Genomic DNA, 121,896 nt, shown 5'->3' on the forward strand with positions numbered 1-121,896 from the left:
GAGAGGAGATTCTTCTTAGTGTCAACACATTTACTTTTTTACTCTTTCCTTTATGGTCTTTACATGTTGTTAGTGACAGCAACTCACAGGCTGGCCTCAGATTCCCTATTATATGGCCAAGGATATCCTTGAACTTCTAACTCTCCCAACCCTATCTCCCAAGGACTGGGATTGCCACTCCTGGTTTTATGAGGTGCTGGGGACTGAATCCAGGTGTTTGCAATTGTTGGGTAAACACTTACCAACTGAGCTATGTTCTCAGGCCATCTGGTTTGTGTGTCCTGTTATAAAATACTGTTGTTGTTGTTGTTGTTGTTGTTGTTGTTTTTTAATTGCCAAGCTTGCTAAGATGGCTGCCTGGCTTCTGGGGCTTCTGAGTCCCATGGCCCTCTAGTCATAATGCTGGGACTGTTATTCCCTAGCTGAGGTCCCAAACTGTGAGGAGCCACATTTGCCATTAAAAGATGGCGCAGGCTTCTGCTTCCTGGTTCTTCACGGAAGCTTTACTTGAGAATGCGCCTGCGCATGGCGCGAAAACCGAGTATGACAATTGGATGAAAGATTTGAGCCAATGAGGGATCTGCACGTCTCCCAAAGTTCTATTTAAGCAGCGGGCTTTCTGAGCTCGGCGTCCTTCCCTCCACCTTACCATCTTGAAGAGCTGTTCAATAAATGCTGTCAGAAGAATCCTGAGTGTGGCGTTCTCCTTATCGGCGAGGTAGAGCGTCATGAGTAGAACCGAAACCCGGGATGAAGCCGAACATCTCGGAGTTTTGACCAGTCACGAAGGACCCTGTTGGCTCGCAGAGGATTCAGAACTGGCGGCGTGGAGAGTCTAGACGCTTTTCTGCAAGGTATGGTGGATCTTGTTTGGCTTAACAACAAGATAGCCTATCAGAAGCAGAAAAGGGAGAGAGCGCTAATAAAATAGAAAAGAAAACTAGGATAGAGAAGAAAACTAAGAAGGAAAGGCTAATTTGGACAGAGTCTCAATGTTAGAGCTCCAGTAAGCGGGATACAGTGAAGGACACCACGGGAATTGGAAGCGGTCATCCTCACTCCTGCACTGGAGAACTAGTCGACTGACGGAGCTGGCTGAATTCGGAAGTGAAACAAAGGTGATTGCATAGTAACAAAAACGGGGCAAGAAATAAGTAAATAGAAACAGATGAAAAAGGATTTAAAGATGCAAGGAGTAAATTGCAGGTTGCTCTGAGTCAAGAGAGCCAAACAGATAAATAGATAAAGGTTATAGTAACGAAAATGGGGCAAGAAATAAATGAGTAAAAACAGATGAAAAAGGCTTTAAAGACGCGAGGAATAAATAGAAGGCTGCTCTAGACAGAGAGCTAAGCAGAATGATAATGTTAATTGATTTAACTTTCAAAATGGGTGTGATTCTGAGTTATATAGTTATATTTTTCTGGATAAAAACTCAGTGTAAAGGTTTTTCTGGTTACTGGCTTAAGGAAAGGCTAATTTGGAAAAAAAGGTTTTTCTATGAGTTTTCTGATGAGGTCATTAAGGTAGTAGTTATGTCTTCCAGAATTATATGGATCAGACATGACAGAGGTAGGCCTCCAGAACACTAGATTTCAGAGAATCAAAATAATTATCTAGATACTAAACCTTGTTTTGAGATTTGTATATTGCAGAATACACAGCTTTGGAGAATAAATCTTATCACCTGCATGTTCACTGATGTCCTGGACTTCCAGCTGGATGCAGTTAAGACAGACTTCAGATGCTTATCAATTTACCCTTCCCCTCATTCCTCTTCTAAAAGTCAACGCCCATGTTCAGCTTGAAGAAGTTAATGAGGAGTCGGCGCCCCAATTCCCTGGACTTGGGGACTGAGGTGGTTAATATTAGGCTGTCTTTATCTGTATAATTGTTACTAAGCTGATGCAAAATTCAAGGATTTCATTGGTATAATTCTATTGAAAATTTGTGGGTACAAGGCTTAGACCTTTCACTTCTCCAACAGGGGAAGTTGTGTATTGCCTTAAAGAGTGTTGCTTTTATATTAACGGTTTAGATATTAAGTCTTTTGTCTCTCGGGTTCATGCTGTTCAACAAACTGATGGCTTTGGTACAGCAACAGATAAAAGCAGCTAGATCAACTTTGCAGCCATCTGGAACCATATACCCTGATGAAAGACTTGGTTGTCAAAAGCCTATAACAGCTGAAGCACACTCTGATAAATATATTGTTTATCCCACATAGCTTGTTTTGCTGTTTAGTGACCTCAGCTGTATGGTGCACGTGGTAAAGTGTTTTCACCTGTGTTCTCCTGCTTGTGTATATAAATACCTCCATTCAATATGAAAATTTTACTCGGGCAGCTAACCTTTCAAGAACCTTATCTCAGCAGCTATTGCAGAATTGGACGGCTGATTTTGATGAGACCATTCGACGATTGTGGATTGCTATCGTCCAGATCAATTCTACTCGCTTGGATTTCTCCCTGACCCAGGGATTCTCCTCGTGGATCTCTTCGGTCTTTTCTTACTTTAAGGAATGGGTGGGGGTAGGGTTATTTGGCTGCATGATCTTTGGGGGAGTGCTGCTTACTCTCTGGTTGCTCTGCAAATTCAAACAACATCAAAAGGATAAGGTGGTGATCATGCAAGCATTGCTTGCCGTGGAGCAGGGAACATCCCCTCAAGCCTGGTTGAATCTGCTTAAACAATGAGACACCATCACTTAATAGGATATCCTGAGGGCTCGTGTTCCCATTGCACCAGGTATCCTAGTGGTGGTCCTCCACACTTCCCAGGGCTCAGGTTCCCATTGCACGGGATAAAAGGTGTGGAGGGTCTCGTACTGTTTAACTGCCTTGAACGTCTATCGGTAGAACGGTGGGCTAGATCGGCAACCTAACAGTCCTCGATTGTTGTTGCAGTTTAATAAGGAAGGGGGAGATGTGAGGAGCCACATTTGCCATTAAAAGATGGCGCAGGCTTCTGCTTCCTGGTTCTTCACGGAAGCTTTACTTGAGAATGCGCCTGCGCATGGCGCGAAAACCGAGTATGACAATTGGATGAAAGATTTGAGCCAATGAGGGATCTGCACGTCTCCCAAAGCTCTATTTAAGCAGCGGGCTTTCTGAGCTCGGCGTCCTTCCCCTTTTCTCCATCATGAGAGCTGTTCAATAAATGCTGTCAGAAGAATCCTGAGTGTGGCGTGCTCCTTATCGGCGAGGCTGTGCGCTACACCAAACCAAGGAAGGCTGCCTGGGTCATAGCTTGTGGGCTGGTTCTGTTTTCAAAGAAAGCAAGGTCCCCTCTGTCCTCCTCATGAGGGCATTCGGGTAGATCTAGGAACCCAATTACTGATTAATAAAACTATACAAATTTTATTAATACGTATGCATAGGAATCTTCAATCTATGAGGTCCAAAGAAAGGACCAGAGCATCTTAGTATCTGTGTCCTGTTGATCTAGCTCCAGACCCTGGGGAAAGACAGCTCCCTCAATCCTGGGAAAACCCAAACATTTGGTGTCAGGCCCTGACCTCCCACAGAGCTCTGTGTTTATGACAAGAGAGCTGGCAGTTGTGAATCTTTGTCTTTTGTGTGTGTGTGTGGGAAGTAGGTCACTGGGAGCATGCTTTTAACAGTGTTATATTCTGGGGAGACCACCGTTATCTGTCAGGTCCATTGAAAGTTGACACGGTTGTAGTGTATATTATGGGATGTAGTATACATCCTGGAAGGAGATCAGTAAAGCCCAGAACCAAGTGTTAAGTCACTATTCCTTTAAAGGGGGTGTAGAATATTCACATATGTACACTTATTTGCTTGTGAACGCAAAAAAAATATCTGCAAATATTGTGAATATACATGGAAAACTGGTAATACCCCCTTTGGAGACAGGCATAGAGTAGCTAGGGAAGGAAAAAGAGAGGGTTTTGATTTGATACATGTGATTGTTATAGTATTTGCAGGAAGGAAAAATAATTAAAAACAAAGCAAGCTCTAACCGAGCACTGCAGTCACAGAAATGCATTTTTAAAATGTATGAATGTACAATTACACATAAAATAAAATTCACCCTAAAGTTATAATTCAGTAGCTTCTACCACTTCTCTATCATAGTCCCAACAACAGTCTCTTACTGCAGTCTATCATCCCAAGGGGAAACGCCTCATCTCCCTGTCCCCCTCATACCTGGCAGCCATTCTAATCTGCCTTCTGAGTCAGTGGATTTGCCCATTGTGGACACTTCCTAAAAATAGAACCGCACAGTAAATGCTCTTTTTCCACAGATGAGAATGGATCTTTGGGGTTGTTTCTGCATTTTGACAATTGGAAATCTTGTTTCAGAAACATAGAACTTCCAGGCTGAGTGTATGGCACAGCCTATAATCCCTGCATCCGAGAGCCAGGAAGGATGCTATTGTCTACTTCAGGCTACTGTGCCTGAGCTGGCCTGAATTCATAGTAACAGCCTGCCTCAAAGAAGAGTAAGAGTCCAAGAGGGAAAGGCAGGGTGTGACAGCAGAGGGGCGGGGCCTTTAACTCATGGGCATTTCAAGATGTCTTGGTATTCAGTCAAGGGTTGCATACCACTGGCTGGCTGTCACAGACATCTGTCCAAATTTAAAGACACTGAATCCATTTCCTGTCTAACCATACAAAGTCAAAACTTCATTGAAATTAATTCTTTCCTTTCGGTGCACTTCCAACATGTCCTCCCTGGTGCCTCCCTCCCCATCCTGTCATTCCTTCTCCCTTTGTCTATTTACTTACTAGCTGTGGAGCACAGGATGGAACCCAGGGCCTCACAAAGGCTCAGCACACACACTATCCAGAGCTAACCCAGCTCCCTTGCCACCCTGTCTGTGGGTACACTCAAGGGTTTCCCCAAAACACAACAGGCCTCTCCTGCTCTCCCTCCTGCACTTGCTTGCTTACTTCAAATCTTTTTTTTTTTTTTTCATTTTTTCCCATGCACCAAGATATGTAATCATCACTCCTGAGTTAATTCATTATGGAAAAAATTAAAAAGCTGGCACACCCAGGCTTTACTTGAATCGTCACTTTTGCCATTAGCTCTTTGCCTGCAAGGCAAGAGGTTTGTTGAAACTAGTCTGTGCCTCCACTGCTGCCCTGTCTGGGACAATTGTAAAGCTGGGATATTTTTTCAAATCCAGGCTTACTGAGCTCAAAGAGACTATCTTAATAGAGATTAGGACCAGCGGGGACCTGGACAGTGTTTAGCTCCAGATAAGATTTGGAGAAGCAAGAGATATATGGAGAAGCCATTGGCACACACGTGCACAGAAATGCATTCATAAACACATAAGCACACATGTATTTATGGACATATGCACATATACATATATATACATATGTATATTACAGATGTAAATGCATGTACAAATGAACATATACACACATGCCCATGAATGCAAACACATGCACTTACGCTTGGGCATACAAAGTGCACACAAGCACACGTGTGCATACCCATGCAGAGGTGAATACACATGTACATAGGCACACATACACACCACTCACCTATCCTCCTGAGAGCTTATAAACCAAAGTGTATCCTCAGCACCCCAGTGCGAGCTTCAACTCTTCTCCTGTCCCCTCCATGTTCAGAGAGACTCCCACCCACGCTGCAGGGAGTGGCATCCCGAGAGCGGAAAGGTCAGAGGCGCAGGCCAATTCTTGCTCAGAAACTGAAGCTATTGAGCCGCAGCCCAAATGAAACTTTAGATTTCTCTTTTATTTAATTTTTTAGAGGGTCTTATGATATAGCCCTGGCTAGCCTGGAGCTCACTATGTAGATAGGACTGGCCTCAAACTCAGAAATCTACCTGTCTTTGCCTCTTGAGTGCTGGGACTAAAGGTATTCACCGCCATATCCATCATATTTAGGGATTTTTAAAATTGATTTTTGGTAGGGAGTTTTGTTTTGAGGGGTTTTTTTGTTTTGAGATAAAGTCTCCCACTGTAGCCCAGGCTGACCTCACACATGCTTGGAGTCTCCTGCCTCGGCCTCTCAAGTGTTGAGATTTTATGGTGTAAACCACAACAGCCCCCTTCCTTGGATTTTTAAATTATACATGTCCTCCTTCTATCTTATCAGAAGGTCTTTAGTAGAACAAAGACACTCTCTTCTCTAGATGCATCTTTTGCGTTTCTACTCTGGGTAAAGCGATACTGGCTCTCACTGAGGCGTCCCCTCTCCTCACCTTGCTTTATCTAATCCACCCTGTACCCTGACCCAGATCCATAGTAATGCCTTCCTGCCTCTGCAGTTCCCATCTGCGTTCCTGTCCTGGTGCCACCAGGACAACATCTACTTTTAAGGACATAGGATGTGCCACGATTGGGCCCTGTTTGCCTTCCTGGAAGCCTCCCACACATCTCAGGGTTCTCCCACACATCCCAGGATCCTCCCATAGGCCAGATTCCAGTCCGACAGGTTATCCACACTCCTCTAAACACCCCCAAGTGCATTCTGGGTCCATACTCCCTACTCTTTGTCCAGAGTGCTACTCGGTTCCTTAATCAACAGACATTTACAAAGTCCCCTTCACAGTGACACAGCTCATGGTGGTGGCTCACAGTAAATAGAACAGGAAGCAGAGTGGGATGCAGGGGGCAAGGTAGGCCAGTGTTGGGAGGTGGCCACAGGAGACTAGTTCCAGCTCTATTGCTGAGAGCTCCCACTTCCTAGGGAGACAGACTGCAAACTAGCCTATGCCATTATTGCTCTGCAGCTCGGAGCCTTCCCAGGTCACACAGACCCAGGTGAGCAGGCCCAGGGAACATGAGCTCTTCTGCGTTTCACTTGGCAATCAAGGGTGCCGTCGGCCTTGTGCTTACAAGCATGTTTTCAGTGAAGCATGCGTGCTTCAGCTTGCCCCAGAGCTGGATACACTGTTCCTGTGGGCAGGGCAGAGTTTCATAAGCACTGGTTTGTACAGAGTAGGCAGTCAATAAAAATATCTGCTGAGTGAATAATTGTGAATGAAGGTAGTCATGGAGCCTTGTGACCTGTTCATAAAAGAGCCCTTCAAGTTTCCCACTTCACGGGAATGCTGTGCGGCTGAATCCATTGCTCGCATCCAAAAGGAGACCTGAGCTCTTCACATGAAAACGGTTGAATCTTGCTTTCTCTGGGAAGGAGGGTGCATATGCATATGGAATACACCTGACCTGGTAACAGGGTCTCTGATCACCTTTAATATAAATGTGATGTCTCCTTCCAATGAAAACAAAAAATTATAAGCAGTAGAGAGCACAGAATGAGAGGAAATCCCTTGATTTTTTTTCTCTCTTTATTAAATGTGTTCATACTTTTTTTGCAGCATCTAGAACGATCTTTGAGTACTGGGCGTGTACTCAAAAATCAGAAGAAATGTGTAAGTAACGCAGAACTGAGCTGGCTGGCGTCCGCCTGAAGGGTAAGGCTCCTCCAACTGGCTCTCAGGGACACTAAAGCTCTTCACTCAGCAATTACACCTGCTAGAGCCACACCCAAGCCTGGAGCACCCTCAGTCTTTGTCTCTTGTGGGTGGGGAATATCGGTGAGCACCAATGAAATCCTCAAGGAGATTACAAATAATTAAAGGAGATCCACAGTTTGACTCTCCCCATTTTTTTTTCTGGGACCTGGAGCTGTCGGCTTCCAAGACACAGGGCAGGAGGAGAAGGCTTTGAGGCCTGCTTGACCACACACACTGCTTGTTTAAGATGTTCTTACAGTCCGAGGGACACTAGGCGTTTCCTTTTTGTACCCCCTACCCCTTGCTGGTTTTATTGTTGTATGTAGCCCAGGCTGGCCTCAAAATCTCCACCCTCCTGCCTTCCACTTCTAAGACCTGGGATTACAAATATGTGCTTTGGGAAAGGATTTGTGTTGATATTTTTCATTTCCTGTTTTCATCCGGTCTGTCTGTCTGTCTGTCTGTCTGTCCTTCTTCCTTCCTCCTTGATAGGTTATTTCTCCACCACCACCACTGGTGAAAAGAGCCAACTCAAGCCAGATTAGATTACATTAAAGGCAGGTTTATTGGGAAGCTACTATGGGGCAAGTCTACATATGGCCCCAAGGATTGAGGCCAGGGAAGTCCTCATGGTGAGGGGGGTGGGAAAGAGAAGAAAGGGAGAGAGAGAGAGAAAGAGAGGGGGGGAGGGAGGGGAAGAGGAGGAGGAGAAAGAGGAAGAAGAAGAAAAGGAAGAGACCAAAATGTCTGGGTTATACAGGGAAGAGCCAAAGAGCCTCTGAGGGAAGGACATCCCAACTCCTGGGCTGGAAAGTTCAGGGGGCAGAGCACTGCAGGTAGGAACTGAGGGATGCTGAGAGAACCTGTAGGCCAGGTCTTCTTTGGTATGTAAAATATGTGCCTCAGTCCCTTGTCCCCAGTCATAAACCAAACACTCCTCCTTGTTTGCTTTGTCTTATTTTTGTGTTGCTGGGAACTGAACCCAGAACACCAGGCATACTAGACAAGTAGTTCTTGCACCGTTCTGACTCGATCACCTTCGTCGACGGCCATGTTTGTTGTTCTTGCTTTAAGGTGGGCAATATGGCCCTCTTCCCATCTCCATCCTCACCTTCTCACTGGGTCAGTCACTTAGTTGTAGGTTGTCAAGTACCTTCTCCTCAACCCAGGAGGCCTGAATCTTTAATTCTTACTACCCATTTTCATACCCATTTACATACTTGCCTATTCACAATGCCCAAAGTGCCACACATACTTTCTCTAAACCCAAAGTTCTGCTTATCTGATATCAGATAGATTGAGCCTCTGTTTACCCTGCATTTAAGCTAAGATCAAAGCCTCCTCCAAGGGATTTACTTCCCTTTTTATGGCCACTTTGATGGGTGGGGGTGGGGGAACAATGAAAGAAACTATAGGCTTGGTCTTCCTCTCTCACAGTCCCACCTTGGTTCCTGCCCACAGGGTTCCATGGTCGTGAGCCTCTAAACACAATCTCCTGGTTCTGTTCTGCCTTCCCATCCATCTTCACAATCCGGCTACATGACTGAATGAATTAGTCTGATGGCACTGTCTCGCTTCTGAGATCCCAGAACTGCACTGCCTGGAACAACTGCTTCTCCCAGTCCACACACTTGGGAACTTTTTAAAAGCAGACAGTTGGAAATCCCAAGCACTAAATCAGTATTTCTAGGGAGACTAATGCTGTTAGTCCCAGTCAGTCTACTATTTTCAAAATCACTTGCCTGAAGACTCACCTTCAGATTTCTTCACAGGACCTCGGCCCTAGCACACACCCTCCTCAGACAGAATGGCTTCATTTCCTCACGGGAACGTCCCTTCTCAGCAGACACTAACCTGATCTCTGGATGTTCTCTCTCTTGCTGATAACTTATTTGGTATCCTAGGGGAAAATCAATCCGCTCCTCTTTGGGCCTCCTCTTCTGTAGCTTGGAAACCTTGTCTAAACCACCTTTCCTTCTCTTTTTCTTCAGGAATATGGTTGGGCCTAATGCCTCCCACGTGCTACCCACACAGTTCCACCGAGCTGTGTGTTTTTAAAAAGAGGTCTCTCTCTTCAGCTAAGCCACAGGTTAACCTCCTAAGAGACATCAGCTTTTTTCACAGAGCTAAGACATAAGTGTTATGACAATAAATACATCTATTAAGTGTATACCGATAAACCTGATAATTCATCATTTTGATAGAATTTTTCAAAGAGTAAATTTGTTAGAAACAATTATAGTTTCTGAACTTTCTAAAAAATCCTGAAACCTCAGGAACTTTCTATATTCTGCCTGAAATATAAAACCATACTCCATTAATCCTGGGTCATTTTTTATAGGACTCCCAAAACGATGGAGTCCTAAAGGAAGGGGCAGAGGTCAAATAAGGGATGCTGTGTGTGATAATGCCATAATACAGCAGACTAGTTACAGCCTTCTTTAGTATCATCAACTGGTGCTGGGGGTTGAACCCAGGGCTTTGAGCATGCTAAACACATACTATGCCACCAACCTACACCCAGCTCCACCTCATGTACTGAAAATTGGAAATGAGGTCAATCAGAAAATTCTTCTGGTCCTTTTCCAAACAAGTGACACTGACCTCTAGTGACTCTTGCTTTTTGTTGTCATAAGGGGTGAACTTTTTGATCCTTAAAGTTTCATCAGTGTGTGACAGAGTGAAGAGACTAGTCAGAAAAAGCTACAATGTCTGAAAACTACCCCACCTGCCTTCTGGGCAAAAATAAAAAAAAATTAGACATTTATCTAATTATATTTTGAAATTTCCTTTCTCCTAGGAGCACTCTGAAACAAAATATTTCTAGTCATTTCTGCAGTGTTTGTATCCGAGCTGTTCTGATGTGGCTCTGCATGAAGATAAGCAGCAAGCATTAGAAAAATTTCTAATTTTTCTGCAGAAATACTAAAGCCAAAACTGACTCCTACAAAGACAAAAGAAAAACAAATCAGGGGAAAAGCCTCCAAACGCTAGAAGCAGAAAACATTGTAGTGCAGGGCTTAGAGAAACGCTCTCAAATGAAGGAAGCTGAGAGAAGTGGGCTTCTACTGCAGAGTCCTTACGGGCTCAGGAATGGAGACTCTAGGCATCCCTAAAACCAAGGTGGGAGTGGCCTGCTACCTAAAGAGGACGGCAAACTGCTGGAGAAGAGGTTAGCCCTCCAGGATTAGCCCTACCTCAAGGCCACAGAAGGCAAACCTGTTGTAGTAATTTTTTTTTAAAAAGCAGCTGCCAGTAAAGCCAACTATCTAAGCTGTGGCGGCGGCTCTGCCTAGCTCAGCCGCCATGTTCCGTGGCCAGAGGCCATGTGCAGCCACAGCTAGAAACTGCCAGCTAGAAACACCAACCCTGCTACTCATGAGACACCAGCGTAGGAGAGGGCTCTGCCAATCCTCCATGCTGTCTCCGCAAGGCTGGGCAGAGCCCAGACCATCCCGCCATCCACGTGGGCTCGGTACAAGAATGCTTAAACACTAATCAACGGCTTTATAGGTTTGGTAATGCTCAATAACAATATGCCCATACAAAGAGAGTTGTTTCCCAATTAGCTAACCTAAAAAAGAGTTGTTACCCACGACTGCTCTCCATACCTACACGTCTCTCCAACACTCCTACATCTCTGCTCTCCCTAGCTCCTCCTCTTCCTCTTTTTACTCCTCCTCTTCCACTCCTTACTCCTCCCACCTTGGCTCCTCCTACACAAATCCACACTGAGGGGAGGGTGGAACTAGGGATCCTCGGGCTGGGTCTCCCCAGACAGAGCTGAAGGTGAGAAGATGCTCCTGATAGAGAAGATAACTGGCTGGCATGCTCATTCAGCAGAATGAGACGGGAAAGTTTCATGCTCTGCTTTTTGTCAAGCAGGGCTCTATGTGGTCAGGACTCACACAGGGACGGACATACACACACCAAATGGAGAAATCAAAGATTTAGACTTAGGGACCTGGAAGGCAAATTCTACTGGGGAGGGAGCGTTCCTATTACCCTTCAGTGGGGTCTTTAGCCCACATACCTGACAGTGTTCTCAAAGGTCCTAATTTGGGGCTTCATTCCAATTCTGAATTTGGAGTGGGCCAACATTGCTTACCGAACCTTCGACAAGGTTTCTAATGTCAGTTACTGAAATACAGGAAGGGAAGCAACTTGAAGCAGATTGGAGGCTGCAGTAAGAAAATAACTTCTAGAATCTACACTAGCATAAGAAGGAGGAACAAACTACCAGGGCCTCAAACAACTGAGTCAAGATTGCAGGTTTTAAATTTTTTTAATCATTTAAATGTGTTATTTGGGGGGGGCTGGAGGGCTGGCTTAGAGTACAGAGCACTTGTTGCTCTTGCAAAGGACCTGGGTTGAATTCCTAGCACCCACATGGTGGTTCACCATCATCTGTAGTTCCACTTCCAGTGGACATGGAAGACATGGACATGGACCTCTGAAGACAACAAGCATGCACACAGCACACATAGATACATGCAGGCAAAACACTAACATTAGATAAATAAAATTTTTAATTTTTTTAGGATGGGAAATAGAGTTTGGTGTGGTACAATGCTTGCCTAGCACACATGAAGTCTGAAATTTAGTCCCCAGTACTACCACTACCAAAAAATAAGAGGAGGAGGAGGAGGAAGAGGAGGAAGTGGAAGAGGAAGAAGAGGAAGATGAAGAAGAAAGCAAAAAAGAAACAGACCTGGTGGTGGTGGTAGCACAAGCCTTTAATCCCAGCCCTCCAAAGGCAGACCAAACAAACCCCCCAAAATTGTACCTGTTTCAACACCTTAAGCACTGGATAATGTTTAATGAGGAAAAACATACTATCAGTATAAATAAGAGTAACAACTGTATATTTCAAAAACATTTTAATTCCCTACACACTGACCAGTTTCGGGCTTCTGTACTGATTGCCATCTTCTGCAAAAAGAAACTTCTCTGATGAGGGTTGAAAGTTGTGCTGAGTGGGACATCTATAATGTATCCCCTTCCCCAAAAGCTCAGGGACCATCAAGGAAGAAGATGGAAAGACCATCAGAGACAGAGGCAGTGAATGCTTGCAATGAGACCATATCTGCTGGCCATGACAGGGCCCGTGCACATATGAACTCTTATAGTCTGTGACTGTACAACATCCAACCAGAACCAGGTGGTGGTGGCTCATACCTTACTCCTAGCAGAGGTAGGTGGATCTCTGAGTTCAAGGCTAGCCTGAACTACAGAGTGAGTTCCAAAACAGTCAGGGGTAGACAAACTATGTCTTGGAAAACCAAAAATAAATAAAATTAAAAAAAAAAAAATCCAACCAGGCAAAATCTCTGTATGGATGGGGAAGGGATCATGGAGGCCTATCCCTAGCTGAAGGGTTATTAGCAGTTGATGGCTTCTAGAGTAGAGAGAGTAAGTTTTCCTTAAGGATTAGCCTGAGAGACTGCCCATCCTCCAGTGAGAGGCCTAATACAGACAGCACTAAGTGATGCACTTGGGTTTTTGGAGCTTTTGTTGTTGTTATTGTTTTTAAGATTTATTTTTATTTTATGTATATGAGTACACTGTTGCTGTCTTCAGACACACCAGAAGAGGGCATCTGATCCCATTACACATAGTTGTGAGTCACCATGTGGGTGCTGGGAATTGAACTCAAGACCTCTGGAAGAGCAGTCAGTGCTTTTAACCACTGAGCCACCTCTCCACATCTCTCCATCCCAGCATTTTTTTTTTTTTTTTTTTTTTTTTTAGAGCACTTGAAGTTGGGAGGGGAAAGCTGTGAGTGGTATCAGAAAGAAATTGGAAGGGAAGAAAGGGGAATGGATTTGACCAAAAAATATTATGTGCATTTATAAAATTCTCAAACAATGAAAAATGAAACACATTTTAAAACTGTATTATATTAACATTAATAGAAAAAATATTTATAAAGGAAGAACAGAAACAAGACAAGGTAGAACAAAACCACACCTGTAATCCCAGCACATGGGAGGTAGAGGAAAACCAGGAGTTTAAGGCTAGCCTCTGCTACACAAAGAGTTTGAGGCCAGTCTGGGCTACACAAGACCTGCCTCAAAAAACAAAACCACAAAGAGAAAACAAAACTGTGTTTTCCCTATATGCCCAGTAAGTGACAGATCCGTAAGTAAGAGCAAGCTGGGCCTGGTGGTGTGCACTTGTGATCTCAACACTGAGGAGGCTAAGGCAAGGGAGACTGAGGGAAGGACGGAGAGTTGCTGATCGGGAAAGAGGAGGGAAGGCAGAAGATGTGGGGGAGGGGTGAAAATGGCCAAAGGACACATTATACTTGAAGGAACTAGTCTGTAGAAAACTAAATTACTAAGTATAATGAAGATGTGTCAATTAGAGCTTTTTAGTTAAAATAAGTAGTCATGAAAGACAGGCAAGAGGAATGAACGAACTCCATGTCTCTACAATTGAAAAGAGCCGCTGCTCTAGGAGTGTGTAAAGACATGGTTCTCTCCCTCTACACACATCTATGCATACACTGTCTGCGCCACACAACAGAGCATGTCAGGCCTTGTGTGTGTGCGTGTACATATACATGTGGGTGTATACGCATGTCTTATTCTCCAGATGACATTAAGAACAGGGGTTAATGTATATTAGTATATCTCCCTAAAGTATAAAATTGGTAGGCGTGAGATAATATTAAGCTATTTAATATTTAAAATATCTTGAGAAGGAATTATGAAACATAAAGCTACTATTAAGGAGGGAGACTTGCTATGTATAACTCCAGGCCAGCCTCAAATTCTCAGTCCTCCTGACAGTGAGTTGACTACCATGCCTGGCTGGTCTTCCCTTTGTCCTATTCTCTCCCTACCCCCATCCTTTCTTGTTCTCTCCCCCCAACCCTTGCACACCTTGTCAGGCAGGCAATCTACCACACACCTACATCCCTAGCCTTGTTTCTGTTTTTACATTTTGAGACAGTCTCCAAAGTTACACATGCTGACTTTGGGCTTCCCAACTAGACCATGTAGACTTTGAAATTGTGATCTCTCTGCTTCAGCTTCCTGAATAGCTAGAAACCATGAGCCTGTACCACCAGGCCAGCCTGGCTGGTTCTTGTTAGCTATTTGCTGATCTAGGGGGCTGTCTTTAAGCTACTTTACTCTTGGTGGAGGATGGGTGGTAGAAGAGGACTCTAAGGTAATAAATCTATTTATTATGTCCAGGGGTGGAGAGGGAGTTGGGTGTCCTGGAGAGATGACTCAGTGGTCAAGAGGACTTGCTCTTCTTACAAAGGACATGGGTTCACATCATGGCTCACAACCGCACCCATAACTCCAATTCTAAGGAATCCAGACATCGGTAAGAGTCTCTTGAAGAAAGTCTGAGGGAGGGGGGGTTCCCTAGAACACAGAAGACTGCAGCCTTAGTACTCCCCAATGCTAGAAGTGGGGTAACCTCATGAAAGGTTCATTCGTCAAGCCCAAGAAAGAACATCAAGGAATGGCAGGTGACATTTCATTATGTTGTTCAGTTTTGCCACATAAAATCAAAAACAAAAATCCCCGATGCTCAGGAGGCAGAGGCAGGTAGATTTCTGTGAGTTCAAAGCTAGCCTGGTTTACATAGAATACCAGAATAGCCAGGGCTACGTAGTGAGACTCTGTCTCAAGTAGATAGATAGATAGATAGATAGATAGATAGATAGATAGATAGATAGATAGATAGATAGATAGACGGACAGATAGACACACACACACACACACACACACACACGCGCAGGCTCAGTGGACTCAAAGAGGCTGAGGCTCTTTCTGCCGCATAGATTGACCCAGAACTTGCCCTGGGGCAGCATAGACCCCTCCAGGAGGACAGGTTCCCACTGAGGTGGGATAGTGACAGCCACTGCTGTCTATTTCCATTCATCCTGGAGCTCCCTGTCACAGAGGAAGACCCTAACAAACCACCAGAAATGATGCTATACTACACCCAAGGCACAAGTGACAGGCCATTTCAGCTGCCTGTGCTGGAACTAATCAGGCTGTGGCCTGGACAGGTCACCTTCCCTCCCTGCATTGAGGAGCTTGTCTGTCAGAAACAACTCAAGGGAATAGTTGATGAATTTACAGAACCAGAATTTAAATAAAAGGGTTTTTGTTTTATTTTTGTTTTTTTAAAGATTTGTTTATTTTTATGTACATAAGTACACTGTAGCTGCCTTCAGACACACCAGAAGAGGGCATTGGATCCCATTACAGGTGGTTGTGAGCCACCACGTGGTTCCTGGGAATTGAACTCAAGACCTCTGGAAGAGCAGTCAGTGCTCTTAACCACTGAGCCATCTCTCCAGCCCCTAGATAAAAGTTTTAACAAGCAGATTCTATGGACACAGAGGGCAAACACAGCAAGCAAATTCTGAGGTGGGAAAGAAAAATTCAGCTCCTGAGGGAGAGAGTCTCCTTTTCTGAAAGCTAAGAGAAACCACCTGGCCTTGAGCGGGGTCCTATTGAACAGAGGTCAGAAGGACGGTCCCTATCTTGAGGTAGTAAATCTTACAGTGCCCAGAGCCTGGCCTTAGAGATAAGGGGTCAGGACCGTTAGGAGTTAGTTGTTTGAACAAGACAAATCACTGGGTCAGGCTCTGAGCTGTTAGGTCTCCTGCTAAAGTTGAAAGGGGAGTGGTACTGTTTATTTTTTCTCCTTTTGACTCTATAGAGGTGACATGGCAAGAGAGAATACAGCTCATGTGGCCAGATCACCAAACCCAATCACCCCACATCCTTACCCAGCCACCCTCTCAGGCCACCGGAGGTGTGAGGCTGTGGATTCTGTCCTGACTTCAATAAACATAGGGAATCTGATTTCCTCCAGGTTGCAAGGATCTAGTGGACCCTGGCCAACTCGTTCACATGACCTGGCTGGCCTTCATTAGCCTCAGCCACATGTCCCACCCACTTTGTCATGTGATCACAGTCTCTGTCAGCAGCACATGGCCCACACTTATCCCGACCCACATCTGGTCTCCACCAGCAGTGTTGGAAGCCAATCGGTGTGCCCGCTGGTCTTTCCCCATTCAGAATACATTGTCTTGTGAGCAAGACCTCCTGAGTTTGCTCAGATGCCAACAGAGGTTGACACAAAGCCCACCCTAGAGGAGGAATACCCCCAAGGGAGTGACCAGGTCACTGACTGTCCACTGAGATAAGACAGAACCTCCTTTATGGCTGAAATGTCAAGGCCCCATATACAATCAGCTCAGGCGTCTTTTCTGGACTTGCCCTGCCCCAGGGAGTTGTCCTTTGTAACAGAATATTTTCTCATCATTCAGATCTTTTAAATTACATTTTATTTGTGGAGCTGGAGCATTCAAGTGGTAGTTAGAAAATAACTTGCCATTCCACCATGTGGGTACTGGGGAATCAAAGTCACATCACCAGGCTTGGGGACAGTGCCTTGATCTCCTAAGCAATCTTATTTTTTCTTAAGAATATTTGACTTTATGGGTTTGAACGTTTTGCTCACATGCACATATAAGTACTATATCTGTGCCTGTTGGATTCCCTCCAACTGGGGTTACAGATAGTGGTGACCCACCATGGCAATTGAACCCAGGTCTTCTGCAAGCATAATACTTACTCTTAACTGCTAAAACATCTCTCCAGGATCCATGATGAGCCATCTTGCCGCCCCATTTTTTCAGATTTCTGAAATTCTGTCCCAGGACTTCTTTGTCTACAAGCTCATGCAGTCAGAGAACTGGCATTTTTGTTTGGGACACTTTTGGATATTTTGTCCTCGCACTGTAGAAAGATGTCTCCACAAGTGTCAGTCTCTGTGTCCTGTCCAGCATTCAGAGGCGGGAGCACTCACTTCATCCCATTCCAGGCCAAATCCTCAAGGCCAAAGGTATTTAGAGATGCTCGGAGGCCAAATCCAGCTAACACCCCAGGACCACTCACTCCTTAGGTCAAGGCATTCTCTTCCCTGGAGAGAAGCTGAATGCTACAAACATAAAGCACATAGTTGGCCTTCCAAACCCACAAGTTTTGTATCTGTAGATCTAACCAGTCATGGATCAAAAACATTCAGAAAAGGACCAATGAGATGGCTCAGTGGTAGAGCCCCTGCTACCAAGACTGACAACCTGAGTTCAATCCCCAGAACTCACGTGGTAAAATGAAGTAAATCAGGGGGGAAAAAAATTCTAGAAAGTTCTAAACAGCAAAATTTAAATTTGCTGCACTGTGAATGCTAAGCTGAATCCACACAAATGTAATAGGTCCATGGCATACTCTGCTGTGGCCGCCCACCTCTTCCAAATCCCTCTCTCCAGTCCCCTTCTTTCTACATTGTGCACCCTATGTCTCGTGTGGGTGCTATTGTTAGGTTGCATCTACGCCAAACATGTATAGACTTTTTTCTTATAATTATACCTTAAATAAGTGACCTCATACTATTTACATTGCACTTCCATGGTATAAGGTGTTGTAAGTTATGTAGAGATTAAAGTTCACAGACAGATACGTGAGTGTGTTATGTATTATACCATTTTAACGAAGGGATAAAGCATCCAGCTATCTAGGTGTCTATGGAATCCTGAATCAATCCCCAATGGGAACTGAAGAATGACAGCAGATGTTCATAAAATAGAAAGGTAGCAGTAACAGGCTGTGGTGGTACACACTTGTAATCTGGCACTCGACTCAGGTGGCAGAAACAGGTGGATCTCTGTGAGTTCGAGACCAGCCTGGTCTACAGAGTGAGTTCCAAGACTACATAGAGAAACCCTGTCTAGAAAAAGAAAAGGAAAAGAAAAGGGGGGAAAGGAAAAGAAGGAAGGAAGGGAGGAAGGAGAGAAAGGTGGGCAGGCAGCAGAGATGCCATAGTGAAAAGGACCCTAACCATGGAGAGCAGGAACCCTGAGCAGAGCTGGGCTTTCCACAGAGGGACAAGCTCCTGATTTTTTTTCCTTCATCCAAGCTGTGTAGATCTCAACAAGCCACCATGAAACAAGAGCAGACAAAGCAAAAAAAAAAAAAAAAAAAAACCCAACAACCCTACTCCAGACAACAAGGTCGCTGCTGTCCTTCCATGTCCCAGTAGCAGCCAGCTTAAGCCAAAGAAGCTTGGGGACCCCAAACCCAGAGTCCTAGGCTTGACTCTGCCCCACAACCCACTCTCTGCATGAGCAAGTGTTAGAAGGCCACCTAGAACTCCTATGTGTGGCCACAGGTCACTGTTCCTAGCCCACAAGGATCCCCAAGCAGCATGAGTAAGTCTCAAGCCCCAACTGGGGAATGACTTTACCAGGATGAGAAGCCTGACAGTGGCCCAGCTCTTCCTGCTGTGTTAAGCCAGCTCTGGCCTGCTCCCAAGGAAAACTGCGGAGTCAGTAGCTTTGGTTTTTGGGTATCTCCACCCTCTTCTTTCTGCTTCTCTTCACTTCCTACCACACCCCCTCCAGCATTCCGTGTCCCATTACCACCTCAAGATTTGCTTACCAAGAATGAGCCACTTAATTGAAATAGAAGTCCTGGCTGGGTGTGGTGATGCGTGCCTGGAATCCCAGCACCAGGAAGGCTGAGGCAGAAGAATCAGAAGACTGGCCTGGGGTGTACAGCAAGACTTGTCTCAAAACTCAGCGATGGAGATGGACAGCAGCTGAACGCTTCCTAGCATGCATGAGGTCCCGCGTTCAACCTCCAACCCTGGAAACCAGTAAAGAAAAGCTTCTCTGCTCTGGAGAACAATGTTCCCGGCAGCAAAATGGCAGAAGTGAAGGTCATTTTTATTCTTTTCCGGTGGCTATGCTAAGGACTTAAAGACCAATTTATTTGGTTGGAAATTTTATTCATGAATACTGTCTTGGGGTTTCTATTGCTGTGATGAAATTCCATGTCCAAAATGCAAGTCAGGGAGGAAAGGGCTTATTAGGATTATACTTTCCTGTCTTTGTTCATCACAGAAGGAAGTCAGGACAGGAACTCCTCAGCATGGCAGGAACCTGGAGGCAGGAGCTGATGCAGAGGCCAAGGAGGGTGCTGCATACTGGCTCATTTCCCATGGTTTGCTCAGCCTGATTTCTTAGAGAACCCAGGATCATCACCCCAGGAATGATACCACCCATCATGGGCTAAACCCTCCTCCATCAATCACTAATTAAGAAAATGCCTTACAGGCTTGCCCACATCCGGATCTCAAGGAGGTATTTCCTCAATTGAGGTTCCTTCCTCTCAGATGACTTTATCTTTATCCCCCAACAACCGGAGAGGGAGGCTGTCTCTAAGGCTGTTACCTGTCTGTGGATCCCGTGCCCTTAACTGGGCTGCCTTGTCTAGCCTCAGTGGGAGAGGATATGCCTAATCCTGCAGAGGCTTGATGTGCCAGGGTTGGGGAGATACCCAGGGGGACTTCCACCCTCTCAGAGGAGAAGGGGATGGAGGAGGGACTGTGAGAGGGAGGAAGCAGAAAGAAGAGGGCATCGATCAGGATGTAAAGTGAATAATGAAAAAAAGAAGAAGAAAAATAGAAAAGTAGAGAGAATTCGTATATACAGATTTTTGAAGAAAAGCCTATTTCTTCCTATTTGTGTACATCCAAACTGCCCACATAAAGAATTTACTGACAAACTATTACTGTGTGAATATTGGGTGGGAGCAGACATGAGTAGAGGTCAGAGGTCAACTTTTGGGAATCAGCTCTTTCCTTCCACTGTGGGATTCAGGGATTAAAGTAGGTTGTCAAGTTTGCTCAGCAGGCCCTGTTCCCCATGGAGCCTTCCAGCCAGCCCTCACATATGGAATTTTAGTGGAGATATTCCTGGCCCAGTATATGGGAAATACCATTTAACATGTATTCAACATTAACAAGTTCCTGTTACTTCACTGTTGTTTTCCAGGTGTTTTCCACACAGCATGTCTGCCCCAGTGAACTATAGCCTCTCAATACCTCAAAGCCGTTCTCCACTCGGTCTTCCTTTGATAGGTGAAAAAGGAAACTGAGTCCCAGAAGTCTGAAGGATCAGCAAGTGAACACCACACTACACCACGAATCTAGGGCCATTCAGAATCTGTTTCTGTAATCGTCATTCTAAAAGTGCATTATTCCCAAGTGAAAAATCACTTCTGTTGTTAAGGTTTTGAGACAAGGTCTGACTTTGGCTGATCACCGACATGTGACCATCCTGTCTGCCAAATACTGAGTCTGAGGCATAGTCTACCACACCTGAATTAACTCTTGTTGGGGGGTTCTAAGTAGGGACTACTTTAGAAAGCAAGCACTAAATATGCTATTCTCAGGCTAGTCTCCAAGGGAAAGTGAAGAAGCCAAGTAAACACACTCAGCTGGCTTGGCACCCTTGTAGTGCGCTCTCCCGCTTGTATAGCATCTGCTGCCAATCATGCTGGTTAAACACCAGAAGTCAAGAATATGTCTCCCTCTAGTGGAACAAAATGACTACAAGGGCAATAAACAACATCCCCATGGCAAAAGAGCAGAGTAAAGGCTAATGATTCATCTAATAGCAACCTGCACTTTAAACCCAATTACTTTAGTTTTTTTTTTTTTTTTTTTTTCGAGACAGGGTTTCTCTGTGTAGCCCTGGCTGTCCTGGAACTCACTCTGTAGACCAGGCTGGCCTCAAACTCAGAAATCCGCCTGCCTCTGCCTCCCAAGTGCTGGGATTAAAGGCGTGCGCCACCACAGCCCGGCCAGATCAGTATTTTTTTAAAAGATTTTTTAAACACCAAAGGGGCAGGTTGGACTCAGTCTTTTGTTTATTAGAACTCCAGATCAGTATTTTTTTAAAAAATTTTTTAAACACCAAAGGGGCAGGTTGGACTCACTCTTTTGTTTATTAGAACTAAAGTAATTGCCAGGCGGTGGTGGCGCACGCCTTTAATCCCAGCACTTGGGAGGCAGAGGCAGGCGGATTTCTGAGTTCGAGGCCAGCCTGGTCTACAGAGTGAGTTCCAGGACAGCCCGAGCTATACAGAGAAACCCTATCTCGAAAAACCAAAAAAAAAAAAAAAAAAAAAAAAATACTGATCTGGTTCTTTGTGAGTTTTAAACCAACAAGGAAGACACGGCATGAGACTCTTCTCAGGAAAAAAATCATATTTTTCTGATACTTTAAAAAAAATCATTTTGGCCCTGGGATGGTCTCAGTTCGTCCAGTGTTTGTACAGCCTGCAGGTAGCCCTGTGTTTAATCCCCTGCGCTGGGGTGAACACCATTCAAAAACAGAGTCACAGGAAATTGTGACTGCTTCTGAGAAATCTCCAAGAAAATGAGTCTTGTGACTTCATTTTCTTCAAAAGCACAGAATTGTCCTTGGAATGTGTTTTTGTGCTCCTCCCAGGTGTATAGATAAAAGCGCTTACTTCAGACTATTCATTACAGCTGGCTAGCGTTGTTTATATGCCTCTATGGAAAAACAAGATTTTGCCTCATGCAGCTTGCTAAACAGAGACACAGAGACAGACAGACAGACAGACAGACACACACACACACACACACACACACACACACACACACAGACAGCTTGGTCATCTTGTGATTGTATACTTATGTCACTCCGCAGAGTATAAAGTTGGCTATTACTACATGAAACTTTAGTCTGCCTCATTTATTGGCTCCATTTTCCCGGGACCTACCATCTCTAGGTAAAACTACAGGCTGTGATGACACACTTGGGAAACAAAGGCATAAGGATCAGAAATTCAAAGTCATCCTTGACTACATAGATGTTTGAGGGGAGTTCAAAACTAGCCTGGGCTACATGAAAAAAACTGCAAGTGAGTGAACTTTAGACAACGTTTGGGTCATCATTTAATTCAAGTCCCACTATTTACACATGAGGGCCTCTTCTGCAAAGGAAAGTGACTTCCCAGTGTCACATCAGCACATCAAAATAAGTGAGGAAGCTTAAGCCTAGATTTGGCATCCCACCCCTCAGAAAGCCTTAACAGTGTTATATGTTAAAGCATCAGCAAATGGACTGAGCTGCCCCATTTCCATCCACGTATGTACTGGGATGAAATAACTCATTCCTCAACTCACTTTTTTGATAGAATACTTTATGTGGTAGTCAGATAACCTTATCACAAGCCTGGGGGATGCAAGCTGACCCACATCAATTCCGTATTTCCATCCTTATAATTAAGAGGTGTAGGACCCCGAAAGGCTGCCATGACCTAGCTGAGACTTTCCATGTGCTGCTGTCTACTAAGTAACATTCTGCGGTTTTTTCTAAGATCAAAACATCCTGATGTAGGCATGATGCCCCAGGAAGGAAATTTACACTTGACAGCCCATTGCCCCCCCCCCCCCCCAGTGGAGTTCCTGTTTCTTTTTTCCTTCCCTGGCTTGGTGTATATATTGAACCTGTTCAGTAAAAGCTTTGGCATTCTCTCATAACCAATGACCTGAGTCTGTGTCTTCTTTTACTCCCCCAGGCCTATGCCCAAGAGCTCAGTACTGTGGCAGCGCTGGTGCTGTCAAAGAGGCACACATGATATCTTCTCCTTTGCTCAGGAAACAGAACATTTACCGAGAGTTGACCAAATCTCAGCACAGTCAGGTGCTGGGATACAAAACAATACAAGTATCTGCCCTTTTGGAGCTTACATTCTGAAGTGAAGTTGGAGGTTGACAAAACAATCAATATACATAAAGTCAATCTGAAGATTACTTTGTCATTGGTAGAGCCATAGAAAAATCACACAGAGGAAGAATGATAAAGCCTGCAGGTACTCAGGAACACAGAGAGACAATACCAAATCAGGTGGAGAAGACAGGCCTCTCTGAGCTGGTGACTTTATTAGAGATAAGGTTTCACTATGTTGCCCTGGCTGATCAGAACTTACTATGTAGACCAGTCTGGCCTCGAACACAGAGACTCACCTGACTCTGCCTCCCCAGTGTTGGGATTAAAGTAGTGTGTCACCATGACTGGAAAACACTATGTTTTAAAATGAAGATAAAACTGAAAACATGATCTACATTTTTGAGTGTACAAGCTTCCTAGTTTTGTCCAATAATTGGAGTCTGAATTTCTTGATGCACAGGGCATGTGTTCTGTTTCTTGTGGCTGTGGTGAAGTACTGGATAGAAACAGTTTAACAGCTGCCACGAGTACCTGCAGTGCAATGTGCCTTAACTGAAAGTGGATGATGAGGGAGGAAAGTCAACCAACCAACCAACCAACCGTGCAGCGTTCATTTTCACTTGTGAAGCCTGTGGTGAGACAGTACATTAAGGTGGTGATGAAGGAAAGCTGCTTGCATTACTGTGGCCAGGAAGCAGAGGAGAGCACAGAATCAGATATTCCAGCAAGAACACAACCGCAATGACCTAATCCTCCAGGCTCCACCCTACACTTCTACTTACTCAGCAATACCAGTATCAAGTCAGTAACATATAGCCTTTGGGGGACATTTAGGATCCAAACCATAACAAGGCATTTTGAATGACACCAACTAGGCCAGCACCAGCAGGAACAATTCTGCTTTGAGCTAGCTTTGAGTTCACATGGTTTAACCTTGAGGCTGAGACAAGAGAAGGTACTTTTTTGTTTTGTTTTTCAAGACAGGGTTTCTCTGTGTAGCCCTGGCTGTCCTGGAACTCACTCTGTAAACCAGGCTGGCCTTGAACTCAGAAATCCACCTGACTCTGCCTCCCAAGTGCTGGGATTAAAGGCGTGCGCCACCACTGCCCTGGCGAAAAGGTTCCTTTTAAAGGTAAAATAATAAATGCACATAAAGCTGTCTACGTGAGCCAGAAGACCTGGAAGATACTCAAATGTGCAGAGATGATAAATTTGCTCTCAACATTATATAACCTTAGGAACTCCTTTTTGAACTTTAAAGCAGAAGCATGTTCCGACTTACAACCAGAGTCAGGTAGCACTCACATAACACCATCAGACAAGCAGCTGGAAGTGCAGTCTAAGCGGAAATCCTGGGATGCTGTGTAAGAGTGTCTGCTGCAAGGACCAGCACAGCCATTTCTAACAGAAAATAGTAAAGGTTTTTTAACACTTGGTAATTGTTTTCAGTGTGTGTCCTTTAAGTTTCTTTCCTACCAGTAAGTCTACTCCACCCATGAGTCTCATCAGTTACTGCAGTGGGCTGTGGCTTTCTTGGGTCCTAAACCCGAAGTCACCTTTCACTACTCTGTTCTAACTCACTTGTGGCCTTAAGCTAACTCCACATCCACCACCATCCTGCAATTCTCTAGAAGTCAGAGCGATGTACAAGTCGGATCCTGCCGCTCCTCCACTAAAAACCCCATGAACTGTGCACTATCAGGTCTCCCCTTGATTCCAATGCTGCCACCCCATTTTTGACCATTGTACACAGCCTTTTCCTGCAGGGCCGTCCCATGGCTGTGTGCTTTAATTGGGATATTCTTCTTTCCCAATGTACCTTGGCTTTGTTGTTTGTATCCTCATCTGCTTAAGTTGCCCCGTCTGGCTGGAACCCAGACTCCTTCCATTCAGCCACTGTAGGACCAGGAAGCTCCTCCAATATTTTAAGTTACAAACTTGAGCCTCCCTAGGCTTTCTCTTTATTCAGCATTATTTCTCTATATATAATGTATAACCTCTTGAAAGAATGTTACTTTTTTTTTTTTAATGTTTTATTTCCTTAAAAGAATGAAAACTACCCAAAGGAAGTAATTTGGTTTTATTCACAGCTATGTCCCAGTACCCAAAACCCCTAAATATCTGATGAACAGATGACCATGCCAAAGGGCTGGGTGTGAAACGGCATCTGAGCTGGGAGGTCTAGCTGGAAAGGCATAGTAAAGATGAGGCAGGGTCATATGACAGCAAGCCCCAGAACACACAGGAACAAGGCTACTGGGAACGGACATAATGGCCAGATGACTTCTCTCAGACGGAAACTCCAGGCTCATTTCAGATGTGTCTTTGGCATAGACAAAGACACCAAATGTTTCCAAGTTTGTCCAAGTGTCTTTATGCTCACCTTTATAAAGGCTGTGGATGTTCATCATAAACATTTATGTTCTGATACTTCTAAAAAATGTTTGCAAGATAAAAATATAAAAATAAAATATACAAAGTTCTTCATTAAAACAGGACCTTAATAAGTCCATTTAAAAGCAGAGCCAGGACTGGATCCCGACATAATAGGCCTGGGGCTTTTGAGGTAATCATATGACTACCCCCCCCAGCCTCCCCTGACAGAGAGACGGTAAAGAATGTCCTCCAGTGACTTCTACTTCAGGGTTAAGAAGTAGCTGAGGGATGGCTCCATTCTATTTGCCTTTCTTGGCCTTGGCTGTTTTTTCCTTTCTTTTTTTCACATGTTTAGGGATTTTACTTTTTCTCTTCTCTCTCTGGGCTTCTTTGACCATCTTTTTTCTTTCCTGTAAAAAACAAACAACCCACCCCCAACAAAATTTCATTCATTCAGTGTATTGAAATTATTATTAGAACTAAATTAAAATGAGTATGTTAAGCAGATAAAAGTATATGTAGCATAAAAATGAACAATTACAGGTTGGTGAGTACAACTTTGCTTTGAGGCTCCCTGTATCTCACTTCTCCCAGCCCCTCCCCTCCTTTCATATCCCTGCCTTCTTTCCTCAAGAGGTTCTCACACATAGTTCAGATTATTCTTCAACTCCTGAGGCTCAAATGATCTCCTCCCTCCTCAGCTTCCAGGTGCCGGGACAATAGGAACCTGTCATTATATACAGGTTATCTTTCTTCCCCAGCTCCCCTACCCCAGCCCATCTACTACTGAGCTACACCCTGTCCCTTGACCTTTGTTGAAATCGTAGACAGTCAAACCAATATCCCTGTATATGGGACTTGATGTTTACAAGTTCCAAGTTTTAAGAGAAAAAATGGTGAGAAAGACACAAGCATTCGCTTCTAAGTGGACATAATGTGTGTTCTGTGTGATAGTAAGGAAGCTCCTAACAGCAGCCAAGTCTCTAACTTACTCCAGAAGGAAACTCTGTGTTTAGTTATGGAAACTACAAGTAGAGGCTGCACTGATGTTTAAGAGCTCCCACGCTCAAGAGGAGTAAGATCTTGGCTAACCTTTTTATCAATGTCAGGGTCAGCAGGATGGTTTTTGTATCTGGCTTGATCTTCTTGCTCTTCAGAGTATGTGTCAGAGCACTCAGAGCTCCCAGCATCATCTGAACCAAAACAAGTCTCTTCCTTAACTTCACTTTCTAGGAGTGCAGGGACCTTGAAATTATTATAGAACAATGTTACTTGAAGCCAAGTACTTATCTATTTGTTAGTCAACACGTTCATGCCATCATTTACATCAGTATGTCAGATACTCTTTCAAGTTATACACTGAAATGCCAAAATAGAATCAACATTAGGGAGACGATGGTAACATCCATTCACTCCGGCAGGACTCAAGAACATACACAAAGGAATTAGCAGGGGTATCCAATCTTTTGATAGTGCAACATAATGCTGTCATTTACAAATGTGTTACATGGGTTACATTCACAGCTATCCTGGCATGCATATCTGATTATTAGGTTATTTGGGTGCCTAAATTAACAATATAACTCTGCTACTTTTAGCAAGACAGATAATTGAGCTGGGATTTGGAAAGAATGTAAAATACAGAAGTGGTGGTGGGAGTAGTAAAATCTATTTGGGGCTGGGAACTGAACTCAGGTCCTCTGGAAAAGCAGCAAGAGCTCTGAACTGCTGAGCCAACTCTCCAGCCCTGACATTTTTTAAAACTGATTAAAAACTACTATAAAAGGTATATGGCTATCATTAATTACCCCTGCATCAAAGAAGACCAGGATTAATGACAAATATCTCACTTGACAGAAGAATTCAGAGACAAAATAAGTACATTTCCAAATGTAATTCTAATACCACTGTACTGTAACTTTTATATCTTCAAACTTTTATAAACTTCAAAGAGTATCTATCCACAGGCTGGCAAGACAGCTCATCAGGCAGCCTGACAATCTAAGTTGGATCCCCAAGACCTATGAGGTGGGAAGTTGTCTTCTGACCACCACACATGTGCTATGACATACTTGTGAGCACACACACAAATAAATGAAGTATTTACAGAATAAATTCTGTTATAAAGCAATAACATGTTTTTCATACCTTCTGGACTCCTGACAAATCTTTTTTCAATCCCGTGACAGTCTGGTATAGAATCTTGTAAACAAAAGGAAAATGAATATAAGCATAATAATATATATACATGTTAATGTAAAAACCGACAATAATATGTATATGCTGTACCATTAAGCATGCGCCTATATAACACTGCTCCTGTGACTCTAAGAATACGCTCAAAATCTATCACACAGTAATGCAGAAAGTAGGTAGCATGTTTATTCTTGTGTCCCAGGTATGCATCTCCACAGGCTCAATACAATCAAACCCGATAGTTTTCAGATGAGCTTTGCAACCCACGAGATGACAACCAATACTAATTTGGACTTTATTCAGTGAAATGTTACCCATTCCTCAAACAATCCTATTCTACTCTCACCAGTAGATCTACATTGCAAAAGCTGTAGTTATCACTACCAGTGCTTTCAAGGGGTAGGAAGGACAGCTTGGTGATTAAATGTGCATGCTGCTCAATCATGAGGATCAGAGCTAGGATCCCAGCACCTATATCTGGTGGCTCGGAAAGCTCCAAGGGCTCCAACACTCTCTTCTGGCCTGAGGGCACACACTAATGTGTACATGCAATCACACGGGCACAGACATATATAAACAATACATTTTTAAAAGTGCTTTTAGGACAGAGAGCTAGCTTAGCAGCCAAAGGCACTTGCCATAGCCTGACTGTGACCCACAGAAGCCACACAAAGGAGAGAAGTGATGGACAAAGCTGTCCTCTGGCCTTCCTACAGGCACGGTGACATGCATGCTGACACATGTCTAACACACATGGTAATATATTCTTAATGCTTTTGTTTCATGCATGAAAATCTGGAAAACACTTCTTTGCTCTTTATATAAAAACCTATACATAAACAGCTAAATTTTGCTACATGGCTGCAAAGCCTCAAGGGTAACTTTCTGGTCCATTAACAAAAAGAACTTTCCTCCTAAGGGAACTAGAGATGCACTGTGGCTAAGCACTTGTTCTGCTCATGCAGAGACCTGAATTTGGTTCCTAGCACCCATGCAGGGAAGCTTACAATCCCCTCTTAACCCCAGCTCCAGACAATCCTAACATCTCTGTTTTTCAAGGACACCAGCATTCCCTCATGTGTATATACTCTCCTCTCACACATAATTAAAAATGATATAAATATTTGAAACATTCCTTCAAATATGTATGAAAATGAAGCACAGCATTATCAATCTACTACAACCACTTTTAATCCTAGACTTTGCCTTTTTAGTAATTGTAGTTCTCTGGACACATGCAAATATGCCACTGCTCTCTCAAATGTCTTACAGCCGACATGTATGGAAGCGTGCTTACACAAAGGGAGCTGGCCGTCTCCCAGGCACCAGGCTACTCACATTGTCTTGCTGAGCACTCAGAGCCATGTCTTCTTCCTTTAACCTCACCATTATGTCCACGTCCCTCTCGTAAGTCTTTACTTCATTTAAGGTCCTGGGAATATATGCTTGTTTGAACACCTAGGCGAGGAAAGCAAAATCAAACTGTTATTCCTACACTCTTCCCATCATCCCTCAGTGTCCTTAGCTGTATCAATCATGCAGGAATATATTATCATCTCCACTGCTGACTTTCACTCAACCTGTGTACACACTGGTGTCATGCCTGCTATGCGGTAAGCTAAAAGCAACTTGGTAAGGTAAAAATGAAATTTTAACTGATTTAGGGAAGACAGAGAGTGCATTCCATTGATCCTGAGAGTAGCACGTCTCCCATACATGCACATTTCAAAAGGCATCTGAGGAAGGACAGGATAGACAGTTAGCAAAGGACGGCCTGGCTGTGAGCAACTGATACCCAGTGTTCTTACTGTGTAGGAATATCTCTACCAGGCTGTCACAAACTACTGAGAAAAATAAGTTACAATTAAAATAGTAATAAATATAACAATAATAAGCCTACTGTGAACCTTAATGAAGACATCTTGACTTCTTTAGACTAGTTCGATTTTAATTTTTAACAAAGTGTTTGTTACGTATGTATATTGCTGATTGTGTATAGTTTACACAATCAGCAATATAGGCCATTTAAAAATTCATACTTGCAAATGAATAGGCTTTTCCTTCTCGACTCACACCCCACAAGCTCTTTCAAAACTCTACTTGAACAACAGGCCAAAAGGTTGCTGAGTACAGCCGTGTAACTGAATGTAAATTATATACCATGTGTCTAAAAATCAAGTCCATGCTTCACCACCACCAACAAAACCACGGGAAATCCTGTAACAGCAAATCAGCTGGAAATGGTGGCACACACAGAACTCTAGCGATCAGGCAGCTGAAGCACAGTGAGTGCAAGTTTGAGGCCACATATCAGGTTCTAAGACAGCCTGCTTTATATGAAAAGACCCTGTATCAAAACCCACAAGTGTTCCCCAAGGCTGTGAATACACAATAAACCCCCACCTCTTCATCCACATGATCTTGGCTAGTCTTTTCTTCCTTGGTCCTTTGGGATGCTATCTCCATAGCCTTTGAAAGAAAGCAAAAAAATTATTTTCCTTTACATTTACCCTAGAAGACACATTTTCTATAATCTTCACAGGCGTCATGTCTTCACATTTCTCTAACCAGTGAGCTTCTACAATGTAGGCTGGCTCTCTATCAAAGACTAGCCGGTCATTTTAAAAGAACTAGAATAAACTCCTCTAGTCTCGAGGTATCTTTAGTGCCCTCTTCAAAAATCAACATGGGGTGTAGCTCTGTGGTGGAACACTGGCTCAGGATCTACAAAGCACCAGCACCAGCAGCATTCACACCCACACCCGGCTCATGACCAAGACAAGAAGAATGATTTTTTTAAACTTAAACTATTTGAGGAAATCTTTATCAGAAGAAAACTCAGACTCAATAATGAACCATTTCTTGAACCTTGAAAAGTCAGTGAAATGCATCACAAGAAAGGTAAATATGTTGTCCTAATGCCGATACAGTATAAATCACCAAAAAAGTCGCTTGGACAACAGTAACTGTAAGGAGACACAGACTTCATACAGGGTTCTTCTTCTGACTTATAAAAACAGTTCTCTAGTTAAAATATAGGGAGAGGGACAGAGAGGTGGCTCAGTGGTTAAGAGCATGGACTATTCTTCCAGAGGACCAGAGTTCAATTCCTAGTACCCACACATTGGAGAGCTCACAACTGCCTGCTACACCAGCTTCAGGGATATCCAATGCCTCATCTACACACACATGTGCATACCTATATGTACACAGATTAAAGTAAAAATATATCTTTCAGAAATATATAGAGAGAAGAAAAAAACATTTATTTTTAAGTATAGAATCAATACTAATAGAGATTTAAAAAATGAATGAAAATGGCCCCACAGGCTAAGAAGTAGCATTATTTGAAAGGATTAGGACATGAGGCCTTATTTTAGAAAGCGTGTCACTGAAGGTGTTGTTTTTAGGTTTCAGAAGCTCAAGCTAGGCCCAGTGGTTCACTCACTCTTCCTGCTGCCTACCAATCCAATGCAGAACCTCTCAGTTACATCTCCAGCACCATGCCTACCTCTGAGGCTACATGCGTCCCACCATGATGATAATGGACTAAACCTCTGAACTGTAAGCCAGCCTCAATTAAATGTTTTCCTTTATAAGTGTTGCTGTGGCAATGATTTTTCTTCACAGCAAACAAAACCCTAATTAAGACATGTAGCTGCCTAGTACATAATCAGGTACTAACAATATAGAAATAAAATTTCTGTCCCTCAAGAGTTCATAATCTGCCACACACAGTGGTGCACTATGACACCGGCATTTGAGGCAGCAGCAGGAGGACATAAGGTCAGGCGAGGCAAAGCTACAAAGTAAGACTACCTAAAAGAAACAAAAACTCCACAAAGAGACAAACCAAGAAATAGGCTGGAGATTTGTTTAGTTGCAAACTATCAGCACCGCATGCACTGAAACCTTAGTTTATTCCCCAGAACTGCATAAACTGCAACAGACCATTGTGGTACAGTTATAAACTCGGAACTCAGGAGACAGAGGCAGGAGAACCACAACTTGTCTGAGGTAGCCCGGGATATATATATAAAAAAAAACAAAACAAACAAACAAAAAAAACAACACTGTCTCAGAGAGAGAGAGAGAGAGAGAGAGAGAGAGAGAGAGAGAGAGAGAGAACGAACAATCTGAATCTCCCCTTGAGACAACTGTCTGACCCGAGTTTTAACATTCGCCAGACAGAACAAGATGAACAAGGGCCAAGGTGGACAGGCACTACAGGGGAAATAGGAAATATAAGAATCCTGACTCAGAAGTGACAAGATTAACAAGACACAAATGGATTATGTCAAAATATAAAACTTCTGTTTGAGGACCAAAGGGTACACTCAGACAACACCCACAAAAGCAATGCGCAGGTATTTGTCTTGTCAGGAACCCTGGCTGTTAAGTTTTCACCAGCCTTGAGTTGGGTTTCTTCTGCCCGTGTGTTTGCCTTTTTCCTTAAGTTCCCAGCATGCGTTTCGGGTGGCTCAAAACCACGTGTAACTCTAGCTCCAGGGGATCCAATCACATCTGGCCTCCTTGGGCATTTACACACACGTAGCATATGGTCACACAAACACACATATAGACATATTAAAATCCAACGTGATTTTACTTATTAGCAGCACCAAGAGAAGCAGAATGCAGACAGAATGGTGGTTTCCAGGAACTGGTAAGGGTTGGTAAGCACAGGTTCAGTATTTGATGATTAAAAAAAAAAAAAAAAGTTCTGAAGATAGAAAATCAGTGGCTGGAAATGTAACATGAAGTAAACCCTTTTGTCCCTCAAAAAAAAAAAAAAAATCAGTGGTTTACATAACAATTTAAATGTATATAAGGTCATGCATGTTTTACCACACACATGACAGTTTTCTCACTAAACATATGGAGGTTGACAGTTGTCACAATTTCTCTGTAATCTTGCCAGTTGAATAAAGTCAAGAAACCTGGTTCTACTGACTTCTTTACTGTTTTTAATCTCATTGTGAAATGATAAGTGCTAAGAAGTTATTAAAATGAATAGCGACAATGAGCAACACTAATGACTGAACCCCTCAGATACACCACACAAAGGCAAGCTATCCTTTCTCCTCTGTCCTCTCCTCAGCCCATCTCACCTTTTCCAGGTAAGCGTCCATGTTGTCAGCAGTGATGGAGGGATCAGTGACGAACTCGAAGAGCTCCCGCACAGTCATCACAGCAACAGCATGCTTGAAGAAGAAATCTGTCAGAAGGAAAAGCATTGAGGACAGCTCTAGAAAGGGAACAATTACTACTCCAGCTGAGGAACAGAGAAAGAAATAACCATGCCCCATCTCCCGCCAATGGCTTAAGTGGCACTACATTGAGCAATTCAGTAACAAGACTTGTGGGTTCCTTCCGGTCTGGGCCAGAGCACTGAGCAGATCTTGGGTGGCAGCTCTACCCCCAATCTCCAAGAACCCAGAGGAAGCAGGGATCCCAGGTGCTCTAACTTCTGTCAGAGCTTGAGCACTGAGCAGATTTTGGGCCCCAGTGCTTAACCCAATAGTTACACCCACCCCACAAATTCTGATACAACCAAGAAAATAGGAAAGACAGGATCCAGTCAGGGACAGGGCAGGTGGCACTTAGGAGATCCAGATGGCAAAAGGCAAGTGCAAGAACATAAGCATCAGCAACCCAGGGTACTTGGCATTAATTAGAACCTAGTTCTCCCACACAAGAAAGTCCTGAATTCCCCATATCACTAGGAAAGCAAGATTCAGATTTAAAATCACTTCTAATGATGATGACAGAGGACTTTAAGAAGGACATAAATAACACTCTCAAAGAATTTGAGGAGAACACAGGTAAACAGGTAGAAGTCCTTAAAGACTTACAAGAGAACACAACCAAACTGGTGAAGGAATTGAACAAAACCATTCAGGACATAAAAATGGAAGTAGAAACAATCAAGAAATCACAAAGGGAGACTACCCTGGAGATAGAAAACCTAAGAAAGAAATCAGGCGTCATAGACACAAGCATCACCAACAGAATACAAGAGATAGAAGAGAGAACCTCAGGTGCAGAAGATATCATAGAAAATATTGACACAACTGTCAAAGAAAATGCAAAATGCAAAAAGTTCTTAACACAAAACATCCAGGAAATTCAGGACACAATGAGAAGAACAAACCTAAGGATAATAGGTATAGATGAGAGTGAAGATTCCCAACTTAAAGGACCAATAAATATCTTCAACAAAATTATAGAAGAAAACTTCCCTAATCTAAAGAACAAGATGCCCATAAAAATACAAGAAGCCTATAGAACGCCAAATAGACTAGACCAGAAAAGAAATACCTCCTGTCACATAATAATCAAAACACCAAGTGCACAAAACAAAGAAAGAATATTAAATGTAGTAAGGGAGAAAGGCCAAGTAACATATAAAGGCAGACCTATCAGAATTACACCAGACTTCTCACCAGATACTATAAAAGCTAGAAGATGCTGGACAGATCTAAGAGAACACAAATGCCAGCCCAGGCTACTATACCCAGCAAAACTCTCAATTACCATAGATGGAGAAACCAAGTATCTTGGTTCCACGACAAAACCAAATTTACACAATATCTTTCCACAAACCCAGCATTACAAAGGATAATAGCAGGAAAGCTCCAATACAAGGAGGGAAATTATACTCTAGAAAGAGCAAGAAAGTAACCCTCTTCCAACAAATCCAACAGAAGACAGCCACACAAAGATAACTTCACCTCTAATAACAAAAATAACAGGAGACAACAATCACTGTTCCTTAATATCTCTTAACATCAATGGACTCAATTCCCAAATTAAAAGACATAGGCTAATGGACTGGATACGTAAACGGGACCCAGCATTTTACTGCATACAGGAAACCCACCGCAGTACAAAGACAGACTCTACCTTAGAGTAAAAGGCTGGAAAACAATTTTTCAAGCAAATGGTCCTAAGAAACAAGCTGGAGTAGCCATTCTAAAATCTCCAACCCACGAACACAAAAGGAGGGACTCATGGCTCCACCAGTCTAGGTAGTTGAGGGTAGCCTTGCCAGGCATCAGTGGAAGTGGACAGCCTTGGTACCTTAAAGTTTGGATTCTCTAGTGATGGGGAATTTCAAGAGCAGGGAGGTGGGAATGAGAGGATGGTGGGAGCACACCCTCATAGTAATTGGAGGAGAAAAGATGAGGTAAGGGGTTAGGCATCAGTGGAAGTAGAGGGCCTTGGTGCCTGAAAGTGTGGATCCACAAGTGTTGGGGAATTTCAAGAGCAGGGAGGCAGGAATGAGAGGATGGTGGGAGCACACCCTCATAGTAATTGGAGGGGGGTAAGGGGTTAAGCATCAATGGAAGTGGAGGGCCTTGGTGCCTGAAAGATTGGATTCCCTAGTGTTGAGGAATTTGAGAACAGGGAGGCAAAAATGGGAGGATGGTGGGAGCACACCTTCATAGAAACGCCCAGAATTATATGGATTAGACATGACAGAGGCAGGCAGCCAGATGACTAGATTCCAGAATTCAAACAAACAATTATCTTGATACTAAAATTTGTTTTGAGAATTATATATTGCAGAATACATAGCCTTGGTGTATCTACTCATCAGGCAAGCTGAGCACACCTGCTCGAACCTCTGATGTCCTGGAAATCTAGCCAGATGCAGTGAAGACACAGTGTCAGAGGCTTATCAATTTACTCTTCTCCCAACCCCTCTTCTAATATTTCAACACCCATAATCAGCTTGAAGAAGTTAATGAAGAGTTGGTGCCCTTATTCCCTGGGCTTGGGGACTGAGGTGGTTAATATTGGGCTGTCTTTCTAGGGAAAAGTAGTGGTTTTGGTGGAACAGGGAGGATTAGCTAGGACTTATTGCATAGCCATAACTTACTGGTAGAAATATGTATAATTGTTATTAAGATGAAGTTATAATTTCTTAAATGGTACAAAATTTACTTTGATTTCAAATTTAAGGTTTTTATTGGTATGAGCTTCTTATTAACATAAAAGTGAGATGAATATTGTTACTATCATAGGCATTGCGCCTGTATAACAAACACATTTAGGAATACAAGGCTTAGACCCAGTCCTTCTTTAACTTTTTTAACTTATTTGAGATGGTTAGACTGTGAATTAAGGGCCTATAGCAAATTCATGGCTTTGAGTTTATTGTTAGGGAATTTTCTATATTTTATTTAGAAATAGCTGAGAGGAGTTAACAGACAACAGTCCAGATTACCTTACATGGATAGTCGGTTTTCAAAACATCAGAAGTCCACAGAATAGATGTTACAAACATTAGAGACCTGTCTGCTCCTGACAGCTTCCTGTCTTGGATTCCAAGAAGAAATTGAGCATCTTTGGAGTTATTCCAATTGTGGTCAGATAGCCACTAGGCAAAAATTGCCTCTTTCCATCTACAGACAAAATATTGTCCAGAAAAGGACACACTTGCAGAATAGTCGACTGATTGTATCTTCCAAGACAGAGTAATCAGCCCTTAATAATTCTGCATCACTAGGTCTGTCAGATGATCCTGGGCCAGAAGGCTGAAGATCAGATGCTCCAACATTCTGTAGTATAGGGACTGTCCAGGTGTCCAGCGGTCTCTATAAATTGGCTATGTTTTAGAAGCTATGCTTTGCGCTTCCAATAATCTCAGTTATCTCAGTCATTCTGGATTTCTGATGGGGTTGAAAACTTATAGTTTTCAATAGCCAATCCTTGCTATTTACTTTGAAAGAAAACATTTGAGAGGATGGTTTTCGGCTGACATTCATTCTAAAGCCAAGAAAAAAAAAGCCAGGCTCAGAACTAAATCTTTTATTTAGGAGAGATGACGAAGGTTCTGCTTAGTCAACAAAATGATGGACTGGGTGGGTATTAGGTCTATCTTGCACCTTACTGACATAAATTGATATAGTTATGCTCTAACTGTATTTTGATAAAAGTTTTATTTTAACAGGAAGGGTGATATGTAGGAGGAGCTAAGGTGGGAGGAGTACAGAGAGGAGGAGTAAGGAGAGGAGGAGGAGGAAAGGAGGAGCTAGGTGATGAGAGAGAAAGAGAGAGGGGGGCCAGACATGGAGGCAGATGTTCATATGTCTCTGCCAGTCAAAGATAGTTGATACATCTAGATTGGGTGTTAGGTTACACTTCTGATTGATATTGAGCATTACCAAACTTATAAAGCCTTTGGTTGACATTTAAAAAAAAATATATAAAAGCAAAAAGGAGAAGGGGGTATGGGATAGGGGTTTTCTAGGGAGGGGAAATGGGGAAAGGGGATGGCATCTGAAATGTAAATAAATAAAATATCAAAAAAAAAAGAAAAAGAAAAAAGAGACTTGTTTTTCAGCACTAGGGATCAATGAGAGACAAATGTCGTATTCCTATGCCAGACTGCATTCCCACTTCAAGTGACAAGACCTCATCCCAGTGCTTCTCAGCCTTTCTAACACTGTGACCCCCCCCCAATACAGTTCCTCGTGGTGTGTTGATCCCCAACCATGACAGTATTTTCATGGCTACTTCACAACTATAACTCTGCTACTGTTATGAATCGTCATATGATGTGCAGGATGTGGGAGGTGACTCCTGTCACTCACCATTGACATTGGCACAGTCTTTTCTCAAGAACTCCAACGCATGTGGGTGGTCATGCTCCACAGACTGAGAAACATCAATGATGTACACATCTCCACCGTGGTACCTTGTGGGCAGTAAGCACAGAAGTTGTACGTTACTACCATGCTCTTTTGTTTTGTTTTGTTTTGTTTTGTTTTAAATTTATTTTGAAATCAGTTATGGCGGTACATGCTGGCGGCATTTGCTGAAGGAGGCAGAGGTGGGAAGATCAGGTCAGAGTGGGCCAGCCTGGGATACACATTTTTAGCTATGTGTAGTGGCACCTTCCTTTAATCTCAGCACTTGGGAAGCAGTGGTAGGTGGATCTTGGAGAGTTCAAGGACAATCTGATCTACAAAGTGAGTTCCAGTAAAGCCAAGCTATGAACAAAGATCCTGTCTCAAAAAACAAAAGCAAACAAGCAAAAATATCTATTTGTGCCCTTCCCCCAGGCCTGAGCAGGCCTGCAAAGTCATTTACCACAATAGACCAAGCAACAGTAGGACCTAGGAGATGCACTGCATTACCAGCCTTGGTACCTTGGAGCCTGCTACCTGAGCTAAGAAGAATGGACAGCCTGCTGAGCTAGCCTTGACACCTTCCAGACTGCTATCTCCTTGACCAGCCCCTGGGCTGAACCGAGAAGAGACTCTGGGGGGTGGGGCTTCCCCTTTATATGTGAAAGCAAATTATTAAACTTCGGGCCTTGATCAGAATACTTTGTCTTGGCCCCGTTTCTCTCGCCCTCCATTCCCGTTCATTCCTAGGCTTCCTCTCAGGAGAACCTGGTAACCTATAGCTTCAGGCAGCTACATTTATTCTGTTGTTTATTTTGGATAGGTCCTCTCTTTATAGCATGGGCTAGCCTCAAACTTCTCTTCTTGCTGCTGCTTTCTAAGTGCTGAGATTACAGTCATGCACCACTATATCTAGTTAAAAAAAAATCCATCTTACGTAATTTATAAATGACTACAGCAGATGAAAAAGGATCCTGACTAATGAAAGCTGAAAAAAAACAGAAAATTTCAAAGCCTATTAAATCAGCTAAAAGTGCTTCCCCTCCTGCCACCTTGTGCAGGGGATGAAATCCAAAGCATCTCACATACACAGTTCAGATAACTGCTCAATCAATCAAGCTACACACTCAGTCCTCCACAGTGTGTACCTGTGAGTAAGGTCAATGAAGGCACTGACCACATCTTAACGCTTAGAGGGAAGCAAACACAGCACAGTATGACTTTGTAGATTAGAGTTTCCTGTATTGAAGTGCATGAAATAATTACAGTAAGTTTCCAGGAAAGAAACCACACTCACAGCATGTTGAATTCACTGAGATCAGCATGGACAAGTCTAGCATCCTGATACATTTTCCTCATGTACTGAATGACCTGCAGGTACAACTCCCGTGCCTTGGATTCTGACAGCTGGACATTTTTCAAAAGTGGTGCAGGTCTGGAGTGAAAAGGGAATGGAGATAAACTCATCACGATCAAGTCTTCTTGCCCCACTCCACAGTGTCCACACACCTCTCTTCTGTAACTCATCATGTGAACTGACAAGGGAATAATGAATGCCAATCCAAATGCTGACAGTTACAGGTACTTTTCCAAAACTTTAATAAATTAAACATCCCTCAAAAGCACAGTTACTTTTGTTATTCTGAAGTACTTTCAAACTTCACAATGGTGAATCATAGCAGTTATGCACCAACACAGGAATAATGAAGAGAAAAATGAGAAATAATCACCTAGTACACGGCTCACATAGCTTCACCATGAAATTCTGTGATGTCCCACATACTTACATGTCATCCTTGCCAATAAAGCCCATGAGAAGAACATGACTTCTTAGCCTGATTGGTTCTGGACATGGTATGTTTGCTGTTTTTAGCCTGTGAAGTAAAGGACAATTGAAAAGTCAAAAGACATAAACACATTAGAGCAGTTACAGACCATGAGCTGACACTGCTGTTAGGAAATAGCACCGAGATCTCTGATCTACACTGCTATTTCATAACCAATTTGTTTTAAATGTCACCATCATGTGCTATCGAGAATACCAAAGCCCTGATAAGCAAACATGTTAACACCCAAACCTGTAACACCCAACCTACTTCTAGAGGTGTTAAACACTGAAGAGAAAGAATACCTCCGGATTGATGAGACAGCAACTATGTCAACAATTATCTCTTGAGTTTACTAATGTCAAAAATAAAGCAAATCACTGCACACACCTAGTGTCCAGTTGCACACAGGAATATTTCCAAAACAAATGATGCTGACTTAATAGCAAATTGTAACTATGGATAACACATAAAAAGTTAAAAGACACTGGAAACGGAAAGAAAAATGCCACAAACTTTGAGAAAACTAGCTAAGTGTCCTTTCTTTACAGTAGTTTCAGAAAAATGACTATATGAATATGTCCTACACTGGACTGAATAAGAGCAAGTGATTAACCAGAGCTGAGAGCCTGACAACATTTATCTAAAACCCCTGGTTTGTTTTTGTTGTTGTTTTTGCTTTTTTTTTTTTTTTTTTATTGTTTTTTGTTTGTTTGTTTTGAGCCAAGGTTTCTCTGCATAGCTCTGGCTGCCCTGGAACTCACTCTGTAGACCAGGCTGGCCATGAATTCAGAGATCCGCCAGCCTCTGTCTCTCAAATGCTGGGATTTAAGGTGTGAGCCACCACTGCCCAGCTCCCCTGTAATTTTTTCAAATGATAGTAGTACCATTACTATTATTGCTGTCTTAAAATCCTATAAAATGCCTTGTCTCAAAGCAAATTCTGTATGTTTTCACATAGCTTCAGGCTCTTCTGAAAAGCAAAATGTGTCTATATAGTTCACCAGAGTAATAGAGCTACATGGTCTAATGGGTCCCGTCTGCTTGGAAAGGGCAGGGCACAGATACCCAGACAGACACGGTTACGCATATGCACTGCAAACCTCCTCACACACACCATCAGTTACCTGCGCAAATTCCTCATCTCCTTCTCTGCCCATGTCTTCACCATTTTTCTAGGGTTTCCTTTACAGTAGCCACGGCGAAACCTAGAGCAAGTAAACATCTGTTAATCACCACATTATACTACTTTAGCACTTGAGGGAAAAGGAATTCAAGAATCTGGGGCTCACCTGAATTCCCCAGTCACATACTTATCACGATCTTTGAACATCAAAATGGAAGTTTTGTATATTTTGATTGCTCTGCTCTCTCCAGTGGGTGTGCTAGCATAGTATACATTAGCCTATTTAAAAAAAAAAAAAAAAAAAACAAAGAAAATTAGACGTGTTAAATAACTAGTGTCAGTGATTCTAACCTCAAAAGTAAACTGAAATAACACCACTGTCCTCTCTTGAAGGTGTGAATTTAAATAGGAAACACTGTATGACAATAAATATACCTCTAGCATACATTCATATGCCACCCTGTGACTTTCTGGCCAATGACAGGCCCTATATGCCAGAGTGCTCTCAAGAGACCTTATCACCGGGCTGAAGCGATGGCTCAGTGGTTAAGAGCACTGACTGCTCTTCCAAAGGTCCTGAGTTCAATTCCCAGGAACCACATGGTGGCTCACAACCATCTGTAATAGGATCTAATGCCCTCTTCCGGTGTGTCTCAAGACAGCTACAGTGTACTCATAAATATAAAAAATAAATCTTAAAAAAAAAAAAAAACTTAAAAAAAAAAGGCCTTATCATCTATAGTGTCTACAGTGATGCCATAGCAGTCTCAGGTTCCCAGTACCAAAACTGCTAATGACTCATTTCTCCCAACACAGCCTATTGTTACAAGAGGCACACAAGATACAGAAAAGCTTCACATATATATCTCTGATGAAAATGTTCTTGCATTTAATTAACCTCCACAGCAAATGAGTTATTAATTCTGATGGTTTGAATGAGAAGTGTCTTCCACAGGCTCATGGATCTGAGCCCCTGGGCCCCGGTGTGTGTGCTTCTGTTTCAGAGCTTGTGGAATGTTGAGAGGTGTATGTCAGAGGAGGCAGGCTTGGGAATGAACAGCCTGGGCCTCCTTCTAGTTCACTCTGCTTCCTGTTTCCTGCTTGCCAGGCTTCCTCCCTACCATCATGGACCCTAGCTCTCTTGAACCCTAAGCTAAAGTAAATGTTCTTCCTTAAGCTCTTCTTGGTCATGTATTTTATCACAGCAAGGGAAGAGTAACATGATTGGTTTTGGTTTTTTTTTTTTTTTTTCTAAAGTCACACTTAGCCTTTAAACACAGCACATAGGAGGCATAGGATCTTTGAGTTCACGGCCAGCCTGGTCTACAGAGGGAGTTCAGGGTACCAGAACAGTCAGGGCAACACAGACAAACCTAAACCCTGTCTAGAGAAAAAAAAATGTCACACTTATTTTTCTAGACTTACAAGTAAAGAAACAAGACTGGCTAAAAGAAATGAACCCATAAACATAATTTATTAGCAGTAATTTTAAACCCGGACTCAGGACCACAGTAATCTGAAAATCTAAGCTCACTGCTGGACACACAGACTCAGGAATACAATAAAGCAACCACAGTAAGTTAAACATACAGTTTCTTATCAACTGACTACCAAGCAAGATAATTCTAGATACACTGTTAATAAACCATCTGGTGTATATAGCTTTTTCTCTCTTTTTTTCTCTGTGTAGTCCTGGGTGTCCTAGAACTTGCTTTGCAGACCATGCTGGCCTCAAACTCAGAGCTCTGACTGCCCCTGCCTCCGAGGGCTGGAATTAAAGGTGTATGTCACCACAGCCAGCTTTCTTTCTTTTTTGACAGGGTTTCTATAAGTAGCTCTAGTTGGCCTAGACTTTGCAATATAGACCATGCTGGCCTGGAACTCAGAGATCTACCTGATTCTGCCTCCCAAGTGCTGGGATTAAAAGTGTGTGCTACAATGCTTGGCTTTCTTTTGTCTTTAAGGCACAAATTATAAAGAGCCTTAGTTTTCCTGGGTATTTGAAACAAGGAGATTAATATGAAAATACTGTCATCCAACAAAAGCTCACTTCTTTTCCAGTGCTTATGCAGCCATGTATCTCTGATATGTGTTCTTTATCCAACAACTTGAATAAAATCATCCTTGTTCTGGGATCCAAAACCTAAGAATTAAAAAAAAAAAAAAATTTTTTTAAAAGTACAATCATGAAAACAAATCACACAAGATTTAAAAACAGCAAATATACTAAGAGTGATCAAGATGGCTCAGTGAATGAAGGTGCACACCACCAGGCTCATGACAAGTCTCATTGTCCCAGAACCCACCCACATATAGGTGAGCAGATGGAACGAACCCCACACCACAAAGTTCCTGACTTTCACAGAGGCCCCTGTTGCACAGGCACTGCCTTCCCCATCATGCACATATATACAGTTTGGTTTCTGCTGCTGTGATAAACACTATGACCAAAACAATATGGGGGAAAGGTTTGTCTCATCTTACTCTTGGAGAAAACAGTGCTCGGCTGAGAGAAGTCAGGGCAGAAGCTGGACGCAGGAACTAAAGCAGAGACCATGGAGGAAAGCTGCTGACCGGCCTGCTTTCTACACACTGCTCAACTTGCTTTCTTATACAACCCAGGACGCCCAGCTCGTTCTTACACTACCCAGGTTCAGGGTGGCATCACCCCACAGTGGGCTGGCACACAAACTTGCCTACAAAGACAATCTGATGGAAGCAATTCCTCCCTGAAGTGTGGCTCTAGTTTGTATAAGTAGACAAAAACAAAAAGCCCAACCAATATAACATATAATAACAAGTTAACACTATCGATAACCACTTTCGTGCACAATGATTCAATTGCACAAACTGGCTCTCTACTGCAGGTCAGCTTCTACTCCCTTGGGGGTAAAGCACACAAGAGGTGCTATAGGTCAAAAGGTTACAATTTCAAAATGTGGAATTGTACACATACTTATTGAGTCGAGAGCCCACATATGCAGCAATAATGATAATATAAACTTTTTTTAAAAAATCATTTGATTCACATCAAAAATCTGGATCAGGTAGCATACACCTTTAATACTAGCTCTGAGAAGGCAAGAGGCAGGCCTATCTGTGTAAGTTTGAGGCCCTCCTGATCTACATAGCAAGTTCCAGGCCATCTAGAGCTGGTGTTCCAAAGAATAAAGCACATGTAATTTCTAAACAAAGAGGTCTCTAGTTAGAAATATGAAGGTATTACCCTTTTTTCCCTGATCCTTCATCTACACATTCCCCAGATACATGGCAGCTACTCAACCTGCTTTATGGTAGATATCCATTCTATTTAACAGGAAAGAGAATAAAATTCCTACAGACCCTGCTTAAGAAAGATTCTGGTCTAAACAGTCTTTGTCTTCCAAACTTCTGAGAAGGATGAAGCACAGTAGCTTCGAAGGCTATTGAAGCTATTCTGAAAGGGTTATGGCTCTACCTTAACTACTCGTGGTCATTTTATAGAGTAAAATGCCAACCACTGAACTTGAGACAGTGTTTACCCAGGAGTAATTTTAGGTAAGGTTAACACCAACAGGAAGCTAAAAACAAGGCACAAGTCAAAGAGAATAGAAATGCTAATTTCACACAAGGCTGTGAGCACTTCAAGCATACCTGTTCTACAGTTGCTCGGTCGGCCTTATCTTTAATACGATACCTGAGTGGAACAAAAAAGTATAGAAGACATATTCAAAACTCATTGAGAAGCCAGAATGAGACTTCTACATGTACATGATTTGGTGACAATTCTCAAGAAGTTTTTCATAAGAGATATAATTTGACACAGACTCTTCACTCAGTTTAAACTTCATTTCTCTGAGCATGCAAATCGGATCTCCTTAACAAGCATGTCCAAGCTTTTGTTATTTCTTTCCATTTAAGTTTTTTCATCTTTTTCACTTAGTTTCTATAAGTCAATGAAGAAACATAAGAGGATACCACCCTGCATGCGATGGTCAGAAGACAACTTTCGGAAGTTGGTTCTATCCTTCCACTACCAGGGATCACACATATAAATATATAGATGTGCATATATGACGTTATATATGAAGTATGTATTTCACATGCATACAGAAGGGACAGAGAAAGGAGCAGACAGAAAGAGGCAGGAGAAGGAATGTGAATGTGGAAGTCTTTCCATGTCCTGGGGCATTAAGAAAGAGCAGCTGGAGTACAGTGACAGGGACATGTAGAGTGTCCATGCTGTCCTTTAATGATCCGACTTACTTATAAGGCTGTGTTTTTAGACTTTTATTTCAAAATAATTTCAAAAGGCAGACTGATTTGCCTCAGCCCATCCACTAGACAATGCAATCAACACTAACTTAGACTAACACAGGCTCCAACACAAAACGTCAGACAGGTCAGTGAAGTACCAAGTGGCCAAAGTTGCTCTCAGAAAGTTATCTCTATGGACGCAGTAACAAACCAGAAAAAACTGATTTTAACACTCAGTTCTAACACTGCTAGTGGATTAACATAATTTTCTATACTGCAATGATCATCTCAAGTATTAGCACGTAAGAGAAGTCAGCCAGACCTCAGTCAACTGGAATCTACAAATACTCATCCTGATGAAAACACACTTATGAACTTCATGAGATCGTATTTTTACTACTTAAGATTCATTTACTGTTTTGATTTGCAAAGGTATAGCACACACTAAGCTAATAAACAAAAGCACACTAACATCTCCTGCAGAACAATTACACCCAGTCAAGAAATAAGTCTCTACCAGCTTTGTATTGAAAAATTACTTACGATTCTGCTTCTTTTTGTCTCAATTTTACGGTGACTTTATTTATGACAGAATCAGTAACATTCAGCTTATCTAAAAAGACGAAAACTCACAATGTAAACAAGACAAGACACTAATAGTCACCTCTACTTTTCTATACATTTTCTTAATAGAATTAGAATATACCTTGCTTATGAGGCAAACAGTTAACTTATTTCTTTATAGTGTGTATTCTCAGCACTATAGTGTGCTTTTTGAACCAGAATTCTAAAATTGTAGATAGAAACAATACCCAAAAACACTGCCTCTTCTAAGTCTCAGATACTTAATGGTTTGTACAAGACAGATAACACAACTAACTGAATTCAAAGTTTAATTGTGCAAGCTTCAGTTTCTTTTCACATTATATATACATGACAATGACTAGGAAATACTTACACACATTAATTTGAGACTTATGGAGAGTATGCATGAGACACTGGTAGGTTTACAGTCAAAATGCTCCAAGCAGAAAACCATAGCCTTGCATTCTAGAGCCCTGTAGTTCAATGAGGGCTGGCTTTCAAATAAACGATTGGCAGTGCCTAACTAAACAAATAACATTTTTAGGCTGTTCTAATACAAAAGGCAATGCAGAACAGAGAAGAACTGGGGTGAGTACATGAAACTTCATATTCCCACAACAGATGAAAACAGAGAACAAAGTCACTGAAAGTTACTTTTCTTCATTCTATCTAGAGTCATTCATTGACTATCACTGAGCCAAATACATTTGATTTTTCAGCTAACAAAAGTACCCAACATTTGGAAGAATTTCTTCACAGCTCAGTTAGGTGATATATTTTTTTAAAAACTTACTTAGATTAATTTTATTTTCAAATTTTTGCAAGGACTTGTCAATTGGAGTAGACATTTTGGCTGAATTGTAGTTAGAAGTCTGCCGATTTGCCTACAAGAAATTAATTCAAAATATGATTAATTGTAAATTCAAGCTTAAGGTTCATAATTACATTTCTTTCTCCCTTATTTTGTATTATGTTTTGGAGGAGGGGACACAACACACATGGAACCAGAGAACAACTCTTATACACTGATTTTCTCTTTCTACCCTGACAGTCCCAGGAATTGAACTCAAGTTGTCAGGCGTGACACCAACTGCATTTACCTGCTGAACCATCTCCCTGCTCCAGTTCAGTCAGCTATTACATACAGGAGCATACTAGAAGAGAAACAAACTTTTTAAAGACTTTAAGGTTCCTAGAGTTGGAGAGCTGGCTCAGCAGCTAAGGATACTGGCTGCTCCTCCAGAAGAGCTGAGTTCGATCCCAGCACCTACATGGCAGCTCACAACCATCTCTAAGTCTCGTCCCAGAGAGATCCAAAACCTTTTAATCTCCTTGGGCATTTCATAAACTGCCTGCACATGGTGCACAGATACATATGCAGGCAAAGCACCTACACATATAAAAAAGTAAATAAAATAGAAAAAAAAAGGCATTTCAAAAAGAAGGCTAAGGTTACTGACCACAAAACACAGGTCACATGTCATGTTCTTCTCTTCAGTGTATTTTTTGTTCTTATGAATAATAACTAAGTTGGATTTTCTAAAATGTAATTGGCTTGTACATTTGCTACTTGAGTATTCACTTACCTTCACAGTGTTTAGTAAAGAGCTAAGGCTAACATTAAATTCATTTTTTTTAATTTATTTTTATTTATTTTATGTATGTGAGTTTATTGTAGTTCTCTTCAGACATACCAGAAGAGGCTTACACCACACTTACACTTACAGGTGGTTGAGAGCCACCATGTGGTTGCTAGGAATTGAACTCAAGACCTCTGGAAGAGCAGTCAGTGCTCTTAACTGCTGAGCCATCTCTCCAGCCCCCCCTCCCCCCCATAAATTCATTCTTAACCCTGTATTTTTAAGCCTGACACTTTGAGAAAGGGAATAGGGAAAGATAAGCATGAGGTTCAGCACTTACTGTGTGTTCTGTACAACCTTAAGTAACCCCCAAGAAAAGCAGAAGGAATACCTAAAACTCATAGCGAATGCAATATAGATTTTAAAGACGGGCTCTCAGCCAGGCAGTACTGGTGCATGCTTTTAATACGAGCAGAGACAGTTAAATCTCTCTGAGTTCAAAACCAGCCTGGTCTTCAGGTCGAGTTTCAGGATGGCCAGGGATACACAGAGAAACCCTTTTCTTAGGGAGGAGAAAAAAATTAAAAATAGTACTCAACAGTTGCTGATTCCCTCTTATTATATCTCATCATCAAGTCTGAGGCTTGGTTGTCTTATCTGTAAAGAACTTAAAACATTTTCCTACCAAATTTAACATAAACTTTGTTTTAGAATTAGTTATCTCACTTTATTTGTATGAATGCTTTGCTTACACAAATGTATGTGTACCACATGACGTCTGGTACTTATAGATGCCGTAAGAAAGTATTGTATTCCATGGAACTGGAGTTACAGATGATTATGAGCTGCCATGTAGGTGCTGGGAATTGAACCCAGGTCCTTAGCAAGAACAACACATGCTGTAAACCACTGAGCTATCTTCTCAGCCCCTTTAATTTAACTTCTAAATAACTTTTGGCTTTGGGATACAAATTATTAACTAGTAGGTAAAGACCCTGGGTTTGATACCTAGCACCACAATAAGTAAAAATCAGGCCATGTTTCCTATCACATACAAGCCAAACTGACTGATTTGACTTTTGTAGTGCTGGGATGCACAGTAGGCAAGTGCTCCAAAAAGGCACTTCATCCCCAACAAAACAATTTAATTACTATAATCACCAGCAACCAAAAGTTAAAAGCTAACAATAGGTATACACACATCATAACACGATCCATGCTTAAATTATCCGAAGTCTCTCCAGTGACTCAGTGTAGGAGTTACCAAAACTTACTTTGGATTCCAGGCTGGCCTTGAACTTGTGATCCTTCTACCTCTTCTTCACAGCCCAGCTATACTTCTCTAATTACCAATGAGTTTCAATGTTTCCTCCCTGCTGTGCTGGGAAGCCAGGGACAAACCCCAGAGTCTTTTGTATGCCAGCCAAATGCTTTACAGTTGAGCTACATTCCCAACCCCTTTCTGTAAATGGTCTGCAGTTAACAGCTTAGTCGTGGCCTTTCCCTTACATATTTTTACGTTCATTCACCCTATGATACCTCAGTAACTCTTAACATTTACTGATTATTGAGAGAATCCAAATACAAGAAATGATGAGAAATATGAAAAGCAAAAAGAAAGAAAACAAATTAGTAAAAGCTGGGGCTCTAAGACAATATAACCCACAGAACCACAAAGTCTTTAAAAAAAAAAAAAAAACTACATGGGCTGGAAAGATGGCTCAGCCCACAAACTATTGTCATTCAAGCCTGAGGACCTAAGTTCAGTCCTCAGCACCTGCACAAAAAGGCAGACTCAGAGGTCAGTATCCATGATCCCAACACTAGGGCAGCTGAGACAGGGTCTCTGGAAGTCACAATCCAGTGGCTGACTAAACGGTGAGCTCTGGGCTCAAGTGAGATGTCTCAAAAGATAAGGTGGAGAGGCTGGAGACAGCTCAGAGATATTAGGACTGGAACTGGATCCCAGCACACACATAAGAACCTGTTTGGATGTTGTGGATCCCCAAAATATTTGTAACTCCTGATCCAAGGGACTGGTACCCACTTCTGTCTTCTCCACATGCATACAGGTATGTGCACACACATGTGTATATACTCATGCCGACACATCCACACACATAAAGAAAAGATAAAGTGGAAAATACTGAGAAGAACACTTGATATCACACACAAACACAGAGAGAGGGAGAAAATACAAGCAGATAACACAGATTTACAGAATTCCATACATACCTGATAGTTACTGCTGCCATTCCAGGTACAACCCTTGGTAAGTTTTCCAGTCCCATCATCCAAGTACCAGTCAGTGTCATAATCATAGTCATCTTCCTCACCAATCTCATCTTCGCCCTCCATCTCTGCTGCATCATTCTGAAGGTTTTTAAGTAGAATGCCATCTTCTATTGCATGAATTGACTGGACTTCTTTGTTTTCACTAGGAATAAGAATATACTGACATGTTTATTCATCCCCTAAAGGGAAAAACACCCACATACATGCACACCTAAAAATTCCCTTACATTTCCCAATCTGCTCCATCTTCTTAATATCAAGCTCTTCTGTCTCCCCATCTGCAGCAATGCTTTATTCGCCACACCCTCGTACTAGTCATTGGGTGTTGGCTTTGCTTTTGCATTAAGTCAAGCTAGAATTCACATTATCATCTTGGGTAAATGAGCTGACTCCAACCAGTGCACAAGACCAGATCACTCATACTTTAAGGGGGAATGTGTATCAAAATTTGCCTTTCCTTGAACTCTCTGTAATACCAGGAGCTGTAGCAAGACACTCCTAAGACACAAACAACTCCAAATCACCTCTATTTATAAAAGGAAGCAATGATGGAGACAGGCCCAGCACTACACAGTGAAGCAGGCCAAGTACAGGGTAACAGAAGAGGGAACTATTAAGAGAAGAGGTCCAGAGTAATCAAAGTACAACCAATGGAGAGGTTCACAAGAGAATGCAGACCCTGTTGTTACCGGATCTTCCTAGTTTTACAAGAAGCTAAAACACTGGATGCTTATGTAATTTTTTTCCCAAATAATTGGCAGGTTCAGTTTTTTTTTTTTTTTTGTTTTTTTTTTTTTTAAAAAAACTGTGCATCTCAAACAAAACACATTTACCCCTAAATTCAATAAAATTCAATTCAGTGTTGCCAGCTTTGACCTTTCAGGCCAGGAATCACATAAAACAACTAATGATAGTAACACTTAAAAAGACATAATGCCTGGTTCATCAGCACTCAACACCAAGATCAGCATGAGCCCCTGGACAAGGACAACACACAAATAAATTAGGTGATATCCTGTTCCTTTTCTTTAAAGACAGGGTCTCACTATTTAGCTATGGCTGGCCTGGAACTTGCTATATAGACCAAGCTGGGATTGAACGAAAAGATTTACCTGCCTCTGCCTCCCAAGTGCTGAGATTAAAGATGTGTGTACCTGCCAGGCAGTGGTGGTGCACGCCTTTAATCCCAGTACTTGGGAGGCAGAGGCAGGCAGATTTCTGAGTTCAAAGCCAGCCTGGTCTTCAGAGTGAGTTCCAGGACAGTCAGGACAACACAGAGAAACCCTGTCTCGAAAAACAACAACAAAATAAAGCAAAAAAAACAAACAAACAAACAAAAAAAACCCCTGCAATTTACTAGGACTTCATAAGTATAATACATAAATTACCCTTCACTTACACATCTAACAATCTAGACAAGTATGTTAAAGGCAAGACAATTCGAAAGGTCCTGGTGTCCTCAGTCTCAACTAGCAATCATCTGCTGTGACAATGTCTTGTACAGACAACACCACCAGCCTCTATCTACTTACCAGATAGCACTAGTATGCCCCACCCTCAGCCCAGGTGTAACATATAAAAATGTCTCTGGAGAGACACTGGTGTGGTCTCACAATATCCTGTGTGTATGGGGCCTATGGGCAAAGCACGCTTGTTTCTTCTTCCCACTTAAACGCTTCAGTAAGGATTTTTTTGAGATGCTCAGTAAGCAGAAGAATGGAAATCTCCAATTTCTCCTGCTAATTCCTACTATATGTTACTGATCACTCATCTTTTTTTTCCTTTGTACTACTCACCAATTTTAATTCAAATAATTTACCTCATTGCTAATATCAATCTCTCCTAGCGGAGGACAACCCTTGTGGCAATCAAAAATGGTAGTCACCAATATTTCCCTAACACTCGATATGACACACAGAGTGGTCAATATATATTTATCAAAACCGCTCACAATTGATGGATAAAATCTACGTGATTTTATTCTTTGTTGTTTCGAAATGACGATGTGCAGTTTTCTTTTCTTTTTAACGGGAAGTTTTCCGTCGCTGCTTTCTTTGGACCTCACATCCAATTTCACCACAAAACCTCAACACTGCTCCCTCGAAGTCCTTCTATGACCGTAGCTCTAGGAGCCATCGTGTTTGAACCTGGTTATTTTATTTATTTTTTTACTGATTCTCTGCTCCACTCCTCTCCAAAAACATCTACGTAACTCACCAGTTCCTTTAATTAATTAATCAAATGACGCCCTGTCGCAGCTAAAAGTTCTCCTCTGGCCTATAAGACCTGAACAGTATCTTAACTTCTCAGTTACTTGTAAGGCTTTGCCTGGCTGGTCTTCCTTTTTGCCTCAATTCTCTCCGCTGCGCTGTAGGCTAGCCTCTTGGTCTAGCTTTGTCTTGTTCATCATCACTATCGCCCGCGGAGGTAAAACTTTTGCTGACTGTATGTGGAACCTTGTATGTAGGAGAAAAAAAAAGCCCCACGTTTCTCAGTGGTCCCCAGCTCTTACTTCTCTGCTGAACATTCTGGGAACTACTGACAGGTAGCTTTCACAAACTGCCCAGCTATCAGGACAGACCCCGAGAAAAAAATCCAAACCCGTCAGGTGTCAGCTCCCTGAGCCGAATGCGGAGCTGGCGGAATCTGAGGAGTAAGTGTGTCATCTCCGGCCGCCTACCTGTCTGAGGAATCCGCGTCGTCAAATTGCCCAGGGACCACCGAGGCCATCCTGTCCAGACTGCAGTCCATGACGAGTGGTGTGAGCCTTCGGCTCCCTCAGGCTGCGAGCGGAAGAGACGGCTTTCCACCTAGCGAACCCAACCGCGTCTCCGCGATTCCGGCCTCTCAAATCCCTCGGCAACTGCCAGGCCCAAAGCAGCACCCAGGCTCCGCCGGGTGTCAGGATACAGGGTTTCTGCGAACAGCACCACCACCACCAGACCGGAAGTTCAACGCCGGAAGTATGCCACCAGAAATACCTCGCCAAGCCCTAGTGCCCTCAGGGAGCATGCGCGTTACGGTGGCTGGGAAAGGCCAATCCGCGATGTGAAGTGGGCGTGGTGCGTTGTTTGTGGAGTGTAACGTGTAGCACGCGTTGCTCCCAAGCCTTTCGGTCTTGCTCCATCATGGCTTTTCCGGTCATAGAAAGTCAGCCTGTTTTTCCCCAGATGCTCCTAAAGACTTGCGTCCTCTGACCTCCTTCCTGCAGACTCCTGTGTGGTCCAGAGGACGTCACACTGGGGCGTTCGAGCGCTCTGCGACGCACCAGTCGGTGCCCTCGGTGGGGACGGTTGGAAGGTTTTCTCCCTCCCGCGGAGCCGGTGTGCCGGGAGGAAACCCGGAATCCTTAGCCTGAGACACAGAAGCTCTATGGATCATGGAAGTGAGCACACTTTTGCTCTCTAGAAACGTTGGTGTGTTGTTTTGAGATGCAAATGAGACACGTGGTTGGTTTTTTTTTTTAAAGTTGGGAAGTTCAAGTTTTTCGTTTGGCACTCTCGTGACACATCTTTCTGCTTTTTTCTTAGTGATAAAATGTTAAGTATTGCCTAGCGCGCCCCTGTGTATTGCATGTGCATGAGTGAAGTTCAAAGAATAACTTGAGAGCTTACTCCTTCCACTTAGGCTCCGGGAACCGAACTCTGGTCGTCTGCGCTTTTCCCTGTTCAGCCATCTCCCAAGCCCTTATCTTAAAACGGCTTTAACTAAAACCGGTTGGTGGTGGTGCACACCTTTAATCCCCGCACTTGGGAAGCAGAGGCAGGTATATCTTTTGAGTTGGAGGCCAACCTGTTGACTGGCAGGGCTACACAGAGAAACTGTTTCAGGGTGGGAGACAGGGGGAAAGCAAACAAACAATGGATTTAGGTCGAATGGATAACCCGGGTGGTGGTGGTGGTGATTCACACCTTTTAATCCCAGAACTTGGAAGGCAGAGGCAGGCGAATCTTTGTGAGTTCAAAGCCAGCTTGGTTTACAAAGTGAGCCAGAGTTACACAGAGAAACTCTTTCTTGTAAAACAAAAATCTAAAATTCGCTAGGGACCAAAGTGAAAGCTAAAAACGAAAAGGAAAAAAAAAAGAGTTTTTTGTAGTTCAATTGCAACTTATACCGAGCCGTAAGAGTTATGAACAGACTTTAAAAAGCGTTATTGGAGAAGATGTCTCAGTGGTTAAGAGTCTGGGTTTCGCCGGGCGGAGGTGGCTCGAGCCTTTAATCCCAGCACTTGGGAGGCAGAGGCAGGCGGATTTCTGAGTTCGAGGCCAGCCTGGTCTACAGAGTGAGTTCCAGGACAGCCAGGGCTACACAGAGAAACCCTGTCTCGAAAAACAAAACAAAACAAAACAAAAACAAACAAAAAAAAAAAGAGTCTGGGTTTCGGTTCAGCACTTGGTTGGACCACTCATAACCACTATAAACTCCCATTCCAGAGGATCCCGCACACACGTGTATACTAAACACACACATATAATTGGTAAAGTGTAATTGCAAGTCACAGGCCCATGGAATAGAAAACTATTTTGCATTTGGAAGGTGATTAAGTCTCTCCCACATCCCTGTCACCACACAGGTAGCATTTAATTGCAGGACGGGAAGGTGAGTCTGAGGTTGAGCCCTCCAGCAGCCCTGCCTAGCTTCCTTGGCCTACTTGGTTTTTACACTTTACCAAGTGATGACATTGATCTGAAAAACTTCTTCAGTAAATTAAGTAATCTAACAAAGTCATCCAGGCAGACAGGTACTAAGGACAGACTGAGACAATTTGATAATATCTCACTAGATTGCGGGGTATTTTCAGCTGGTGTTTAACTCTGTAGACCAGTTTCTTAACTGAGGATCATGGCCCCATGATAGGGGGGAGTGAGGATCATGGGGGGGGGGGGTAGAGTCATGATAAATGCTCCACACCCAAAACCTGATTCATAATTTAAATTGTGGGATGAATCTGACAAATGTCTGGCAATATTCACCCATGATAACCTCACACAACTAACACTGTTCTTATCACTATACCAACCCATAGCAACAAGCTGCCTGAGATACCTCTGTTCAGATTTGAGACTTATATGTTCCTGTTAGGGTCCAAGGAAGACCCAAGACTCAAATAGTATGCAAAGGCAAAGAGCGTTTACTGCAGAAATTACCAGCATTCAGGGGCCAACCATTTATTAAAATGGCAACCACCCTTTTATGAAGGGCTAAGAGAGTTTACCAAAAGAATGAGGTAACTCCTAATATGATTGGTAGGGGGCAAAGCAGTGACGTTAGTACAATTCTGATTGGTTGATAACTTAGTTGCATTGTAATTGGTGATGACTTGAAGAATTTTGGAAACCGGCTTTGTTCTGGCCTTATCTTCTTCAGCTAGGTGGCCTAGGAGCAGACTCAGCTCAAGACTTATCCGCCCTAAGTCAGGGCCATCTGTCTTAAGGCCCATTGTCAGTGGCTCCTGAGGAACCCAGTATGCTTTCCAGGGAAAAAATTTTTTTTTTTTTTTTTTTTTTTTTGTGGTTTTTCGAGACAGGGTTTCTCTGTGTAGCCCTGGCTGTCCTGGAACTCACTCTGTAAACCAGGCTGGCCTCGAACTCAGAAATCCACCTGCCTCTGCCTCCCAAGTGCTGGGATTAAAGGCGTGCGCCACCACCGCCTGGCCCAGGGAAAGAAAATTTTATTCCCAAGGTTTATGGACTTCTTGTTATGAACTGCAGTGCTTTTACTGTACATTACAGTTTCCAGTCTTATAGAAATAATCATTTCATTACAGAAAGCAGACTTAATATTTTCCTGGTCTCATTTCTCAGCATATAAATATCAAAGTAGTATTATGTCAGATAAACAGACACGTCTAATTAACATGTAAATTTGCTTTCCTGTTTAACAAGTGGTAAGATTATATGTATATCAAAAGAATTGTTTTAAAATAAATTTATTATCAGTGTCTTATTTGTATTTCTACTTTATATACATGAAAACTTTACAGAGTAAGTGGAAAAAGTTTTCAAAGCCCTGCACTAATCTATCCCACTTGATGTAAAAAGAGAAGACTGTAAGTAACTTGGGAAATCGGGGGCTAGAAAGATGAGTGCAGCTGATAAAGTGCATACTGCTCACACAAAGGACTGGAGTTTGGTTCTCAGTGCCCACCCAGGTCAGGTGCCCCCTCCCCCCCCACCATGACTCCAGTTCTAAGGGATCTAACACCACCGGCTTCCCAGTATACCTTGAATCACAAGCACAGACATACAAATTTCAACTAATAGGAAAGTTATTGAGGCCTGAGAAAGAAGAGAGCTGACATAGGACAGGACTGGCCTGTGTACAGGAAGTGTTGGGAAACTATGGACTCCTTGCTGGACAATTATGTGTATATGGAAAACTAGTAACACCCTTGCAGTAGTCTTTTTTTGTTTGCTTTTTGTTTGTTTGTATGTTTGTTTTTTTGTTTTGTTTTGTTTTGTTTTGTTTTTTGAAACAGGGTTTCTCTGTGTAGCCCTGCCTGTCCTGGAACTCACTCTGTAGACCAGGTGGGCCTCAAACTCAGAAATCTGCCTGCCTCTGCCTCCCAAGTGCTGGGATTAAAGGCGTGCACCACCACTGCCTAACTTGTTTGTTTTTTTAAAAAGTAGATGAGCAAACCAATAAGCAATGGTCCTCCCCATTCCTACTAGAGTTTCTGCCCTGAGTTCCCTCAGTGATGAACTGTGAACCAGAATATAAGCCATAAACCCTTCCAAAGTTGACTTTGGTTATGGTTTTTTGGTTATAGCAACAGAAGGCAAACTGTGGAAGTTTCAAGGAGAAGCACAGGCTCAGGCAGATGCCTGAGATGGTAGAAAGCATCCCTTTGTGCGGAGTGGTATTGGGTAAATCATGTGGACTTATGAAATAATGTAGGGATGCCTCAAGGACAAAGAGAGGAATGTGGATTCTATGGTTGGACCTACATATGCTATCTCCTGACAGATGAGTATAAGACTACAGATCAGGGTTAGAGAGATGGCTCAGTGGTTAAGAACACTGACTGCTCTTCAAGAGGTCCTGAGTTCAATTCCCAGTAACTACATGGTGGCTCACAACCATCTGTAATGGGATCTGACGCCCTCTTCTAGTGTGTCTGAAGACAGTGTACTCAAATACATAAAATTAAAAAAAAAAAAAGAATACAGATCAGTGAGGCAGGAGCTAGAATGGATTTGTGGATTATAGACAAATACTTATAAAGGAAAAATGGGCAGAGTTGGAGGACAGTAGCTGTGGGTGATGACGTAGGACTTTTTTTTTTAAGATTTATCTATTTTATGTATATGAGTACACTGTAGCTGTCTTCAGACACAATAAAAGAGGTCATCCATTACAGATGGTTGTGAGCCACCATGAGGTTGCTGGGAATTGAACTCAGGACCTCTGGAAGAGCGGTCAGTGCTCTTAACCTCCGAGCCATCTCTCCAGCTGGATGTAGGGCTTCTAAGATGCCTCCCATTTTTCAACTTTTGCTAACGTGGTGAAAGTAGACCAAAACAAAAGCAGAAACTAAGGTTGAATGTTATGGTGGCAGCTTAGAATTCCAGCAATGAGAAGGCTGAGGCAGGAGGATTGCCACAAACTTAAGGCAGCCCAGGCTACAGAAAAAGACCCTCTCTTAAAAACAAAACAAATCTTAAACTCAACAGTTGTGGTGTAGGAAAACCTATACAATGTTGGATTTGACTTAGTGTGTTGAGATAGCATCAAACAGAAACTTTGTGAAAACTAAAAAGTTTCTGATAGTAGTTTGGAAAGAATAGACTTCTTTGCTTTGTAGGGCTCACACTTTGTACAACATTATTGGATAGAAGCTACACACATTGGTTTGATTTTGGCCAAATCACCATTTAGTATGATACCAAGTTGGAAAATGGCATTTTAAAATGTAGAGTAGTGAACTTTACTTTTTAAAAAAGTTTTTAGGTGTATGCCTGCACACCACATGTATGCATTTCCCAAGAAGACCAGAAGAGCTATCTCCCAGGACTGGAGTTACAAACAGTTGTGAACCACAGTGTGGGTGCTGGGAATTGAATCCTGGTCCTCTGAAAAAGCAGCCAGTGTTCTTAACCTCTGAGCCATCTCTCCAGGCCCTTTGTTAGCCTTCTTACTATGACAAGGGGTAAAGAATGTCTTTGCACAACAGATTTACACTAAAAATGTGTCTTTCTCTTTTGTTTGCTTGTTTTAAAGATGTCTTCTATCATTTAGCAGTTAGAAATACAGACTCTCAAAAGTTTTGGTCATCATCCCTGGCAGCACAAAACAAAAAGGAAAATAACGTTGCTGCCTTCATCTTCAGTTCCTATATGTTTTGAAGTGAATACTTCCATGAAAATTTAGAAAGTATGTCAGAGTCGGAAACAATGAATGTCAATGGTCCTTCTCAAGACTTCTACTCAGATTCACCCTTCTGTGTGGAAGCCAGCTCCTCTTCCTCAGACCTGCTTCAGGTGTGCAACCTACAGTAGTAAGTTTGAAGACATAGCCCAGATTGCTCTCATATAAACAATTTACTTTTCAGAATCATGAGGGATAGTGAAAGCTCTTTGGTGGAGGGTATGTGCACACAGTGTTCTTAGTCTAGTGTGCAAAGGGAGGAATAGTTTTACAGACAGTATTCTAAAAGAGATTTTTTTTTTCTGTTCATGAAGTTCCAGGCATGCAGCTAGGAGACATGGCTACAGCTCAGTCACAGACAGGATGAGAGCCCGAGCAAGGGCCTGCCTCCTATCTAGTGTCTCTCTGAGGGTGACCAGCTGCCCCATCCTATGTCTTCATGAGAAGTCCTAGTGTCCTTTCCCAGGAAGTAAGAGATCATGATATCCCAGGATCTTCAAGAATGTTGTCTCAAAAAAGCAACCAACCAAACAAAAAGAATGTTGACACTTGTAGCCACTAGCAAGAGTATAGGAAAATAGTAGAAATGCGTTAAGTTGTACCATATTAAGTCGGTATAAAAATATGGACAAATAATGAAAAATTCGTGTGGTCCACAGTATAACCTGGCAACGGCCTCCTGAAGAGCTTGTTTAATGTTAGGGATGTAAGATAAACTACAATTTAAAGGTCTATCTCTAGACAACATTTAAAAAGATACTTAAGGAGTTATCCATAATGGGGTAATGAGGTGGCTTAGCAGGCAAAGGCACCTGCAGCCAAGCCTGATGACCTGAATTCGATCTCCAGGCCTAAGCATTAGAAGAGAACAGAGTCCCTGTAAGCTGTCCTGTGAGCATCACACAAGTCCATCAGCATACACATGCCCACACTCACACACACAATTAACAAAACAGAGATTTAAAAGAATTATCCATAAAGTCTCTTAATTTATGGGTTAAAAGAGTTAATCTGTAAATTAAAAAGATAACCCATATAATGGATAATTTCTAATTGCATTAGAAATACTTTGAAGTGGGGCATGGTTAAATTATTTTATGGGATACAGCAGATAAATTATTTTATGGATGTGGCCTTATATACTGCAAATATATACTTGCTGACAGAGAAGTGGTCCCACTGGCCATGGTGGTGGTACATACATACCTGTGATCCTGTGATCCATCACGGTTGTAACCTCAGGAGGACCCTGAATTTGAGGTCATCCTGGGCTGCATAGCAAAACCCTGTCTCAAAATCCACTTTAAAAGACCGTGTTTTATTAACTTATGTGTATGTGTCTATGTGCAAGTATAGCTATCCCACCGAGGTCAGAAAAGAGTGCCAGATCCCCTGGAACTGGAGTTACAGGCAACTGTGAGCTGCCCCTGAGTGGTAGGAACTGACCTTGCGTCTTCTGGAAGAGCAGCAAGTGATCTTCAGTTACTAAGCCACCTTTCCAGCCCTTCAATTTTTTTTTTTTTAAGAAAAAAATGGTCATATTGGCTTTTCAATGTAATAAAAAGCATCTGGGCAGTGGTGGTGCATGCCTTTAATCCCAGCACGTGGGAGGCAGAGGCAGGCGGATTTCTGAGTTCGAGGCCAGCCTGGTCTACAGAGTGAGTCCCAGGACAGCCAGGGCTACACAGAGAAACCCTGTCTCGAAAAACAAAAAATAAAAAATAAATAAAATAAAAAGCCCATACCTAGGGACTTTTAACACAATGTTTATTAATGTTTATATAATCTCTCTTAATATAATGTTTAGAATTTTTTAAAAAGTTATTTACACTTTACATGTATGAGTCTCTTGCCTGCAAGTATGTCTATCAATGTTATTTTTTTATATTTATTTTTCAAAATTCAAAAAAAATGAGTCATAGTCTATTGTTAATACTATATATAGGTTTTTTTTGTTTTTTTTTTTTTTGGTTTTTTTGGTTTTTCGAGACAAGGTTTCTCTGTGTAGCCCTGGCTGTCCTGGAACTCACTCTGTAGACCAGGCTGGCCTCAAACTCAGAAATCTGCCTGCCTCTGCCTCCCAAGTGCTGGGATTAAAGGCGTGCACCACCACCACCTGGCAAATTCTATGTTTTTTTTAAAAAATGAATGGTTTAAATTTTATAAGAAGCTATCCTGGGCTGAAGGGATGAACTCAGACTGTAGCTGATTACTGCTCTTACAGAGGACCTGAGTTGTGTTCTTGGCACCCTAGTCTGGCATCTCACAACTACCTGGTGACTCCAGGTCCAATGCCCTCTGTTAGCCTCCTCAGGTGCTGCACTCATGCGGATACCACCACCCCCAACACACACACATATACACATAACTTAAAGTATGAATACCTGGGCATAAGACCCTTGCCCTTAATCACAGCACTCTGGAGGTAGAGGCAGGTGGATCTCTCCAAGTTAAAGGCCAGCCAGAGCTCCATGGTGAGACCCTGTCTCAAACAAAGGGACTAAGAAATGGATCAGCTGTTAAGAGAACTGACTGTTCTTCCTGAGGCCCTGGGTTCAATTCTGACATCCACATGGTTGCTCATAACTCTTTGGAACACCAGTTTCAGGGACTCTAATACAATCTTCTGGCCTTTACAGGCACTGGACACTCATGTGATACACAGACATGCATGTAGACAAAACACCCATACACATGAAGTTTAAATAGAAAGGACTTTTCAAAAGAACAATAGTACTGTTTGGCTCTTAGTGATTTTAGGTCTCGCTAGGAGGAATGGCCTGAGTAAGGGGCTGTTCATAAGCTGGAGTTCACTTTTTATTGTTTGGGGGCAACTCTGAGAGATTATTATTGAATAGAGGTTGATAGCAGTGAGATTCTAAGACTATATTCCTTGGTTTTTGAGACCAGTTTTCCCTCTGCTGCTCAAGCTGGCCTGCTTCTATGTAGAGCATCATTTAGATCCACATATGTGAGATACTATTTAAGATAAAACCACGTTTTTTCCTCAAAAAATTTAAATACACGCTATGATATCTTATTTCTAATACTAATTTAATATTCCTTATTATCTTATATAACATTAAGAATACTGAAGAACACGGTGGTGGCGCACGCCTTTAATCCCAGCACTTGGGAGGCAGAGGCAGACGGATCTCTGAGTTCGAGGCCAGCCTGGTCTACAGAGTGAGTTCCAGGACAGCCAGGGCTACACAGAGAAACCCTGTCTCGAAAAACCAAAAAAAAAAAAAAAAAGAATACTGAAGAACAGACCTACATGGGTTTATAAATTATTCAGAGGAGTCAGGTGTCACTTCATGACTGGACTCTTCAATGTGAACTAAACAAACAAAACCAAAAATAACAACAAATATCTGTTTAGACAAGATTTAATAAACATTAAAGAATTATCTGAGCCGAGGCTAGCAAGGTGGCTTACCAGTTAACATACTCCTACTCAGACCTGATGACCTAAAGTCAATTCCCCAAAATCCAGGTAAAAAGCCACGTTTTCTGGTAGCGTGCATCTGTAAACCCAATACTTCCATCATCCTACTGTGGGTTGGGAGGCAGAGATGGGAGAATTGTCCTGAGCTCACACACTGGGTCACCTGGAGTACTCAGCCTGGCAGAAACAGCAAGGGAGATCCTTACTCAGAACAAGGTGGAAGGAAGGATGTTCCCAAAGCTGTCCCCTAATATCCACACCAGCCATGTCATGTGTGTGCATCCCAGGATCACAGTAATAGAGAAACAGTAATTACCCAACTGGGCATGATTGTTCCCAGCACTTGTGAGCACAGGGTCGGAGGATGTCATGGTTGAAGGCTGCAGTCCACATGACTTTCAGGAAAGTCTGAAAGTAATATCCAGTGAAACCCTGTCTCTAAAAGCTACCTCTCAAAATTATCATCAAGAGATATAAACATCCCCATCTGTCCCCATGCTTAGAGATATATAATCTCACTTAAAAAAAAAAAAAACATTAAGTAACAGGCTGCTTGTCACTTAATGTGACTCTTCTGCAAGTGATTTACAGAACTAAATATGCAGTGGGAAAATGTACTAAAATGTGTCTCGTGCCTGTAAAACAAATTCTCAAAAGAAACTACAGAGCAAAGTGTGTGCTCCTTTAGAAGAAGCTAATGGTTGCTTGAAATGTTAATAATGCTTTTTAAATTATTACACAGAATGAAACAAAGAATGCAAAAAGGGGAAATGAGTCTACACACATAATCTCTGAAGATATTTATAGCAGCACAGAAGGCGGTTTGTTAGGTGGTAAGTATCCCTTTGCTGAAATATACAGATGTTATGTGTCCTATGATAATACTAGCCAGGTACTGAGATAAGCACTTTATCTACGTTATACAGTAAACCCACAGGTAATCCTATGAGAAGATGGAGTTTTCTTTTTCTAAAATAAGAGTGCTTTTTGTTTCCATTTTGCATTAAGGATCTGATTTAACCAAGGCCATGTATCTTTAATCAGGATGCTTCGATTCAAGTTGACTCAAATGTCAAAACCAACTGTGGTGGTTTGAAAGAAAGTGGCCCCCATAGGGAGTGGCACTATTAGGAAGTATGACCTTGTTAGAGTAGATGTGGCCTTGTTGGAGGAGGTGGTCATTTCCCACCCTCACTCCCACCCCCACCCTCAACCCCGTAGGTAAAGGTTGCAGGTATACACCATCTGTTTCAGCTGAGCATTCAGTTCCTTTAATCCCAGCACTCAAGAGGAAAAAGAAGCGGTCAGATATGTGTGTGTGTGTGTGTGTGTGTGTGTGTGTGTGTGTGTAAGCCAGAAGACACTGTAGGTGTTGGACACAGGAAGGCTATCTTCCCTCTTTGAAACAGGGTCTCTCACTGTTCTGAACTCTCCAGTTAGACTAAACTGGCTAGTACTGGCCAGCCAGTGTGTCCCAGGCATACTGTTGTTCCTGCCTTCCCAGTGCTGGGATTCCAAGTAACTGGCACTGTGCACACCACCATACCCAACATTTTTATGTGGGCCCTAGGTATTGGACTGAGGTCCTTGTGTTTGCAAGGCAAGTGTTTACCAATTGAGCCATTCCTTTAGTCCTGAAAGACTTTAAAAAATAGAGTCATGCAATTTCTGTAAAAAATGGTGTCGCTTGTAGTTCCCGTCATTTACTAGGCAATTGAAAGGTACATTGAAACTGGAGGCTGGCCGGGCGGTGGTGGCGCATGCCTTTAATCCCAGCACTTGGGAGGCAGAGGCAGACGGATCTCTGAGTTCGAGGCCAGCCTGGTCTACAGAGTGAGTTCCAGGGCTACACAGAGAAACCCTGTCTCGAAAAACCAAAAAAAAAAAAAAAAAAGAGAGAGAGAGAGAAAGAATACTGTTTTGTGTGTATGAATGTTTTGTCTGCATGTGTCTCTGTACACCAGGTGCAGCAGTGCCCTCAGAGGCCGGAAGAGGGCGTCCGCTCCCCAGGACTAGATAGCTGTGTGCTGTCATGTAGGTGCCAGGGATCAAACCTAATCAAGTACAGTGCACACATCTGTAATCCTAGCTGTTGGAGGTAAAGGCAGGAGGATCATGAGTTTGAGGCTGTCTTGAGTTAAATAGTAGATACTAAATTAAAAAAGAAAAAAAGTTGTTTTGTTTGAAATATCCTGTAATTCTTAAGAGATGTCATCATTATTTTTAAGTATAACTGTAACAGTTGTTCTGTAAGTTTATGGTAACTCATTATCTTTATTTTTCTAATAAGATATCAACCTTGGGAATTACCCAGAGAGTGTACAGAATCAACCAGCTAACACTAGGGTTTCTTCCTTGAGACAATTTGAACCCATTTGCAAGTTTCACTGGATAGAAGCGTTTAATGATGAAACGACAGTTCAAGACCTGAAGGGGGCATTTTCTTACTCAGAGAAACCAGAGTTGCAACAGCAGGTGTACAATGATACAGCAGATACCAGCGAAAAGCCAGATCCACTTAAGGAAGAAAGTTCAAGGGAAAGTAGCATTTCCGAAAATAGAGACGAACTTGTTCATGAGCATGTGAGGAAATCTCCTAGAAGTCTGTGTCTAAACTACTACAGAGGAGAGACGCAGCGGCTCATGGAAACGCCATTGGTGGGAAGTGCCGTTGTAGATGTCGCCCTCAACATCAGTCAGCCTCAAAGCTTTCTGGGTAAAGAAAATGTCTGTAGAAATGGTGAAAATTTGTCTGATAGTGAGAATTGCCTTGACCAGCTTGACTTGAGAGCCATTTATAAAGCTGAGGAGGTAAGATTGATGGCTGGCATCATTAAAGCCTGTGACAAGCTAAAGGATGTGGGCATGCTTATACTGTTTGAAAATACGGAATCCGACACTTTTCCGAATAGCATTAAGTCATCAGATCAGTACATGGGGATCTTAACCAATCGGATACAATTTTTCCTAATAAATGCAGGCCATACTTAGAGATTAGCTCTACCAAATGTGGTTGGTTTTTTTTCCCCCTCTAAGGATTCTGATTCACTGTCCTGAATTCCTTGGTATTTACATGACATAGTAAACATGGTGCTATAATTATAACCCATTTTATGTGAGTTGTACCAAACCAGCTGGGACTTGAGAGCTGGCCTTTGAGGCAAAGGTTGAGAAAGGGAGGTTGTACAGAGGTGTTTATTAAATTATGTGACAAAACAAGCCAAAGATGTTTCTATCTTGTTGGACTTCTTTGGACAAAGAAAAATGAATTTGTCTTGTATTTCGTTAGTTGTGTTCACATGTATGATATATATATATGATATAAAAGCACTAACATCATTAATAATAGAAAGTCTATGAATTCTCTAGACAACTACAGAAAAGTTTAATCTAGCAGTAGTGTAAACAGTCACTTGTTCAATGTGAGTTTCATAAGAAAAGGTCTGTGATTATGAGAAGGTTCCCCCCTCCCCATTTATTTGGAAATTAGATGGCAGTATTTGAAAGAGAACTTAACTTATCCATGTTGATTTCTAGAAACCAGCATTTCAAAGATTAATTTGGGTTTCTCAAGATTCTTTCTGTATCACATTTAGTATTTTTTTTTCTCAATAGTCAATAGGTACTCTTGAGAATCTATTGTGTACCAGAACAGGCTATATAACGGTTATATAATGTTAAAAAAAAAAAAACAATAAAAACACATGGCTCTTGTCTTCATGAAAATAACATCCTAGTAAGAGAAGCAGAGATTAGCAAATAATCACACAGATGGATGCACTTGACTCTTAGAACTACACAGAGTGGAACGGTTGCCTCTGCTGAGGGTTTTTCTCCAGGCAGAGGATCTGGGGAGGCTTCCTTGACTTAGTCCTGGGCAACTGCTGGGTGGTAAGCATTCCACGAACAAGGAGCAGTGTATCTGAACTCCCTGTACTTGCATGGTCTATGATACCTACTAGGACATCAAGGACACCAAGTGTTCAGGAAACACAGGGCTTCTGGGGGATCAGGGAGTATGTTAGAAGATATCCTAAAATGGGGGTAGGTAGATAAGCTGTCAAGAGCAGTTAGACTTCGGAAACCTAACTGACTTTATCCCAGGGACAAGCCAGTAAAAGTCAGGGGTTCAACATCTCTAAATTGATATAATACCACCCCTTCAGATATCTTTTACAAGGGGGGTTAATGCCATATTCATTTCAGTGTTCTATACCACAATTATGCAGTCTTTTGTTACATACACACACATACACACACACACACCAAACATGTATTGTGGGCATATACTCAGTCCTGAAGTATGCTTACCATTCTTATATTCATAGGAATCAGCATGGATGAAGAATATTATTAGAGATCTTTAAAAGTCCTTACAGTCTATAGTAATTAGCACATTTGTTTAAAATTGATTTTGAAATCAAAGAAAGCCCCATATATGTGACCAGAAGGTTTACATGATAGAAGATGGTGGGAGTCCAAATAGAATTTTTCTTCAAGTAAGTAAGATACACACGTCTAGCTTATGCCTCCTGCCTGTGCTCTGCCATGCTGTTGGACGTTATGTTCAGCAGTCTACTCACTCACATTTATTTTATTTACTATAATTTACAGCCTGACGTTTCTTCCAAAGAAATACGGAATTCTGAGGCGATTTCTGAGATGTCAGATAGTCACCAGGAGGAAGTCACAGAAGATGGCATAGACAGTCTAGCCATTACCTCACCATGGTCTCCAGCTGGCTTCTTAAAGGGAAATAGATCTCAGGACCACTTCCTGGTGCCTGATGGGGAGCTAGGCTTTGAACGCTTGGAGCCTCTTGAAGAGGACATGGCTTTAAATGAAGCCTTGCAGAAATTAAGACAGACTAACAAAAAACAGGAGCTGCAGATCCAAGACCTCCATGGTAGGAACTTGAACTTAGAAAACAGGGTTCAAGAACTACAGACAAAGGTCACCAAACAGCACGTGTTAGTTGACATCATTAATAAACTAAAGGTGAGCATTGAGGAGTTAATCGATGATAAATACAACGTAATCCTAGAGAAGAATGACATCAACAAGAAACTTCAGGATCTGCAGGAGGCTTCGGCTAACACCAAGAAGCACCTGCAGGAATCCAAGAAAGACAAGGAGAGCCTACAGCTCCAGGTGAAAAAGATCAAGGTCCATTACGTCCGCTTACAGGAAAGGTACATTGCTGAGATCCAGCAGAAAAACAGATCGGTCAGTCAGTGCCTGGAGATAGAGAAGACCCTAAGCAAGAAGGACGAAGAGCTCCAGAGGCTGCAGCGCCACAAGGGAGAGCTGGAGAAGGCCACTAGTTCTGCCCTGGACTTGTTGAAGAGGGAGAAGGAGATCCGGGAACAAGAGTTCTTGTCTTTTCAGGAGGAATTCCAGAGGCGGGAAAAGGAAAACCTGAAAGAACGGCGGAAATTGAAGTCAAGAGTTGAGAAGCTGGTCGCCCAAGTGAAAAGCTTGCTGTTCACCTGTGAGAGCGAGAGGGCCCAAACCACAGCACTTCAGCAGCAGGTTGAGGAGCTGAAGCTGGAGAACTTAGAACTCCGGCAGCAGGCTGCAAAGAGGGAGGCACAAGTTTGCACCCCTAGCTTTGAGATTATTCAGCCAAAGGAGCAGCCAGAGGAAGTGGTGGAGCCAGACGTCACCCAGGTATTGATGTTGATGCTGAATTTTAACAGTCCCCAAAGTTTCATGCAGTCTAGTGATGGACACTTAGACTGGACACTCAGATATAGTGTTTGTTTGTAGGAAGAATTGTGTTCAAAAGAGGGAAACAGAAAGGAAATGCACCACAGATTTAGGGACATTTCTACTGGTTGCTGGGTGCTTGCCTTAAAGAACAATAATTCTTGGCTTCTTGTGATGACTTTGGTAGAGGTGATGATTAATCTGGGAATTTTATGGGTACCCATACCAATGTCTAGAAGGTTCCTTTGAAAAAAGGATTTCTTTCTTTTTTCTTCTCTCTTTTGGTTTGTTTGTTTTTGTTTTGTTGGGAATTGTGGGGCGTGTTTGGTTTATTTTAGCTGGCTGCCAGAGGACTTTTGAAGTGTGGTTCCAAATCTGATTTAGCAATAAACGAAATAAAATTGCTCTTTTCCTTACAAAGTAAAACATGTGCTATAGCAGATATTAGAATTGTACAGCATTGAAAACAGCATTCGAACCTTTTGTTAACACATTTGGAGAAACCACTACAGCTTTGGTTTGTCTGTTTTAGCAAAGTCCCCGAAAGCACCTCCAGGAAGGGGTAATTTTCGTTGCCAGGGCACACCTGTTCTATTTCTTCCCTCTAGTATATGAATCTTAACTAAGTAGAGTAAAAAAATCTATTTTAGTTGGCTTATATGCTTGTGGCAGGATCTGGCTATGTATCCCAGGCTGGCCTGAAACTATGCAGTCAGAGCTGGCCTTGAACTCAAGATACAAATGCCTAGGATCCCAATAGTTATATTTGCAGGTGTGAGCCACTGTGCTGCCTAGGTAACGTAAGATCTTGTTAGCCAGATGGAAGCAGATCTGGCAGCTGTGGTGGTATGTGCCTGTGGATACCTTGCTGAAAAAGGCAGGCCAGTTTGAGCTAGAAAATTGAACAAGTTTGTTTTACTGTAAAGCTTATTATTTAGTTGTTGGTTAGTTTTTAGATGTTCTTGCTATGTGTGTTACCAGGCTGGCCTCCAATTTCCAGTGATTCTTCTGTCCCTGCCTTCCAAGTAGCACATTACAGGCACATGCCACTGCCAAGCTATGGTTATTTTTCCTGTTGGAATAACTTGGACAGAGCTGGTACATTGCCTTGGAAGTATCATGGAGTCATTTTTATCATCATTATACGTGTTATTTGAAAGTAAATCTAGTTTTTATTTTTTGGAAAATACTGTTGTCTTAGGTTTTTTTTTTTTTTTTTTTTTTTTTTTAAATCTAAAACCAAACCAAACACTAAAAAGCTCTCTAAGGACCACCTAGATTAGTGATTCTCAAACTCAGACTTGTGCAGCATGACCTGGGGGGTTTGTTGACATACAGACTGGTGGGGTTGTGCTTGAGAGCACACAGTTCTAGCAAGATTCCAGGGGACACAGATGGTACTGTTCCAGGAGCCCCACTTTTCAGAGCAGCTCCTCCCAACCAATTGAAACTTTCCAGATGGCTTAAAGACAGAGGTTTAACATGACATAGTTTTTTCTCCTTAGTTTTCTTGTTAAGAAGTTAAATTCTAGCTGGGCAGTGGTGGCACAGGTCTTTAATTCCAGCACTTGAGGGACAGAAGCAGATGGATCTCTGTGAGTTTGAGGCCAGCCTGGTCTACGGCAAGGACTACACAGAGAATCCCTGTCAGGGAGTGTGGGATAGGGTAGGAAAAGAAAAAGTAAATTTTCTAGTCTATTCTTGACCAAAGGAAATATTTTAAGATTTATTTATTTATTTTATGCATATAAGTACACTGTAGTTGTCTTCAGGCAGACACCAGAAGAGGGCATCAGATCACATTACAGATGGTTGTGAGCCACCATGTGGTTGCTGGGAATTGAACTCAGGACCTTTGGAAGAGCAGTCAGTGCTCTAAATCACTGAGCCATCTCTCCAGTCCCAAAGAATTTTTTTTAACATTTCCAAATTCACAAAATGCTCTTTCTTTACTTTAAGTCCATATTCTCAAAATACGGTCCTAAAGCATCTATGACATCAACAGTATTTTTATAGTAATGCTAAGACATTACTGGTGTGGTGGAGCAATACCTCAGCCTTCCATCCCTGCATCTTTTTGGTGCTTCCTATAGAGTCATTCTGGGCAGAGCATCAGAGCCACTGTGAAGAGGGCTCCAATGGAAAACCAGTGGCTCTTACAGGTTCTGATGGCCCTGGTCTTTGGATCTGTATCTGCCACTGTTTTTTCTTCCCTCCCTTCATTTATTTATTTAGTTAGTTAGTTAGTTAATTTTTGTTTTTGTTTTTTGAGACTGTTTTATTATGTAACCTAGGCTGGCTTCCAATTTGTAGTAATCTTCCTACTTTAGTCTCCTGTCTGCTTGGAGTACAGGTGCGAGCCACTATGCCTTGCCTGTTTGAGACACAAGGTTATTTTGAGACTGGTGAGATGACTATGTGGGTAAAAGCACTTGCCAAGCATGAGAACCTGAGTTACTAGATTCCATGGGATTGAAGCAAAGATCTGACTCCCAAAAACTGTTCTGTGACCCCCACATGTGTTGCATGTACAAAATGAAATGAAATGTAATAAATGATAAGGATGTTATTCATTTAAGAGATACGAAGAGTATTCTTTTTTGTTTATTTTCAAGGCAGGGTTTCTCTGTAGAGCCCTAGCTGTCCTAGAACTTGATCTATAGACTAGGCTGACCTTGAACTTACAGAAATCCATCTGCCTTTGACTCCCAGTGCTTGGGTTAAAGATATTTAACACCACTGCCAGACTGAAGAGTATTCTTAAAAGGGGCAATTAGTTTGAAAGTAGCTCAGAACTCATGTGGTATAATAAATATGTCTGTAACTAAGCTAATGGCATGGAACAAAAGACATGGCTGTTGCTAGGTATATAACACACGCTTATAATCTCAGACATGTGGGGTCTGAGGCAGAAGGATGCCAAGTTCAAAGCCAGCCTTGGCAACATTGTCTTAAAATTTTAAAGAATGGGCAGAGGCAGACAGTTGGTGAAGAATTTGCTGTGCATGTGGGAATACCAGTTTTGATATCCTCTCTCAAAAGACATTATTGCTTTTCCCAAGTATATGATATTTTAGAAACTCTGTGACATGTGGTAATGTAATTGCCCTCCTGGTTGATGAACTGTGTACTAGGCACTTTTCTATTGTTGTGAAGAGACACCATGACCAAGGCAGCTCTTATAAAAAGAAAGCATTTAATATGGGTTTGCTTACAGTTTCAGAGGTTTAGTCCATTATCATCAGGTCAGGGAGCAGGGCAGCACATAGGCAGGTACTGGAACAGTAGCTGAGAGTTACATCATGATCTGTATGCCGAGGAAGAAACTCTGGGCCTGACATGAGCTTCTGAAACCCCAAAGCCCAGCACCCTCAGTGATACGTGTCCTCCAACAAAGCCACACCTACTGTAAGGCCACACCTCCTAATCCTTCTAATCCGTTCAAAAGAGTTCTACTCTCTGATGACCAAGCATTCAAATAAATGAACCAATGGAGGGGCATTCTTACTCAATCCACCACAGGATATATGGATCAAACAAGAGAATCTTGCTGCCTTTTCAACTATAGAGTTAAAATTAGTTGCAGATGAGCCAGGGTTCTTGCTGTGCTAAGCGCAATTAAGACCCTGAGTCTGATTCCCAGTACTGCAAAAACAAGAAAACTGCTCCTCCACTAATATTTTTATTTTGGAAAATATAATTTTAATAAAAGGCCTATTTAGGGGTTGGGGATTTAGCTCAATGGTAGAGCGCTTGCCTAGCAAACGCAAGGCCCTGCGTTCAGTCCTCAGCCCTGAAAAAAATAAAATAAAAGGCCTATTTATGTTGAGATGTAATGGATTGTTAGCCAAATGAATTAGTAAACAAATACTCTAAAGTGTTCTATTACAATTTCTAATGTAACAAATCTGGTCCTCAGTGATTTTGTTTTTTTAAAGTGTGCTTTGTTTTTCTCAATAAATTCTAAGAATATAAAGGTATCCCAAGGAAAAATGTTTCAGAACCATTGCTCAGAGCTTTAAGCATAGTCTTTTATCAGTGTTTTATTTAAACACTAACTTGGGTCCTTTGACTTTATGGTGATAAATCTGAATTGTGCACATGTAGGATACAAAGGGGACACATTGTAATTTGTTCCTGAATTGCTCGTCTTGTAAAGAAAACCTGGAGCTCCAACCTATGAAGAGAACTTCTCCACTGACCTCTAGAATTCACAGCCTTTTGGCCCTGACAGTAGGACTTCTCACGTGTCAGGTAAAAAAAAAAAAAAAAAAAAAAAAAACCTAAACAAAATAAAGAAAAAAACTCATATTCTTCAGTTGGAATGAACTGAGAGAGGCCGGTGAGAGGTCACAGAATTAAGTCACAGGAGAAGAAAAAACAGGACCAGACCCCTAGCAGCCCAACCCTCCCTGCTTCCCTGGCTTCGCACTTTGATCTTTGATGTTCAGTACTAACAGGTGAATGTAGTCAGATGGAGTGATACAGTAGAAAGGAATCTGGTAACTGGCCAACTAGTACTTCCTGTTTCCAGAGCAGTTGTCTTGTATTCTGAGCCAGTCTGCTCTTAGTGGGTGTTCACATTAATGAGTTGTTTGCTTAATTAAAACCTAGTTTGGGGCAGCAACTGTATACATTGGTAGAATGAACAAGGAAGTAACGGTGTTGAAGAAGTGGCTCAGGAGTTAAGAATGACCCTCCCACAGAACCCAGGTTCAATTCCCAGAATCCACCTGATGATTCAGAACTGCCTATAATTTCAGTCCCAGGGGATCTAACTGCTCTCCTGGCCCTTGTGGGCATCAGACATACATGCAGGCAAAGTACCCATCTATCCATAGATTGAATAAATGAATAATTTTTAAATGAAATATTAATGAGTTCAAATCCTGGCCTTATACATGGTGGCTATGTGACTTGTTCAAGGAACATAACGTTTCTCAGCCAGGTTTCCTTAATAGGGGACTCCACGTGCTTCTGTCCTGGGCAGCAACTGCATTCAACAAAAGTGATACAAAAGGGTGTGTACTTGCTAGATTGTCAAATTAGCATTTTCTTCTGCTGTACACTTCTTCCATTGGAAACACAATCCTCCGAACTGGAATCTGAGGGCATGGCTTGCTGTGTTTTGTTTTGTTTGTTTTGAGACAGGGTTTCCCTGTGTAGCCTTGGCTGTCCTGGAACTCACTGTGTAGACCAGGCTGCACAAAACTCTCAAGAGATCCACCTGCCTCTTCCAAGTGCTGGGATGAAAAGTATATGCCACCATCGCCTGGCATTGCCATGTTTTTAATAGAAGACAAAAACCTTTGTGTCATCTACCTAAAGGCGATTGAACATTGGGATTTGGTGAGTGTGAGATAACACACTAAGTCTTTTGTGTACAGGTCACAGATCACAAAGCAGTGGCCCACAAACACATAACTCTGTTTTTAAAGGTTCAATTAAATGTGGCACAGACCCCTCTTGGTTATTGGCCTTTTCGTCCCATTTTTCCAATGGTTATGGATGGCAGTTGCTTAGACTCCCTACTCCCTGATTCCCCCCACCCCCACCCCATCCCTTGGCTACTGGTTTTTGTTTTTTCTCTCAGTTCCCTTTGTTGGCTGCTGAGGTACCAGATGTCTTAATGGCAGTGTGTCACCAGCCTTCTCAGTGGATCCCACCCCATCTTAAATAACTACTTCCTGTTTGCCTGTTCTGTGTCTCCCACCCCACTCTTTGTTCTGTATGTAATGCAGACTCAAGCCCATAATGATCTCGCAGCAAGTATTTGCTGATTTCCTAACCAGCCCTGGGGGCACCCACATTTAGTGGCCCTGCTATGTTCCGGTCCACCTTGCATCATTCTTTGCCTTATAGACATTTAACTCAGAAAAACAAAGCAAGCTTTGCAAGAGCTGACCTTCTTGTCCCAAGTTTCCCAGATAAGCAGCAGAAGCAAACACAAGCCATTACACATTAGACCTCTAGGTTATCTCACGATTATCTTCATCCTGGCTACTCTCGAACTACCTAGTTGCTATATTGTTCAGGATGTCGGGCCTTTCTGATGTGTCAGAGGTACTGATTTATTTCAGGTTTGCATATGTAAACTGGCCAGGCTAAGGAACATTGTGCATATGAATTTATAAGCACGCACTTACATAGACGAGGATTAACAGTACACAACCCATTCCTAATAGCAATCTACGTCATGTGTGAATCCACATAATAACTCTGTATTAACTCTCATATTAACTTTTATATTATCTCTCAGCGAAGTGGTGAAGAGCATTTGAAGCATGGGACTCAATATGCCTCATCTCCTCTGGCCTCTTATTTCTAAACGGTTCTCCTTCTCCATTTTAGCTTCAGCGAAAAACTTTCAATCTAGTTTCTCAAACCATTATCCTTAGGACCTCGCCATTCCTGATGCTGAGCTTTGCCAAGACAGTAGGAAAGCTCACGACATGATGCTGCAAAGACTGAAGCACTGTCAGCTTAAAAAGAAAGAGCTAGATAAAGAGGTACTGTATTCGGTTTTTCTAAAACCTGATTCAGCATAGTGGGGAGAGCTAGCCAAAACATCGCAGAACAGTTGCTCCTAACGTTCTAGACTTGTTTAAAAAGTGCTTGGGGACCAGACCAGCTTGATTACGCCTTTTAGAAGCACATACAGTAACATTTGACTCCTTTGTAACTTAAATCTCCACTGGGAAGTTTTAGTCACAGGGGTCGATGAGATGGCTCAGTAGCTAGGGACGGGAGCCACCACACCTGGAGTTTCAGGAGTTGGTTCTTGCTTTTCACCATGAACTCAGGGGCTGGACAGGACTCAGCATTCAGCCAACTAGGATGTCTTATACCAAAAGGCAGCCAAAGGAGAGCAGCCAGGGAAAGACACGGTGGGGCCGCATCCTGGAGGAGTCACAAAATCTGTGCATCATTTCCCCAGGAGGAAATAGTGATCACAGGGTGAGGGGCCATCTGCCAGTTCAGTAAAACCACTTGTTCACAGAAATTTTATTGAGGGAGTCATGTACCAAAGTCCCACCCACCAGGAAGCAGGCAAGTGTTGAGTGTAAACCACACAATGTGAACTACAGTGAGTCATGCATGGGAGGGACCACAGACACCTCAGGCGATCCAGGGTTCCAGGTGACTTGCCAGCTTGTCTTGCTAAGCATAGCAGTCTTGGGCCCGCTGTAAGAACTCTCTTTGTCATAGAAGTGGTAAAATCATGACAACATTTAAAGATTGGACTTTACGTAGTTGGAGGATTTTATCATAAATGTTTTAGTAGGTAATTTTAGTTCTTTCTCTCTAAAATATAAAAATGCTTTTTTTCTAGTTATTGAAACATAAAAACAGAATAGCAACTCTTAAAGAGTTAATTGCTAATGAAAAGGCACTTCAGGACCACACCATTGAGGTGAGTTCAACATGTTATTCTTGGCTTCGACGTGCAAATACACTGCAGATATTCATGTTCTCTTGGTGACTTTGCTAATGTCCTTCTAGCTCTAAATTCTGGGGTTTTTGTTTGTTTGATTTTGGAATTTTGAGAGAAGGCCTCTCTGTGTAGCTTTGGCTGTCCCAGAACTCACAGAAATCTGCCTGCTTCTGCCTTCCAAGTTTTGGGATTAAAGGGTGGGCCTTGATCTACTGGCAAGTTCTGTATTTCTATGAATCCAGCCTCATATCACTTTTATATGTATGAGTGTTTTGCCTGCATGTGTGTATACTATGTATATGCAAGAGGCCCAAAGAGGGCATCAGATCCCATGAAGTTGGAATATCAGATGTTGGTGAGGCCACCATGTGGTACTGGGAATTGAACTTGGGTCCTCTGTAAGATCAGCAAATGCTCGTAACTGCTGAGCCATCTCTCAAGCCCTCTTTCTCTGATTCTCAAGCTAAAATGATACTGTGAAATGCTAGGAGTGTGTAAGTACTGAAATGTGTACAAACATATTCAATCTCAGATCACAGATTTTGATGCAGAAGAGGTCAAGAATGCCAGAGATGCGCCTGTGTTATTGGCAGTCAAACTGGATAAATACCACAGTCTAAATGAGGAGCTTGATTTCTTGGTAAGACAGACCAATGCCTTATGGTCCTTTTTATACCCAATGCCATCCATTAAATTTTAAGAAGTTATCAACCTTCAAAATATTATTAAAGTATTGTTAAAATATTCACACTGACACTGTGGCAGTATTACCAACAAAATTATGAAAGTATTGTCATGTACGTATCAGGCTGGGAAAATGTTTCTGTGCTTAAGCTGCGATTCTAGAGGACTCAAGTTCAATGCCCAACACCTACAAGATTGCTCACAACTGTCTGTCAATCCAGTTTCAAGAAATCCAGTGCCCTCTTCTTACCTTTCCGGATACCAGATATGCAACAAGTACAGACATATATGCAGGCAAAACATCCATACACATAAAAATTAATTTTAAAAATTCAGATATTGCTCAACATAATTCATTTTTAGGCTAATAAAATGTATGCCTTTCAAAACACAGAAGCTGAAAAGTAAATGTACTTTTATTTTCTCTATTTCTATTTCTTCCCTCATGCCAGGCCAGCATTCTACCTACTACTAGCTGTAACTCTCCTTTTTATTATTAGCTTTTATCTTTAAAAATGTTATTTATTTGGATGTACGTACATCTGTGCCCTCAGAGGCCAGAAGAGGATGTCAAATCACCTGTAGTTGAGTATGAGCTGCCTGACACCGGTGCTGGGGGCCAAACTCAAGTCCTCTGAAAGAGCAACAAACGTGCCTTGGACAGCTGAGCCATCTCTCTAGCCGTATTTATTTTTCTGAGATAGGATCTTACCTGTCTAGTTCAAGCCAGCCTTCCTCCCACAATGTCCCACCTCAGCTTCTGAAGTTCTGGGTTTACAAGTGTTCACCACTCACAGCTCTCTGAAATTTGTGTTTCTTTTCACTGTGGATGAAGCACGCTAACTATCACGCTAGTGATGTATCCTAACTATACTAGCTGCATTCAGTCACAATGGTTGGAAGGAACTCTTACCTTACCGAAGGTGGTACAAAAGAGAATGCAGAGAAAAATAGAAGAAAATAAGAACATGATTTTGGTGTTTAGCCAGTTACAGAAAACAATTAAAAAATTGAGCTGGTACAGTGTAATATTCCTTTTTTCATACTATATTTTAATATACATATATAATGTACATCAATCAAATCAATCTTCTTCTTACCATAGCTTTGTTTGGAGTTTTGCTGCTTCCCCACTGATTAGTCACATGATACATTGCACGTTATTGTGGACACTAGATCTATTACTCTCTCTGTGTTTTATACCTGTTATCCGGCCCCTGCTATCCTGTCTCCTCCTCGTTCTTCCCAGTCTCCAGACATCACTACTGGACATTCACTTTAACTATTTAAAAGCATCTATGAAACAGAACATGCAGTGTTTATCTTCCTGAGTCTGATGAATTTCACTTACTTTAATATCCTATTCTGTTAATTTAGCTGCATAAATATGTATAACTGTTACACGATAATCAAAGATTGTTTTTAAAAGAGATGGAAATGTGAACTGTCCTAATTTTATCAGGGTAGATTTTTGCGTGTGTGTTAGATTATTACACTGTGCCACAAATGCAATGAAGACAATGCTAGAAATCTCCATGGTCTCACTGTAATGAAAAAGACTAACAGTATTTCTTACACAGCCCAGCAGCCTATCCTTTATTTCTAAATAACTTAAAAGCAGAGTTAGACACTATATTCATTACATAGCCATTCATCTTTAAAAGAGAAGGAAAGTGATGATCCATGCCTACAATTCCAGAACCCTAGAGGCTGAGGAAGGAGGGTTTCAAGGGTGAGACTAATTTAGTCTATATATTGAATTCAAGATCATCCTGGCCAACTTAGGGAGACCCTGCCTCAAAATAATGATTAATAATAATAATAATAATAATAATAATAATAATAATAACAATAACAATAACAACAACAACAATAATAATAATAAATGGCCTGGAAGTAGAGCTCACCTATCACAAGCTAGGCTCTAGGTTCTTTTCCCATCCCTGGAAAGAAGAGAGAAAGAAAAAGAAAGGGAGGGCTTGTTGCAGCTTCCAGCATGTTGTTTTACCATTGCTCCATAGGGTTCTCCTCTACCAGTATGTAAGTATATGTAAAGTGTAAGAAGACTAAAGGCACCCTTGGCACTGCTATTTAGTCGGATGTTTTCTGTAGTTTTTCTTATATCATTGCTTTGAAAATTAACTTTCAGAGAAAATTATTAATAAGCTTTCCTAATGATCCTAAATGCTACTCTCAAATTAACTTTTTACTTTAAACTTTTATTACATTTGATGGTGTGTGTGTGTGTGTGTGTGTGTGTATGTGTGTGCACTTGTGCAGAGTGCCATGGCACACATGGAGGTCCGAGGATACCTTGCAGGAGTTGGTTTTTCCCTTTCTGTATGGGTCTGGGGGATAGAACTCAGATCATCAGCTATGGCTATAGGTGCCTTTCAATGCTGAACCATCTCCCCAACCTGTATAATTTTTAATTTCAATAGTATTCTTGCAAAAAAAAAATATTGACAGTAGGCTGGACTGTGAAGTACAGAAAGCTGAGCCTTAGGCATGTGTATCGTTTGCAAGGAAGGGTCTACATCATCACACACAACAGCTTTAACTCCAACTCAAGCAGGCCTCTGCATGGGCTGTCTGTGCAAAGGATGGTAATGAAACCTGGAAAAAAAAGGGGGGGGCAGCTTTAGCTCAGCAGTTATTTCAACAGTGCTTCAGTTCACTACCGGCTATTTGTAGCCAGTTCAAACAGCACAAACAACCACTCACCTAACCCTTGAGAGTTTGGTTCAGGACCCATGGGTGCTTCCTGACCCTTTAAAAAAAGAAAAAAAAAAAAAAGAAAAGAAAACTGGGTGTGATTCATGTTCATAGGTACTAGCATACTAGCAGATGCTTGGCTATTTACAAAGCTATTTCACAGTAGAAAATAACAGAATCCATAAAAGTCCATCATAATTCTTGCTTGTGTGTTATAAATGCACACACACACACACACACACCCTCCGGCCATCTGTATGGACTCACTTCATTAGAATTTGGTTTCAGAGGATAATACAATAAAATAGAGCTGATGGGTCTCATGTTTTTCACACCTGTTTCATGGTGGTTTCCAGGTTACATTTTTGCTGATGTCTCTCCGTAGATCACAAAGCTGGGAGGCCTTCTGGAGAGCAAAGAAGACCATTACAGCAGACTCATCGAGGAGAATGACAAGTACCGGAGACACGTGGGGAGCCTGATAAATAAGGTACACATCTCCCTACAGAAACAAAACAACCTTCAGAAAATGTCCCGCTGGGGTGTGGCCCAGATGGCCAGTGTGTGCCAAGCTTTTGATCCTCAGCATAAAAACCAAACCAAACACCAACGATAAACTCAACCCAAACATCAGGTCAGATCTGTCAGAACTCCAGAATTAAAGGGATCTGAGGTTTGCCAAGCCACTTTTACCCCTCATAGTCCCTCCTACCTCCCAGTGCATGTTAAAGGCCCCCATTAGCGGGGTAGCTGGGAAGTGCCCAAGAACCTTGCTGCAGGCACTTTAAACTCTTAATTTCATCACTCTGCCTTCAAGATAAGGAAGCATCTTGCCAACTTAGTGTTTACTTTTTGTTTGTTATCATTTTGGTCTTTTAAAACAATGTCTCCATATGTGGCTCAGTCTTGCTTTGGAATCCCAAATTTTACTGCCTCAGCCCCACTAATGCTGAAATTGAAGGCGTGAGCCAACCAGGACTACATTAATTTAACCTAATAGACTATCACCCTTATTACGTATCATTGCGTGGAAGTCAGTAGATTACAGCGAGTGTCTGGGACTCCCATTTCCAGTGTGATGAATGGGTTTAACTCTATTCATATTTCTGATATCAAAATAGAAAAAGGACGTTTTGTCTTTTGTAAAATTTTTATTTATTGTTGTCAAATAGCTAAACTTCAACTTGTAAAGATTTTTAACAGGAGAAAATAAAATTAAACATAAATACTCATATTTATAAAAAAAAAAAAAACATTTGTTTTTTCAAGGTAACATCGTATGAAGAAATTATCAAATGTGCTGACCAAAGGCTTGAGATATCCCATTCTCAGATTGCACAGTAAGTTAATAAAACTTAATTTTAAAATTTCTTTAAATATCTACTGATGTTTCATTTTGCTCTCTGACTTCTAAGATTTTTTTTTTCTCTGACTCTTAGAAATAGGATAGCAGGGCATGTGTCATTTAGGATAGACTAAAACCATGTTCCCTGGCCTGGTTCAGAATAAGCTGCTTTATTACTTCTTTCGTCTGGGGACTCTAGCTCTGAGTCAGAGTGCAGCCTGGCTCCTGAAGACTGCTTCCTTGCCTTCTGCTGTTTGCAAGGGATTTACAGCTTTTCTGAGAATTTTGGTATACAAACTTCTTAAAAAGGTACCACCAGTTTATATTTAATCCAAAGAAAAAGTATCTCGGGCAATTTGAGACTTACAGTCTTGGATTTCGTTTACTTTTAAAAATCTTCATTGGCCTTGGATAACTTGGTGCGAGACTGTGAGGTGCTGTTCCTGTCCTCCCTGTGGTCAGGCCACAGGAAGAGCTCTTACAAGACATGACCATGGCCCTCCCTCCCCCACCCTCCTGGGGGTGTTAGAGCTACAGAGTTCAAAGTCTTTATTCTCTCCAACTATCTTATCAGGAATCAGTGGTCTTCACTATGTCCCCACCAACACCAGGTCCATCTTCCTCTACTGGGTGGAACTACCACCCTGCCAGTGCCAATGGTTGATCCACAGAGCAGACCTGGGCTTGTTGGCACTGCCTTCACTGCCCCCTCGTACCTGGTGGACAGCCAGCCACCACTCAGCAGACTCCTGTGGGTACTGATGGGCAAGTGGGTGCTGAGAGCCCCAATATCAAGCATGGCAGTCAATTGGCCATCAGTTTTACCAAAGGCCACCCTGTGCCCCAGAACTAAGCAGGCAGTGTCCTCTGCACAGTTGGTGAGCACCTATGGGCCCATTTGGAAGCTGGACTGCAGCTCAGCAATGGGAACCAGCACACAAGACCTCCCCCTGCAGTGACGGCTTTGTGGCAGGGTTACTCTCACACAGTAAAGAGGAACTGCTGAGCACCAGCCACTGTTGCTTGCCGGACCACTTACCCAGGGAACCACCCCACAGCTACCCTTCTGCCAGGCATCACCTGCCCAAAGCTCCAATACCAAGAGTTCAAGATCCCTGGTTCTGCCTGTCAGAGGATCCCCTAACCCAAGTGGGAGAACAACCCCCACGCGTGTGATTACCTGAGCAACCACACAAATGATACACACCGTACCACCCCCAACAGTGGGTTAACGTGCAGGCTCCAATGAACTGGCCCCGGCACTACTGCAACACACAGGACATTGACCTTCCAGAGTGACCCAGCCTTCTCCAGGTGGGACTGCCTCACCTTACACTTCCTGAGCAGCTAGGTGTGTTGGTGCATCTTTATCCCAGCACACAGGAACGCAGTGCAGATGGATCTTTGAGTTTGAAGCCAACCTGGTCTACAGATGGAGTTCCAGGACAACCAGAGCTACTCAGAGAAACCCCCATCTCATAAAACAGAAAACCAATGAAACCAACAAAAGTTATTTTGCAATCCCAAACAGCAGAACTGCCAGGAAACAGTTCAACCTGCCCCCCCATACCACAGCCTTTCACATCCTTCCCGAGAGGGGAGGGGACTAGCTGACAAGCCTAGCCTGGTTGATTGTGAAAGTGTAAAACCTGGAGCCAGGAATCTAGAAGACAAAGATCAATAGATGGGGCTAAGAGTCACTCTGTCTTATTCCTGTTCCCAAACCAAGTTGCACAGGGTATATAAAATGCCAGAGGTAGGCTGGAAGTTTGGGGTAGCAGATCCAAGTTAGGAAGAGGGTAGACAAGAACTCCCTTGTTTCTGTGATACAATGCAAATATGGAGATTGTCCTGTGTGCTTGTCAATTTCTGAAAATAATTATCGACATTAGAAACGAAAGAAATTCAGGCATAGAAAATATTCTAACATCCTTAATAATGACACTAAATGTCGGTCACAGTTCTAAGGGTACAAAATGACCTAACCCAGGAAAACACACCTGCATTATGTCCTTAATATTTTGTTTGGGTTTTTGTTTTCTCTCAATTAATTAGTGTGTGTTTTGTATATACACGGACTTGTCTCTCTCTGTGTCTCTGTCTCTGTCTCTGTCTCTGTCTCTGTCTCTGTCTCTCTCTCTCTCTCTCTCTCTCTCTCTCTCTCTCTCTGTGTGTGTGTGTGTGTGTGTGTGTGTGTGTGTAGGTCAGAGAACAACTTTGGGGAGTCAGTTATCTCCTTCCACTCCGGGTTCTGGGGATCCAGCTCAGGTTGAGGCTTGTGTGACAAGAACTATTATCCACTGAGCTAGCTCACTGACCCCTCCATTCTGCCCACCTTTGGTGTTTGCTGAGCCCTGCCAGCCTGGTTTTTTGACTTTCATTTACTTGTTAACTTCCATCTGTCACTTTGGGTCTGTGACTGGTTTTTGCCATTATGACGCATTTCCTAGAGACAGGAAACTTGGATCTTCCTTTTCAGTCCAAGCCATTCGGTGTCTTCATTGGTTAATTGTACTTTTAACCCACTTACACTTAGGGTTATTATTGAGAGCTGTGCTGATTCCTTTGACTTGGTTGGTTGTTTTCTGGTTAACTGGATTATCATTTGTTCTTGTCTATCTTTCCTATCCGTCTGAGGGGTTGTGGGTCTACTGGGCCCCTTGTTCAGAATCTTCCTCCTTTCCATTTCAGGTTCGTTTAAGTCTCCTTTGCAATGCTGACTTGGTGGTCTTGAGTTGCCTTAGTGTGTTTTGTCTTGAATCATCCATATTTCTCTAATATTCTGGAAGATAATTTGCTGGGTATAACAACCTTATTTGGAAGTTAATTTGCTTCTAGGACTTGAAATATATCATTCCATTCTTCTGGATTTAGGACTCCCTTTGAGAGGTTTGATGTACTGTGTTTACCTTTGAATCACTCCAGTCTTTCCTGGTTCCAGGTTTGATGCACTGTGGTTGCCTTTGTAGGTGAGTTGGCCTTTTTTTCCTTGTAGCTTTCAGTACTGTTTGTTTTGAACTTCCTTTTTTTTTTTTTTTAGCATGTTGACTATGTGCCCTGAGGAGTCTATTAGATATTCTTTTTTTCTTAACCTTTTCTTTGTCTCTCTACTTATTTTTAGAAGTAGTGTTGCTTCTATTAGATATTCTAAATTTCTCTTTTGTTTGGTTCTCTCTCTGTGTCTTTGTGTCTCTCTGTCTCTCTCAGTCAGCTCTCTCTCTCTCTCTCTCTCTCTCTCTCTCTCTCTCTCTCTGCATAAGAATAGAAAACAGGTAAATCTCTAGCAGGCCAACAGAATGCTGTGACCATGTTATGACACCACCAAGCATTTTCCTGTGGTAACACAGCCCCAGATCAGAAGCTCTGTCAACACACTACCCTGGGGCTGTATTACAGTACACACACTGTGCAAACAAAAATACCTAAATGGTATGCTATATATTGCTGTTATCTATTCTTTTCTTTAGCCCTGGAACCTATAAAGGGAGAAATTAACCAAGTGTTCTGAATTGCCAGAAAAATGCTCAGCTTATTTGGTGGTTTGAATGAGAATGACTTCCATAGGCTCTTATGTTTGACAGCTTGCTTCACTGTTAGTGGAACTGTTTGGGAAGGATTAGGAGGTGTGGCTTTGTTGGAGAAGACATGACCTTGTTGGAGAAAGTGTGTCACTGAGGGTGGGACTGGAGGTTTTAAAAGTCTATGCCAGGCCCAATGTCTCTCTCTTCCTCAACATGCTGCTTGTGAATTAAGATGTAAAACTTTCATCTACTACTTCAGTGCCATGCCTGCCTGCTTCCTGCCATGATGATAATGGACTAACTCTCTAAAACTGTAACAAGCCCCCAATTAAATGCTTTCTTTTGTAAAAGTCACCTTGGTCATGGTGTCTTCTCACAGTCATAGAACAGTAACTAAGTCTCCAAAGAACCTACAAAATATTCATCTTTTTTGATGAAATTTTGATGATGAAAAAAAGTCCATTTTTTGTGTATAATGCAATTGTTTCTTTCTTTAGTTTGGAAGAGAGAAATAGACATTTGGAAGATTTAGTTAGAATGCCCAGAGAGAAAGCCAGAAGGCCAAGGTAAGTTTTCTCTGTTTAAAAAAAAAAAGTCTTTAAAATACATATAGTAAATAATACATTTTTTTCTCCTCTTATATTTTTATTTAAGATAAAAAGATAAATATGAAGTATTTATGAAGTATTTTGTGCTTTCCTAGTAAAAATAGTTTCTTGATCAAGTTTTCTTGTAAGCCTTGTACAGTGTCACATACCTAAAACCCCCAAGCTATCCTAGGGACTAGCCTGCAAAGTTTAGCAAGATCCTGTGTCAAAAACAGGTTTTTTTTTTTTTTTTTAATCTTATTTTTGAGATGGTTTCATATCTATTATTTTTTAAAACTATGTTTTGCTATGCAGCACAGATTGCAATACAAACTCTTTACACCAAGCACCCTGAGTTCTAAGATTACAGGCACAGTCCACCTACCTTATTACTGTCAGGTTTTTGTGGAGCTTGAATTAGAAAGCCAGTCTGCCTGCCCTCTCAGAAGCCATAAACGGGATACTACAAGGGTTATGAGCAAGGTGCTTGCCATCAATAAAAACACTTACCTTCTACATGTTTATAAAAGGACTCTCTTTGTTTGCATGAAACCCTGAAATCTCTATTTTTCAAAGAGTCTCGGTCAGTCATGTAGCCCAGTGCTGTAGGGTATGTTCACAGCCCTGCGGGTTGACTGTAAGGATAGTTGGGTTCTAGCTTCAGAGTACATATACTAAAATTGAAAAGTTAGAAAAAAATCATAACTATTTTATATGATCACCTTGCAAACACTAGTTAAATCTGCTCAAGAGGTTTGATTTCCAAAACAACATGATTTTCTCTTGAGTTATAGAAACAAACTATGGGATTTATTTCTAGAATTATCTTAAATTATTTTTATGTACTTTTACACATTTACCAGTTGAGACATTTGTTTACTTATCACATTTATTTTTGCACTGAATTTGAGGCTTATTTATATGGATTTATTGACTTTGAAACAAGGGAGAAAGTTTACAAGGTGCTCCCAGCTGGTAAGCCCATTTATGTGAAACCTCCAGAGCCCCTGCAGGCTACATCTGTGAATAACTCTGAAGTCTTGGTTGAACTGTTGACCTCAGTGTGCCAGTCTGAAGTCCAACCTGAGAATTCCTCTACATCTTTTAAAAGTATGGTTCTGATTGATTTACTTGTCTCTGGCAGTGGCAACAGTTGAACTTCGAGATTAAGAAGTAGTCCCAGATGTCTAACTTTGTAAAATATGTTTTTATTTCATGTAGGTTTTATTTCAAAGTTGAATTTTGGCCTAAGTAAATTAGGAGTCTATTAAATAATAAGGAGACTGTGGCACAGAATTTTATTCATATGTATCAAAGATGGTCCTCATTAAGGATGGTCCACACTGAGGATGGTCCTCACTGGGGATGAGACACACTGAAGATGGTCCACACTGAGGATGGTCCTCACTGAGGATGAGACACACTAAGGATGGTCCTCACTGGGGATGAGACACACTGAGATGGTCCTCACTGAGGATGGTCCTCACTGAGGATGAGACACACTGAGGATGGTCCTCACTGGGGATGAGACACACTGAGGATGGTCCTCACTGGGGATGAGACACACTGAGGATGGTCCACACTGAGGATGGTCCTCACTGAGGATGAGATACACTGAGGATGGTCCTCACTGAGGATGAGACACACTGAGGATGGTCCTCACTGAGGATGGTCCTCACTGAGGATGAGACACATTGAGGATGGTCCTCACTGAAGGTGGTCCACACTGAGGATGGTCCTCACTGAGGGTGGGCCACACTGAGGATGAGACACACTGAGGATGGTCCTCACTGAGGATGGTCCTCACTGAGGATGAGACACACTAAGGATGAGACACACTGAGGGTGGTCCACACTGAGGATGGTCCTCACTAAAGATGAGACACACTGAGGATGGTCCTCACTAAAGATGAGACACACTGAGAATGGTCCATACACTGTGCTGAAAAGTTTTATCATTTTAGGGTCTTATAGTTTAATATAAATAACAAGTTCTTAAAAGTGAAAGACAAATATGCTAAATAATGGCATGGTTTTTTCTACCATAATCACTATTTTAGCCTTTACTCCCTATTTTTATATCATTTTCCTTCTTTCTTACAGACCAAGATTAGATAATCACCCAAAGTCTATGACCTTGATAAATCATCTTGAGAGCCACCATAAAGAATGTTCTATTTCCATGTGAACTGACAGTAATATGTGATTAAATATTCATTCCTGAAGTTATGTTAACTTATTTGTATGTGTGTGTGTGTGTCTGTGTGTGTGTGCTGTGCGCACATGCTTGAGTATCTAAGATAGAAGACAAACTTATATGTTCCTCCCCAGGAGTCATCCATGTTATTTTTGGACACGGGGCCTCTCACTGGCCTAGAATTTACCAAACAGGCTAGGCTGGTTGGCCACTGAGCCCAGGAATTCTCCTTTCTCCATCTCCATAGTGCTGACTACAACAAGTGTGAAGCACTAACCAGCTCTTTCAAAATGTGGGTTTGGGAAATGGGAATCGGGTCCTTGTGCTTGCTCACCAAACATGTGACCTATAGAAGTTATTTCCTGCTTGGTCTCCTGTTTGCCCCTTTCCATCCCTTTGTCAAATCCCCAAACAAGGCTAAAAGCCTAGCTGTTAACATATTCTGTCAGTGGAAATACTGAAATTTCATCTCACCAAAGTCAGGGTTACAGTTAAATCAGTCGGATACGAGAGGGAGTATGTGTGACGTACATTACTGGTTCTGAAGGACATGCTGAACGAGTCACATGATCACACTTCTGTCTGTGGGAGAACTCTACACAGCAGGTCCTCCATGAACCTGGAAACAGAACATGAGTTGTTTGCTCCAGTATTGGAACACTTGGACAAGGTGGTCCACCAGAACCTCCTACAGGGGTTCAGACAGCCTGTGTCTTTTGGAAAGGGGTCTCATGACCTGGTTGGGTGAATGCCCTGGAGGGCTCTGGATAGGTGAGAAGCAAGGGGCAGGGGAGGCCCAGCCAGCACAGGGGCAGCTGAGATTGGCATGCCCAGCAATCCAACTAATTCATTTTAAAGAAACATAGGGGTGTGGGTGTGGTGACTTAAATACGAATGTCCCCCTTAGACTTCCACGTTTGAATGCTTGGCCATAGGGAGGTGTGGCCTTGTTGAAGAAAGTGGGTCCCAGTAGAGGCAGGCTTTGTAGTTTCCTATGCTCAAGCTACACCCATGTGGCACACAGTTTTTCTCCTGTTGCCTTTGGATCAAGTTGTAGAACTCTCAGCTCCTTCTCTGGGACTGTGTCTGCCTGCATGCCACTGTGCTTCCCACCATGATAATAATGGACTGAACCTCTGAAACTGCAAGCCAGCCCCAATTAAATGTTGTCCTTCATAAGAGTTGCCTTGGTCATGGTGTCTGTTCACAGCAATGAAACCCCTTATGAAAAGTAAAACATATAAAAATCAGAATATTTTTAAAATCATATAAAAACATCAAACATAGCTGTGACCAGTTGAAGAGCCGCAGCCCTAGCAGTGTCTCCTTTCAGTGAGGTGACCATGAGAGCCATGGCATGACCCAGTGTGAGGAGACACCTTCATTATAATTCATGTCCCTGCCGGCCTTCGAGGGATCCTCTAGGAAAACGAACCGTGCTGGGAGAAGGTAACCATTAAAGAGACAGCAGTCTAGAATCTTCACACAGATGGGATGAAGCAAGTGAAAGCCAGCCAGCATGGGCTGTCCAAAATCAGGGCCTTGTGAAGAAGCACTGAGTTCAGGTGTCTGCTGGGGGCATTTTCCTGCTTTCATCTATGGAGAGTATCTCAAAATGCAAACACCCTCCTTGGTACATGGCTCAAGGAGGTTGGAAGCTTACAAGCCAGTCCTCTAAGAAACATTGAATGGGACATTTCTCCCTTGGAGACTCTTTCTCACTTCTTCATTATATCTCTATATCCCTATCTCTGCATCTGTATCTACATTTATATATAGAAGCTGAGTGTAGGGGTGCACACCTTTAATCCCATCCCTGAGGAGGCAGATGCAGGGGGCTCTCTCTGAATTTGAGGCCAGCTTGGTCGACAGAGTGCTATCCAGAACAGCCAGAACTACACTAGAAAGACCTTGTCTTAATTAATTAATTAATTAATAATATAGCAAAACTGCTGAAAGGGAGAAAGAATCATTAGATGGGGCCAGAGAATGGGTTAGCAGTTTAAGAGCACTGACTGTTCCTCCAGAGGTTCTAAGTTCAATTCCCAGCAACCACATGGTGGTTCACAACCATTTTATAATGGGATCCGATGCACCCTTCTGGCATGAAGGCATATATGCAGGCAGAACACTACATAATAAAATGTTATTTAAAAAAAGAATCATTATATGTTTTGATAACCTGTGTAGCAGGCTGTAAATAAAATGCTTAAGAGGCGAAGAAAAAGGTAGAGATCACAAGGGTACTGGTGTATAGGGAGTTAGATGAGGAACTGTTCAAAACCCCTGCACAGAGAGATGGTCCTGCAGCTGGAGTGTGGGGCTGTGGCATAAGCGTGGGTTCTGTTGGACTGAGTTGTGGAGTCCCGTGTGTCTGCCAACCCAAGGGGCTAGGGCCGTGGCTCAGGGGGCAGAAGTATGAGACGTTGACTGAGTTCACTCCACTGAGTGGTGCAACATCGGGCTGTAAGAAGTTAAATACCTTTTGCAAGTAGGAGGAGGGTCTGGGAAGGAATGCTTAATTGGCTAGGTCCTCTGGCCTTTAGGTATCTCATGAATATGGAAAGCTCTTGAGGCTCTGTGGCCTGTAGTCATGCCCTCTACCTGTGCTACATGACCCATGGCCACAAACCTCTCTTTGGGAGGGACTGTGGAGGGCTGAAGCTAAGTGAGAGCAACCAGGGCCCAGGAGCAAGGCCAAACACCTCCTGTCCCTTTAGGGTCTCCAGGGTTCGAGGCCTACACTCAACCAGGTACCCAGCTGCCTCTCACAGCCTACCACCCCACACTGGAGGAGCTGATAGGAAGTGGCCCTGACTGGTAGAGAGGATTCTGGGAAGACTTTACAGAAATTCTGGCCCTTGAGCAGGATCTTCAACCCTTGAAAGAAGAAAGCCAAACATGCCCAACACATGTAGGTCTGAGATGGCTGTCAATCCTGGCCCCACAAGTCAGGTATGTAAGCCAGTCTCTTCCAGTGGCAAGAAATGAGGATGAGTTTGAAGAACAATGACCACCAACCTAGCAAACTTGATCCCCGAGGATCTCCAAGGGACTCCAGTCAGGGAGTGATGTGGAACTTGTTCTTTTGAAAGACCCTTAGGTGATGGAGGTGACACACTAGAATCAGGAAGACAGTGGAGCTATTTAAGCAAGAGAAATTGTGACTGGGGACATAAAGGGGGAGACGAGGCTGTGCAGTGATCTCCTGGGTAAAGCGAAGAGTATGTGGTAATTTGCTAGCTGTAAACACTAAGGGAAGGCTTCCAGATGCTGAGCAGAGTCACCTTAAGGCAGCAGCAGTGAGAGGGTTAAGGCCAAGTGTGGTGATGCATGCCTTTAATTTCAACACTCTAATGGTTGAGCCAGGAGGACTTCCATGTGTTTGAGGGCTACATAGTGAGTTTGAGGCCAGACTGGGATACACAGTGAAGTCCTGTCTCAAAACGAAACAGTAAGAGGGACAGCGGGTTTGTGAGAGGCGTGAAGAGCTTGCAGGGCTGGTTGAAGGAACAGCATAGCATGTGACAAGAAGGCGTGTGCTAGGACTGGAGCTGAAGGAAAGCAGGGGATAGAAAGCCTTGGAGAAGAGGGGCCAGCATAGCCTAAGGACTGGATGGAAGACTGGAAATCCAGGCTGCAATCTAAACAGGAGCCAAACGCTAAAGGTTTGCTTCTCACCTGGGGTCTCACCTTAGGGATCCAGGGCCAAGGCAAAGGCTGCCTGTGGCCCCTGCTGCTGTCTTCATGGCACCAAGCTTTGACTGCACCTCAGGAGCCCCTCCCACACCCATTCCTGTGTGATTACTGTGCTGTCTCCGCCTAGTCTCCTGATTCCTTGAATCTGACCCTTTATGTCTTACTCTACCGTTTTTTACCATTTCTCACTTCAACGTTACAACTACTGAATACTTACCCTATGTCTAGAACACCCTTCATGCATGCTTCCTTTCCCCCCCCGAGTCCTCACTGGACCCACTGAAAGATTTAGACTGTTGCAACCACACAGCACTTTGGTATAGTCTTAATTAAGTAGGCTATGTACTGGCTACTGTTTGCCAGTCTCTATAACTCACTCTGAAACTATATAATATTCCCTAGAATACACACATGTATGAACACATATTTACTGAATCCTATTTCGTGGACAGGTTTTTCAAGTCCTTGATCCATAATCCAGCATCGACCACCTTAAATGCTCCTCAAGGTGATACATAGAGTTTTGTCCACATGATTTTCTTTTCCGAAAATGCCACTTCTCTCTGTCAAACATTCTTCCTTCATCTCTAGCATCCTGTTAATTCCTCAGACTTAAAACATGCATCTTTCAAGGTTCAGTTTAAATATCTGAAAGTAAACCTCTTTCCTTCTGATTTTAAAGTCTCACTACCTAGCTCACACTGTCCTTGAACTCAAAACCTTCCTGCCTCCTCTGCCTCTGATGCGCTGGGATTACAGCCACGCAGCATCACACCCAGTTGATCTGACTTCAGTGGCACGTAGTACAGTCTTTGTTAAAGTACAGAACAAAAGTCAACAGCAACAGAAAAAAGAGCACTTAGCACGAGTCCTAAGACTTGGGGTCAGATCTTGGGATCATCCAAGGTACCGAGGGTGCTGCTTGAAGTTGTCGTGTTCCATCTGCTCCACGTGCTGGGAACTGCATGGAGTTTCTGTCAGTCACTAAGCAAGCATGTCTATTCACTCCATGTGTAGATCTGGATGGGACTCTGTCATCTGACTCACATAAAAGGAACACCTTGGCACAGTGCATCCTGGATATGTCAGTTCAGACCTGCATTCATTGATCCTCAGAAAGTTTGGGGGTTTCTTTCTTCAAAGCATGGTTCCTATGTGTGGTGGTTTGAATAAGAATGGCCCCATAGGCTCATATATTTGAATACTTTGTCACTAAGGACTGGAACTCTTTGATAGGATTAGAAAAATTATGAGGTGTGACCTTGTTAGAGTAGCTGTGGCTACTAAGACCCTATGTATAAATGACCTTGAGCTGCTTTGAGGGAAAATGGGGTGATTATGCAGAACAGTGGTTGATGTGGTATCTCAGGGCTGTTACATGAGGCAGGCTTCTTTAATTACTAGGTCTGGCATTGGGTATTGACTCAAGCTGAACTAGGATGGTGTTGGGGGGGGGGTGTATGTGTGTGTGCGCTCGTGTTTTAGTCTGGGTCTGCTGTTACAGCAAAATAGCCGAGGTGATGTGATTGGTAAATGTATTCCTCGTAGTTCTGGAGGTTAGATGTGCAAGATAACTTGGTGTTTGGTGAGGGCTCACTCACTGCTTACAAAGTGGCACTTTGATGCTATGCCTTCTAGAGAGGTTGAATGCTGTATTCTCACCTAGCACAAAAGACAGTAAGGGAAAGGACTCCTCTGCAGTCCCCTGCTCCTCTGCAGTCCCCTCTCTAAATTAATTGGCTTTAGAGCATGCCTAGGAAGTAGTTTATTACTCAACTTAGTAAGTGAGGGGTGGGAGAGGGGGAAGACCACCCAGACCTGTACGGAACTATTTCCTGGTCTGGGTCCCAGGCTGAATGAAAAAGGAAGAGGGAAGTTATGGTTTGTATATGCTTGACCCAGGGAGTGGCACTGTTAGAAGGTGTGGCCCTGTTGGAGTGGATATGGCCTTGTTTAGAATAGGTGTGTGTGTCACTGTGGGTGTGGGCTTTAAGACCCTCACCCTAATTACCTGAAAGCCAGTATTCTGCTAGCAGCCTCCAGATGAAGATGTAGAACTCTCGGCTCCTGCGGCACCATGCCTGCCTAGATGCTGCCATGCTCCTGCCTTGATGATAATGGACTGAACTTCTTCTTCTTCTTTTTTTTTTTTTTTTTTTGGCATTCATTTTCAAAGCATTGTTTATTTATTTTATGCATATGAGTACACTATAGCTGTCTCAGACACATCAGATCCCATTACAGATGGTTGTGAGCCACCATGTGGTTGCTGGGAATTGAACTCAGGACCTCTGGAAGAGCAGTCAGTGCTCTTAACCACTGAGCCATTTCTCCAGCTCCCTGGACTGAACTTCTAAACCTGTAAGCCAGCCCCAACTGAATGTTGTCCTTATAAGAGTTGCCTTGGTCATGGTGTCTGTTCACAGTAGTAAAACCCTAACTAAGACAGAGGTGAACATAAGTATCTTTGCTGTCTGCTTCCTGCCCATGGCTGCGGTATGACCTGCTGTCTCTGAATTCCCCAAAACAATAGGCTGGAACCTGGAACTGTCTCCCCTAAGTTGCTCCTGTCCCCCTGTCCTTTGTCTGCCCATCCCCCCTCACACTCGCAGTCTGATCCAGAAGTTCATTCTCCTGTGCCCAGGCTAATCCTTCCTGGCCTCCATCCTCATCATCTCAGCTCTGCCCAGGATTTCTTGCTCTTAGCCCTGACCACTCTCTTCCCTCTCACCAGGGCCTTCCTTCCCATTCTGTAAGGGAAGTGTCCTGCCAGCCCTCATAGAGACCCAAAGCAGGTAGGGCTGACATAGTGTATCCATTCTCCCAAGCTTAGTAGTAGTACTTAGTGGTCTTGCAGAGAGGAGACACAGATTTCAGTCTAGAGCCTGGAAAAAATGAGTGCTGGGTGTTGTAAGGTGTTTTCTGTAAGCGTCTCTTTTCCCTCCCAGTCCCAGTTCCCAGAATAATGACTTTGAGATGTAAATATGTTTACAAATGCCTAGGCCAAATGCTATGGATCGTTGCCAGACTAGCTTATAACTTAGTCATCCCGTTATTTGTTGTGGCTTGCACTGCCCCACACTTTGGGGCTACTATGTTGCTGTCCACACTGCCCCACACTTTGGGGCTAAGTGCTCTGGTCAAGCAAGAGAGTGAGGATGGAGGGGCAAGAGACACGAAGAATGGAGACAAGACAGGGTGTGTGGTCAAGTCTCGTTTACTGTCTCCCATAGACTATATTCACACCTCCTATTGACTCTTATTACAAGGAAATCCTGGGTATTTATAAGCACAAGCAGGAGAACACAGGTGAAGACATTTTACCACATGCACCATGTAGCTGGGGTCACTAGACAGCAAAATAAGCTATGTGGAATAAACAAGATGTTTGTTGGAGTGTGCTTCAGCTGTTGAAGACTTTTGAAAAACAAGTCTCTATCAGGGTATATGGTTCCAGATGGCTGCAAAGTTGATAGCTGCTTTCTAGCTGCGTTCTGCTAAAAGTTGGCTCCCAACAGTTATTCTAAGTTCTGCCATGCTGGTTACCTGGTCCTCAGTTACATGTGACTGTCTTCCTCTGTGTCTGGAGCCAAATCTCTCTTCCCTTGTGCCTGTCTCTCCCCCAGAATCCTCTCTCTGTACCAGAACTTCCACCTCCCTATTTCCTGCCTAAACCAGTAGAACAACTGCATTTTTATTAACAAGTGATTCTTCTACACAGTACAAGAGATTCTACAGCTGGAGGGAGAGGGAAGCTTCCCAGGGGTGTCACTGGATTTACCAGGTTTTAATGGCATAGTTAAAATCCAAGCCTGGTTGGACTACACCAGGTTACACTACACTGGTTAGTCTCATGTCACTGTTCAGGACATGAGACTAAGAGGAGAGGCCTCTGAGCTGTCAGTCTTGAGAGGTGGCGTTAGAGGGAAGTGTGTGTTGATGAGGTGACAACACTGAGCAGCGTTCACTGTGGCCTAGAGAGGGATGCTCTAGAACCACATCTTTACACAAGGGCTGGCATCTAGACTGTAAAGGATGGCTGGCTTTTGATTGGCATATAAACATTTTACTGTAAGAGAAAGAAGGGCAGAGCCTGAGGGGACAGAGGCACCTTAAGTGGTGGGTTTTGTGGTGATCTATCTGGTGACTGGGTTGCCCATGTTCTGTTTGAAGTGGGCTGGGGAAGGAATGGAGGCTCTCCTGCTAATTGAGGAGCTGGCCAGGACAGCCTTGTTCGATGTTTCCCTTTCCCATGGATTTTCCCACCTCCTGAGAGGTTTACAGCAGAAAAAGTCAATTCTTCTCTGCTCTTTGCCATATGAAAGAACTTTGTATTTGTTCATACACAATAAACACAACTGTTTTGACTGATATATTATTAGACATTATTAGACTGATATGCTACCATGAAAAGCAGACTACAAATTTAAGGAGAAAAAAACTAACAATATCAAAATCATTATCCCATTGGTTCAACAAGTATTTAAGAGCTGGGCTTGAGGACATACTCCTATAGTACTGGCACCCGGGAGGCTGAGGCAGGAGAGTTCAAGGCTTAAGGCCAACCAGGGCTACACAAGATGGCCCTGTCTCAAAACCAAATGAAGTTCTCTCATGTCAGACTGTTCTCTGTGTCATGGTATATTAACACGCAGGAGACTCAAGAGCTATGGATTGTATCAGAAGATAGGGGATGCTATGAGGGGAGACTCAAGAGTAAGAGGTGTGGGAGTTGTAAGGATGGGTGCTAGGAACCAAACTTGGGTGGTCTGGAAGAACAGCCATCTCTCCTACCCTAGGGTTATAATTTTAAAACAGGTCGGGATTAAGTGCAGGAGGTGAAGGATGAGTGAAATTCTGAAGGACATGCAGTCACCTGGGAGGCTCATGACATTTTCATGGTGCTGAGGCAAACTTAAGTATCAAGGGAAGTGACTGTCTGCTCCCACAAATTATAAAGGAATCAAATGACCAAAGCAGAGAATTGAATGTTGATCTGTCTGAACTGTGCCAATGTGATTTCCCTGGATGTCCCATGTTCCTAGAAAACAAGATACCTTCCAAAAGATAGGTCAGAGGTTGGGAGGAGACAGGGAGATATGAGTGGAGATATTAGGGAAGGCTTAAAATTCGTAGATGGGACTTTGCAGTAAAGGCTGTGTCATGATAACTCAACCTGCCCTAAATTGCTCATCTCATTCAACCTGCTCTGAGTTGCTCAAATCAGAATGTGTGAAGAGGGGAGACTTCTCAAGCCCAGCTCATAAATACTTGTTGAACCAATGGGATAATGATTTTGATATTGTTAGTTTTTTTTCTCCTTAAATTTGTAGTCTGCTTTTCATGGTAGCATATCAGTCTAATAATGTCTAATAATATATCAGTCAAAACAGTTGTGTTTATTGTGTATGAACAAATACAAAGTTCTTTCATATGGCAAAGAGCAGAGAAGAATTGACTTTTTCTGCTGTATACCTCTCAGGAGGTGGGAAAATCCATGGGAAAGGGAAACATCGAACAAGGCTGTCTTAGCCAGCTCCTCAATTAGCAGGAGAGCCTCCATTCCTTCCCCAGCCCACTTCAAACAGAACATTCTGTGAAGGGGAGCTGTGAAGAGACACCATGACCAAGGCAGCTCTCACAAAAGAAAGCATGTCATCCAGGGCTTGTTTGCGATTTCAGAGGCTGAGTCCACTATCATCAAGGCAGAGAGCATGGCTATACACAGGCAAAATGGGGCTGGAGAAGTAACTAAGAGTGCTACACCCTGATCCACTGGCAGCAGGAAGAGAGAACTGGTCCTGGCCTGAGCTTTTGAAACCTCAAAGCCCACCCCCAGTGACATACTTTCTCTAACAAGGCCACACCTCCTAATGGTTTTCCAATGTTGCTACTAAGCATTTCAATACATGAGCCTGGGGGGGGGGGGGGGGATGGCACTCTTATTCAGACCACCACAGCTTTTTGTTTGTTTGTTTTTGTGGTTGTTTCAACAAACTGGTCCTTGTGTAGCAGTAGTTAGTTAACCACTCTGTGCTCCTGATGGGTCGCACACCTACGCCAGCCCAAGAGCAATGGCTGGGCATTTCTAATCCTTCCTGATGCTAGCAAACACTCCCCTGTGGTACTTCTGAGTTAACATCTTTTAAAATCTATATTTTATCTATGCTATCCCAAACACAATTGGGGAAGTGGCCTGTGTGGCCACGTTCCCTGATCCTCACATGTGGGTGAGCCTTTCGGTCTGGTCTTTCTTCCTTCTTGTCATGGCAGTCTCTGCTTCCTTCTTCTCTTTTGGTTCCTAGCCTGTGTCAATCTCAAAGTCCCACCTCAGTTTATCTGCCTGTTGGCTCTTCATTGATCCATCAAAAACCATCTGGGCACAAGGACCTTCAGCATTTGGACATGCAGATTCCCGTTTGGGGGGCTGGATTAATAATTCAAAGCGGTAGAACCAATTCCCAAATCTCACCCTTTCTGTCCAAAAAAAAAAAAACAAACAAACAAACCTTAGACATAAATTGAGCATAACCATAACAATTATGTAAATCACAAAGTAAGATATACAATTAACACCCAGTCCATCATATGTCAGTTAAAATATTTTACCATCTACCCTAATTTAAAGAGCTTACAATTCTATACCTGAATTATGTTCTGATTTTAGCTTGTACTAGCATCTGAAAACCATCGTTTTAAATCTATATCATATCTCTCAATGCTAAACAACTTAAGTTTGCTTATGAGACTATAACTAGTCTTCAACCCTGTCAGAAATCTGAGATCCTTGTATTTAACCTGGTGGTGTCTCCTGGCACAAGCAACTTATAGGTGCTGTGACTGAGGGGGAGATACAGGTACACTGTCCCTGCACTGAAGACCTTACTGTCTCCCTTTCTGAGGTCTGACTTCAAGTAGTGGCACTTCTGGCTCCTTACTGTTCAAAGAGCTTGTAGACAGTTGTAGTGGGATATCTTCAGTGATTGGGCAATATGAGAGGTAGGCAGAGTGAGGAGTCAGAAAGGGAAGAGAGGAGAAGGAAGAGGAGGAGCTGGGGAAGAGGAGAGAGATGTAGGAGGCATGGAGAACCACGGGTCCAGGATGGTCCTGGATAACGATTTATATCTTAAGGTTAGATATTGGGAAATAAAAGAAAATTTTATGGGTCCCATGAATTATAGATTCTTTTTCCCTAGCCTGAGTAGCTAAAGTTGCCCCTCTGGTTTGCCAACCAGAGGCCAGTTAATCCGTAAACAAAGAATGCAGAGTTACAGGACAATGGGCTACCGAGGCATCCCAGGAATGAAGATAAGAGATAAACATCTGCCTGCAGGAACTGCTCCCTGCCCCCATGGACCGGTTTGGCCAGACGTTCAAAAATTGGAAAACAACCAATCGTGTGCACCCGCGTGAAAGTTTCTCCTTTTCCCCACCCCGAGCTTATATTAACCCTAAACCCTGGAGCCACGAGGTCGATGCCCGTCTCCCACATTGAGACACGTGTCGGCCCGGAACGTTCCGCCATTAAACTACCTCGTGTTCTTGCAGCAAGTTGGTCTTCCGTGTGTCCTTTGGGTGCGCGCCATCCTGTGACTCGAGTGGGGTCCCCTTTGGGGGCTTCCCGAGCCTTACAGAAACACCTCTAATTATGTGGGCATTTTGATAATTGAGCATTTCTAAATTTATAAGCCTTTGGATAATAATTAAGCTTCAGTCTCATTTCTACCTGGTACTGCATGGATGGTGGGATGCTTTGGGCTCAGCCAAGCATTGTGGAGACAGCATGGGAGATTGGCAGAGCCGTCCCCACGCTGGCGTCTCATGGGTGCCACGGCCGGTGTCTCTGGCTGGCCTGAGCAGGGAGAAAACACGGCTGCTCGTGGCCTTGCCTAGTCAGAAACATGGTGGCCCTATAACAACAAGCCAGATTGGGTGCTGCTGTTTTTAAATATTATCATCAACAGTCTTTTCACCTGCTCTCAGGACATGTGTTCATCCAGCCTGAACCTGTTGGGGTTAGTTAAGTTGAGCTGTGACTTCCACTTTACTGATCTCCAACAATTCTGAGGGGAGGTAATTTTGTTCTCTATGTGGCTCAGAGGCGCCAATGATCCTGGTGGCTGCTTAGCCTCTGTAGTGGTTTGAATGAGAATGGCCCTAATAGGCTTGTATCTGAATGCTTTGTCCCAGTTTATGGAACTGTTTGGTAAGGACTTATGTGAGAAGGTGCCTTGTTGGGTGTGGGCTTTGAGGTTTCAAAAGCCTATACCATGCCTTGGGTCTCTGCCTTGTCCTTTTTGGCTGAACAAATAAGCTGTTGGCTACCGTACTAGCACCAGGCCCGCCTGCCTGCTCCCATTTTCTCCGACATGATGGTCATGAACTCACCCTCTGAGACTATAAACAAGCCTACAAGTGAAACACTTTCTTTTGTAAGCTGCCCGCATAATGGTGTCTCTTCACAGCAACAGAAAGGTAACTAACCCCGGATAGAGGATTGTGTCCGGAGGTTCTCAGCCTGGCACCTACATCCTGACCAGCTGAAGTTGCCAGAAATATACCGGAAGTGAGGTCTTTGGTGTAGAAACTGCAAAGGCTAGGTGATTTCTAAGTCTGGGTTGTTAAGAAAACCACAGAACTGATCCAAGGAGATGGTTGTGGTGCAAACCTAATGATCAGAGTTCAAGCCCGGAACCCATCTAAATGTGGAAGGAGAGAATCAATTCCCCTGAAGTCGTCCCCCGACTGACCTCTACATCTGTACACTGGCAATTATACACCACACACAGAGAGACAGAGAGAGTAAAATTTAAAAGAATAAAACTCCAGAACTCCGATTGATTTATTGCAGAAGACAGGGGTAGATTTTTCTAGTCTGGGTAGTGTTTCCCTTTCTATCTGCTTTTGTTTTGTGACAAGGTGTCAACTCTGTAGCCCAGGCATGGCCCGAACTCGCTACATAGACCACCCTGGTCTCCAACTCACTGCAACCCTCCTGCCTCAATCTCTCAAACTCTGGGGTTCCAATGTGAAGCATCACTCATGGCTTTTTGGTCGTTACCCACATCCTTTCCTTTCTGTCTTTCAGTTGCCACACATGCAGGAAGTTTAAGGTCCCTGGTCCCTCAACGCAACCGCTGAGGATGCTATGCACCTGCTCAGCTAGGCTCTTGCGGGAGCCCGGAGGGCGTCCCCTCCCCCTCCCCCTCCCACCACGTCAGGCCACGTGATCTCGCGGACCGCAGGCCCCGCCCCTGGGCGCCTAGAGGCCACGTCGACGGTGGCGGGGAGGGGCGACGGATGGCGCGCGTGCGTGCTCCGCCCCTCCTGCGCGGCCCGGATGAAGAGTAACGCCATTACCGCCAGAGCCGCCGAGAGCCCTAGCGGACGCGCACTGGACGCTGACCGGCCGCACCATGAGACTCCTCCCCCGCCTGCTGCTGCTGTTCCTGCTGGCCTTCCCCGCCGCCGTGCTGCTCCGAGGCGGCCCCGGAGGTGAGGGGCACGGGGCTGGGCTGGACACCACGGCCGCCCCCCACCCGCCCGATTCTCGAGGGCCGTGCTACCCCCCAGGACTCCCCCGCAGCTCGGCGCCCTCTGCGAGCGCGGGCCCGAAGCCCTCGGTCCGCGGGACCCACGCCAGGGCCGGCCTCGCTTCTTCGCCCGCGCTCGCCGCGGGCCGCCCGTCCCCAGCTTCTGCGCTGACGTGTCTCTAGCCCCACGCCGGCGCGCCTCCATTCATTCGCCCACAGTCGATTCTCCACTTCGGCGCCGTGGATCGCCTTCGCTCGGTCCCCTCGCTTGTCCATCACGGTCTGTGTGGACCGCGAGGCTCGGTGTCCAAAACCGCCCCTGCTTGTCAGCCGCTACCGAAGAGTCCCGGCCGGATGGCTTTCTTCTTCCTTTTCTATTTTCTCTCCCCTCCCCTCTCCCTTTTCCAGCCAGTTTTTGCTGGTTGGAAATATGCTTGGAAAAAGTTATTTCGAGCTTTATAAGTTTATTCTTTCCCACGAGTAACCTGGGGTAAAAACTTGGCAGAATGTAAAAACGTAGAAACTTTGTCCCCCGTTCCATCATGTCTATTCATTTTGCTAGTTTATAAAAACAACTACTTTGAATGGTCATCAGAATTCCTTTTCTTTCTCTAAGTTTCTGTGGTCCAGGTCATGAGAAATAACGATCCATGTTCTTGAGCTGTTTAGCTGAGCAAACAGAAGTGCTTGGCTTCTACTTAGTGGCTAGTATGACTTTGAATTATGATTGTTGGGGATTTTTGGCTGAGGGAGTGGTGGAGACATGGGACAGATGTTGAGACAGAGTCTCATGTAGGTAGCCCTGGCTGGTGGCTGGCTTGGAAGTCACTTCACTAGCTGGCTTGGCCTAGCTAGCACGTCCTTGAACTTATGATCCTTGTGCCTGTACCTCAAGGATGCTGGGTTTCAGTTTTCTGTCACCACACCCCGTAGATGAGATGGTGGAGATGAACCCGGGGCTTCCAGCATGCCAAGCATGCAAGGCTTATGGACCTTTGGGGTCTGTCTCTCTCTCTCTCTCTCTCTCTCTCTCTCTCTCTCTCTCTCTCTCTCTCTCTTTCTTTCTTTATGTCTTCTGGCTTTTGAAAATGACCTGTAAACTATGAATGAACTGTTTTAATTCAGGAAAGTAAAAAGACTTTAAGGAATGCATGGCTTTAAAAATACTGTTTTGGGCTTTGCACATGTGGCTCTTCCCACATCTTCCTTCCCTGCTGAAATGCCACATCATCGCTCTCCAAGAAGTGGTAATAAGAACTGCTTGTACTTTAAAGGGCTTTTTAGAGTTTTGCCTGAAAGTGATGCAGTGTGATTTGTTGACTTTTGTTAACAAGTTTGTGGTTTATAACTCAGCATTATGATTATCCTTTATTTTTTGATATTTTAAATTTGTCTGAAAATCTGCCTGAAGTCATGTGCAAAAATTACTGGATTTTTTTCTTTGCTACTAACCACGAAGTTACAGTCATTTAATTTAATTTTTTTTATTATATTTAATGGTGTGTGTGTGTGTGTGTGTGTGCCTTGCAGTGTATATCCAGAGGCTAAAAGACAATTTGCAGGGTGCATATCAAGCAAAAATCAAATTCACATGGTCAAGCAGGTGCCCTTAACCACTGAGCCATTTGGCCTGCCCTGTTTTTTGTACCTTTTAATATTAAAAATGTTTCCATTAAAATTATTATGCAGTAGTTAAGACAACTAGTAAAAAATGTAAATATTTTTGTGCACTGGCATTGTTCAACTGACCAGGGAGACTATATTATGTTAGGTGGAACATTTTCTTGTTTAGACCTGATGTTTAAAGACAATGATAACAGTTAACTTCATTTTTTATTTCATTTTCAGGGTCATTAGCCGTGGCTCAAGATCTTACAGAGGATGAAGAAACAGTGGAAGATTCAATAATTGAAGATGAAGATGATGAAGCTGAAGTAGAAGAAGATGAGCCCACAGATTTGGTAAGTGCTATATACTACATTTAGAATACATATGATATATTCTGAGCTAGAGATTCCATCTAAGAATGTATTCTTTTTATAGGCAAGTTTGCTAATTATTTCTTAAATTATATGTATGTATAAGTTTTTGTATGGTACTTGGATGTGAGTGTAAATGCCTGGGGAGGCCAGGGGTATTAGATCACTGGGAGCTGGAGTTGCAGACAGTTGTGATCTTTCAGACATGGGTCCTCTGCAAAAGCAGTATGTGCTCTGAGCCTCTGACTCTCTCTCCTGCGTGAAGTCGGCCTAAGGGCAAGTCACTGAGCATGAGCGCAGGGGTTGTCTGGAATCCAGGGGAGACAAGACACACTGAAGAAGTGAAGATCATACCTGTGTGAGTGGAGATGGGACAGTAGAGTGAAGGCAGCACCAATCCCTGAGCTGTTACATTTGGAGCCTGTGGCACTTAGCTTCCTAAGTCTGTCTTTTCTTTTTTGTGTTTATAACCTGCCATTGACTCTTATGGGGGCATCTCTGCCATGTAGTAAGATATTGTTCTGGGTACTAGATTGAACAGATATTTTCTCTGCTTTCTTAAAGTTGATATTTTTGGGGTAGTGTGTGTGTATATAGGGAGCAGGGGTTGAAGAGCAGGTGATAAAATACCCTTTATGTAAGTAAGGGTTAGAGATGGCCACTTAGAAGCTAGCTCTTAAGTTTGTGCTCTAATAATGATAGTAAGAATACCTGGCTCAGAGCTGCAGAGATGGCTCAGCAGTAAAGATGCTGACTTCTCTTCCAGAGCACCTGGGTTCTCTTCCCCTGCACCCACACAGCTACTCACAGACATAGGTAATTCTGGTTCCTGGGGACCAGGTGACCTCTTCTGCCTTCCATGGATGCTGTTTGCTTGCATATGGTCCATAGATTTACATGAAGGCAAAAACACCCATACACAGAAAGTTTTTTTTTTTTGTTTTTTTTGTTTTTTTTTTTTAAAAAAAGGTCATTAGGTCAAATTAGGGTCATTGCAACAACATGCTTCCTGCTAATTTGCTAATTTTATTTCCTGCATCTGTCCTCCATAGATTTTTTTCGTTTAAGTTTTCATTTTTATGGATGTGCCAGCTACTTAAGCTGGTGCTTTGCCTTGCTGTTTATCTGATGTTGTTATTGCTGTTGTTGTTACTGTTAATGATTTGATATATAGGCACATAGTGTTTCATCTGAGTAGAAGACCCTTAGTGTGTGTACTTTTCTGGTTCCCCTGCCTTTCAGAGACTTTACTGGCAATCTGTGCCAAGCCTTACACTCCGAGGCTCTGCTGCTTTAAGCCGTCTCATTATATGAGCAGACTTGATTAGATCAATACGTTCCTGTTTCATAGTTGTAAACATTTGACCAAAGTAGTGCTTTGGGTAAGATAATTTAGAGTATATTGGAATTAATTTAGGATTAACGATGTTTAGGGCTTTGAAATTTGAGCCTACATGATAGTAATGGATTGTATCATTTTTCTGAATTACTTGAGCTTTTGGGCACTGGAATGTACTTACTGTGGAGAAAGAAGATCCAAAAGAAAAGAATTAGGTCTTTTTAAGAAGTTGGTTTGAATTTTTCTTATTACAAAAATAAGTGGTCAAGATGAGCTGAAACAGGAAGCAGAAGTGTCTTGTTGTGTGTAGTGTGTTGAAGAAACGTGAACTCTTAGAGCCACAGACATTACCTCTGCAGTCGTGAGCTAGAGCTTTGGTTGTAACTTTTCCCCAAGTTTCTTATTAGCAACTTACACTCAGCAGTCAAGGCATGGAGGGATTGGAGATTATGTCGGAGTCCTGAGTTGTCTTGAGATTGATGCATGCACTCACACATCCTTGATTACACTCTTCCAAAGCTGGAGGTTGAGATAGAGAGACAGAGAGAGACAAACAGACATGGTGACCCAGGAAGTGGCTTCCCATGGAGAGAGAGGCTCATACATTGCACTCAGGATGTTCTGACGCCTAAATTTCCCAGTGCAGAAACTGCACTGTATAAATTGTGATAGTAGGGGACTGTGTTCATGTTCTCCACTTAACAAAAGGAGAAGAAAGAACTGATAGACTAGAACCAACAAAGCAGTATTTTATCCCAGTCTAGGGAATTCAGTGATTTTTTTTTTTCCAGCCCTTAATTTTTTCAGCAATCTGTTTTTAATGTTTCCCTTAGGCAGAAGATAAAGAAGAAGAAGATGTATCTAGTGAACCAGAAGCTTCACCGAGTGCAGACACAACTATTCTATTTGTAAAAGGAGAAGGTAATGCAAAATTGTTTGTTTTAATTCCGGTCTTACACATGTGAACACTGACGTGTATAGTAATGCTGACTTTTAAAGAGAATGTTAAGTACTATTTGGTTTACTAGAAATGAAACATTATTCTCAAGGATACTTTTAAAAACATGATGTGTGTACATGTGCCACTGGGAGGGTGAGGATAGCTTGCAGGAGGCCTGCCTTCCCCTGTGGGTTCCGGGACCAACTCAGGTTGTCAGGCTTGCATGCCAGCATTTTTACCCACTCACCATCTTATCAGCCCCAAAGTCACCATTTTTGAAACGTCTTCTAAGCAGTGTCAGTAATATTTTGTTTTGTTTTGAGGACTTGAGCTTAAGGAGCCAGCAATCACATGAAAAAGCCAGTTAGGGTGGTTCGTGGAGAGCGTGAGGCAGCAGCTATCCTGGGGTGGATTAGCACTGCAGAAAGGAGAGCCCTTTCTCAGCAAGTGAAGGAGAGAACTGACTCCCAGAAGTTGTCCTCTGCTCTGCCTGTGTGAAGCCACACTCTCACATACTAGCTCCCAAAAGGAATTTATTTTGTTGGCATTAAATTCAAGATCCTCCTGCCTCAGCCCCCAAGAGTTGGATTACAGACATGAATCACCAGGCCTGTCTGTAATTTGGGAGTATATTTGAATGTTTCAATGTCAGGAAAATACTAAATCTCTACAATTAAGGCCTTCATTATAGCATAACATTAATTTGAAACAAGAAACTTAAGTTTGCATATCTCTTGCTCCAAATGCATGGGACCAGAAGTGGATTTTTGTTTGTTTTGGTTTGTTCTGTTTTGGGGTTTTAGAATAATGAGCTATTTGGAGTATGGAGTTTATTTCATGTAGTCTTAACACTTGAGCCTTGGATTTTCCACTTGTAGCATCTTGTTGGCCTACAAAGGTTTAGACTTTGGAGCATTTCCAGTCTTCCAGTTAGGGCTCCTCAAATTCTTGAGTACATTTATTTATTGAGGGCTTTGTGGATAGCATTGTTCTTAATACTTTGTAGTATTTATTTAATCCCAGCAAACCCTGAGGGTATAGTTATTGTTGATCTTGGGTTTAGAGAGGTTAAGAAACTTGTCTTAGGGTTACCCAGAGTATAACATAGATTGCAGAGACAGGATTCAAGCCCAGATATGTCTGTTCTATAGCCTGTACTAGGTGATCAGCCCATTAGACTGTCTACAATGTTATAGAAGAAGACTTAGTTAGTTAATGTTAATCAGAAAACATTAGTTTTCTTGGTCTTAAGTATTCTGTTTTCTATATATTCCAACTTTATGCCCACAGAAAGTTACTGGATTGCTGGGGATGTGCTCTGTAGTTATTCACATACCTAGAATGTACAAAGCCCCATTCTGTTCTCAGCACTTTAGATGAGGGAATTTGGGTTTGTGACTACTCCTCATTTATTTTTGTAGTAATATACTGAGTTGTAAAAACCTCTTGGGTGATAACCTTGCTACCATGATTTTCTTAGCCTCTTTAATTTGGATGTTATTTGGCTGAAATTATACCCAGTTTATGTCCTGAATTGGAATCCCAGAGAACAGACAAGACTGCATTTATACTACAGTTCTGGATTCTCCAGAGCTGGTACACAGTCATACTAGAGTGCTCTGCTGAGGAGAGTTCTGAAACCATGTCCTTGTCTGCATTTCACTCTGATCCTAACCCCACTCCTCCTATTTTGTGTTTCAGATTTTCCAGCAAACAACATCGTGAAGTTCCTGGTGGGCTTTACAAACAAGGGGACAGAAGATTTTATTGTTGAATCGCTAGATGCCTCCTTCCGTTATCCTCAGGACTACCAGTTTTACATCCAGAATTTCACAGCTCTTCCTCTAAACACTATAGTGCCACCCCAGAGACAGGCAACTTTTGAGTATTCCTTCATTCCTGCAGAGCCTATGGGGGGACGGCCCTTTGGCCTGGTCATCAATCTGAACTACAAAGATTTGAACGTAAGATCTTTTGAGTTGTATTTTTGTTTTTGCTAGAGATTGCAGTGACCATTGTCCCGTTTGTTTAAGTGCTTATGTTGTGATGCAAACTGTAATAGGAATACAAAAGGAATTGCCTATCTGTCTCTCTGCATTTATGAGGTGGTGAGAGAGATGGCCCAAAATAAGCACTAGCATAGTGGAAAGGGGTGCATGCCTGAGCTGTGTGCTGGGTCTCGGTGTGCTGCTGTGAGTGGGAAAGTGACTTGAGCAGGATCTTGACAAGGGCAAGGAAGTGTACAGTGTGTCTGCTCTTACTCAGCTGCTATTGAATGGTCAGAAATTTGTTCTGTCCTAGTGTGTTATAGACGTTCTGCCCATTTAAATGCTTCTAAAGACTTTGTTACTGGTTTGGTCTTTTGTATACTCATAAGTAAAATACAGCTGACCCTAAAATACAGTTTTAGCATCTTTATGTGTTATTTCACATATGCCTGAGAGGAGTGTGCTGCAGGGAGTAGACCCCATGTGACAGCTCTTGATGAGGGTGTTTTTACCCTTTCTTTCCAAGAGCTCCCTGTGAGGAGTGTGTTCACGCTTCCCTGACCACGTGTTAATACCTTAACCTTGTATCTTCAGCCAGGCCCTGCATTGTGGTATGCTTTTCTGTAAGTTAGTGCAGAGGAAAAGCTTCTCATTCTGTCTTCAATGAGACATTCAATGAGAAATGAAATGTTATTTCATTTCATTGTCTTAATCATTTCATAGTTTAAGTAGGGCTGTGCTGGGTTGAGTTTGGTTTCGTAGTGCTTCCTTTGGAAGGGCAGCTGTGTGTGTCTCAGTGGTTCCCTATATTGGAAAACTAACGTTTGCTTATTTATTTAATTTATATGAGTACACTATCACTGTCTTCAGACACAGCAGATGAGGACATTGGATCCCATTACAGATAGCTGTACAATGTGGTTACGTGGTTACTGGGAATTGAACTCAGGACCTCCGGGAGAGCTGTAGCCCATCAATTTTTTTTTTTGTTTTTGTTTTTGTTTTTGTTTTTGTTTTTGTTTTTCGAGACAAGGTTTCTCTGTACAGCCCTGGCTGTCCTGGAACTCACTCTGTAGACCAGGCTGGCCTCGAACTCAGAAATCCGCCTGCCTCTGCCTCCCAAGTGCTGGGATTAAAGGCGTGCGCCACCACCGCCCGGCCAAAATTGTTTTAAGATGATAATGGAAAAAAAAATACTTTGGTACTGGAAGTCACTGGTTTGTTCCTTAAAGTGGAATTGATTTCCAGTCCACTTTCAGTTTAGAGTGCAGACCTGATTTTGTCTGCCTCTGCTCCTTAAGTGATCTGCTGTGCAGCTGCCAGTGTCTTGTTTGCTGGTTCCAGGTGGAGGCTGGGGCTGCTGAGGAGCTCTGTGGGCTTGGCTGCTTCCTGCCAGTGCTCTGAGACCTTCACTGCTGTCCCTCTCCTGCAGAAAGTAGAGGGAAGCTTTGGAAAGCTTCTAGGTGTTTTTATTTTATAGGAGAATTGGACCTGGCATTGAATAGTACAATTATGGCTGTGTGGTCTCTTAGAACTAATGGCAGGAAAGTCAAGTCTATTAGGATACCAGTTTTGAGAACACTTGTAATTCTTTGAGCACATCTCACATGGGAATTTTAACATCTGTTTCTTAAACAGGGCAATGTATTCCAGGATGCTGTCTTCAATCAGACGGTCACAGTTATTGAAAGAGAGGACGGGTTAGATGGAGAAACGTGAGTAGGGCTGCGGCTGTAGATCTGGAGCTCAGCTTGATCCGGAAGGTGCTGCGCTCGGATTGCAGGACACCTTTAAGTGTCAGAGTGTGATGGCCCTACAGATTGATGAAGTATAGAGTCCATACCTTATGTGGTTCTCGTACCTATTAATGCAAGTTAGGAAAGACTAGAACCTGAAGCAGTGCAGCTACAAAGACAGTAGTTGATTGTTTTCTTCTCAAATTCTTTTCTGCCCTGTTCTTTAAGTTGAGCCTTAGCATATCTAAATTCATGCTTCTGAGATAATTACATAAATTAGAAAGTTCTTTTCTTAAAAATGTTTTGTTCTGAGTGAAGAATTATCTGTGCACTTACGTGTGACTCACTTGAAGGGATTTATAAATCCAATTATGAAAAATGATATAAATGTGAGGAAAAACTACTGAAATGGTCTTAAACTGTGAGTTTGAAGTAAAACACATTTTAGATGGTAGAATTTTTTTTTATTGATAGTGTTCTTAACTAAATAAAAGGAAATTTGTAAGGCTTTTTGCCTGAAATTAGTTAAAATGGTGTATTTCTTTTTCTTAAATGTTATTTGAAACTATTGTAGTGCATATTAGGACTTTTTAAAAGATACGGTATTTATAAATTAACATCAGCTATATTTTCTTTTTTCTGTGCCAGAATTTTTATGTATATGTTCCTTGCTGGTCTTGGGCTTCTAGTTGTTGTTGGCCTTCATCAACTCCTCGAATCTAGAAAGGTAATTGTGAACGAGCGACCCTGAAAACCACAATCGAGTTATAGTACTGACTGCACAGAGTTCCCTAGGCTTCTCACTGTACTGTAGGTTTGTGGACTTGGAACGTTGTTGGTCCGTTTTGCAGCAATACCTAGACAAGGCTTTGGATTGTGACTTGAATTTGTTGATGTGTGTGCACATGCAGTTAGTGCACTGACTGCCCTCTCTAAAGTGATCTTTACATTGACTGTAACAGTGCTCCTTGAGTTCAGAGAGGTTTTGTTGTTCTGCTTAATACATTTTCTCATGGTTGGGTTGTATTGTCTGTAATTAACCTATTTATTTGGGCTTTTTTATGTATTGAGAATTTATGGGCTATGTAAAACTGGTTAGTTAGATATCAGAGTTTCTACCTGCAAGGCTATAACTTTTTTTTTTTTTACACCGAGCTATAACTACAGCCCCCTTGGTTTTCCTGTGTCGTCTTTAAGGCTGTTCTTAGAGTCCAGTGTGGCTCAGTCTGAGCCTCTCATGATCCTCCTGTATCCCCTCAGGTGCTGGGATTACAAACTTATACTAACCTTCCCCACAGAACTTTGGGATGGTCCTACTATGTAGATCTGGCTGCCTGGAGCTTACCATGTACATGTACATGTACTCAACTTAAAAATATTCACTTGCTTCTGCCTCTTGAGTGTTGGAATTAAAAGTGTGAGCCACCATGCCCAGCGTCCTGTGCAGATTTTGGTTTTTAAATTTCATAGCAAAGCTAAAGGAAATGGAATTAAATGGGTTTTATTTGCAGTATTTCAGGAGATGGACTAGAAAGTCCCTCTCTCTTGGTTTTTGTTGTTGTTGTTTTAACATCGTTGCCATTTTCAGGGACCTTAAAAATTTCATATGTCCTTAAGGCTGGTAACATGGCATCATTATTGCCAGCCTTTACTAAATTTCTGCAGAAACATTGAGATAAGCAGATTAATTGGCTGGCTTTGTTGTTTGTTTCATGTAGCCTAACCTGTCCTTGAACTCACTGTGTTGCAAAGGCAGGCTTTGAATTCCTGGTCTTTCTGTATCTCCCTGCAGTTACTGGGATTGCATGTACACACTATGCCTTGAAGATTTCACACTTTTCGATGAAGTCAATGTGGTTATCCTATATGGGATTTTATGTGTTTTGTGTCTGTACCTATTCTTTAATTGTATTTCGCAGACAGTGCAAGATTGTCTGCTTACAACATTTCAGTAATTATCCTTAATTTCATTGATTGTAAATTTATTCTTTAGAAAGAAAATCGGTGATATAACAACAAATTAAGTTCTGGAGCAAGGGTAAGGATCTTTATAGGCTGAAAATGATCAAGAAGATTAATCATTGAAAGCATTTTCCTCTTATAGAACGTGTACATGTGCATTCACATGTGTGTACTTTGGCACATATAAGGAGGTCAGAGGTCAACTTGGAGTTGATTTCTTTCCTTCTATCATTTGAGACGCTGGGATTCAATGCAGGTCATCAGGCTTGGTGGCAGGCATCTTTACTCACTAAGAAGCCATCTTGCTAGCCCAAGACTGACTGTGTATAGTTAAGCATGTTTTCATTCTTCTAGCAGATAAAATGTGTACTAGGGTGTTCTAAAACAAGAAAAGGATGGTGATGGCACACAACTTGAATCCCAGTACTTGGGAGGCAGAGGCAGGTGTGTCTCTGAGTTCTTGGCCAGCCTGGCCTACAGAGTTCCAGAACACCAGAGCTGTAAAGAAAAACATTGCCACAAAACAAAAACTTTTTAGTATAAACAATGCTGTGACATGTCTTTTAAAAACTACATCTTTTATGTTCTTGTAGCGCAAGAGACCCATACAGAAAGTAGAGATGGGTACCTCAAGTCAAAATGATGTTGACATGAGTTGGATTCCTCAGGAAACTTTGAATCAGATCAGTAAGTAGCTTTACAAACTTGGTGAGAAATTTTTCTTTAAATGGAAATTAGTTTTGATTCAGCCAAAAATGTTTGGTCAGTATTATTTAATATTGATCTCTTCCATTGCTTGTTAGAGTCTACTATAATGATTAGTGACACACTTAATAACTTGTTCTGATTATAGTGTTTTGTGGTTTAACTTGGAAGTGTTTTCAAACATGCACCTTGTTTGTAAATGTCTGACTTCTTTCTAATCTGTTTCCTGTCTTTTTTCCTTCCGGTTGCTTCAGTGCAGAGTAGAAGAGGTGAGGTGATTAACTTCTTCAGTTTGCTACAGTTTTGGGGGCTTTGCATAGTGCATGAATGTAGCAAGTTTAATGAATACAACTGTATTTTTTTTTTTTTTGGAAAACTGCTAAACTACTTTTGAAAGAATGAATCTAAAATATTACTTAATATATTGTGCTTTTTTGTTAATGAACAGTTTATTAAATATACTAATTTTTATGAAGAAATATAGAAAAAAAATTTTCCATTTGGTGAATTTTAAATTTTTTAAAAAAGCACTTGTGGGTCTGGAAAACTTGCTCAGTGGTTAAGAGTGCTGGCTGCTCTTCCAGAGGAACAGGGTCAATTTCCAAGCACCCACATGGAACTCCAGTTCTAGAGGATCCAACCCCTTTTTTGGCCTTCACAGGCACTGTGGTGCACAGACATTTGTTCAGGCAAAACACTCATTTATACACATTAAAAGAAAGCAAGCATTCGAGTTAGCCTCATTGCAGAAAGCATTCGAGTTAGCCTCGTTGCAGAAAGCCTAAATCGTACAAGATTATAAAGTTCTGTCCTTGACATCACTAACACCATTTTTTGTTAATCTGCACTTACATAGTAAAACGATTTTCTGTACATATTTATTTCTCTAAATGCCCTGTCCACATGGTAATCACAATGTCCAAGGCCTCACTTTTCCTGCCTCCAGCTCATAATGGATTCTATAGTGTAGGACACTTGGAGGCATTTTGAGCTTTGACTAATCAGATTTTCTGATAAGCATTTTATATTTCAAGGTGGAGTGGGTCTGCTTTCCTTAAGTTTTTTTTTTTTATTAATCTATGGACTCACACTTCTACTGATTTTTTTTTTTCTTAATAGAAAAGAATTAGAGTCATCCCTTAATAACGTTTTGAATGTATACAAAACCACAAATACAAAGAGAACTTGTCATGTGGCTGCCATTACACGGGCTGGGAGGACAGTTCAGTTGGTGAGCTGTGCTGCACGAGCGTGAAGCCTGCTGCTGTGACCCAGAACTAAGCCACGGGCTGTGGGATGAGCTTGTAACCTCAGCACATGGGAGGTGGAAGCCAGCAGCTCACTGGGGCTTGCTGATCAGCCTAGCCTACTGATGAGCCAGTGAGCCTCTAAACAGGATGGATGGCTCCTGACCAAAACACCCAAAGTTGTCTCTGGCCTCTTCATAAATAACCATACACCCTTCATGTGAACAGATGATTATTGTGTGTCAATAATTTAACAGAGAATTCAGGTCAGATGTGGTAGTAAATGCCCTAAGTTCAGGACTAAAAAGGCTGAGGCAGAAGAATCACATTTTGGGTGCCTTTCTGGGCTCTATAACAAGATTCTCTCCAAAACCAAACAAAAGTGAGCTGAAGCTATGAACTCCTTCCTACGTGAGGGGTATCCTTTGATGTTGTCTGAGTGTCTAATGGCATGTTGCCTTTGACTTTACTCAAAATCAGGACAGTGGCACTGTTGCAGTTTTCCTGTGGTGAGGTGGCGTGGCTTGGTTAGCATGCTGTAAGTGGGTGGTGGCGGCACTCTTGCCTGGTTTCTGCAGTGTGATGTGAGGGTTTTCCTTCCCATTCATGATTGCTGTGTCTCCACTTAGAGTTTAAAGTTTACTCTGGAAAGACACAGTAATTTGACCTTAAGTAGTTTGGAGTTGTTTTTTCCTTAGGTTTTGTTTTGTTTGGCTCCTCTCACCCTGAATAGGGAGTTATGGTAAATGTTTGATAGCCGAGAAGGTCATGATACACATGTGTGATTACTTTTAAACATAGTGCTTTTTTTCTGCTGTTTAAGGTTCCCCTAAAACAAATGACTGTAGAGTCTTACAGACTGCTCTCTGCCTGCCTGCTGCCTAACCTGAGCAGGCCATCGTTGTAAGTTAGCTGAAGTGGCTCTTTTGAGTGGAATTGAACAGACATCAGAAGTCCTCAGCAGGGCCCTCCGTGTTTCCCGTGCGCCAGGTGGTAGGATCTCTGGGCTTTAGTAGTCACATTATCACTACTGCTCATGGTGACAGCTTAACGAGAGACTGGGAAGTGCTTCCTGGATCTTCAGATTATATATTCAGCTTGTTACTTATTTTAAAAAAATTTTTGGAAATTATTCAACTGGAGACGTGTGCAGATATAAGAGCATCCTTAGTCTTTAAATATTGTTGATAAACGTTTACTATAAATATATCCTGACCTAGTAATTTTTTAGGAAAAAGAATGTTAGGCATATTCTGTTTCATTTCATAAAATGCTTATAAGTAAACCTCACAACTTAGTGAAAGTGTCTTTTTCCAGTTTTTACTTTTTTAATATGCAGGAACCTTTTGGTAGACAGGAGATGACAGATCATCATTATATGGTACCCAACCTGGTCTTGCACAGGGTTCAGATGATTCTGCTGCCTTAGCAGTTAGCACACAACACCAGGCTCTATACATTTTCTGTATTATTTTTATTTTTGAAAAATAAAAGCTTACTTGACAGTGAGCTGTTGTGCCTGGTGTGTAGAGTATACCTAGAACGTAATGAGAGGGTGGGTCAGACCTTCACTTGTTCCTTTCTTCTGAAAAAGTTTTGCTAGATACAGCCCAGGCTACCCTCGGACTCCGCTTCCCCAGGACTGAGGGTACAAGCATGTACTACCATGCCCATCTCAGCTGTCTGTTTCTAAAAGAATCATATAGATTGTTTCTTTTATAAGATAGAAGAAACTCAGCACCACATATATTTCTGATAACTTCTGGAGTTAACTACAGGATAACTACTGGAGTAGTTTAACATTGAGGTACTAATGGCCTTTGTCTGTTTGTAGAGTTGCCAAAACTTAATGCACCCACAAACACTAAATTCTGTGTTAGTGCCCAACATAAATATGCTCCAAATGTGTCATATCTTTTACATTATATATATTTTACAATACATCTTTTAAATACCATATTTGTCTGTGAAGCAGAGTCTCGCATTAGTCCTTGCAAGGTTTGGACTCCTAATCCTCCTGCATCTGTCTTCCAAGTACTGGGTCCTCTCTGCCTGGGTCTTTTAAAGTATTTTAAAGTATTTCAGAATTCTTACTTCTGTACTTGTAAGCATGTTATTGAATGTGTATGGTGTCTGCAGCAGTACAGCAACCATTGTCCAAGCATTTCCTATGTTAGATATGAAAATTTTATTTTAATTGGTATTACCCTAGAAGGATATTTTTAAAGTTATTTTAAAAACCAAGAGCTAAGTAAGAGGTGTTTGTTATGGGGTGTGGGAGGTGTGTGTGTGTGTGTGTGTGTGTGTGTGTGTGTGTGTGTGTGTGTTGAGTTTAAAGCTGCCTGAGAGGCAAAACTCTCTGGAGTTAGTAAGCTGTAACGTACTCCTTTTCTTTCAGATAAAGCTTCTCCAAGAAGGCTGCCCAGGAAGCGGGCACAGAAGAGATCGGTGGGATCTGATGAGTAAATGTTGTTGTGCAACAGTCCAGTCTGTGCTTCCCTGCCCTCGTGTTCCCGGCCTCCTGGGACTTAGTGCAGAGGCCATGTCACCATAGACGGCAACTTCTGCTTATGTGTGGACTGAGCAGTCGGAGTCTGTGGCCATAAGATTGCTGAAAATGCACTGCATTCGTTTTCTAAAGTAACAAATTTGGGTTTTTTAAAACCATTAAACTGTGGGTATGGATGTCTGTGAGCAATTGTCTTACCAGAGTCATTGTTAAACTACCTGAAACACGCCTTTAGAATGCTCAGCAAAACGCTTTTGCCGCTTCCCTGTGATAGTTCCCATTTCTGCCCCCAAGTTCAATTTATATATATTTTTTTTTCCGGTGTGGTTTTAGGTGTGAATTGTTTTGAGTAAATAATTTGTTTATTTCTCGGAATGATCAAAGCCAATCTAATGGCACAAACTGGCCTTTTGCTTACTGTCTGTCACAGCTTGTATTCTAACTGCACAGCAGGGGTGGCTGCTGTGTGATTATCAGAGGCATGATGGGTAGATTTGCTGCTGTTTGCTGTGTGCACCCATCAGGAACTTACCAATGGAGTCAAAGAGTTTTGGAATCACTAGCAACAAAATTGTGAAGCCTGACAGTTCTACTGACACTAGTGTATAAGTCCTAATTCTATGCCTGTTTTTTTTGTTGTTGTTTTGTTTTGTTTTTTTTGTTTTGTTTTTTTTTTTTTTTAACAAAGAATAGTTATGTCTGTGCAAACTGGGCTGTTGTGTTGTCCATTGTTCCGTGTGGCCTGGGAGCCTCTGGGGTGACCTCTTTTCTTTGCTTGTTTGTTTTGGCTTAAGCAGATCATTTTGTTCTTAGTAGAAAGAATCTTAAGAAAAGATTGTCATGATCTGTAGTCCAAGGGGATCACACATTTTCGGGGCAGGAATACATTCTAATTAATTCTAATCTCCAGAAATCTTAATTGGAAAGTTTTAAAGTAGTTACAGGGTTTATCCTTCGACCCTGTCTTTTGGGGATTTTGAATGTTGACCTACTTTTTTTGTCTTTATTAATGTGAAAAATCCCCAAACTCCAAGCACTTAAGATTTCAAGACCAAAATTAAGTTGGGTTTGATGAAATGACTTTAGTTACTCCTGCCTGACCTAGTGAATTAAGTTTGGCATTGTCACACTTACTAGGAAGTAAAGTAATGTTGAGTGTGACTGGGTAAGAGACTTCCTTCCCTCTCTCTGTCTTTGAAGCCATACTCTCCCTGCCTGTATCGTAAGGAAGTGGTCATTTCAGTAGCTCTTTTATTCCTAACTTTTTTTTTTTTTTTTTTTTTTGTGGTCCAATCCCTTCCACCCACATCTAAAGGAAAGCAACAAAATAAAACACACACAGAAACAAAAGTTTTAAGCTGTTTAACGTGTAAACCAAAGCCAATAATGATTGAAGGTCTTCTGTGTCTTCTGTAATTGTCAATCACTTTGCAAAAGGGGCTGAAATGTCAAATTGCCTGTATTTGCATTTCTGGACTGTAAACTTTGTATGCCTGTAATATAATGTGTGTGGTTTTTAATTGAGCTGTATAATCTGTTTATTTTGAGGCCTGCGGAACTGTTTTTTGACTTGATGTAATATAGGGGACCCTTCTCATTCTCAAAAAACATTTTCCAGAACCTTCTCTGGATATCTAAATTTGGTAAGCTACTGTAACATACTACAGTAAGGTGTAAGTAATTAAAACCTTTAAATGGCCCATAGAGTTTAACTAAATACCTGATAAAACATGGGGAGTTGCAGAAACTACACTTAACAGCTACCACATTCTCATTCCTGAGTAATTGCCTTATATACCAGCTCTTTGGTTTCTGAGGTCTAGATTAGAGCCTCAGGAGTGTAGAATGTATTACTTTTTAGTGTAGACTGGGAACAGTTGAAAACTTGAGTCTTCAGGTGCCAGGCATCTACTATAGCATCAGTAAGTATTTAGCAGAAACTAACTCCATAATGAATGGAATTCAATTCCACACATGGTTTGTTCAAGCACACTTAATAAGTAGTCTACTTTTAAATGTCTTTTTTAAAAATGTAAATACTTGGATGAAGCTTTTCTTTGTTTCAATATAGTCACTTACATCACGAACCTTGTTTTCAGAATTTATCTTTGAACAAGTTGGTTTTAGAATCTGCTAAGTGAATTTAAAGATCATGTGTATCAAACTCTGTCGCCTAGACATTCAAGAAGAATGTCATAAGGCATGGCCCTCATCCTGGTTGTATAGCTTCATCATTTGGATGGTGTACTGGAGTAAGGGACTCTGGGGACTGTTAACAGTCCACTAAAACGTTGCCTGAGGAGTTTGGAAAGGAGAAGTGAGACTCAGTATAAAAGGCTGAGGGAAAGAATCAGGTAGCAATGAGAAGCAGCAGTGGCGGCAGAGAACTTGGTAGGCAGTACAGGGCAGCCTGAGAGGGGAGCGTAGAGCACTGAAGCGGCCATGCTGAGACTGGAGGTAGAGGTGTGCTTACCCACTGAGTATGCAGCAGTCAGCTCCGTCCTGCAGTGCAAAGGCCTTCCTGCCCAGGCTTGGTATAAAGGACTGTGCTTGGTGGTGCATTCGACTCAGGACTTTGGTTTGTTTTCAGTTTGGGTCTTACAACCTTGCCCAGCATGGTCTCGAATTCCTTCAGTATGGCGTGAAATAATTCCAGTTTAACCCAGAACCATCTATATGCCCTCATCAAGACTCTGGTAGCCTAGATCCTTGATTTTTCTTTGAGCTCCAAAATTGTTTGTTGATGTAATTTAAGACCATTTCTAAATACAGTTGAGGTACTTACATGGTGTTGGATAGCATCTGCAGCCATAGAACTGATCAGTAAGCTTGGTCTGCATTTCTTAAATCAATCCTTCCTTACTCAGTTTAGCAAGGAGCATCCTAACGGTCACGTTTCTTGTTAGCAGTGTGCTTGTGATAGTAGGTTTCACCTTTGCAGAGTACTTCCTGGGTCAGCAGGGCTTAGCAGTTGCAGATAGCTAAGCAATAGCTGCTGCACGGCATTACTTGTGTTGATGTCTGTATGGTTCTGCCCCTTTTTGCTTTACACAAAACCTAGACTGTGATTATCTCTGAAGTGCCGGGGGTCTCTCTAGATCTTAGAAATGTGTTGGAACACAGACCAAGGCTGGTACCCTGCGGTAGCCTTTGTAAGAAAATTGGAAGGGAAGCTAGTTTATTAAATGTGAGTCCTGAGCTAGGTTCTGTGGGGCCCTACTGTTTATGAACCCTTACACCAGCTCCCTGGGGCAGGGGCATTGTTCTCACTTTGTACATGGAAAAGAGTCATTGAATTTAAGTGACTTGGAGGCTGTCTGTTAAATATGGCTTCAGAGATGTCTTTTTTAAAACCTTAGTGTTTTTCCCTTTCAGTCCATACAACATTCCAGAAATTTTATAAAACCAAGTATTTGTGCAACTTATAAATACTTATTTTCTAGACTCCAGCAGCTATAAAGTTGAGATAGTATTGGTGTTGAATATACAGATGTACCATGTACACATTGAACACCTTTGACACTTAGCTCATAGGCACTGTGAGAAATGCATCTCTGTACTTTGCTCTGTGTGTGTGTGTGTGTGTGTGTGTGTGTGTGTGTAGAATTACTTGAACGGGAGATTTTTTGTAATTTAGTTAACCACAGTACCCCCATTTAATTTTCATTAAATAATATATGTTATATGTCTCCCTAGTAAAACAGTCATGTTCTTTAAAAACATGTGGCAGTGTGTGGTGGTTCATGCCTGTAATCCAGCACTGGGAAGGTTGAGGTAGAAGGATCTTGAGACAGACCAGCCTGGCCACGTCATAAGTTCTCATTTCAAACAACAAAAACAGTATGTTTGGATTGTTTGATTTTTTTTTTTTTTAGGCTGAAAAACCCATATTCATGTGAGAGTAGAGTGCATTATACAGGCAGGTTGGGGTTGAGACAGATCTGGGATTACAAGACTTCTGATCTAGTTTCTATTCAGTTTGGATTTTCTTTAGGCACAGTAAGAAAGAACAAAGACAGGAAAGGTCTCTGGTCCTCAAGGCACAGGTAATTCGTGCCTGTTGTGTGCCTCTGCTTTCCCCTAATAGACTTCTGTAGGTGCCCATGACAGTTGGTCCCCTCGTTAGCCTATCTCCCTCTGCCCCATTGGGAGCCCTGAGTCTTGTGTACTCACCGTCTGCAGCTTTTTTTTTTTTAGGTAGAAACCTGTTACTACCTAAAGAAACAACAGGACAAAGGCAGGTGGGTCACAGTTTGAGGTCAGCCTGCTCTACATAGTATGTTCTAGACCAGCCAGAACTACATTGTGAGACCCTGGGATAGAGTGAGTTCAAGAAAAAAGACAAGAACTAGGAGCGTAGCTCAGTGGACCATGGCCTTACAGGCATGAGGGTTTGGGGTTGGTCTCTAGAAGCCATGTGCAAATGCCAGGTGTGCCACGTGCTGGGGAAGTAGAGGGAACAGAAGGCTCCCTGGGACTTGCTGGCCGGCCCTGCCTCAAAGGTGGAGGACAGTATTCCTAAGGTCAACACCCAAGGTTGTCCTCCGGTCTCCACACACCCTCAGAATGTGTGCAGGCTCATTTTCACTTGCCATTTTTGCCAGGTGATTGGTGTGATTCATAAATACTTTGATGGGGCTGGAGAGAGGGCTCGATGCTTAAGAACACTTACTGTTCCTGCAGAGGACCTGAGTCGGTTCCTAGCACCCAGATTGGATGGTTCAGAACAGCATGCACATATATATATTTAAATAAGTACTTGTAAAATGAATAAAAATTCCTAGTAATGAACTCATTAGCCATGAAGCAGAATGAAAAGCTGTGATCTGTCCCCTTGGAAACTAGAGAACACTTAGGTCTTAAGCCATGGCACTAACCAAAAGTTTATTTATAGTCTGGTTCTTCATAAGCTCAGTGAGAACTTGACATTTTGCTTTCTTAATTGTTTGGTTCTGTTAACTACAAACCTCTAGTCAGTACAGAATATCAAATGGTGTTTCCAAATAGCTGTGTACTTAGAAAAGGGGAGGGGCAGGCCACATATCGCCAGAGTTCAGATTCCCGGGGCTCAGTTAGAAACAACTCTGGTTTCTTCTCTGACGGGTTGCCCTCTGTCCCCTGGGTGGTTAGGTGTTTCTGGAGTCTGAGTGCATGTAGTGTACGCTTTACACAACCATCCATGACTGATGGCTCTTCTGTGAATGTGTGGTCCTGTTACACTACCCACGAAGTACAGGAAGGAGGGACAGTGTGCTTCTTGGATTTAGATGTGAAATAATACTGTCTGCTAACTATGCAAGGAGGGTTCTTTCAAGAAGTAAAAATTGGTGCTAAGGGTGTGTGGCTCAGTAGCATTTGAGTAGCATGGGTGAGGCCCTAGGTTCAGTTCCCAGTACAAGAAGGGAAAAGGTAGGAAGGGAATGCAGTGTGCCTAGCCTGGTGGGTTAATGATGAACCAGAGGGATAAGGCTGGCAGGGCAGGTCTTAGAGTCTGTCAGCTTGCAAGCTGGTGGCTCTTTGTCAGAATGTTTAAAGCAGTTCTATTTCCAGTGAGGTTGTTGGCCTTCAGAACACTGTGAACTTACCTCCTAGAATTCCGTTCTAAGGAGTGGTGGCACACTCCTTTAGTCCCAGCACTTAGGAGGCAGAGGCAGGTGGATCTATGTGAGTTTGAGGCCAGCCTGGTCTACAGAGTTAAGTTCCAAGACAGCTAGAGCTGCCCAGAGAAACCCTGTCTTTTTTTTTTTTTTTTTTTTTTTTTTTTTTTTTTTAAAAAAGCCTTTCCACATCAGATCGCATTGTCACCTAAAGACAATCTGTCTTGTTTTCAAGGGAAGCTTTTTAGAAATCAAATTAATCAGCCAGACAGAGCTTAAATTTGTTGAAAGAAGCTCTTGAAGTCTGAAGGCGTTTCGGACAGAAGGGTGAGAAGCACTGAAGGATAGTCTGTGTAGAGTATTATAGAGCACTTGCCGTAGTGCACAAGACTGAGCTCAGTTCTCAGCACCAAGAAATAAACACGTCAAAGCTGGATTTATCAAGCACCTGCTCCATGTTCACTCACAGTCATCAGCTGTGCACCCACTTCTGTGCTTGGTTGCTGTCTTGAACTTGGAGGTATAGGGGTTTGATAAGTACGTGCTCCTCATGCACACAGTAGGCTTTTCTGCTGCTCTAGTGGCAATCTTCAGAACTGCATGAACCCTAATGGTTTCCAGGGGCTTTCTGGATTGGTTTGGTAAGAGTTCAGAGTCAAGCTACATGTATAAACACTCTTCTGAGTGAGTTTTGTTTTAACTTAAAAGAAATTTTCTATGTGTCTGGGTGGTGTATGTGTGTGTGTCCCTGTCCCCATCTGTCCGTCTGTCTGTCCACCCACCACCCAGCCATCCATCCATCCACCCAGCCATCCATCCATCCGCCTGTCTGTCTTTCTGTGCATGCAATTCCTATAGGGCAGAAAAGGGCATCAGATTCCCTGGCAATTCATCAGTTGTGAGTTGCCATGTGGGTGCTGAGAATAGAACTTGGGTTCTCTGTGAGAGCAGAGTTCCCAGCACTCTTTGCTGTTGTCCCTGTGGGAGGTTTAAAGCATTTCAGTACATAGGAGGACAGGATGCCATATCCTTGAATCTCCTGAGCAGCCTGTTAGGGTTGCATGTGTTTGCTTTAAGGCAGTCCTGCACTTGTACCTTGTCCTGTTCATAGTCTGTTCTTTACCTAATAGACTCATCCATACTCTTACTGTTTGTCCAGCCTCCGTGTTAAGAGCTGCAGTGCAGGGAGTGAGACCTGGAACAGGCTTTCAGGCTACTTTGCTTGGAGTTGAGGCTGCAGGTACAACAGAGATGGAGGTCACTAGTGTCAGCCTGAGAACATGCTTGGCTCCTTTAGTTCGTGTTCACCTATAGCACACACTTGCTCTATACTGAGACCCCACCTAGAAGTTCTTGGATCTCAGGAGCCACAGAGAATAGTGTGACCCTGTAGTCAGCATGCGGCTTTTTACACATGGTCCTCTGGCCTAGGTAGGGTTTCGTGGCTAGTCCCGACGAAGCGCTTGTCCCAACCAAACCAGGATTGCCTGGCTGACACCAGGACACACAGAACACTTAGCCTTGTGGCTGAATCCCTTCCTCTCCCCCATCCTCTCCATCGCTGACACTTGATCTGCTTCTTGAAAGCCTGGTCTTAAGACCTACAGATCCTCCTGCCTCTGTGTCTGCTTCTCCTTTGTCAATGTCCCCTGTACTCCTGGCTGCCTCGATTCCCTTCACCAGGCTTGTGGTCTTTCATGTTCCTTCTGATTTCACCCTGGCTGGCCAAACCTGGTCTTCTAGGATCCTGTGGCCACCTTTACTTAGTTGCTCGGCTTCCATGAACCCTAAGTCCACACCTAAGATGGTGGCTGGACGGGGCTAGCTTTGTCTCTTCTCACCACTGTGTCATGCTGAGGTTGCTTGCTGAGGTCCTGGGTTCTCTGATGTAAATTATTTTCTTCAGGGTCGTTGTAACTGCCTGTGACATGTTAGTCTTTCTTTTTTCCCAGGCCAATAACAAGTTTACTGTCCTCTGAGGCCCTCCGTCCATCTCTGGTGTCACTTATTGACACCATGACTCCCCCTTATCCCACCTTTATTAGTGAGTGACAGCTGTCCTAGCTCTGCTTCAAACTAAATTAGATTTCGGTTCTCTGTACTTAACTTTGAGATTCCCTTCAGGAGGTTTGGAGCTGCTGTTTTAACTTAGCACTTCCCCACGTGTGGTTTCTCGCAGTGTGGCTCTGGCAGGCTCGTTTATTAGGAAGCTTTACAGTGTGAGGGTCTTCATGGCAATGTGTCTGAAGGTGGTGTTTGGGTATCTTTTGTGTCTGTTCAGTGAAAATGGAGGTAATGAACTAGTAATTCTCATGCAACTTTGCTACACATTCCACATGAGTGTCAGGATGACTGTGCTGTCTGGGGAGCCTAACGCCATGCTTGCTCCTTCCCGTTCTCAAGGTGTAGCCCACTTTTAACAGTTGATGGGCAAAGCACCTCAGCATTATACAAACTTTCTCGAGTACCAGCTGTGTCACTGGTTGGTCTTGAGAGATGAGACAAAGATATCTTAAAATACTAAACAAAAAAAAAAAAAAAAAAAAAAAAAAACTAGTCCCAGTATGGTGGTGCATGCCTTTAATCCCAGCACTTGGGAGGCAGAGGTAGGCAGATCTCTTGAGAGATCTGGTCTATGTAGTGAGATCCTGTCTACAAAGGAATTACAGATTTGATCATCGTTTTGTTCAGAATTATGTTGTTTAAAGGTAACATGCTCTACATAAAAAAAAATATTGCCATTTTAGATAACAAAGTCATGTTGTAGAATCAAGGGGACTAACAAAGAATTTCATTCTAAACTTGATAATGTAGGCCTTTAATCACAGCTACTTGGGAGACTGAGGCAGGAGGATCATGACTTATAGGCCTGCTTGAGCTCCAGGATGAATTTCAAGACTGGCCTGGGCGATGAAATGAGACCCTGTCCATCAAGAGCTGGGGGTGAGGCTCAGCAGTGGAGAGCTTGTTTAGGACGGACGAGGCCCTGGGTTCCATCCCCAACACTGCATACTCCCCGTCCCCCAACACACACACCACGCACACATTTCACATGTGCTGCTGGGCTGTCGACTTTGCAGATCATGGCCATCAGACACATGAGGTTTCAGAGACCTTCCGTCCTCCTGGTCCCACTGATACTAAGAATTTGGGTTTCCAGTAATCACACACACACACACACACACACACACACACACACACACACACCAGCCTGTTGACCGTTTCGTCAGCCGAGGCAGTGGAACCTAGGTCTCTCTAAGCTCTCCTGTGCGAAGTCACACAGAAAGGTCACTCGTCTAGAGGCTGCAGGCTTGGAGAATGTGGCTTTATCACTAATGTTTTCAGTCTGGAGAGTTAGAAAAAACAAGGTCTATAAGAACCAGTATTTTTATGTGTTTTAAAAAACACTTGGAACAGTGTTAAATTTCAGATTAACCTTTAAATGCTAAATCTAGGGAGACACAAACCAAAATGCAGACGCAGTCTTTGAGCAAGGGTGGTGATTTTTTTTCCCCTTTCCAAAATGTTTGTAAAGTGCTTATATTTTATAATGAAAGCAATAAATATGAATGTTGAATTTATCTGGGCCTCCAAAGATGAGTATAATCCTCAAAGCTTTTCTGTTGCCATGGAGAGAGCGAGAGGGAGGGGGAGGAGAGTGCAATGCTTACAGTGTTAATGGTGCTTCCTGTTGGAAGGATGGCTAACTATTCACAGAAGGCCCTACAGGTATTTTATAGGGCTCA

At 42.6% G+C, this 121,896-nt stretch overlaps 3 protein-coding genes, 1 long non-coding RNA gene and 1 other non-coding gene across 15 annotated transcripts; 2 read left to right on the forward strand and 3 right to left on the reverse strand.

Annotated features, from left to right (window-relative positions):
- Positions 1–25,116: 25,116 nt before the first annotated feature.
- On the reverse strand, positions 25,117–51,980 carry Riok1 (RIO kinase 1). Its single transcript, XM_034510795.2, has 17 exons — positions 51,590–51,980; positions 48,850–49,051; positions 45,828–45,918; positions 44,993–45,062; positions 43,847–43,889; positions 42,264–42,356; positions 40,380–40,492; positions 40,215–40,295; positions 39,049–39,135; positions 38,559–38,696; positions 37,226–37,329; positions 32,735–32,841; positions 30,027–30,092; positions 28,962–29,081; positions 27,576–27,629; positions 26,520–26,672; positions 25,117–25,837 (listed from the first exon to the last, which is right to left on the reverse strand). The coding sequence occupies exons 1-17, from the start codon at positions 51,658–51,660 to the stop codon at positions 25,727–25,729; spliced, it is 1,704 nt and encodes a 567-aa protein (XP_034366686.1). The 5' UTR covers positions 51,661–51,980; the 3' UTR covers positions 25,117–25,726.
- Cage1 (cancer antigen 1) lies at positions 51,976–84,958 on the forward strand. 10 transcript variants are annotated; one of them, XR_013112147.1, is made up of 14 exons: positions 52,163–52,294; positions 57,130–57,389; positions 61,467–61,557; positions 63,015–63,535; positions 65,339–66,394; positions 70,541–70,687; positions 72,832–72,942; positions 73,767–73,847; positions 74,401–74,508; positions 77,653–77,757; positions 78,537–78,607; positions 81,487–81,581; positions 82,631–82,699; positions 84,823–84,958. XR_013112147.1 is itself a non-coding variant. In XM_034510794.2 (13 exons), exons 2-13 carry the CDS (start codon positions 57,285–57,287, stop codon positions 84,905–84,907), a joined length of 2,550 nt encoding a protein of 849 aa, XP_034366685.1. In that variant the 5' UTR covers positions 52,089–52,294; positions 57,130–57,284; the 3' UTR covers positions 84,908–84,958. The 10 variants fall into 10 exon arrangements, 8 of the variants coding, with proteins under 8 accessions (XP_076795286.1, XP_076795281.1, XP_034366685.1 ...); XR_013112148.1 differs by having other exon boundaries at positions 81,554–81,581; XM_034510794.2 differs by lacking the exon at positions 81,487–81,581 and having other exon boundaries at positions 52,089–52,294.
- Positions 77,031–77,740, reverse strand: LOC143443302 (uncharacterized). The gene is made up of 3 exons (XR_013112149.1): positions 77,603–77,740; positions 77,277–77,322; positions 77,031–77,168 (listed from the first exon to the last, which is right to left on the reverse strand). It is a non-coding gene; the product is annotated as an uncharacterized LOC143443302 (long non-coding RNA).
- A 12,907-nt stretch (positions 84,959–97,865) lies between the features above and the next one.
- Positions 97,866–114,077, forward strand: Ssr1 (signal sequence receptor subunit 1). Of its 2 annotated transcripts, none has more exons than XM_034509776.2 (8): positions 97,866–98,110; positions 99,997–100,109; positions 102,300–102,387; positions 104,108–104,370; positions 106,033–106,109; positions 106,779–106,857; positions 108,686–108,779; positions 112,443–114,077. In XM_034509776.2, the coding sequence occupies exons 1-8, from the start codon at positions 98,032–98,034 to the stop codon at positions 112,508–112,510; spliced, it is 861 nt and encodes a 286-aa protein (XP_034365667.1). In that variant the 5' UTR covers positions 97,866–98,031; the 3' UTR covers positions 112,511–114,077. The 2 variants fall into 2 exon arrangements, with proteins under 2 accessions (XP_034365667.1, XP_076795287.1); XM_076939172.1 differs by lacking the exon at positions 112,443–114,077 and adding an exon at positions 109,052–109,206 and having other exon boundaries at positions 97,898–98,110.
- Positions 107,701–107,829, reverse strand: LOC117714427 (small nucleolar RNA SNORA33). The gene has a single exon (XR_004607513.1). It is a non-coding gene; the product is annotated as a small nucleolar RNA SNORA33 (small nucleolar RNA).
- Positions 114,078–121,896: the final 7,819 nt, after the last annotated feature.

The sequence above is a fragment of the Arvicanthis niloticus genome, chromosome 8, assembly GCF_011762505.2.
Source record: "Arvicanthis niloticus isolate mArvNil1 chromosome 8, mArvNil1.pat.X, whole genome shotgun sequence".
Lineage (NCBI taxonomy): Eukaryota > Metazoa > Chordata > Mammalia > Rodentia > Muridae > Arvicanthis > Arvicanthis niloticus.

Coding starts and splice junctions, on each gene's coding strand:
- Riok1 (XM_034510795.2), bottom strand. CDS start 51,660: ATGGACTGCAGTCTGGACAGGATGGCCTCGGTGGTCCCTGGGCAATTT. Junction 38,697..39,048: donor TTTATTGGCAAGGATGACAT/GTAAGTATGTGG, acceptor TTTTCACTCCAG/ACCTGCACCACTTTTGAAAA. Junction 25,838..26,519: donor ACCCTGACATTGATAAAAAG/GTTAGCCAAGAT, acceptor TGTTTTTTACAG/GAAAGAAAAAAGATGGTCAA.
- Cage1 (XM_034510794.2), top strand. CDS start 57,285: ATGTCAGAGTCGGAAACAATGAATGTCAATGGTCCTTCTCAAGACTTC. Junction 66,395..70,540: donor TGGAGCCAGACGTCACCCAG/GTATTGATGTTG, acceptor GTGCACATGTAG/GATACAAAGGGGACACATTG. Junction 77,758..78,536: donor TGGGGAGCCTGATAAATAAG/GTACACATCTCC, acceptor TGTTTTTTCAAG/GTAACATCGTATGAAGAAAT.
- Ssr1 (XM_076939172.1), top strand. CDS start 98,032: ATGAGACTCCTCCCCCGCCTGCTGCTGCTGTTCCTGCTGGCCTTCCCC. Junction 100,110..102,299: donor AAGATGAGCCCACAGATTTG/GTAAGTGCTATA, acceptor TGTTTCCCTTAG/GCAGAAGATAAAGAAGAAGA. Junction 104,371..106,032: donor TGAACTACAAAGATTTGAAC/GTAAGATCTTTT, acceptor TTTCTTAAACAG/GGCAATGTATTCCAGGATGC.